Raw genomic sequence first — 144,179 nt, 5'->3', positions numbered from 1 at the left:
TTGTGCATTTGTCTACTACATGTAAATGTGTGTATTTTTTTATTACTTTTATACCGGATTTAATCATCTGAGGTTATCCAAACCAGTGGTTCTCAAACTTTTGGGGTGTGGCCCCCTTTGTGCATCCTTTTGTGTACCCCTATTTTTTAGAGCAAAAATATCAAATTTAAGTGATTTTGTGCATAAAACAAGCAAAAAATCTGACAATGGGGTAAGCAAAAAAATCTTGAACATTTTTCTTAAACCCTTAATTCAAGAAAAATTTGCTTACCCCACTGGCAGATTATTTTGCTTTATGCACAAAATCACTTAAATTTGACATTTTGGTCTTAAAACTAGACTTATTTTCTTGGGTCGTTTTGCTCATCAAGAGAAAGCATCTTAATTTAAGAATTTTAAGAGATTTTGACTGAAAACATAGAAGAATTCTTTTCTTGAAAATCATTTTTTGCAGTGTAAAGACAATTTATGACATAAAACATTTAAAAACTTCAAATTTGAATTAAACAAAACATTAAATGATACAATACTGTTGTACTTAATTACTTACTTTATTTTTTAAGTACAAAATCTAAAAATTTAAGAATAAAAAAAATCTTAAATTAAAAAATTCTTATAAATAACAACTTTTTCCTAAACACTTTATTCAAGAAATATTTTCTTACCCCATTGGCATGAGTTTTTTGCTTATTTTAAGCACAACTTTACTAGACTCATTTTGTTAGGTAATTTTGCTCATCAAGAAAATACATCTTGATTTAAAACAAATTAGATATTTGTACTTAAAATAAGACAAAAATACAAAGATGAAAGTCATTTTTTGCAGTGTAAGTCTTATTTTTCTGAAGTTTAATTACACAGAATTTGATAAATTAATGTATTTTAAAAAATGTCATAAAACTGGCCCCATCTTATCCACAATGATCAAAGTTATAACCTCATATTCTGGATTGCTTAAATCAAACATAAATATAAACTTATGTTTATGCTTATTAGGATTTAGCTTTAAGTTTTGGATGCAGGCATACATCTGGTTCACTACTAGCATTTGATTGGATAGCGTCAGTGACATCACAGTCATGTCACACTTGATATGAGCTCACATCAGCAATACTGATAAACACCAGCAGAGGGCGACAACAAGTAAACCACAAGCATCTAAAAAAACCAAACGCACATTATTGTTTAAAAAAATGTTTATAGGCTATTAAAACCACTAAAAAAATCTCACCAGTGAGTACTTTCCATTGGAAAAAAAGAAAATGAAAAAAAAAAAAAAACATCGCTGAAACGCATCTGCAATATTAACAAGCTACTGTCCACGTAGAGCAAAGAAACCAGCAAATCTGAGGCTCAAATCTGACAGAAATAATGAAGACATTTCTCTACCAGATGACCACTTCACATCAGACCTACAGCTGAATCAATCCTCGTCTAGCAAAACAGGATTGTAGTCTTAACCCAAACAAACAAACAAACAAACAAACAAACAGTTATTAATCAGTGCACTGATAAATGCAGCAACATAAAAAATATTTACAGCTTTCTTTACATAGAGATTTTTTTTTAATATATATATATAAAACGAAGAAAATTGAAGATATATGTAAAAAGAAATAAAAAAAGACAAACAACATTCATGAACAGAAACATACAGACTTCTTTTAACTTAGTAAACATCATAAAATGCATATAGCTTTTGAAGAACTACTGTAGCGTCACCTCACGTTCTGGTCCACAGAAACCAGAGCTCTGATTGGTTAAGGGAGTGCTCACTACCGTATAGATACATGCGCAGATACAGTCGCTTTATAACACGGTGAAGCACTTTAATCTCACGTTTTCATAATGTGATTTAAATTTTCATATCTTATTCTCAGGTATGAGAAGTTGTACACCGCGGATCTCATTGAGATTAGAGCTCATTGCTACAGAAGGCAATTATTCATTGATGTCGTGAGTAATTCCCCGTTTGCTATTTGTCGTAAAAAGAAAAACAACATGGGCAACGATTGTTACATTAAAAACTTTTCACAAATAAAACATTTTTTTTAGTGCAATAAAGATGAAGGTTTGTACGTATTTCGAATGGTTTCCAGTGTCTGCTCTGTCTGCACACCACATTTAGCTATGTCACATTAAAATGAACGCCTTTATATTTAAGTCGTATCGCAATAAATCCATGCTATAATATCCCTCTCGGTTTACACAACACATCTGCGTATGCAGGAACCAATAAACTCCTATGAAATAAACATCAGCAAGCTACAGACTCAAAAGACAGCATTAACTAGTACATCACATGAAGCCAGGAACGAAACAGGCGAGCTATCGTGCTGCTATGGACTCAGCATCTTCTGTTTTGGTAAGGGCACTCTCATCTACCTACTATTATCACCATTATAGAGCGGCTTGATAACATGGAAATTTCATGATGACCACTATGTCCTTTTTACAAATGCGGCACTACCGTAACGTCTACAAACAGCCAAAGTCAGTCAGCCTTCATCAACTTCTATAACATGCTCGCCGGTCCGTAGTTATCTGTACATCCAACGTGTCTGTCATATACATAATTTACACAAATAAGAATTCATCTAGGTGGTAACCGTTTACCACAGCCCGACAACGAGATCGAGTCCTACGCGATGTTGGAAAATCAACGATGGACCTCGCGACCTCTTTTTATTCTTCAACAGCTTCTCTTTGGTATGGAGAAAGTTAAGGCTGGAGAAACTAGACAGGTTTGCCTGTTGATCTCAAGTTAGTCACATCCTTAAAATGAATACCTAGCCATCACCATACCATAAGAAACTAGCGATCATCGATGGACAGACCTATTAATGGCTAGCAACCCTCTGCAGAGATGATCAGTGCGAACTCTTAACCGAAGACATCGAGTGCATTACAAGAACGTTCCTCTCGAATTTCAAACGCCAGGTGGAATAAAAGGGCTGTGGACTGTAAAAATAAGGCAGACGATTCTTTTCCCATTTTTTTTTTGTTCGAAACAACAGCAAAAACAGATATAGCAAAAATCTCATTCCTCCTCAACAGTTTTGTTTTAACAGTACAAGTATTATGGCCTTAAAAATCCTTTTTGCAAAAATGAGTCAATTATTTTTCAAAACAAAAACAAATAATGGTTTACGGATGAGATTCTTGACGTCAGCACCAAATAGCACCTTAAATCATTGCAGTTCATTGAACTGACGATATGTAAAAAAGTCACAATTTGCTGCTCGTCTGCCCTTGGGTCCCACAGCCACAATTCAACATATTTAGACGACCGTTTTGTACAGAAAGGAACTTTTCCCAAAGTCAATGATTTGTCACTTGGAATATTGCATTTCGTTGAAATACAAGAACAAATTATGCATGCAGGTCTCAATATCCACTATGACTTTAGTGGAAGCAAAAATCAATGAAATCAAGTATATGCCTGCGATAAGATTGTGCGCCAGCTATATCGAACATATATTACTATAAGTTGGAAATATTTGACCGTCAACTATGAATGACTTTTGAATGAAGAGAAATGACTGGAATGACCTGTTAAACAGTAATACAATAAAACTTCAGATATAAAGTTCAGATAAAGCACATGCCTGTAAGAGATTTACTTCAGGCTGGCACTTCACACACTGGACAGTCCAAAGCGTCCAGATTTTTGCTGCACAGACACGCAAAAACTTCACGATACCAAAAACAAAAACTCTGAACAGAAACCATAAATATAAACAATGACAACAACATTAACAACAAAGGAACAGCATTATCTCATTATCCCAACATTTCCACGGTCGACTGGTCTTTGTTCTCCAGCCAATCGAAACCAGCAGAGTTCACAGTATCACTGCAAATCTGTTGAAACAGAGGATCGTTCTTCAGTTCTTCCAGTGTGGCGTCTTCATATTGGTCCTGCGGTTGACTGGGGTCGAACAGCAGATTGGGGTCTAAAGTGTTCAGGTCATTAATGCTACTGGAGAGGTCAGAGCTCAACCGGATATCGCTGGAGAAGTCGGAGGCGACGGCACTGAGTTCCGATGCCACCTGCCCAACGAGTTGTGAACTAGGGTTGAGTCCGTCCTCCCCCAAGAGGTCCTTAACGGTGGAGTTAAAGTCCAGTTGATCTTGTTGCTCCCTATCAAAATCTTGCTGCGAGGTTTGAGACAACAGGTGCTGTTGGCCGATTTCTGTATCGTCTTGTAACTGTTGTTGGTCTGGCATCTGCAGCTGTTGGTCCTGGAGTTGGAGCTGTTGATCTTGGAGCTGCAGTTGTTGATTCAGAAGCTGTAGCTGTTGATCTTGTAGCTCCAACTGTGGTTCTTGAAGTTGAAGCTCTTCTTGTTGCTGCAGTCCAGAGGCTGATTGTGCTTGGCCGTCGTCAGCGGAGAAGGTCACCTGCTCTTCTCCCCCCGTGCTTATAAGGTAACCCGTCTTCTGGAAGTCAAAAGGTGAAGGGCTTGAATCCAGAGGCAACTGCTGGTTCTGATGGTTGGGGCCTGCTGGGAAGCCTTGTGTCGTCTCCAAGATTTGGGTTAAATTCATCCGTGCCGTGTAGTTGGCGGGCAGATTATTTACGCCAAGACCTCGCACTGTATCGTCTCCATCTGTGTCCATCTTGCTAAGAAGTACGGTGGTAATCTTAGTGCTGTTGTTTTGCTGTACCTGGTGACTGCCAGGAAGAAGCTCAGACTGCATCATGATATTTAACGGCACCGATTGACTCCTCTGAGCCAAACTGCTGGCGCTGACCACAGACTGGTTGTTGGAGAGAATGCTCAGGACCTCGGATGTCAGGGGGCAGTTAAAGGGAGACACAACAGACCTTGGGGTGGTGAGCGTTTGTGCAGTGGTGCCACTAAGATTTCGCTGCCGAACCGCTGGACTGACACTACGACACCTGAACGTCCCACCCCCTGAGATAGATGTGTTTCCTGTCCCTTTGTTGTCTAATGGAGCTGGGACGGCAAAACTTTCTTGCTTGCTACTAGGGGCAGTTTGCTGTCCAGTTTGCTGCACTGGAGACACAGTTGTCAATCTTCCCAAATTCCCATCTTGATGTCTTGACTGAGACTGGAGGGATTGGCCTGGGATGGCAAAGGCATGTGGTTTGCGGAAGTGATCTTCAACTAGATCCTGGTAACTAGGCAGAATACCAATGGTGGTGGTGTTAGAGATAACAGGAGACCCTGCAGTGCTGTTATACCTGTTGTTGATCCACTCTAGTTTTGCTTTATCTGGGTGAGTGGCCATAGGCCTCTGCATGGGTTTCACTGGACTACTAGACACAACGCTACCATCGTGATAACTAGTTATACTGGAGTTAATAGGGGTAAAAGCGAAGGGGTTGCGACATTCAACGGGGCTCGGAGGGACACTGCTACTGCAGTTTGACAGAGGAGTGCTGATGGGTGTATGCCTTCCGCCTAAGATGCTATCCACTGGAGTAACAGGTGCCATTCGAGAACAAGGGCTTTCTCTGGTCAAGCCATGTCCCCCTGGTAGCATCTCAGAGGTAGGAGTTGGAGTAGGCGTCGGTGTTGGTGTAGGAGTCGGTGTTGGTGTGTGGATCGGTGTGGCGCTACTATGAGAAGAGTGATAGAACTGTGTACTGGTCTGATGAGGGGACAGGATTGTTCCTTGGCCAACTGTTGCTTGACCTTGTAGAGATATGTCCACGCAACTCAAGTATGATTGCAAACTGCTATTCAGCTTCATTTGTTCTTCCATTTGTACGAGCTCTTCAACAATACTGTCCTGGGTCATATCATCATCGTTGAATGGGAAATAGTCCATACTGGTCTGAGCCCCTGCAAAATCAACAATGTCCTGCTGAAGTGCGAGCTGACTGGAGCCCTCGGGGGCCTGAGCCATCAACGGTAATGGATTAGCTGCAATCTGTTTATGTTCTGCTTGTATTTGTTGTGAGTAGTTTTGCAATGAGCTCTTAAGCTCACTAACAACAGAGGCCTGCTGAGAAACCGCATTGGTGATCTGTTGTTGAGCTGTGATCTGCTGGAGTAAGGAGTGATCTGTAGCTGTGACCGTTTCACTAGGGATTATATCAGCTACTTCATTCTCGTTTTGTAAAGAGCTCTGAGGATTAACAGTCGGAGAGGCGTTTAAAGTTCCGATGGGAGTATCGGAAAGAGCCAGGATTTGAGTTGGAAGGGAGTTTGTCTGTTTCAGTGTAACTTTGCATGGAGCGCTCTCTGGTCTCGCTGGGGTTCCCGGTCTTTGAATCTTCTTGGCTGCTATTACAAGACCAGGCCTGGGATTAGTGTTAACATCAAAAGGTTGCTGGGAAATGAAAACCCTTTTAACTGGGATGGTGTGCGTTTCCAGAACGGATGCAGAGCGTTTCCGGGGGCTTTTTGGACCGGGACCAGCATCTTTAAGAGAAGTGCTTACAGTTGCAAAAGTCCCAATAGATGACATTCCAGGATCTGCATTCTGGTTGGTAACAGTTAAATACAAGGTGCTTTCCTGGTCATTGTTGTTATTGCTGCTTGGGGCAACAGCCCCCATGATTGTACTCGAAGGGGTTGCAGAGTCACTCTTTGCACGGTTTGTCACTCTTTCAGGCACAGGGGACGCCTTAATAAGGAGAGACGGTTCACTGGAAGCCCTGAATTTAGTGGCTCGTTCATTCTTTTGTCCTGTATTCGCCCCAGATGCCGTGCTTTGTTTGTCAACAGCAGAGCTACGGTCATTCACAGCTTCCAATGTCAATCTGACCTCACTGGTGCTGGATACTGATGGTGTTGGGGTCACGGAAGGACGTCCAGCTTTCCCGACCCCAGTAACCTGAGGTGGCATGGCAGAAGCACCATTCTGAGCTTGCTGGGTCTGGTTAGCTTCTTCCTGGGACACTGTGCTACTGATGCCAGCGGAGGCAGGTCGCAGTGGGGTCGGAGTATTACTACTGCTGCCGCTACTGTTGGGTGCTAGTGATATTGCGGTCATCTTGACCACATTTACAGAACTAACATGAGATGTGGGCATCACCGTCTTGATTGGACTATTGGTGATGAGGAGTGTTGGGGGCGAGCGTAGGGAAATGGCGCTGGTGGCTGAGGGTTTGGGTAATATCTGGGCATATCTGTGTCTGGCAAGCCTGTCCCCGACTGGGCTGACAGGGACATTTTGGGGGGCTTTTGGAGACTGCTTAACAGGCTGTGTCACAACCTGGAAGTTCACAGGTACAACTTTTCCCTCTGCTGCCCCAACAGGACTTGGAGAAGTCATTAGTTGTCTGCTTCTTTGAACCTGTAAATCATACAAATAAACAACAATTCATTATGGACCCTACAACAAACTGAAGAACAATTTATGCCTGTTTCAACGCGTACTTATTTTAGTGTCAATACTAAAAAAGACTTTATTTTGTCCACCTAAAGGGGACAGTGCTGTAGTATGAAATTAGCGTACATGCAATTTCTGTGTTAAGTCCATTTTTCTATAAGCATCCACACAAATCTCCTTACCGTGATGGGACTTGGTACTGCAGTTACTACAATGCCTATGGTGGGCTGAGGGGACAGCAATGCTGGACTTCCAGATGTGAGACTGCACCCTGGGCCTGGCGTGCCCGCCTCCGCTCTCCTAGCCTGGGCATCAGTGGGCAGAGGTGAGGTGAGCTTCTGTTCTTGCTGTTTCTTCTGGATCTTGCGCTGTAGCTGCTGTTTGGCATCTACAGAAGGTGAAGGAAGGGTCTTCACCTGGGGCTGAAATGCATTCGCTTCACCAGTTGGCACAAACGCAGAGGCTGGCGTAGGGGTTTTCATACCTGGAAGTTGAATCAAAAGTACTGAAGTTTAAACCAACATTGTTTGAAAGCAACATACATAAACAGAAAACGTTTGTTTGTGGATCAGTGACACAGCTTTCAAACGGAGTAAATTCAAATCCGTGTCTTCCTTTTCCCAACACTGGGTTTGAACATACAGAGCCGTTTCTGTCCACAGACAATGTCAAATATTTTCTTCCTTCACAAAGTATCACTAGTTTTGTATGTGTGGATATGGCAGTAATGTTGTCACGTCTTGCCTGTTGGGGTTCCAGTCATAACAGTAAGAGCCGCCATGGACTTAGTGCCAATGTAGTGACTGTTGAGTAGAAATCGGGCCAGTTCCTCCACACTGTCAAACTGGCGACTCAAAACCTTCTGAGCCCATTCACACACCAGACCACAGGCGGCTAAACGCATCTCATCCTCAGCGTTGGGAGACTGACCCGTCGACTCCAACAACTCACACTTACAGAAGCACGAGAGACAGAAGACACATTTCAAAAAAATGAATGAGGTTTATTTGTCTTAATATTGATTTGACAATAAGTCAATACTCACCCCATCACCTGCTTTGTGTAAATCCAGGTTAGGGAGTGACGGCATGTGAACGAGTGCTTTCTTCCTCAGACCACTGTAGCAGTACGTAATGCACGGTTAAGGTTTAGTTCAGTTTGATGGGTGTAGGGATGCAGAAATCACACGCTTCACTTTTAATGCATACTTGGGTTTCTCAGATTCAAATATCTGACCACATAAAAAAGGATATTTTGATTTCCCTCTCATGCCCAAACGCCGTGCCTTCATGTTAGGAAAAACATTTTTCATGATCTTTCCAAAATCGGCAGCGCTTAATGGATGGTAGCCCAGATTGTCGCAGTAACTCCTGAAACACAGCAAAGATCAAGCAACAAAATACACAAATGATGGGCACACAAACATCTGCAAAACACACTTACTTGTATTCATCATACACCTCTTGTTTTGGCAGCGAGGTTTCCGGGTGCTCTTCCAAATGATTCCGAATCCAATTGAAAGCGTACATCTGTTGAGTCCGACTGGACGACATTGAATTCTGGTCACTTAGGAGAAAACCAAGCAAGAGGAAAGTTTAACAAATGGATTCTGTAGCCTCTGAAAACCGAGTGTATGTTTTCTTTGGTCCCTCACATCACATCATTTAAAGGCACAGTTCACCCAAGAATGAAAACTTTTTCTCATCAAGTCTCCCACATGTCAAGCCAAACCTCCACTGCAAAAAATGATTTACAAGAAAAAAAATTCTTAGTAAAAATATCAAAAAATTCCCAAATTAAAATGCTATTTCTTGATAAGCACAACTACCCAAGAAAATAAGTCTCGTTTTTAGACCAAAAATATCAAATTTAAGTGATTTTGTGCATAAACAAGCAAAAAAATCTGCCAATGGGGTAAGCACGTTTTTCTTTAATTTTTCTTTAATTTAGTTTTTAAGAAAAAAAATTTTGCTTACCCCATTGACAGATTCTTTTTTTTTTTTTTGCTTGTTCTATACACAAAATCACCCAAACTTGATATTTTTGGTCTCAAAACTAGACCCACTTTCTCGGGCAGCTCTGCTCATCAAGAAAAAGCACCTCAACCTAAGAATTTTTTGATATTTTTACTGAAAACAAGACAAAAATGCTTAGAATTTTTTCTTGAAAATCATTTTTTTGCAGTGCACATTAACCAATCAGGAGTTTTAAAGGTGCAGTGTGTAAATTTTTGCGGCATCTAGTGGTGAGGTTGCACATTGCAATCAATGGTTTAGTTCACTGCTCACCCCTTGCTTTTAAAACGCATAGAGGAGCTACGTTAGCCGCCACCGGACAAACATGTCATCGTCGGAGAGACAACTCAGTAAAAAAAGTTTGTCCGTTAAGGGCTTCTGTAGAAACATGGCGGCACAAAATGGTGACTTCCATGTAAGGGGACCCTCGGTGTGTGTAGATAAAAACGTCTCATTCTAAGGTAATAAACACATAACGGTTCATTATAAAAAGGTCTTTATACACCAGTGATAATATAGTTTTGTATAATATTTAGCATTTATGTCAAGAGATCCTTCTAAAAATTACACACTGCACCTTTAAGAACAAATATTTAAAAATTATTAAAGCAAGATGCCTTTTCTTGATAAGCAAAATGACATAAGAGAATAAGATTATTAATTATTAATATTAATTTTAAGTTGCATGGAACAGAGTGACCATTTCTCTCATACAGGTCTAGATGATAATGAAGGTGAGTAAATGATGGCATTTTTGGGTGCACTGCTCCTTTAAGAATGTTTTTCCCTTTAATATATTTGGAAAGTTTTAATACCATAATGCCGGACTCGCAGAACCTCTCTGAGTTTCAGTTCTATGTTGGGAACATCATGTTGGAAAAAAGGGGTGAACATGACAGACACATAATAAACAAATGATAAAATACAGAAAGCTGATATTGCAATGTCATAATCTCAGGGCTGTCAATCAATTAAACATTTACTTAATACATTGCAAATAAAAACAAAATATTTTCTCATAAATAAACACAATACAATCACATTAGATTGAGTCAAGCACCGAATAAACATTTACAACTCAATATATTGTTTGATTTATTTTCATATTATTAAAGTGGCCTGTGGTCCATACTGTACGTGTATGAGGTGGACGGACGCTACATGATTTTCACAAAATTCTTACCAGTAGCATCTAGGTTTCATTAGCTTTGCATTTCATATCAGTGTTTTATATGGAAAATATGACATACAGATCAAGAGACACAAATCATTCATTTATAATAATTAACATGTTTAATTGACAGCCCTACATATTTTACACAAAATCAATGTAAATGATGAAATGTCTAGCTCGCATGACACAATACAGAATGATAAATGGACGAAAGACAAACTATAAATGCAAAAGTATGAAATATTACAACAGAAAATGATCAAGATGATGACTTTCAACTCGGACTACTTGATTTTGTTTAATAGATGGATGTTTAAAGTAAATGAATCCCACTGATCTATATAAATGACGGGAATGTGCATTACATCACAATTGTGAAGCCACCGCGCCGCCATATTGGTATGCCCAAACATTAGATTAATACGATGTTATCAATTTTTAATGATAAAACAGTACTTTATCAGTCTTTAATTTTATATCTGAAGCACACAAACATCCTAATCATGTACATAGTTATTTATTTAAAGTTGTACAATTTACGTTTTAAACTGTGAGTTACTATACATTCATCTTCATTACAGTATCAGAATATCAGAATATAACAATTAACGTACACATATCCTAAAAATGAATCTTGTGTGACTGATATGCTGTAAACCGGGTGAATTTAGATCATGATTAGTCAATGACACACTCTGTTGGTTGGGAATACCAAGATGGCCGCTCAAACTCTTCTGGTGGCTTCATTTCTCGCCGTTACGTTAGCGTACTCTGCGCAATCCAGTCATTTATATACTAATCAGTGATGAGGCCATATAAAAATGTAAACACCAAACATGCAAGCTAAAATAGCGCAATATTACAGCAACACCAAAACTGCAATAATATCGTAATATGATACAATACTACACTTGTTGAAATAAAAAGAACAGGGATGGTGTGATGAATGTGATATTAGTTTGAAAAGATGATGTACCTCTTCTCATGGACACTGCTGGGACCAGAAGGCAACTGGAGGTAGAGGTAGAGTTTCTCAATGTCTGTAAACTTCTCAATATCTTGCTGTGTGAACAAAGGACATGGAGAGGAATTATATTATTTATATTACAAATATTAAAACAAATTATATTAGAACTGACAGAACATTAGTGGGGCTTCCATCCAAACCTGAAGCAAATCTTTTTAAAATTAAAAAAAAAACATTAAGTTGTTTGAGCGTAACCTAGTAATCAACTGTAAATAAAACAAGGCACGATTAGTAAATAGAGGATTTAATAACGATTTGGCAAGTTATACATTTACTACACTGCAAAAAAAAATTTCTTAGTATTTTTGTCTTGTTTTTTATAAAATATCTAAAAATTCTTGAATTAAGATGCTTTTTCTTGATGAGCAAGATGACCCAAGAAAATACATCTTGTTTTTAGACCAAACATATTTAATTTCGGTGATTTTCTGCATAAAACAAGCAAATAAATCTGCCAATGGGTAAGCAAAAAAATCTTAAACGTTTTTCTAAAACACTAAATTCAAGAAAAATTTGCTTACCCCATTGGCAGATTTTTTGCTTGTTTTATGCACAAAACCACTTAAATTTGATATTTTTTGTCTAAAAACTAGACTGATTTTCTTGGGTCGCTTTGCTCAACAAGAAAAAGCATCTTAATTTAAGAATTTTTTGAAATTTTTACTGAAAACAAGACAAAAATACTAAGAACATTTTTTCTTGAAAATAATTTTTTGCAGTGTAGCAGTGCAGCTTTTTTTAATTGTGAAACTGCATGCTGTGAAGAAGAAATGCATTACGACGACGTCAAGCCCATATATGGTAAAGACAACGTCGGCTAGATGATCAGTCACGTGGGTTTAATGTTCGATACATCCGAATTTATTTGACAAATGAGTTTTCACATGGCAAAATATTACTCTCTTACTTTGTATTTTAGCCTTGTTTTTAGTAAACATATCTAAAAATTCTTAAATCAAAATGTAATTTCTTGATGCGCAAAATGACCTAAGAAAATAAGTCTAGTTTTTAGACAAATTTAAGTGAATTTGTGCTTAAAACAAGCAAATAAAATCGGCAAACGGGGTAACGGGGGTTTCTTTCTAACCTCATTGGCAGATTTTTTGCTTACTTAATTCACTTTATATTTTGTTCCTAAAAAACATATTTTCTTTGGTCATTTTGCTAATCAAGAAAATACATCTTTATTTAAATTTTTGCATTTATTTTTTTCCGCATAAGTTAAAATCCACCTCAAACGAGTGTAATACATTTTTGCGAATTAATGGATTTATATTTGAAATCAGGTGTTTCCATCACTCGTTTCTTAAGCGATATTTGAAAATGCACATAAAATCAGAGTGATGGAAACCCAGCTAATGATGTTAAGCCAAACACCAATTATAATGACATGAATGTAATGTAATAAAGTATTTTACATTATTGAAGTTTGATTTTGTGATATTAAACTTTTGTGGTATTATACGGGTCCCGCACGGCCTATGACATCAGTGTTTTCAGCTCAACAGGGCTGGTCGGACAGGGAGAGCGATTTGGCTCTCATGCACACAATACTGTATGCGTCTGTGCATACGACCAACAACAGTGAACCTGCAATTCTGCATGAGTCTCAGCCGGTTGCCATGTAAACCCTGACAGTAAACATGCATGTGTCAATGCTGCTGACACGCTCACAACAGCATCTTTTCAGCGTGGACTCCGCCCCGCATCGCTTTCAATTGGCTCGTGAGTATGAATACCTCTCACCTCTTCCTGTTCTATTTGTCTCTTTGTTGCTAGGGGAAACCAGCGTTCATGAATGAGGCGAGACGTGACAGCCAATGAGCATTAAATAAAAGAGATATACTCGCTTCTTAAACACACAGTGTGATGGATCAGGTAAGGCTTCAACTAACCTCTTATTCAATGTTATTGCGCAAGTTTAAACTGCAAGTTAATATATGAAACACACATCCAGACTTACACTGCAAAAAGTGACTTTCTTACTTAGTATTTCTGTCTTATTTTCACAAAGTAGAAATATCTAAAAGTTCTTAAATCAAGATTTTTTTTCTTGATGGGCAAAATGACCTAAGAAAATGAGTCTAGTTTTTAGACATAAATTATAAAATTTAAGTGAATTTGTGCTTAAAACAAGCAAAAATATCTGCTAATGGTGTGAGAAAATTTAGCTTGAATTGTTTAAGAAAAAAGAAAACTTATAGATTTTATTCCTCACCCCATTGGCAGATATTTTTGCTTGTTTTAAGCACAAATTCACTTAAATTGTATATTTTTGTCTAAAAACTAGACTTATTTTCTAATGCTGCGTTTAGACCAGCCGCGGTAGAGGCGTCAACCGCGAGTGATTTCAATGTTAAGTCAATGTAAAGACGCGTTGACGCGCGTCTGGAGGTCTCGCGACGCGAATAAGGCATTTAGCGCGTAGACATGATTCTGTCTCATTCGCGGGTCTAGTTTGCGCAAATTGAGCGTTGCCACGGTAAACACGCAAGTTGAAAATTTTGAACTTTGGCGGATTATCAGGAGCTTGCTCTAGTAGTGACGTGATTACAGGAAGTGAGCGGAGTCGCAGAAGCTTGTCCCATGACGCAAATTTCCGCGTGAATGTCTCGATTACTAGAATTTCACGCGCAAATGAAGCGAGTACACCCAAACTGCTCAAGCGGCAAACCAGGCACGGTAGACGCAACCTTGACGCCTCAAACGCGGCTGGTGTGAACCCACGGTTAGGTCATTTTGCTCATTAAGAAAAAGCATTTAATTTGAGAATTTTTTTATATTTCTACTGAAAACAAGACAAAATACTAAGTAAGAAAGTTATTTTTTGCAGTGTACAGTCAAAAACTTACATGCAGCTCCTTTAATGGATACGTAGCTATTGCGTAATAAGTACATGTTTGATAAGAACAAAAAGAGAATGCAGAAGTCCTGAAGCACAAGTTTAGAAATAAATCATTCCTGGAATTACAAATGTTTTCCATGAATTGGCAGAGCAACTGTTTATTTACCGTAACTACAAGTGTTGGTTTGTCACTGAACAATGACCAACATACATAAGCACAGTAACCTTAAGAAGAACAGCAAGTGACTGTTTCACATTTAGTGAGAATTTAATTCTAGAGCTTTTATTATATGAAATATTAACATTTATGCATTTAGCAGACACTTTAATCTAAATCAACCTACAGTGTATTTAAGATATAAAAGATATATGACCTTTGTGCTATTAATGCAATACTCAGAAACACAACAGGAATATAACTGCTACATCTATTCATATGTAGAAATAAAGTATACACACATTCACTAAATATAACTTACAAATCACTTTTCACACAAACACTGTTAAAACAATGTTTAATTTCTGTTATAATCTAGTTGCCAAAACCTCACAAATATTTCTATATAAAAAACATGAAAACCCTAGTAATAAAACTGTAATACCTTAATCATCATCTGGACAATATACAACCAGAGAGAACAAACAACTGCACAACACATACTCTATATCCCATAATGCAATGCAGTTAGTGCCTTTATTTTCTGTTACCACTAAACATATATACTTTTCTAGGCAATATTTACTTTTAAAGGGGACTTTTTTTAAGATGTTAAATTTAATATTTGGTGTCCCCAGAGTACATATGAGAAGTTTTAGCAGAAAATATCATCTAGATAATTTATTATAACATGTTAAAATTGACTATTTGTAGGTGTGAGCAAAAAAGTGCTATTTTTGGGTGTGACCTTTAAAATGCAAATGAGCTGATCTCTGCACTAAATGGCAGTGCTGTGGTTGGATAGGGAAGAAAACTGGACACACCACATGTAGCTAATTGAGATGTAACAATATTTATTTACACTACAGTCTGAAACAATGTACACTACATGTACACTACAGTCTGAAACAATGTACACTTCATGTACAATACAGTCTGAAACAATGTACACTACAGTCTGAAACAATGTAACACTATGCGTACACTACAGTCTGAAACAATGTACACTACAGTCTGAAACAATGTAACACTATGCGTACACTACAGTCTGAAACAATGTAACACTACGTGTACACTACAGTCTGAAACAATGTACACTTCATGTACAATACAGTCTGACACAATGTACACTACATGTACACTACAGTCTGAAACAATGTACACTACAGTCTGAAACAATGTAACACTATGCGTACACTACAGTCTGAAACAATGTACACTACATGTACACTACAGTCTGGAACAATGTACACTACAGTCTGACACAATGTATGCTACGTGTCGTGTACACTACACTCTGAAACAATGTACACTGCGTGTACACTACGGTCTGAAACAATGTACTCTACATGTACACTACAGTCTGAAACAATGTACACTACAGTCTGAAACAATGTAACACTACGTGTACACTACAGTCTGAAACAATGTAACACTACGTGTACACTACAGTCTGAAACAATGTACACTTCATGTACAATACAGTCTGACACAATGTACACTACATGTACACTACAGTCTGAAACAATGTACACTACAGTCTGAAACAATGTAACACTATGCGTACACTACAGTCTGAAACAATGTACACTACATGTACACTACAGTCTGAAACAATGTACACTACGGTCTGAAACAATGTACGCTACGTGTACACTACACTCTGAAACATATACACTGCGTGTACACTACGGTCTGAAACAATGTACGCTACGTGTACACTACGGTCTGAAACAATGTACTCTACGTGTACACTACGGTCTGAAACAACGTACACTACAGTCTGAAACAATGTACTCTACGTGTACACTACGGTCGTAAACAATATACGCTACGTGTACACTACAGTCTGAAACAATGTACGCTACGTGTACACTACGGTCTGAAACAACGTACACTACAGTCTGAAACAACGTACACTACAGTCTGAAACAAGGTACACTACATTATGAAGCAACATACACTACAGTTTGAAACAATGTACACTACATGTACACTACAGTCTGACACAATGAACGCTACACATCCACTATAGTCTGGCACAATGTACACCAAGATACATTACAGTCTGAAACAAGGTACACTACATTATGAAGCAACATACATTATAGTTTGAAACAATGTACACTACAGTCTTAAACAACGTACACTACAGTCTGAAACAAGGTACACTACAGTCTTAAACAACGTACACTACAGTCTTAAACAACGTACACTAAGATACACTACAGTCTGAAACAATGTACACTACATTATGAAGCAACGTACACTACAGTCTAAAATAATTGTACATTACAGTCTGAAACAACGTACACTACAGTCTGAAACGACGTACACTACAGTATGAAGCAAACTACAGTCTGAAACAACATACACTACAGTCAGAAACAACGTACACTACATTATGAAGCAACGTACACTACAGTCTAAAATCATTGTACATTACAGTCTAAAACAACAACAATAACAGTCTGAAACAACGTACACTACAGTCTAAAACGTACACTACAGTCTGAAACAACGTACACTACAGCCTGAAACAACGTACACTACATTATGAAGCAAAGTGCACTACAGTCTGAAGCAATGTGCACTACAGCCTGAAACAACATTTACTACAGTCTAAAACAATGTGCACTACAGTTTGAAACAACGTATGCTACATTATGAAACAACGTGCACTACATAATAAAGTGCACTGATGTAGTAAGATACGTCAGTGCTAATTTTTTCAGCCTGGTCAGCTCTTTATTTTAGTCTAGGACTAGTCTAATCCCGGTACCATAGTCTGAAACACTATAAGTAGATACATTTATTCATAATGCTAATAATTGGGCCATACATTCTTCAGTCACATCTTTTACTTTAATATAGGCAGTTATATTAACTGTTGAGGTCACGTGTGAGTGTGTGTGCATTTATACTCACATACAGAAAAAACATACAGTTACACCAGAGAGAGACTTACCAATATACTTTCCACTTTTGATTGTACAGATTTGCTGTAAACCAACAAAAACAAAGAATAGATTGTTAGATCGTATGAGCATCAGGTACAGTTAATGCATTCAAGGTCCTGAGATCGAACCTATGACCTTTTTGAACTTAACTACAGAAACAGGTAGAAAAACATGACATGCTTATGGATTGAGTGTCTGATAACAGACCCCGCTTGTGGTGTGCTTGTTGTTTTTATAAGATAGAAAACACACAAGCCCTCTTGTATATAAAGGTCGAGTCAGTACAGGTGTATCTCTAAATCACCTGCTCTTCTGGTTCTGTTGATATTCTGCTTCTATTTAAAGTATAGGCAGTGTGTTATATACAATACGTCTAATCTATTCAAGCAGACATTGCAATAAGATTTTCATCTCACTGCTGACACAGGAAATATACGTTTCTGCGAAGAGTTGAGCAAACATCAGATTAGTAGTAAAATCTGATCTAAATGCTGCATAACGCTTAATCGCGACTAATCATTTGCAGAATAAAAGTTTTTGTTTACACATGTGTAAAAATGTTATATATGTGTGTGTGTGTGTGTGTAACATGATGTCTATAATAATTCTGTATATATAAATACACACAAGTATGCATGTATAATTTTAAGATTTTTTTATATTAAGTATAAATTTATATTATTTATAAATTATATTTAAATATAAAAATGTATATTCACATGTAAATATTTTCTTCAATATTTACATGAATCTGTGTGTATTTATATATACGAAATTATTATACACACGGCACACACACACATATAAATATATATGTAAATAATATATATATATATATGATGTAAACAAAAACTTTTATTCTGTAAATGATTAGTCCCGATTAATCGTTATGCAGCCCTACCACTATCTGTAGGACAACCCAAAACACTAGTCAGACATACTGAGAGTTAACTTTCACCATATAATCATATATTCTTATGTGCAAATAATATATCTGTCTTATTAAAATAAATAATCACCCCCCCCCCCCATCATGCACTGATCAGACAGCTAATATAAAAACAGAGATCATTCTGTCATGCAAACTCCATACAAACAATCAGACATCATCACATACAATGTATCAGACATCTAAAGCAACATAATCGGACACTATCCCAAGCAATGACATGCAATGCAACAAAATCGTTAACATCATAAACAATCAGACATGTCATGCAATAACATCAGACATCCTCACGCAAAAAACACGTAAACAATCAAACACGTCTGACAAAATCAGACAGTAGGCAAATGCAAAACATCAGATGCATGCAAGGTGCTTTCCCTCTCTGTGTATGTGTGTCAGGGTACAGATGTGCACGAGATGGTGCTGCTGTGTGTTTTTCAGATCAGACAGTAATCGGACATCTCACCAAATTGAGTTTTTGATCTTGTTGTACTGCAGCGCCGTGGCCTCGGGGGTCTGCAGGGACCCGAGAGCACCGGGCTGCTGTTTCTGATCATCAGCCATCACGGTGAGGAGGAGCAGGAGGAGGTGGATGAGGAGGAAGAGGAGCAGGACAGCTTCAGCGTGTAGGCCTCATCCGAGCGCATATCGCTCGGTGCTGAGATCAGACGAGCCTTCAGCACCCGTACGGACCGAGCAGCGCGGCCCCGGAGGGCGGATTCACGTGCATCGACAGCGACGGTCGAGAACCGGATAGGAAAAACAAGGAGATCTTCGGTGCAGCGGACAGAAACAGCAGCAGCCGCCACGGACCGAGCTGCTGCGGGCAGGCATAGACTGCGCATGTGCAGAGGAGTGAGGCGTGCGTGCGCGCGCCCTGTGTTTTCTCACATGCTCGTTAATCCGCCAAATCATTCTAAAATGTAATAATAAATACATGTTTCTGTGAGGGTTTACTATGGGATATTTTCATAAATATTATTATGTTATTACATCGATGAATGTCTTCATTGACAAAGGGTCTGTTTAAATACAAACACTTGCGATCATGGCCACTTGAGAGCGCATGCGCACGACAGGAGCTAAACAAGCAAGACTGTCCCAGATGATCTGCAAAATGTCAAAGCCAAGTGCACACTATAATCCACACTATATAACTCTCTTGTTGTTATATATGTATGTATATATATATGTTCATATGAAAAAAAAAAAATATATATATATATATATATATATATATAATCCACACTATACCTGCATCTGAAATCGCCTACTTCCATACTAGTATGCGTATAAGACGAACACTTCTATCTCACACTTACCAAAATTAAACATGTTTTTTTTGTTGGACAAAGTGTAGTAGCCATGTTTTTTTGGTGTATTGATTACTTTAACAAAACCATGGTTTGAAAACCATATAAAAATAAAACTATGGTTATTTTGTGCCCATAGTTTTACTAACCATGTGTTACTGTATTTACTGTTTCTGTACAAAAATATTTTTACTTATGAGTTTTCGTAAGGTATTCAAATATGATTTGTAATATATTTCAAAATATACATGTACTGAAACATATTTTGAAATATGTTTACAAAAATGCTTAGTGTTTTTTGGCCATTTTAGTATTTTTTTAAAATATTATTTTAAAAAGAAATATATTTTAAAGGTTTTATATGTATGTTACATTTAAAGAAAAACTTGATAAAAACCCGTAACCATAACAGGTTTGAAAATATTAAAGTTAAATTTATTTTTAACTGCAAATGTATTATAATTTTATATTTTATATATATTTTGCCCAGAAATATCTTATTTGCTGTATGGGTTGTAAAATTAGAAATGTATTTGTTGCCCCTGAAATAGTTTTTGACATACATTTTAATGTATGAAGGGTTAAATATATTTAATTAAGCTTTACTTTTTATAAAATGTATTTAGCATATATGGGCGCGTGGGGCACAAAAAGTGAGAGGAGTGCAAACGTTACCCCATAGGTAGGGTTCATTGTAACAAAAGGAGGGTTTGTTGTATCACCTGCTAGAAAATGTACTTTAAACATAAATAATTCAATCAAATTCTATCTATATACTAAAGGTGGATATTGCTTATATATCTGCCTATAATAGAGAGATATACACATTCATCCATCCATCATCCTTCATCTAACCATCCGTCTATTATGCAGCAATGCATACAAAATAAATTTAAGATAAAAATCATAATAGTGAGTTATTTCCCCTGATATTGTATTAACAGTTATCATTTTAATTAAAAGTATTTGCATTGCTTTCATTTTATTATCATTGCATACCTGAGACTGTGTGACAACTAACACCGCTGTGTAAAATTTTTTTCAATCCCAGCTATCAGTTACTAGCAGTTGTTGACATGTTTCAAAATGCTGTTATATTTTAGGTAACAAGACAGTGATTAAAATAATATAAGGTTGGATTTGGTGATTTACACACCCTACTCAGAAAAAAAAACGTAAGATGAAGAAATGTACTTTCATGCCTCCAAATCAGTCTTTGTTCAATATCTTAACCAAAACACATCAAAACTTTTCATAAATTCACAGAAGATTTTCTGACAGTAAGAGAAAAAGACCAAAAGCACAGATTGATCGGTCCTGTAGAAATATGTAAAGAAGTCATGTTACAATTAACATTTACACGTTAGTTTGTGCCCCGCTCACCCCTATATTTAAAGATAGTTTTGGCCAGAGAAATGTATTTTTGCTGTATGGGAATGAACTATGAATACCAGAAAGTTGAGAGTGACACCAAGAAAAGTTGCAGGCTTGTTTGATCCCAGAATTCACAAATACTGATCAAATGTATATTGTAGCTTGATTGGTCTGTAAGTTAGCCTACTGGATAAAACCATCTGCCAAGTCCATAAATGTAAATATAACACTTATACTGCAAATACATCATGTGGTCAACATCATGTAAACAAGTGGTCAAGTGCAAGACCACAAGTGTGAGTATTTAGACAGGCCCAAACTTTTAAATGTATTTTACGTAACACATAATTCTCTGAAGTGCTTTGGAGTACCCTGTGTCAAAACTATTTAATACTATCATTACCATGTTACCACCACGGCAGTCTATAATGTTTAAAAACAATGAAGCGGGTTGGCTTTGGAATAGGATTGCTGTATAAAACATTCAATTAGCTAGAAAAAAAATTCCTTAGGATGTGTAAACGGGAGTGTGTTTACTTGTATTGTCTATTCTATACTGCCCTCTGCTGGTATGAATCTGTACTGCCCTCTGCTGGTGTGAATCTGTACTGCCCTCTGCTGTTGTGAATCAGTACTGCCCTCTGCTGGTGTGAATCTGTACTGCCCTCTGCTGCTGTAAATCTGTACTGCCCTCTGCTGTTGTGAATCTGTACTGCCCTCTGCTGTTGTGAATCTGTACTGCCCTCTGCTGGTGTGAATCTGTACTGCCCTCTGTTGTTGTGAATCTGTACTGCCTTCTGCTGGAGTGAATCTGTACTGCCCTCTGCTGCTGTGAATCTGTACTGCCCTCTGCTGTTGTGAATCTGTACTGCCCTCTGCTGGTGTGAATCTGTACTGCCCTCTGCTGCTGTTAATCTGTACTGGCCTCTGCTGCTGTGAATCTGTACTGCCCTCTGCTGTTGTGAATCTGTACTGCCCTCTGCTGGTGTGAATCTGTACTGCCCTCTGCTGTTGTGAATCTGTACTGCCCTCTGCTGTTGTGAATCAGTACTGCCCTCTGCTGGTGTGAATCTGTACTGCCCTCTGCTGGTGTGAATCTGTACTGCCCTCTGCTGTTGTGAATCTGTACTGCCCTCTGCTGTTGTGAATCAGTACTGCCCTCTGCTGGTGTGAATCTGTACTGCCCTCTGCTGGTGTGAATCTGTACTGCCCTCTGCTGCTGTGAATCTGTACTGCCCTCTGCTGGTGTGAATCTGTACTGCCCTCTGCTGGTGTGAATCTGTACTGCCCTCTGCTGCTGTGAATCTGTACTGCCCTCTGCTGTTGTGAATCTGTACTGCCCTCTGCTGTTGTGAATCAGTACTGCCCTCTGCTGGTGTGAATCTGTACTGCCCTCTGCTGTTGTGAATCAGTACTGCCCTCTGCTGCTGTGAATCTGTACTGCCCTCTGCTGGTGTGAATCTGTACTGCCCTCTGCTGGAGTGAATCTGTACTGCCCCTCCTGTTGTTGTGAATCTGTACTGCCCTCTGCTGTTGTGAATCTGTACTGCCCTCTGCTGCTGTGAATCTGTACTGCCCTCTGCTGTTGTGAATCTGTACTGCCCTCTGCTGTTGTGAATCAGTACTGCCCTCTGCTGGTGTGAATCTGTACTGCCCTCTGCTGTTGTGAATCAGTACTGCCCTCTGCTGCTGTGAATCTGTACTGCCCTCTGCTGTTGTGAATCTGTACTGCCCTCTGCTGGTGTGAATCTGTACTGCCCTCTGCTGTTGTGAATCTGTACTGCCCTCTGCTGTTGTGAATCAGTACTGCCCTCTGCTGGTGTGAATCTGTACTGCCCTCTGCTGGTGTGAATCTGTACTGCCCTCTGCTGCTGTGAATCTGTACTGCCCTCTGCTGGTGTGAATCTGTACTGCCCTCTGCTGGTGTGAATCTGTACTGCCCTCTGCTGCTGTGAATCTGTACTGCCCTCTGCTGTTGTGAATCTGTACTGCCCTCTGCTGTTGTGAATCAGTACTGCCCTCTGCTGGTGTGAATCTGTACTGCCCTCTGCTGTTGTGAATCAGTACTGCCCTCTGCTGCTGTGAATCTGTACTGCCCTCTGCTGGTGTGAATCTGTACTGCCCTCTGCTGGAGTGAATCTGTACTGCCCCTCCTGTTGTTGTGAATCTGTACTGCCCTCTGCTGGTGTGAATCTGTACTGCCCTCTGCTGTTGTGAATCTGTACTGCCCTCTGCTGTTGTGAATCTGTACTGCCCTCTGCTGGAGTGAATCTGTACTGCCCTCTGCTGGTGTGAATCTGTACTGCCCTCTGCTGGTGTGAATCTGTACTGCCCTCTGCTGTTGTTAATCTGTACTGCCCTCTGCTGCTGTGAATCTGTACTGCCCTCTGCTGTTGTGAATCTGTACTGCCCTCTGCTGTTGTGAATCTGTACTGCCCTCTGCTGGTGTGAATCTGTACTGCCCTCTGCTGGTGTGAATCTGTACTGCCCTCTGCTGTTGTGAATCAGTACTGCCCTCTGCTGCTGTGAATCTGTACTGCCCTCTGCTGGTGTGAATCTGTACTGCCCTCTGCTGGAGTGAATCTGTACTGCCCCTCCTGTTGTTGTGAATCTGTACTGCCCTCTGCTGGTGTGAATCTGTACTGCCCTCAGCTGGTGTGAATCTGTACTGCCCTCTGCTGGAGTGAATCTGTACTGCCCCTCCTGTTGTTGTGAATCTGTACTGCCCTCAGCTGGTGTGAATCTGTACTGCTCTCTGCTGGAGTGAATCTGTACTGCCTTCTGCTGGTGTGAATCTGTACTGCCCTCTACTGGTGTGAATCTGTACTGCCCTCTGCTGGTGTGAATCTGTACTGCTCTCTGCTGGAGTGAATCTGTACTGCCTTCTGCTGGAGTGAATCTGTACTGCCCTCTGCTGCTGTGAATCTGTACTGCCCTCTGCTGTTGTGAATCTGTACTGCCCTCTGCTGGTGTGAATCTGTACTGCCCTCTGCTGGTGTGAATCAGTACTGCCCTCTGCTGCTGTGAATCTGTACTGCCCTCTGCTGCTGTGAATCTGTACTGCCCTCTGCTGCTGTGAATCTGTACTGCCCTCTGCTGCTGTGAATCTGTACTGCCCTCTGCTGTTGTGAATCTGTACTGCCCTCTGCTGGTGTGAATCTGTACTGCCCTCTGCTGTTGTGAATCAGTACTGCCCTCTGCTGCTGTGAATCTGTACTGCCCTCTGCTGCTGTGAATCTGTACTGCCCTCTGCTGGTGTGAATCTGTACTGCCCTCTGCTGGAGTGAATCTGTACTGCCCCTCCTGTTGTTGTGAATCTGTACTGCCCTCTGCTGGTGTGAATCTGTACTGCCCTCAGCTGGTGTGAATCTGTACTGCCCTCTGCTGGAGTGAATCTGTACTGCCCCTCCTGTTGTTGTGAATCTGTACTGCCCTCTGCTGGTGTGAATCTGTACTGCTCTCTGCTGGAGTGAATCTGTACTGCCTTCTGCTGGTGTGAATCTGTACTGCCCTCTACTGGTGTGAATCTATACTAAAACCAAACACAGCACAGCAGAAAAAAAAATATTTTTTAAAAGTTTTTGATGAGTGACTTTTGTGGCTGAATTTCAATGACTATATTATAAAACTACTAAAAGTTGTACAATTGTTTGTTTTTAGTAGTGTTGTTGTACTTGAGACCGGTCTCAAGATAATTTTTTGATGGTTTTGGTCTAGTCTCAGCCTTGACTGTCTTCTGTCTCATTCTTGTCTTGGTCTCTAGATTTTATTTCAAGACCACAACTGCGGGAATTACACTAGATTGCTGATGTATTGTCTGATTTATGTGTAAACATCATTTACACTCTGCTGGTGTGAATCTGTACTGCCCTCTGCTGTTGTGAATCTGTACTGCCCTCTGCTGTTGTGAATCTGTACTGCCCTCTGCTGGAGTGAATCTGTACTGCCCTCTGCTGTTGTGAATCTGTACTGCCCTCTGCTGGTGTGAATCTGTACTGCCCTCTGCTGTTGTGAATCTGTACTGCCCTCTGCTGGTGTGAATCTGTACTGCCCTCTGCTGTTGTTAATCTGTACTGCCCTCTGCTGCTGTGAATCTGTACTGCCCTCTGCTGTTGTGAATCTGTACTGCCCTCTGCTGTTGTGAATCTGTACTGCCCTCTGCTGGTGTGAATCTGTACTGCCCTCTGCTGGTGTGAATCTGTACTGCCCTCTGCTGTTGTGAATCAGTACTGCCCTCTGCTGCTGTGAATCTGTACTGCCCTCTGCTGGTGTGAATCTGTACTGCCCTCTGCTGGAGTGAATCTGTACTGCCCCTCCTGTTGTTGTGAATCTGTACTGCCCTCTGCTGGTGTGAATCTGTACTGCCCTCAGCTGGTGTGAATCTGTACTGCCCTCTGCTGGAGTGAATCTGTACTGCCCCTCCTGTTGTTGTGAATCTGTACTGCCCTCAGCTGGTGTGAATCTGTACTGCTCTCTGCTGGAGTGAATCTGTACTGCCTTCTGCTGGTGTGAATCTGTACTGCCCTCTACTGGTGTGAATCTGTACTGCCCTCTGCTGGTGTGAATCTGTACTGCTCTCTGCTGGAGTGAATCTGTACTGCCTTCTGCTGGAGTGAATCTGTACTGCCCTCTGCTGCTGTGAATCTGTACTGCCCTCTGCTGTTGTGAATCTGTACTGCCCTCTGCTGGTGTGAATCTGTACTGCCCTCTGCTGTTGTGAATCAGTACTGCCCTCTGCTGCTGTGAATCTGTACTGCCCTCTGCTGCTGTGAATCTGTACTGCCCTCTGCTGGTGTGAATCTGTACTGCCCTCTGCTGGAGTGAATCTGTACTGCCCCTCCTGTTGTTGTGAATCTGTACTGCCCTCTGCTGGTGTGAATCTGTACTGCCCTCAGCTGGTGTGAATCTGTACTGCCCTCTGCTGGAGTGAATCTGTACTGCCCTCTGCTGGTGTGAATCTGTACTGCCCTCTGCTGGAGTGAATCTGTACTGCCCCTCCTGTTGTTGTGAATCTGTACTGCCCTCTGCTGGTGTGAATCTGTACTGCCCTCTGCTGGTGTGAATCTGTACTGCCCTCAGCTGGTGTGAATCTGTACTGCCCTCTGCTGTTGTGAATCAGTACTGCCCTCTGCTGCTGTGAATCTGTACTGCCCTCTGCTGCTGTGAATCTGTACTGCACTCTGCTGCTGTGAATCTGTACTGCCCTCTGCTGCTGTGAATCTGTACTGCCCTCTGCTGTTGTGAATCTGTACTGCCCTCTGCTGGTGTGAATCTGTACTGCCCTCTGCTGTTGTGAATCAGTACTGCCCTCTGCTGCTGTGAATCTGTACTGCCCTCTGCTGCTGTGAATCTGTACTGCCCTCTGCTGGTGTGAATCTGTACTGCCCTCTGCTGGAGTGAATCTGTACTGCCCCTCCTGTTGTTGTGAATCTGTACTGCCCTCTGCTGGTGTGAATCTGTACTGCCCTCAGCTGGTGTGAATCTGTACTGCCCTCTGCTGGAGTGAATCTGTACTGCCCCTCCTGTTGTTGTGAATCTGTACTGCCCTCTGCTGGTGTGAATCTGTACTGCTCTCTGCTGGAGTGAATCTGTACTGCCTTCTGCTGGTGTGAATCTGTACTGCCCTCTACTGGTGTGAATCTATACTAAAACCAAACACAGCACAGCAGAAAAAAAAATATTTTTTAAATGTTTTTGATGAGTGACTTTTGTGGCTGAATTTCAATGACTATATTATAAAACTACTAAAAGTTGTACAATTGTTTGTTTTTAGTAGTGTTGTTGTACTTGAGACCGGTCTCAAGATAATTTTTTGATGGTTTTGGTCTAGTCTCAGCCTTGACTGTCTTCTGTCTCATTCTTGTCTTGGTCTCTAGATTTTATTTCAAGACCACAACTGCGGGAATTACACTAGATTGCTGATGTATTGTCTGATTTATGTGTAAACATCATTAATGTGATTGGATGTAAAACTTCTGGCTTTTAAAACAATCATTGACTTATTTCTTATTTGATTTCTTTTGTTGATGTTGTGCGATAAGAGATGAATGGGGGATTGTCCAAAACGAAATCTGTCCACAAAATTTTACAAATACAAAAAGCCACAAAATCAAGATATGATTGCAAAAAGGTACTTGTATGAGATCCTACTCGTTTTATAATATCTGACGTGATCTGAAAACATATTATACAATCATTCAGTAAAACACATATTATAAGTGACTTTTTGTGTGTCTAATAAAAAAAACAAATCCAGACCCAATTAAACTTTTTGTGCTTTTCTGAGTAACACAATATTGAATAGATAAGAATGCGTGATTCTGTGTTGTACTATATTTTTTGATGGTCTTGTCTGGGTCTCAACTGTCTTTGGCCCCTCAAAGTCTTGTCTTGGTCTCGACACCTTCTGGTCTTGTTCTCGGTTTAGATGGTCTTGGTATTTGGTAAATGTAAGTGACATCTGAGGAACATCTCTCCATCATTTTTAGTAAAACATTGAGATATTATTTTAATTGTTTAACTGTTTGTTTACATTACACTGTAAAATAAAAAGTTTATATTTTATGCTGTAACTGTTGTGTACTTTAGGTGCTGTTTAATAACTTTTATTTGAAGTTAAATTAATATAAATGAAAACTGAATGTATAATGATTATTATTATTAAGATTATTTAGAACATTAAGATCTTTTAAGAGCATTTCAAGTAATGAGCAAAACATCAAAGGTTAGTTTTTGACATGTCAGTGCATCTGACAAATCAAATATGAAATGTTTAAAAAGTAAAGTCAAACCTTTACAAACACAGACATTAATAATATATAACTCAGTGTAAATAGTCTGATATTCAGTTCATCACAGCATCAATTTTTAATTTCTACATAAACATCTGACAGCATAAGTCAAGTAGACGCTGTTTTGTTCACAGACTGACTGAATGACTCTCATTAGCCTTCTCATATTAACAATCCAAACAGAAAGGCCGGAGAGGGGCAGGAGGGCCGTTAGAAAGAATAACAAGTAGCCGGGGGGTAAATCAGTGACGAGAGGGGGTGCTTAGCCTAACGCATGCACCCTATTGTTCTCTTTAATGGGTCTGTGTCTCTAATAGCTCGGTTAGGTCCCTCAGTAGCTGCCGTCTGTCCCGACCGCCCGACCCACACCAGCAGTAAAGACTGGGGCCGACGGGACCACAGCCGACGATTAATCTGTCTGATCGTGTGCTTCGCTTGTCAGTTTTCATCGTGTTGAACTAGTTATCATTTTAATACTGAATGTGAGACAGATTTCAGATGTCTGGAGCACTTTTACTTTCAGCATCGCAGACAGAAATGCACTCAGGGGCTTCAGGTCTGTTGTCAAACACGTGGCAATGAATCAAGTGTGTCTCAGACTGTCTGGAAACAGTTTTCACCTCTTCTACAGCCTAAAATTTGTTAGAAAGAAGTCAAGTTTTTATTTCTAAAGCTCAAGAGCTCAAGTTGCCGTACAAAGAAAATTCAGAAATCAACATGAAGGCAACACTATAACAATAAAACATTTACATTTAGCAGATGCTTTTATCCAAAGTGACTTATAAAGGAAACAATAAAGTGATTTGTCAAAGGGAGTCAATAATACAAGAAGTGCTTATACCAAGTTTTCACCAGTATGATACAATACCTGATGAGAAAGAAAGAGAGAGAGTTAGTAAAAGTTTTTTTAAAACAGCGATAAATTAAATGAATAAAACACTAAAAGTGAAGATGATGTTTTTAGCCAAGATAGCTGTTACATCACAAGATTCAGTAAAAGGACCATTATATACAAGTATATATTTGTGTAAAACTGTTTTGAAAGCATTTATTCTGATTGGTTGAGAAATGTTCCACAGGTGTTGATTATTTTTCTTTTAACTGCACCCCTGACCTGTCAAATGTCTCAAAATATAACACAGCAAAATAACCACCAGAGTAATGTTTGTGGTAAGCATGGTATAAGAGGAATAATTCAATCCAGTCCTTTGAATTATTTGAAAATAAAACATTAATTATTTTTGAATAACTCAACTGCCAGTCGTCAATTATTTATTATATATGTAGATGTTTCTTAAATACATGCATGTGTGTATCTTTATATAGAAAATAATTACACACAGTGTACATGCATACATTATGCAAAAACAAACTTTGCATAACATATGAGTTTGTGCTGTGTGTATTTATTATGTAGGCTATATATATAAATACACACACATTCATGTATGTATTTAAGAAACATTAACATGTGTATATATATTTATTTATATTTTTATATATTCTATATAAATAAAAATGATATATAAATAAAACATTTCTTAAATATGTATGTGTGTATGCACAAAGTCATATATTATATATATATTATATACATATACATATATTAGATTTTGATATATTATATATATATATACAAATATATATAAATTACATTTTTCTTTGTTATATGTTACATTTATACATGTATGTACATTTATTATGTGTACTTATATATACACATAACAATAACACAGTAGACACACAAATATATTATGCAAAAACTAACTTTTATTTTGTATGCAATTCATATATTTTTAATAATCTTTTGACAGCTATATACATACACATATATATATACAGTACTGTGCAAAAGTCTTTTTTAAGATAGAAACAGAAAATACAAGAAATATGAACACAAAATTAAAAACAAAACAATTTTCAGAACTAAATGTCTTCTTCAGGCATCAGTCAGTATTAAGTTTGACCTCTCTTGGCACTAAACACATCTTGAGGTTTTTTGAGGATACTGAAGTCATTTGATTAGAATTAGAAATAAGAATTTAATTTTATTCAGGTTTAAGAGATTCTGCAGCTGCCGCTATTGCTGAAGTGGATGGAAGTTTACCCTAAATACTTGACACTTCAACTTATACTTTTGTACTGATTTAATACCACATACAAGTTTCCTGTATTTTCTGGTTGTATTCTAATAAAGAGACTGAGAAATAATTATACATGATCACTATACAATTGCAAAAACAACTAATCTAATTGGAGCATGGTGGCCTTTTTTACATATAAATTCTAGTTATAGTTAGTTATAAGTTATACAATTAAATAAGTCAGTTTATTTCAAATAGTATAAAGTATTTCACATATATATCCAAAGCTACCTTCATATATTTCCAATGCATGTTATATCATAAATATACAGCTCATTAGAGCCATAACAAAACAGCAGAAAATATGTCACAAACATGTGATTTCCAGGCCTTTAAAGTCAAAAGCCAAAGACATTTCAGTAATAAATATCCATGTGTCTAGTCATACTGAGCTTTTAAAGATTATAAGGATGTCAAAAAAATATCTTTTGAAACAGAATTCAAGGTGTGGGAATATTACACGCTACCCAAAACAATCCAGCATGAAGAAACCAAATAATGAAATCAGCTCCAAACAAAGCAAGAGCCGCTGATCAAACAGCATTTAGACATTAAGGGCTGATGGATGGAGAGACTGCAGAGGGCAATAAATGTAAATGACATGAGCTCTAATGTGGGATAATCCAGTGAAGTACACTCTTTTAAGAGCGTCTCAGACACATTACAAGCACAATACCCCGTTACATCTCCAGCACGAGTCCAGAGCATTTGAATGTGAATGCAGGCGTACGGTCAGATCAAAGGTGAGCTGCAGGACAGGTAGACTGCAGACAGTTCGCTGGCTAATGGCAGACAGACAGCTCGCCGAGGTCTCGCTGGCAGAGGAAGCTCAAATTGACATGATGGAGACAGAGTAGCTGTCAGCGAGCTGGAGACGCCTGTCTGGATGATGGTCTCCATGTAGACCAGACACGTGAACCACAGACGATCACAGATCCTAGTTTTATAATGCTATAGAAGATTCACATGCAGTCCTGCTCAAAACTGATGTCTGGAGGATCTATTGGCACATTATTCACGCCCTCATCAGGTTGGATTAAAACATCAAAATATGACAAGTTTGGTCCAAAATGGAAAAAAAATTAGGTTTGGGTAGTTTGACAGTGTATCACGAGGTTTATTATAATCCTAATTACAGGAAAAAATATTAATTTAATACTTATTAATATATTGTTTTTATTTTGAAAGCAGAGCAATTTAGCACTATTTTCAGTCAAACATGTAAACATAATTCCAACATACTTTATAGAAATTCTGTGGATAAAAATGCAGCTCTTTAAAGAGCATTTATATTATTTAAATTTTCATGTGTGTCCATTTATGAAGAAGAAACAATTCTGAAGTCTGCAACTTTGGAAAATAATAATAAAAAAAGTTTAAAAAATTTTCTCAGATGTCGATATTTGGTGGCTTATGTGAGATATCAGGAAGGTTAAAAACTTTTAGTTGATATTTGCATGAAATTGCTCTGCAGTCGTCCTCTTAGGCTTCGTTTATGTGTGTAATTTTGTTTGCCAAGTCTCTGTAAATTCTTCTCAAAGCTGAGAACTCAACTACACAACATGCATATGAATAATGTCCATCAGTTTTCCAAAGTTGGACCTCACTTTTGGTCAGTATACATGCAACTGCTAACGCATCATATACAGTAAAAGTTTGGACACTCATTCTTTATTTATATATTTTTCCACATAACAGAATAATAATAAACACGTCCAAACTACGGCATTACACAAATGCAACTGTGGGAATTATGTTGGTGACTGAAAGCATTTAAAATAAATCAAAATTCTGTTATATTTTATCATTTGAAGTGCAGTCACCCTTTGCCTTGAAATTGCAAAACCGTACTCGTTGTCATTTTATCAAGAAGCTTCTTGAAGTTTTACTTTAGACTGAATTTTAAGGAATATTGAAGGATTTCACATTTAATCTGGGCTCTTATTGACAGCTTTTTCTGTAATATTCAGTGCAAGTCATCTATTTTAAAAATTATATTTAATTTTTTTTTAGTTTTCTAATAACATAAATGAATCTGTTTGGCACAGGTATAGTTTTTTTTACAAACATAATTTCATGCATTTAACCATACACCAAAAGATTTTTTAAATCATAGTTAACATTTTAGTCAAGTGTGTCCAAACTTTGTATATCTGTGGGCATTCATCAGATGTCATGTAATAATTATTAATATTTATTTATGATATTATTATAGCAATTATACATACCAATAGCAGAAACTTTTACAATTTAAAAAAAATAAAAATAAAAGATTAGTGTTGTCTTTGTTTACAGAAATTAAGTAGATATTAAAATTATGTTGCTATATTTTGTGTTAATATTTTTATATTTTGATTGATTTTGTGTACTGTTAATATTTTGATAACACAAATGACTTTTGTAGTGTTTGAAGCAAATTGCAACCAACAGCCTGATTGATTTTTTGACATTTTTATTCTGCACGAATAGCAAATGATTAAGCAAATAGTTTCTTGAATAAAAATTTTCTGAAGCTACGCAATAATTTATAATCATAAATGTGATGAGGATGCCACATGAGTAATATTTGCACACATTGCATTTATGATAAAGGGACACAGGGTTTCGATTAATCCAGGACTAGTCCTTAGTAATATTAAGTATTTTTTACAAACATAACATTTGTTTTGGCATTGATCTATGTTAAGATGTTTCAGTCAAATTTTTTTTTTTATACATTTCATCTCAGTCTATAATTTTGCACACTTGATAGTTGTTGGTTCAGCCCATCCGACTCATTACAAGTGTGATCTCAATGGGGCCGTGTAATGCTCGACTTGTTTATTTAATGTCCCCCCCCCTTCACCCCTCCTCTGTGTCTGAGGGCCATTATCTCCTTCTTGTCACCTTGTCTGCGACTCTGATGTGTCGTTGATAACATCTGCCTGCCTCTATATAAAGTCAGAGACGTCAGACCTCTCCATCATTCACTCTCTCAGGACTCACCGGACCTCTCTTTCCATCTCTTTCTCTCTCTTCGGGATCATGGATCTTTTCAGCCTGCTGATCGTCATCTCTCTCGTAGCCCACAGCAGAGCCTTCGACCTGGGCCAGACGACTCGCTGCGTCCCGGTTCCCCATCAGATGAGCGTTTGTCAGGATGTGCCGTATTCTGAAATGAGGCTGCCCAACCTGTTGGGTCACAGCAGTCTTGAAGAAGCGGTTCCTCGTTCTGAAGAATGGAGAACTTTGCTTCATACCGGCTGCCACCCGCAGGCCAGGACTTTCGTTTGCTCATTGATCGCTCCTGTGTGCTTGGACAGGTATGTACTGAGAGATTATGCTTATGAGCTTGATGCTTTAATAGTTTATGTTCTGAACTCACCTGTGATTGTTTCTCTACAGGTTTATTCAGCCTTGTCGTAGCGTGTGCAGGGCCGTACGGGACAGCTGTGCCCCTGTGTTGGCCTGTCATGGACACGCTTGGCCCGAAGCTCTGGATTGCGATCGGTTTCCCGAGCAGGACGATACGTGCCTGACACCTCTGCCCAAACATATCAGCGCTTTCTCCAAAGGTGAGACTTTTCCTCAAACATTCACATTTATTTTAAGATGCAAAGATCTATAGATTTATAATTGATTTAATCTGACTGAATTTAAACTGACTGTGTATTCTTGTGCATGCAGAATTTCCTCAGCCTGCCTGTCAAAACTGTCCGTCTGTAGAGGAGGTGCCTTCACTAAAAAGAGTAATGGATGCCCTTTGTCTCAGTGATTTTGGTAGGTACTATTGTTGTAAAGCTTTGTACTCAATGCATAATGCAAATGCATTGAAATTAACAATGCAACATTATATAAATAATATTTAGTAGTGACTGTACTAAAACATATTCTGTAAACAATGCACTGATAATAATCTCACCTGCTTTTCTTCTCCTCCATGTAGCTGTGAAAGCCAAGATCTCTCGCCGTCGTCTGCCCTCCTCGGATCCAGAGCTGATGGTGGAGGGACACGTGGAGTTTATCCAGCGAGGTCCACTGCTCCCTTACGACACCGCCAGCCTCCTTCAACGCTGGCTCCTCATCAACCTCAGATGTGCTCATGATCTGGTCCGACCCGGTCGCGCTCAGCTCTACCTCATCACAGGAACCATGCGCCCGAACGGATCCATCGAGCTTTCCAGCCTCTTCCCCTGGCTCAAAAAAGACCTCCATATTACTGTGGCCACACGCAAATGGAAACACCACAAGTGCTAGAAGCGAGAGTAAACAAGAGACTTTTATAGACCTGAAATAATGGAGATGTTTTTAAATAGGTAGAAATGAATGAACTCTCTACCGCCCTCTTCTGGTAGGGCGCGTAACTGTTCTCATTCCCACGGCTCTTTGATCTCACTGACTTGAGATGCACTCAAAATGATGTACATAGAGAGTTAAATAATTGTAAAGAATAATATTTTCTATCTCAGATGTAAACATATATATGTCTGTTTTCATTGTTTGTGTGCTGTAAATAATAAATGTGTTTCTAAACTGAATGTTTGCCTATGTTTTTTAAGCCTACTATTGTATAAGTGTAAATTTGTGTTTGCATTAGATATTAATATCATTAAACATGATTCTAGCTTCAATATAATCATCTACTTGTAGCTCGTAGTCTCGCTCAAATCTTTCTCTAAATATAAGCTTGACTGTAGTTGAATTATTTAGTGCATCAGTGATCTGAAACGCCTGGCAGCGAGATTTTATTCTGTGTCTCAGGTTCTTCATTACATCCACACAGATGCAGACAGGAGGGGTCGAGCTGAAAAGATTCGGTCCTGCCCCGGGTTTCCCTGCATTGTGCCGTCTAATTCATCGAGCCTGGCCCATCATTCAGTGCATGAGAGCCGCTCGGAGAGGAGCTATTGACAAACGGCTGTTTTAAAGAGGTCGTAAAGAGAAAAGAAGAGAGACCTTTCACAGCTGGTCTCGCAGTGAGGGAACTTTTAAAACTCTCAATGCCAGCTCTAATTTTTTCACTTTAAAAGGAAGAAAAGCTTCAAATGGGTTCACATGAACCAGCGTTTTAGTGACTTCACCTCATAATAGACTCATTCTCTGTGTCTGAGAGAGCTGTGAGCTTTAGTACGCATAGACTAATGCCAGTAAAAAAACTGATGGTTTACAGAGAGAAATTTATAAGCGCTTTATAAAAAAAGACATAAAAAACCTCAAGCCTTACATCTGCTTTCATACCAAAGTGTTAGATAAATACACAATAGTGGTAATGTGTTTTATTAAAGCTGAACGTTTTTCTGGTTTTTATGTCAAGCAGTGATGGGCTAATGTGGTGGGATGCTCATTTCAACTAATACAGTACTGCAAAATCATTTATACCATATTGTATAATATGCATGCAATTTTATGCAAAATTAATTAAGAGACCATATGGGATATTTGGACTATTATTAACAAGACCTGCAAAAAAATGAAGGATACAAAAAATAGTAAAACAACATTAATGCTAAACTGTACAATTTTCAACTCTAAATATAAACTTAAATCTCATGTTAAAAATATTTAGGTCAACAAACCAAATATATTTGCATGCATTTTTTCATTCATTTTTTTCATGCATATTTTTGATTCATTTTGTTCATGCATATTTTTCATGCATTTTCTTGAATGAATTTTTCATGCATATTTTTCATTAATTTTGTTCATGCATATTTTTCATGCATTTTCTTGCATGCATTTTTTCATGCATATTTTTCATTCATTTTGTTCATGCATATTTTTTCATTCATTTTTTCATGCATATTTTCCATTCATTTTGTTCATGCATATTTTTCATGCATTTTCTAGCATGCATTTTCTAGTATGCATTTTTTGGTGCATATTTTTCATGCATTTTCTTGCATGCATTTTTTCATTCATTTTGTTCATGCATATTTTTCATGCATTTTCTTGCATGCATTTTTTCATGAATATTTTTCATTCATTTTGTTCATGCATATTTTTCATGCATTTTCTTGCATGAATTTTTTCATGCAGCTTTTTCATGCATTTTCTTGCATGCGTTTTTCCATGCATATTTTTCATGCATTTTTTGCATGCGTTTTTTCATGCATCTTTTGCATTTTTCTAAAATCAGGCCAGACACAAAGCTAGCAAATGTATTTCAAAAGATTTTCTATGCATGATTTAAAATGTGCTCAACACCAATAACATCTCTTCTTGGACTAAGAGAAACACTTGTGTGGTCTGTTTGTCACAGTGACTGACATGTAGAAAAACACTCTGGGTTATTCCTTCAAATCTAACATCCAGATTAGTCACGAGTTCATTTCCCAACTATAACCCCGAAGAAAATCTTTCCACATGCTACGAGCCGACAGTTAACACACATTACGTATTCATCGGTGGACGGTCTTCCTGCTACCAGCGAGAGCTATAAAACTGCAAATTTGATTACATGTGCCCTTTGGCTCTGTGTCGGAGGACAAAGAAAGCGCCTGTCTGCAGCGATTAGCATGCCCAGCATGAGGTGATGTTGTCCCCCAAAAGACTGGCCCGGTTCCCCCATACGCTCGGACATGCCTGTTTACTGCCACCAACCTCGGCCGAAGCACACTTCTGCTCTAGAAGAGATGTTGTTCGCTGGCTAGGGAGAATTAGATTGAACAAACAGATTTGATGTTAAAGAGCATCAGGGTTTGACATAAGGACCCATAACCTCACGACAGCGTCTCTATGACCTGTTTCTCACTTAATTCTCAAAGTGTCACATTTGACAAGCATGATCTCTTTTCAGCTAATCGCTAACAAGTTTGCAGTCCAAGATCAAGCTTGAAATCTCAGTTCATTATGTTTTGACACTAAAGTGAAATTAATGCAGGACAGGAGTGCTCACTTTTTGGTATCTACTACATAAAATGAAAGCCTAATTTTACTACTCAGTAAAAACAGTAGTTGTCATTTCACCATCTAGGTTAACTATAGACGCAATCACGCACTTCTATTCAAAATAAATTTGGTTGTCATTTTTGCCAAAAAAAAGTTGTGAAATTTCTGATATTGTTAACATGTTATCATGTTTGCTTTCATTTATTAATTTATTTTTTGCTACAATTTTGCCTTGTTTTAGCTTAGAGATCTGGGCTGTGTTTGGACGGCTATTAGGCATCTTTTAAATGCAAAATTGCTTGGGAACTAAGGATACAAAAATGAAAAGAATGAAGTCCAGTTACTTTGCATAAAGGCTGTACAACAAATACAACCATTATGCATAAATACTTTAAATGAAGTCCAAGAATTCTTTTTATAATGGTTTTGGGAGATGATGAAGGATCACGAAAAAGGCGGTTTCAATGCATAGAAACTCTACAGTATATATATAATACATAAAAGCACTTTTGGACAAATGCATTCTCATTGTCCAGAGCTGTGTGACAGACAACAATAAAGTAAAGAAATATAGTCCGGGTTGATAGACTGAGAGACAGATACTCTTATAAGTGCTCTCTCAATGGTCCTTCAATGGATCCCACTGAATGAAGATATTACTATTTACTGCCCCGCGTTCTGTTTGGTGTGCAAGTTAAACTTTGGCCGGGAGTCTATTGTCTCCAGTGTCTATCATTTAATGGGAACTTTGACGTAATGAATGAAGCGGGTCCACCTTCTGTCCGACAGAAAGAGCTCACTCTTATCAGCCTTCACAATCAGACCTCGACGGCTCCACCAATCAGAACGCGGGCAGAGACGCCCATCAGCACAGAAGGAAAGAGCTTTTTGTTTTCTTTGTGTTTTTTAATGAACTTTCCCCTGTTCATCTGACTGCAATACACCCACGCTAGTTGGAGAAAGTCTTCAGAAGGCTCTGGGTTCTAGAATGATCTCTTAAAACCAACGAGGTAAACGAGGGAAATGGCTGAATTTCCACCTAGACACCCCGGATTTGGGAATTCTGGGAAATGTTTTCTGATAGAGAATCTACTGCGTCCAGACAGTTCTTCACCTGTTGGATGGGCCGCGTCAGGTGTCCACTCCAAGAAATGTTCGTCCGCTCTGCTTTTCGGACCCCTGGGCTTGGTAATGAAAGGAAAGGGCGTCCATCAGACCGGAGACCTGGAGAGCCACAAGTGTCCTCGGATGACTGATGAAAAAACTCTTCGGTCGCAGTCAGGTGAGTCCACCTGCAACACTGATAAGAGAAAATATATTTAGAGAAACTTACTGTACAGCGTTTGCATTTCATGCTTAATGTTATCTCTGATGTGAATATCTCATGTAAAATATCAATCAAGCTTTACATGCATCTGTTGTGTTTCACATGAGTCTTAATGTAACACAGCACTCTTGAAATTTATTGTAATTTTTTTTATTTAATTTAAATTCAACAAGGAGCTGTGTAAGCGTTCTAAGCGTTCTAAGCGTTTATTGGGAAAATAAATGTATTTAAAATAAAAAATATACTGAAAAGCTACACTGAGACATGGATAGAGTTTTTAAGACGTCAATTCAGAAGTCTATTAAAAACACGTCAACTAACTTCAAATTCAATTTAAAATAGCTTTAGGAGTATAGCATGTACTGTAGTTCTGGAAAATAATGCGGTCACAGATTAAATTTCACAAAATCTTACTGTATGTTGAGCAAAACATTTAACTAAATTTCAAAATTAAATTAACTCAAGATCTTACAGCGACAATGCTATTATGCATTAATACACAAAAACAGCAGTCCGATAGTATAATAACACAATCCTGTGTTTTTTGGAAATGGTAATACTTAGATATTATTTAAAATATTATGAAACACAATGTAAATATCATGGCATATACATTTAATAATGATTCAGTACTGTGGATATATATAATATCCAATTGTATTACCGTCTAATACTATTAGTGTATTCACAGAGAAACCACAGTAGTTTATGCATGTTGAATGGCAAAAATAATATTTAATCGCACAAACATTTAAAAAAACATTTATGAAAAATCCAGCCTGATCTTATGAGAATTCTTAAATATTTTACGAGTTGGCTAATTCGTATGAATTCATGTGAAGTTAATAGTGCAAAAACCTACGATTCTCAAGAAAAAAACAATAATGAAATCTAACCCCTAATCCCGCTTCTAACCCCAACGTCACAGGGGTCAAGGCAAATCGTACAAAAATCTACGAATGTAGTCGTATTAACTAATACGAGTTAACCAACTCGTAAAAAATATGTACGAATTCTCGTGAGATATCATTGGGTAAATCTGGTAAATTACTGACCACATACTATTAAGTATATAAAGGTCATGAGGTTGATCATATTACAGACACATAAAGTATTAATAAAATACATAGATAGAATGAACTGTAAATTTGGATAAAGGTTTCTGTGAAATGTAAATATTAAGTCAAATGTGTCTTTTGACTACTTGTGTGCTGTATACTGTTCTGTTGAGCAGCAGACATATTAATGCTTTATCATTAAATGTATAGTATCTTTTAAATAATAAAAGTATAATTTACACCTACAATTTATAGAGATATTCATCTCTCTCTCTCTCTCTCTCTCTCTCTCTCTCTCTCTCTCTCTCTAGTTATAACTGGTGTTCCTATGCCAGGATTCACTGGAAGTGGACCTGTGATGTTTACCAGTAAGATTACACACAAACACACAACAAATCGTCAAACAGCGTATTCTATGCATAATGACCATAACTAATGTTCCTTAAATTTCACGCAAGCACGCACGCAGTATTCATGAGTGTGCGCATGCACGCCCCTTACGAAATGAACCATGGTTTTACTACAGTTAAAACCAAAAAACCATGGATACTGTAGTAAAACCATGGTAACCACAAAATAACCATGTTTTTGACAACTATGCTTTTCAAAAACCATATTTAAACCATGGTTAGTGTAGTAAAACCACAGTTTTGCTGATAGTAATCAATACACCAAACAAACATGGTCACTACACTTTTACCACAATAAAACCATGGTTAATTTTCGTAAGGGGCACGCACAGAGGTTTCCAATATAGCATACGTAACTACTGTACAAACACACACAAATCTCATCTCCATCTCCAAGAGCAGATAAGAATTTTTACTCGGTCCCTAAATATCTGAGATGGATAAAAGTCAATCAGATGCGCTTATCCTGCATGCACAATCACCTAGCAACCACCAAGAACACCCTAGCAACCACATAACGCTATAAACAACTCCTAACAAACTTGCACTCTGAAAGAAAAATCCTAGAAACTGCATAGCAACCACACAGGCCACCATGCAAAACACGAACAGCATTGTTAATTTAATATCAAATAAAAAGACATCATTCCGCATTTTTCGGATGTACGTGTTTCTTAATTTGACTTTGTGTGGTTTTCTATACCTGACCGGATTCGGTTCTGTCAGATTCGGGTGATAAAAGTCCTGCTGTAAAGTGTTTAGCGGTGACACTTTCCCACAGCGCTCTTCGCGCGCGCGCACGGACCTTCCTGCCCGTGACCAATCAGCTTTTGTCGCGCGACCGCACACATGCGACCCCGTGGCCACACCGATCTTGGATCGGCAAGCTCGACGACGGGAGCGAGCACAATACGCCTGCATTCCTGCACAGTAGAGGGCGGAATCTGCTCTCCGGGTTTTTTGTTCTCTTTAATGAAAAGCCGGGCACTAAAAGCCCCCTCCCTCCATCCATTCTGCCCCTCTAGACATGACGCCCTCAATAGAAATGACTTTTATAGACTTTTTTCAGCTCATCTGCGCGTTAAGAGAAAGTGGCTTTTGAAAGGACATAATCAGATATGCTGAGAAGAGGGAATAATGTGCCCGAACGTCACACGGATCATTTGTTGCGGGTTCTCGGGTGTGTGGGCGGGGTTGAGGGTGATCTGACCCTTAATAGGGCGTTTAAGTGGAAACTATTTAGACTGAATGGTGACCAGAGAGCGTGACTAACTGTCTTACTCATGCCGCTGAAGGTGGCCCGTTTACCGATTTGTCGAACAGATTAAAAAGGCATCGATGAATGAGGTCGAGAGAAAAGTTCATAATGTTTGCTTTTATTTGTTCTGCGATGCCACAGAAAAAACATTTTTGGTGTGTATGTGTATGTGAAGTTTTAGCTCGAAGTACCTCAGATAATTTATTAAAAGTTGTTAAAATTGATACTTTGTAGGAGTGAGCAAAAATGTGCTGTTTTTGGTTGCGCCCTTTTAAATGCAAATGAGTTGATATCTGCACTAAATGTCGGTGCTGTGGTTGGATGGTTCAGATTAAGGGACGGTGTTATTATAATAAGATCCCCTTCTGACATCACAAGGGGAGCCAGATTTCAATGAGCTATTTTTTCACATGCTTGCAGAGAATGATTTACCAAAACTAAGTTACTGGGTTGATCTTTTTCACATTTTCTATGTTGATAGAAGCATTGGGGACCCAATTATAGCACTTAAACATGGAAAAAGTAACATTTTCATTATATGTCCCCTTTAAAGCGTTGTTCACCACAAAATGATAATTACCCCTGTGTCGTTCAAAACCACCAAGTCCTTCGATTGTCTTCAGAACACATTTTTAGATATTTTGGATGAAAACCAGGAGGCTTCTGTCTGTCCCATTGACTATTGATGGCACATGGACCTTTTTGGCAATGTCTTTTATTCTTTTCTAGGCTAGATTGTGAAAATCAGTCTATGGGTCATTCACAAGCCTCCCGGTTTTCATCAAAATATCTAAAAATGTGTTCTGAAGAAAATCGAAGGACTTTGTGGTTTAGAATGACACAGAGGTAAGTGATTTATAATCAAATTGTCATTTTGTTGTGAACTAATCCTTGAACTCTGCCTGCCAATGACGCTTTCCTGACGAGTTTATACGGTAATCTGTAATTCCGCTATTATCCACTAGATTGCGCTCTTACACAATTTATAAAAACTGAAGCAAAAACGAATGTAATTAATTTTAAACTCTGTGTATGTTTTGATCATCACTCTGAATCTGATCTCTAACAAAATGAAAATAAAAAAAGCAATTATTTCAGCTTTTTGCTCAAAATTTTTTATTTTTTAAGAAACCTACCCATATTTGAGAGGTGATAAAAAGACAACAAACAAAGATATGATAAAAGTTTTTGTCCCGTTTTGTTTGTTTGTATGAAAGCAGATGGTCTGTTCTTTCATTTGATATATAGGTTTATATATTTATAGAAGAAAATTTTCCTTAAAGGCATTTTAAGAAACTTTTATGAAAATCAGGGCTGTCGGGAAAAGGTTGGCGGGGAATGAGTTAAAGGTGGGGTGCATGATCTCTGAAAGCCAATGTTGACATTTAAAATCACCTAAACAAACACTCCTCTACCCCAATAGAATCTGGACCTTCTTTTGATAGACCCGCCAAACACATACACAACACATGCGTTGTTTCTCAATGTCTAAGCGAGGCTCCTCTTAAGCATTCGGAGAACACATAAATGGAACAGGCTAGCAAGTGCACGTCATTGCTTCAATGAAAGGTGTGCTTTCGGTGCTGCGCGCATAGGATTGTGGGTAATTTCAGCGCGCAAAGAATACACATATGCATCCTTTCCTGTATTGGATATTTCTCGAATGAAGGACTCTGGCTGAAATTCCGAGGATCCTCGACATTAGAACAGTTCTTCGACGGATGTCAATGACGTAGCATCCTCCAAATTCTGGCTTCCGAGGATCCTTCCTTGACATTGAGAAACAGCCAGGCAAGGATGTCAGTTAGTAAACACGCCCATTACTGCTGATTGGCTATAAGTGTGTTTTGTTACTCAGCATGACTCCCTTTTCCAAAGTGTTTTTCAAAAATCATGCACCCCGCCTTTAAATGAGTCAGAGTCAAGTGGAAAGGTCAATTTTTTCTGTAAAGTATCACAGTACAGATTCAATCTACTAGAGTATCTGAACTGTCTTTGATGAATGGTGCAGTCAGATGTAATCATCAAGTGTGTTGGTTTCATGTATTGATCTCAGAGATAATGTTCTCCATCTTTTCCTGCAGAGGGAGTCGGTGCTGCGCTGTGGAGCCAAGCGTTGAGCTCCAGGCCCAGGCCGGGAATTCTGCGCAGAGCTGTGTTCTCTGAAGAACAAAGACGAGAACTGGAGAAAATGTTTCGTAGACAGAAATACATCAGCAAGACTGACCGCAATCGACTGGCAACAGACCTCTGTCTGAAAGAAACACAGGTGAGGAACATACACATCTTTACTTTCTGTTGTTGAGAAAGTCATTCAAAGCGAGAGTCTGAAAGGTTTGTGTGGTCTACAGGTGAAGATCTGGTTCCAGAACCGTAGAATGAAGTGGAGGAACTCCAGAGAAAAGGAGAGCACATACACATCAAAAGAACAACTGATGGTCTGGAGTAAATCAGAACCGGCAAACACACAACCCAACAGATGAAACACACACACACACCTGCACCTGATGCACCTGTAGATGGGCACACCAGAAAGATCACAGCAAAAATGATTTTTTTACTCTTATAATATTGAACTGAAGAGACTTTTAATACAAATCATGGAAATGTGGAACTGAACTTTGTTGTTTGGGCTCCCATTGTCAGGGAATTGTGATTGGGTTAGGAACATTGTGCAAGGTATTATAATGAATATAAACTTTGATTTTGTTCGGTTTATGTGCTAGAATTTGCTCTTTGTCTCTAAAAAATGACATTTAAAATCTGTATTGAATTATGAAGTCTACTAGTCAGTGCTGTTTGGAAAAATCTAGCTTTTTTCACACAGACATATACGGAAAATACACGGAAAATGCGTCTTGGATTTGTATCGGATGTTTTTTTAATTTTGGTTCATTCACACTGTCAATGATTTTCCAGAATCTGTGCGTGCATTCACACACATACCCGCAAAGATCCCATATTTGACGTTTTTATGTCACATCTGAAGTTTGCTTATAATCTTTGATTTCTCTTTTGTTTCTCTCGAGAAACCATGTGTGCATTTTTGTTAAGATTATAAAGGAGTGCGTGACGCGCTGTACTAGTATGTTGGGTCTTAGCTTGGCCAACATTTCAGCTCTACGCCTTCAGTCAGATGATCTGTATATATATGTAAATGTGTAATTAGGTCGCTTGAATTCTCATTACTTCCTGTAGTTTTGTAATAACTGTAAAATCTTATCTTTATAAAAAACCTAATTACTGTAAAAAGCTCAATTTGGTTTGTTTTTTATTTTATTTTTCAAGTGTATGAATGTAATATTTTTTAATTGTAAATATACATTTAGATGAGAATCATTAAGATGTTTATAAAGTCAGTAAAGTCATAATTTAGCATTTTTATCCTCTATGATCATTATCTTTAAATGGGCTTGTAATGTAAATGCTCACTGTTATGATTGGCAAAAGAAAAGCTATCCCATAATGTGCAAAAACCTTTACAATGCTGGTTTCACTGTTACACTGAAAGCCCTAACGCTGTTTGTACTCAAAAAGTCAAGCAATCATGACTTAAATTTTGGATCCATAACTTAACTACCTTTGTTCATTTAACTTATTAACCTACAAAAACAAACTCAAAAATTCAAGTGCAATTAATTCAAAATGATAATTTTAAAATGCTGTGAGGAATAAGCCCTTGCGCCTGGACATTTTGAATGATTGAATGAAATTTTAACAATTGTAAATAAAAATTCTTAGAGTTTTAAACTCGTTGTAGCATTATTGATGTTTTTCTTGTAAATTATAGTTCAGGTGATCAGTGTTTGGTTTGGTGTGCATGCACCACATTTAACGCATCATATTTCTGTCCACTAATGATGATTCATGTGAACAGTGCAGTTTGTGCAGAAATAAGTTCATTCATTGATTGACATAGAGTCAGTCCTGAATACCTTTCATTATTATAAAAAGTTAAATGACAATTTAAGTTCAGTCTATGTGGGCAAGTTAAGTGAACTTAAATATAAAGTTTTTGGGAGACCCATTACTTAATTGAATTGAGGGAACGAGTTTACTTGATCAAATAAATTCAGTGAACTTATTAGGGGTTTCAGGTGAAAACTAGCACAACTTGATGTCCACTATTTAACCTAATAAACTTACATTACCGATATAAGAGCATAGAAGATATACTCTTTTAATACTATAATACTTTTTTATTATTTTTTTTATTTTAATCTGCAAACAGATAAAGGTGAAACGTGCGTCTTGCCATAGACTCAGATAAACTCACCTTTGACCTTTACCACACCTCTCTAGCCCTGACTGGCTGTGTCCCAATCAACTTTGCTCTCTTGTCCATGATGGTCACTTGAAATGTATAAACTTCTGTACTTTATACATAGTCATTATAATCAATTAATAGTTTTAATTTTTATAATTATTCAACCCAAAGCAGTGCTGTAAACAAAGTTATTTAGTTTGTATTACCATATTTATTATATTTCCTATGTATATTTAATATCACACGACTGTGTTTAATATTGTATAGTGAATATTATTTTTAAATGTTTTAGAAAATATTATTATACAAATAAAAACCTAAAGGTTCTTGTTCATGCTTTGAGAAAAATCTTATTTCCTCACAGTGTGGAAACTCAAAGGTTTGCTTTGGTCATTTTATTCCACTAGAGGTCAGTGCTGTACAATAATATAACAAATCTTTACTGTTTATGACTGCCACTAACAACTGTACTATCATATTACCATGGCAATGTTTTCTTTAGTTAGTTTTAGTTTAATTTTCATGCACCATGGTAGTGCCGTAGTATTCTTAAAGTATGTTGGAGTAAAATGTTAATAGTAAAATGGTGGTGTCTTGCTATTACATTTATTTTTTTACTTAGCAATTGTTTTTGCCCAAATTGATTTAAAAATGGCACAAACGACAGTTACCATAGTGATTTTGGTTACGTTTATATAACAGGAGCAACAGGTTCTGGTGGGTTTGGTCATAATTCAGATACTGTATGCTGTGATGTAGGACCCCAGAATCCCACACTTCAGTACTGTAGACAGAAACACATCTGTCAGTCGCCCACAGGTGAGTCCAGATCAAAACACAGGTGCCCACCGTGCCCACTATGCCCGTGATGCTTTATTTACCACTAAACTACAGGCGAGTGCAGATTCTAAGAAACATTTGTTATTTTGTTGTTGTTTTAATGGGGTATAAGGATATAACTAGGATGGTTTTTGGATCACGTTTACAGCATTTTCTTTCTTCTCTTTCATGTTTCTTTTTATTTCTTTTAACAGGGTCTCCAGTAACCTATGCTGTCTGTATGAGGATTCGTTCCAGGCCCAGATTGTGTTGAAATTATTATATTTTCCTGAGGCCACTTTTGGAAATAGCTCTTCATGACTATATTGTTTTATGAGCTTTTTTCCATCAGCCTACGCTGTGAAAATGTTTGCTGTATTTATGCAGCTATTTGCCAGTAACTAACTGTGGATTTAAATTTATGTTATTTAGTTTGTTCAAAGTTAAATGAACATTAAATATTAACAAGTCTTTACAAAATAAAACTATAAAATAACAGACTCACGTAAAGCATTACAAATTCTCATCAATCTTTTTCAGTTTTTTATCTTCAGATTTTGGTTCCCAGAATGCTTTCCATGAGGCTGTTATTTTATAGTTTTATTCTGTAAAGATAAAGACTTGTTCACACATACAGGTTTAATGTGATAGGATGACCTTGAATGACTTCTGAATTAAACCAAGCTCATTATTGGTGTATGGTAAATTATTGTATCCTAAACCTCTGCACATTACAGATGAAACACGACATTATTTATGTTGTTTTCCTCATGAGGTGCACCAGGCACGTTGTCATAATGTAAGTTTACAGGTTTGCGGGTAGATTTGATCCTCGTAAGTATTGTAAAATGTACACACACACACACGTGCATTACTCTTTGCCATCAATCATAAACGACTCTAGACAATTGCATACGGGCTGACCTGAGATATTAGAAAACTTGCAATAAAATCCAGCAGAGTTATGAGATCTATTCAAATACTGTCTGCACATCTCTAACCCACCATCTGTCTCACATCTGAACTGATATTACACTTTCCTAAAATACACATGGGCATTCGGTGCTGAGATCAGACCCTGGATGGATCTCCACTGACAGTTTTTATTGGTACCCTATGAAAAGCCCTGTTTGGTGTCGTTGAGTCTTCCTTCAGTCCTCAGTTATTACCCCGGCATCTGGTGGGATTATTTGGGAACGTGAGATGTTTCACAGGAGCTATAATGGTAGCTGGGTCTTAAATAAGACTAACTGATCATTCACCAGCACCAAACCGGCCAGCAGGGTCGAGTAAATCCCCTCAGTTAACAGCCCAAAACACAGCTTGACCACTTGATTTACTAAGTAAGTTTTGGAGAGGGCTTGGAGAGGATTTTCTTTTTATTAAATGCAACAGACACATCTATCTCTCTTTCAACAGCAAGACCCAATGAAGAAACTTCACGGTGTTAAAGATCTGACAAATACAGACAAAGTATTTTAAACTGGAGTTTTTCCACAAAATTAAATTTTATTTATCATCATTACTGGCAACATTCGTCTAATATTTTGGCAATATTATATGATGTACACCTTTTAATTAATATAACTCTGGAAGTTTTTTGGTCTAGAAACCTAATCTTGGTCTTGTTTTAAAGAAGACCTTTAAAGTTTTTCACAGAAGTGTCTGGAGATGAAAATATGAAATAAAAATTGTTATAGCAGTTTACACCTATTGTGATAAATAAAAATAATGCAATAAAGTATATATTTTATACATAAAATATCACAAAAAATAGGTTTGTGTTAAACTTTTAGTGGTTTTACCAACAACCGCCACTAGGTGTCATTGGTTTGCTGCATACTCTTGTCACAAACTAATAAATTACTGTCACTGCATCATTTTTACTGCTAAAAGGTTTTGAAATATGAAAACTACAATCTTAGACCTTTCCAATAATATATTACCGAGCCCCTAAGGCTTATCAAACTTTTAATCGTCAGTTCTTTTCTTCTTGGTTATTTTCTCTGAAAAAAAAAGAAATTGACTTCAGATACTTATCCCCATGATAAAGGAGGTCTTGAATGTCCCAAAAAAACAGAGGCGGACACTACACTGTAAAAAATTAGCTGTAATTATGCATTAAAAATAGGTTTGTTTTACACTTTTAGTGGTTTTACCAACAACGGCCACTAGGTGTCATGGGTTTACTGCATACTCTTGTCACAAACTAATAAATTACTGTCACTGAATCATTATTACTGCTAAAAGTTTCCAATAATACATTACCGAGCCCCTAAGGTGACATTGGAGTAAAAAAATCTAAAGTTTAGTTTCATGTGCTCACACGAAACCTTCATGTGCAGAATATTTTTTAAGTTCAGTTTTGCGTGCACACGGGAGAGTTTCACGTGCGCATGCGATAGTTTCATGTGCGCACATGAAACTAAACTTTGTTTAATTTTTGCCCAATGTCCCCTTAGGGGCTCCATAATACATAGTTCGTTTAAAAAATTTAAACTTACATGCATTTAGATTGTAAACTGATTGGTTGTGTTGCATTTCTGCTATATTAGTGTTTATCCACAGACAGGTGAATGGCTGTGTAATGGACTGTCATATTGAGGTGAAGATACCGGTACGGTGCTCACAGCGTGTGTGGTTTGATATCAGCCCTGATTTCAGTGGCTGAAGTGTCTCTGCCCTGTTCAATTCAGAATTGAGCACTCGAGAGAAAAATCCATTCACACAGTTCTCCAGAATAATTCGACCGAGCGCTTCTTCTGTCAGCTGAACCAATGCACAACAGCACACGAGGACTAAACCAATGCAATACATTACTCAAACCACCCGACTGCTGGGTTAAAACTAATCTATTAGATTAACACTGAATCGCACTTCTCGGTTTATTTAGACCAGGAAGAGAAAGGAAGAGTGCTGTATTTTAGCACACACAGAAAACAGTCTGATAAATGATATATATACTGTTCAGTTTTTAACAAAACACCCCGGCGCTCTAGAGACGGAACATTTTTGGAGTTTTGTGATATGGTGACATTTCTAGGTCATTCTTTTATGAGATCAAACCTACAATCATTTGATGTTTGGCACCTTTACCATTAGGCCACCTGTGGTAAAAACTTTGCTTTGGGAAAGAATGAGACCACATCCATAACAGCTGTTTTTGAATTTAACAAACACTTTTTATTAGTGACAGTATGTAGGACAGTAGTTTGGGGCAGAATGTTCTTGAGACACAGATAGGCTGTAGAAATACTGTAGTATGAATCTCCTCATGAAGAAAATATCTGGGCATATCTTGAATCTAAATAAATAAATACATTAATGACATTCACAAAGAATGGTGTGAAAAGGGAAAATCATCCAGTATGCGTCAGTCATGTGGGCGAAAATGCCTTGTTGATGCTAGAGGTCAGAGGAGAATGGGCCGACTGATTCAAGCTCATAAAAGAGCAACTTTGACTGAAATAATCACTTATTACAACCGAGGTATGCAGCAAAGCATTTGTGAAGCCACAACACGCACAACCTTGAGGCGAATGGGCTACAACAGCAGAAGACCCCACCGGGTACCACTCATCTCCACTACAAATAGGAAAAAGAGGCTACAGTTTGCACGAGCTCACCAAAATTAGACAGTTAAAGACTGGAAAAATGTTGCCTGGTCTGATAAGTCTTGATTTCTGTTGAGACATTCAGATGGTAGAGTCAGAATTTGGCGTAAACAGAATGAGAACATGGATCCAACATGTCTTGTTACCACTGTGCATGCTGCTGGTGGTGGTGTAATGGTGTGGGGGATGTTTTCTTGGCACACTTTAGGCCTCTTAGTGCCAACTGTGCATCGTTTAAATGCCACGGCCTACCTGAGCATTGTTTCTGACCATCTCCAGCCCTTTATAACCACCATACTCATCCTCTGATGGCTACTTCCAGCAGGATAATGCACCATGTCACAAAGCTTGAATAATTTCAAATTGGTTTCTTGATCATGACAATGAGTTCACTGTACTAAAATGGCCCCCACAGTCACCAGATCTCAACCCAATAGAGCATCTTTGGGATGTGGTGGAACGGGAGCTTCGTGTCCCGGATGTGCATCCCACAAATCTCCATCAACTGCAAGATGCTAATTTATCAATATGGGCCAACATTTCTAAAGAATGCTTTCAGCACCTTGTTGAATCAATGCCACGTAGAATGAAGGCAGGGGGTCAAACACAGTATTAGTTTGGTGTTCCTAATAATCCTTTAGGTGAGTGTATGCTTTGTTAAAATATACTATATTATATATTATACTATATTATACTATTCTGCAAGAATATATATACTAAAGAACAAACTGTAAATACTACTTTAATATTTACTATGGTAATGTTCAAAGACTATAGTATCCAATAATTGTACTACTTTTTATAGTAAATACTACAAAACTACAGTTTTATTTTCTGTGGTGACACGCAGTACACCTGAATGAACACTGCGTTATCTTGGAATAACAAACCATGGAACCAACCAGAGTCCAGTATTCCAGAGAAAATTTTTCTTCTTAATGGTTTGATTTAAGCTTTAATGTCATCCCCAATGACGCGTCTCATCTCATGTTGCGCCCAAAGTCAGAGGGTACTGAACGCGACGCGAGCGCCAGTGCGCCACCAGGGGGATTACGCGCTCCCGCTCTCGCTCTCTGGCTCTCTCTCTCTCTCTCTCTCTCTCTCTCTCTCTCTCTCTCTCTCTCTCTCTCTCTCTCTCTCTCTCTCTCTCTCTCTCTCTCTCTCTCTCTCTGTGTCTCTGTGTGAAGCTGCTGATTTATTTTGACCAGACGCCGAGCTGTTGGTCGGATCCGCAGTCGCGTGCGCAGTAACCACCTGTGCGGATTATTCACAGGAGCCGATGATGCTCATCTCATCTTTTGGGAATGATGTTTAAATGAAGATCAATCCTGTTTACGCGAGACTGTTTTTGTGCGCTTTTTTCGTGGACTGTTACAACATGGACTAATTGTATTCATCACCATGGGATTATTGCAGTTCTTTCTTGCGTTATTTTGCGTGCCAGCAGGTAGGATGAGATACGGGAATCAGTTATTCTGTATCAGTCTCATGATTATTAGTATAGATTATATGTATGATGATGATTTCTCAATAGCTGTTATTCCCCTGCAGTCGCTGACAGTACTGAAGATGAGCTGTAATATCTGACTCTTCTTTCTTTCACACTTTACTTTGATCATATTCTGATGCACATAAATGTAAAAATGTATTATGCACAAAACATTTAACTGTTTTGCAAATTGATTGCTGTTGTTATGCCTGTTACAATTATTCACATGTATAAGTAATATAAAGCAGTATTCCCATAATCATAGAAACTATTCAAATCATATTTAGTTACTGAAACTGAATACCGAATACATTCTTCTAGTTATGGTTACCTATAAGAAATTGTGCATTAGCTATGAAAAGATTATTTTTCATGCAAACTCATGTAAACTCATTATAAATGGTAAAATTCACGAGTCAAATGTTCAGACAGGTTGAAGATTTCACCTGATCAGCTCAGATGTGAGATGTTTTCTCTGTTGTAATGTTGTGTATCTATATGTTGTAATTGTGTTGAAGTTGCTGCATACGGAGTGGATCCAGCGGTTCGGATCAGCGTGTTCCAGGAGTTCAGCCCAGCTGAAGGTTTTGCAGGTGTAACGCAGGTGCAGGGCTTTCATGATGACACAAGAGCTTTTCTTTTCCAAGGTAAAACCATCTCAACTTCTCTGTGCCTTATGCAGGGCTATACATCAGAAACAAAGTAGGACAACTGTGCTCACAATATTGATTTTAGTATTAACAGTGTGAGGTTTCTCAGGCGCAGATCTGAGCTCCTGGCTGTATTTATGTTTCGTACTGAATTTATTGTCTAATGCTTTATAGCGTCACGTTGTGTTTATGAGACTTTTTTATATGTTCAAAAAAAGCAGTACAATTTGATAGTGATGTTTAGATTACAATATGATATTTTGCAGTCTTCTTGCTATAATAGCAAAAACTGTATAGTGTGCTTAAATCTAATGCTACATTCATTTTGGTCTGAATCTTAAGTCATTCACCATAGTATTGTGAGGTAAATATCACAATGCTTTCACCCCACAACTAGTTCAAATCGTTTTATAAGCCACCCTAATGGCCCTAAAGGACACAGGCGCTGAAGTGCTTAACTGTGTCTCTGTTTGTGTCCTCTCTCTCTCTGAGGTCTGAATGGATGCTCAAGGGGACCCTGACTATTGAGAGACTCTTTGGAAAACAAAGGGTCATATGCATTTGTATGGAAACAGACGCTAGAGAACAATAGGAAACATAATCAGATGAATCCCCAGGCATTGCCTGTACAGTTTATCTCAAGTGAATGTTGGTGTTGACAAATATTTGACCTGTTTGAGAACCGCGTTATGATGCAACAAGTCGCAAGGTTTGGGGATTGTAAGTTTAGCAGTTCAGAGTTGTCGTTCCTCCGCTAGACACTGCAGTGAAGTAAACAGCAGCATGCGCTTGTGTAACATTCAATTCCTTAGCATGGTGCAATTCAGAGTTATGCAATATGTGTGGTTTTACTTTTTTCCCTTTTTGCAGTGTGTTAAAAAAACTGAGATTTTTATGTTGTTAACACTTTTTTTTTTTGTGGCACTGACAGCACAGCAAAGCATTGATTCTTTTCAAACACATCTGATTCAGTTCGGATTGTTGATTTTGGATGTTCGGATTTCTGCTTGAGTTGCGATGCGTCTCAGTTCACCTGAGCTCATTAGATCTGAGATCAGACACTTTGCCTAACGGGCAGAAGAGACTGGAAGATGGATAATCTGATTGAAGTAATTCGAAGCCATTTCTCTCTCTCTCTCTGTAGACATACTCTGTCTTGGTCTGTCTTCTGTGTTTTTTTCTCAGTTGCATACATTAGTATTCTTGCCAAACCTCTGTTGTCACTGGAAATCATCTTAGATGTTTGTGTGCACACCTACACATTGTTCCAGCCATTAACTGGTGTATATCTTGTCGGAGTGTTGGTGAGAAACGCACTGTGACACTGGGAAGGCCACGGAGACCAGCAGGATAAAATCTGAGAGCCGTTGGCTGAAGCTTCCCTCCTCTAATTGGGACAGCAGGGCATTTATGCAGGTGTATGGAGTCTGAGCTGAGATTTGGGCCACAGACGGTTCCACAGATAAATCTGAATGGATGTTTGTGTGTTTGTTTATCTTCTGCTTTAAAGATTAGGCTCCGTTGTATTTACATGAATGATTTTTATGTTTGTGAATCTTAAACATGCTGAGATTAATGTTTTATTGCTCACAAGTTGCTTCTGCCACAGCTCAAGAGACATGATGGAGAAATAAATTGGACATAAAAGATGTGAATTGGGAATTGTATATACCAGGAGCTAAATGTGTAGTGAAAGTGTCTCTATTTGACACATACAGTCTATATACTGCATCACAATATGGTCTATATGGCGAGTGACGTGTTCCTATATGATATATATGGTATATATGCCATGCAACATGTCCCTAAATGATATATGGCCTCTATATAGCGTGACGTGTTCCTATATGATATATATACGGTCTATATGACATGTGACGTGTCCCTAAATTATATATATGGTCTCTATATAGCGTGACGTGTTCCTATATGATATATATTTGGCCTATATGCCATGTGACGTATCCCTATATGATATATGGTCTATATATTGCGTGACGTGTTCCTATATGATATATATACTCTTCATGCCATGTGACGTGTCCCTAAATTATATATATGGGCTATATACTGCTTGATGTGTTCCTATATGATATATAAGGTCTATATGCCATGCGACATGTCCCTATATGATATATACGGTCTATATGCCGTGTGGCATGTCCCTAAATTATATATATATATGGGCTATATACTGCTTGATGTGTTCCTATATGATATATAAGATTTATATGCCATGTGACATGTCCCTATATGATATATGGTCTCTATATAGCGTGATGTGTTCCTATATGATATATATATATATATATATATTAGGGCTGTCAAAATTAACGCGTTAATAACGCGTTAACGCAAATTCATTTTAACGCCACTAATTTTATTAACGGAGATTAACGCAACGCGCAATTTCTGTTTGACCCTTGGTCCAGCCCATAGTTGAATGAACAGAGACGCAGACAAATGTGACTCTCTCTAAATGAGTAAAAGGTTTTCATAGAAATAAGAACATTAAGCAAATCGTCTTCTAAATCCAATGCTCTAAATGCTCGTTGGACATCTGATATGATCTTTATTTATACGTCTGAGAGGTGTAACGTTACCGTCCTCCTAATGCTTAATCTAATACAAAAATGCGTCTCAATTCATTTTGGTTTCGCTTTTATGCATGACTTAGAAAATAGACTGCAGGACTTGCTTGATGTTAAAAGAGTCATTAAGAGAGATAAAGTTCGGTACCTGATTAATGTTAAAGAGTTATTAAGAGCGACAAGACTCAAAAGCGATCCCCTCACGCTGACTGACTGATATCTGAAGCGCGTGCACACAGACGCGCGAGTGCGAGACCCGGATATATAGACATCTACACAAAATTACAGTTTTACAAATATCTGTTTTGATAAGAATTCACGCAGGTAGGCTCTATAATCTGTTATGTTTTAAGTAAATGTTTGGTTAACTGTTGGGTAAAACTATCTGATGTGTAACATTATATTAGACCACTTAGATTTTAAGCAGTCTGTCTCAATGTCAATCAAACAAAAGGAAAAAAAGTTGAACATACATTGATGATGTTTTTGCTTTGTGTGTGCTAAATCTTATAGTTTTACCAGTGATTTTAAGGTATTGATGTGGTAATATAATGTATAGAAATGTTTGTGGTAATTTGACTCTTTCAACTTCAAACACGTGTAGTTCTGTCATATTTTGTTATATTTCAACAAATCATGCATTGTTCTATGTTTTAATAGAGAATGTCAAAATATGAACAACTATTTTTTTTAAATTTGCTAATTCCGACTCAACTTGCCAGCACAGGTCACAAATGATGCAGCAGCAAACAAAAATGGAGAAAGAAAAATCTTCTGAAAGGAAAATTCATATACAAAACAATGGCTGGTGATTCTGTTAAAATGTAAACAGGCTGTTGTTAACATACATTTGCATAAAGCATCTATATATGTATATATGATTAGAATATTAAAAACCTGAAAAGTGTTAAATTAGGGTAAATTTAGAATGGATAAAAATGTGCGATTAATTTGCGATTAATCGCAGTTAACTCATGAAATCATGCGATTAATCTAGATTAATTTTTTTAATCTATTGACAGCCCTAATATATATATATATATATATATATATATATATATAGATCGATCACAAAAAATGTATATAGCGGAAACACTGTATATATATATATATATATATATATATATATATATATATATATATATATATATATATACAGTGTTTCCGCTATATACATTCTACCGTGGCGGGCCGCCACGCCTAAAACATCCCCGCCACGCCTGCGGTTGTGGATAGAAGGGATACAGCAAACGAAATCTTGCCGTATGAGCACTGTTTTATTATAATCCTTCACCCAAACCCAACTCTAAACACAAAATTTCACACGATTGTAGGATGTATTTGGATCTCATTTAGCCAGAGCCGCTGTTTTCATCCTAATAATCCTACCTCCAAATCTAATCCTAAACTTTTCTGCATTTGCTGTATCCCTTCTAGACAAAGCTCACGGCGGCAGCTCGCAAATTAAAGAGCCCTGTCAGACTGGCTGTCTTTAAAAATAAATAAATAGCTTTCTGGATTCGCGTTGTTCACTCATTTATAAATAAATCGCCTAAATATCAATTCCTCATGGGTTTAGTTTCATGCACACATAGATTTAAATCAACAGATGATGATTAGGCTACGTCTCTGTTTTGAGAAATAATAATAAAATAAATAAGCCTACACGAAATATGTTACACTTAAATAATTATCAGATTGACAAAACAAATAAAAAAAGTATTTAAGTTTCTGTTCTTTTTTGTGACGCAACCAAAGCAGCAGAAAGCACGTCATGTTTTTAAGGATTTTAAATAAGCACAACGTTTTCTCCTTATTGTGAGTTTACACAAATAAAAATACAACATTTACAGTTTCTAATGTTGTTTTACTTTTATCTGTATGACAATAAATGTAGGGTAATTTAATGTGCAAGGTCATCACGCGTATGCTGTTCACCTGCGCATATACACGGACGCAGCGCAGGGCTGCGAGACATGATTAAACTTTCGATTTAACATATTACGAGTTTTTTGGACATTCATTTGTAATCACTGTACTTATATTATCAACTTATCAGGCAATTAGTTATTCAGAATATATAGGCTATAAGCGCAGAGCGCTGCTGACCGCACAGCTGTCAATCTTCCGTTCTTCAGATCGACACTCACAAAGTTTCACATTTAATGACGAGATATTTGTCCAAAAAAATCTAAATACTGAATACTACTCATATGGAAATGCAAGACATTAATAGTCGAATCTGTTTGTAAGGAAACTTACATTATTCCCGTGGGAAGAGAAGGACGTTGGTAATTAAAACTTGAGGCAGACGGTGAGACGGTTTCATCTGTTTTCAGACAGCAGGGTCGGGGTACCCGCGGGTGAAACGCATATATTTGATGTATATTAATGTGTCATTTGCGTTGTAGATGCAGGTCGGGACTCAATAAACAAGAGTTAACTGCGGGTCTAACATCCAAGACCAAAATTCGACTCGATTCCGATAGATAGCAGTTTTTAAATGGTCCTGTGCTTATTTGTGTTTAAGCTCTGTCTGAAGACCCTTAAAGGTTAATATTTAACTGTGCGATTTGCGGTGTGATCGGGTCGGGGTCTTTATGTCAAACGGGCCGAGTGTGGACTAAATTGCTGCTAATGTCGGATAACTGGTCGGGTGTTCTGTCAATCACTGCGGTGCGGATTATCAAACAGGATTGTGCGTGACTTTGCAACAGCACGAGCATGAACTTGCACACTACATTAAAACTACAATGAAAGATCCGTACGAAGCTATAAAACATATTTTTTAGGAAAAAATATAAGGAAAAGTAAATGATAGCATGAATATTATAAAAAATACATGTTAGTGTACTGTAAACTATATTCTACATTTAAAAAAATAATGTACATTTTTAATCATCATGGGCGCCCCCTGCCGCCACAGCTGGAAAAAATCCTAGAGGAAACACTGTATATATATATATACGGCCTATATGCCATGTGACGTGTCCCTATATGATATATGGTCTCTATATAGCGTGACATGTTCCTATATGATATATATACGGTCTATATGCCATGTGACGTGTTCCTATATGATATATGGTCTCTATATAGCGTGACGTGTTCCTATATGATATATATACGGCCTATATGCCATGTGACGTGTCCCTATATGATATATGGTCTATATATTGCGTGACGTGTTCCTATATGATATATATACTCTTCATGCCATGTGACGTGTCCCTAAATTATATATATGGGCTATATACTGCTTGATGTGTTCCTATATGATATATAAGGTCTATATGCCGTGTGGCATGTCCCTATATGATAAATACGGTCTATATACCGTGTGTCGTGTCCCTATATGATATATACGATATATATACTGTGTGACGTGTCCCTAAATGATATATATGGGCTTTATACTAGTTGACATGTTCCTATATGATATATACGGTCTATATGCCGTGTGTCATGTCCCTATATGATGTACACGGTCTAATACTGTGTGATGTGTCCCTATATGATATATACACTCTATATGCCGTGTGGCATGTCCCTTTATGATAAATATGGTCTATATACTGTGTGACGTGTTTCTAGATGATAAATATGGTCTATATATTGGCTGACCTGTCCTTTATGATATATACAGTCTATATAGTGCGTAGCATGATATATACTGCATGTGTCTCTATATGATATATGTGGTCTAGATACAGTGTGACGTGACTGTATATGATATATATGGTCTATATACTGTATGATGGTTGTAAACTGATTTTAGTTCCACGCTAAGACCCTGTTGAGTGATGAAAGAGTCGCCTCTCATTTAGCTTAAGAGGGTTCGAGTGGGACACCACGACCCTGCTGGGAATTAAAGTGGGGAACTAAAACATAACACTATCCACTTACTTGAATCTAGGTAATTTTAATGCAACTGTGTTGCTGTTTTGTAGCGGTTTTAGGGGGATGTCATACAGTGAATTTCTAAACTTGCTATCTCAATAAAAAAACATTATTTAAAAGCAAGAACATTAGACTATTATTACTGGGTGGTATGACCTAAATCTTGCTAGAAGATATTATATATACGGTCTATATACTGTATGATGGCTGTAAACCGATGCATTGTTAAAAAGTAAACGACATCATTCTTGCACAATAACTTTTTCTCAGATATTTCTCATAAAATTTCCTGGACAAAATTATAATAGACAATTGAGTGAAATGTCATCCATGACGAAAATCTCCGATCATTTTGTGTTGGATTTAAGATGTATTCTTGAGTTCATATTGAAATCTGCAGAAAATTCAACCACTGCATGAGACATTAATGAGGTCTTTTCAGAAGTCTTTTTCTTTGAGAAGCAGGATGCTTCAAAAAAAGTCTCCATTTATTCTCATTTGTGATTTGCTCTGATTTAGATATACGTTTATGTTATTTTAAAGGACTCGTTGGCTCTTTAAACTTCAGTTCATTGACCCTTATTGAGCTCTGGCACAAATATGGCCAGCCTTTATTAAAGCCTCAGAGCCACACAGCTGTCAGTGAGACAGGACTGAACCGCAGACGGAGGTCACGGAGCGTCCCAGCGGATCTGAAGGTGCCCTTGACCAGACACTGGATTTTACTCCAGTAGAGAAACACCTCAGCGTGTGTGACAGCGCTGTCAAAGATGTCCTGCCTTCATCATTAATGCATGAAAAATCACGATTTTGGTAATCGTGTGTTGTACATTTAACCCTTTCTGAACTTGGCCTGTAACTTGTTCAAGGTGAGGCGAACCTCTTGTGACAAAGGGGGACGATGCACGTGTTGTGTATTTGCTTGTGTACTGTGACACTAACAAATCATTGTGCCATTAAAGCAAGCAAACACATCAATTGTTATCATGACAAAAAGACGATTATTCTTCATTATTGTGGCCTTTGAGGCATGCATTACGAGATACATCGTGACATTTCAGAACGCTACGTCGTGTAAAATAGAGTTTGCATAGCCAGAATCATCTGCGTTTGTTGTTTAAAATGTCTTGGGCCAGAAATATCTGGAAATTCACTCCAACTAGATTCTTTCATCTATTTTTAGAAGCTACAGATAAATTTCCCTGTTTATGGCTCTCAGCCAGGTGTGTGTTTTTGCCGGAGAGAAACGGCAGTATTAAAATATGGAGGGATGTGAAAATTGAGAGTCTGTTTATCCTCTGCTGAAACCAACATTCGTCCTCATGAATCCAAGCCAGGTTCTTTGTTCTAAAGCACTGAATCTGTCCTGAGGATAAGATTAAAACCATGCAAGACTTAAAGAGAATTGCTTTTCAGGTTTCTCAGGATGCTCTAAAGGGTTTTACGTCTTTTTGTTGTTTCGTGATAAACTATGCAAAGCAGAGATTTTTTTTCTACCATAACTGCTGATCATAAGGAAATTAAATGCACACGTTTCTCTTTTGTAATGTCTTTTTAACGAGTCTTAAACTCGAAACTGTTGCCACGTCTACTTAAAAGCTTCATTTGTTTATTAAAAGGCTGCATCCTTCACGGTCTATGATATCCCACAATCCTGTGCGGTTCAACGGTTGTCTGTATGGATGCCTATTTTCATCCTAAGATTTGCAATTGAGTCATTTTAACCATGTGAAATTGCTTTTGAGCAGGTGTCTTGTCTGTGTGCATGGGTAACACATATTGACAAGCTCAGCTCTTTTAACAAAAACAGCCAATATCCTTTGGTTAACCTTTAACCACAGTCATTAACTATCATTTGCCCCTTGTTATTGGTCATCAGAAGCAGGTGGTATAAGGGGGAGGGGACGTTCATTAGAGAGAGCTTTTTATTGGACAAGAAAAATGGAAATGCTTGTAAGTGTAGGATGATGTCATTAAACGGTTCAAAGGGACGAGTACACCAAAGCACTTTAACCCGGTTGTTATGCTTTGGTTGCTATGATACTTCTGCTTTTTTATCAGTCATTGAATGATGCACCGGTTATTTGTTATGGTATTTGTCCCGCCCCTCCTCCACTGTGATTGGACAGCTGAGTAGGAAGTGACTTTGAAGAGCTGAGCGTTTCACTCAAAGTTGAAAATCTTTTTAATCTTGGCGCTAAGTGCGGAGAAAACGGCGAGTGTCGGCGCTTAATACGGCAAAAAAACACCAGCTTCTGCCATTTTTGAAAAGTGCAGGGCTTCCATTGGAAACAATTGAAAACATACGCCGCCATAAACGCCTCGGTGTGCACACCCCCTTAAACCTAAATGCGTGCTGCTAACAGATCATTTTAATGTACTTTAATTAACTATAATTGGATGAACACACCAAATGTGGTTTGTGCGAGAACATTACATACAAAGTGAATGCAGACGCGATAGAAAAATTTGCATGACATGAAGTTAAAAGGTCCCGTTCTTTCTGTGTTTTTGAAGCTTTGATTGCTTAACAGTGCGCAATATAACATGTTTCACATGTAAAAAAAACGCGGTATTCTTCACACAATTTACTCATCTCTATAGCGCATAGCGCTGTTTTACTGTCCTCAAAACGAGCTGATGTCTTCCTTGTTCTATGGAGTCCCTCCTTCAGAAATATGCAATGAGTTCTGATTGTGTAGTTTGTTTAGTGTGTTGTGATTGGATAGCAGCTTAGCTTGCCGTTAGCTTAGCTTGCTGTTAGCTTAGCTGGCGACTGACGTATTCCTGTGGGCGGAGTTTAGTCAAAAAACTGTTCTAGTGACTTCATTTGTGTTTAAAACATTTGTGTTTAAATTTGTGCAAAAACACACTTATATTTGGTCTGGATTAGTATAAATCAAACATTTTGGTGCTAAGGAAAGCTTTTTTTTAGAAGTTTCTTTAAATAGTAATTTTGTTACTAGGCCTTTTTAACCTCTCAACGCGCACTAGTTCGGGTGCGGGATGACATCAGTTTTTTTAACGCTGCTAACAATATCTATATTGTCTACAAATATTACTAATATTAACATTACTTTACATCGTTTAAAAGGTCTACGCGTTTAGCATCAGTGTATGGTCTCTGTTTTGAGATACAGATGCTCTAGCATCATAAATGTAGTATTATGTTGCAGAAGTCCAGATGACAACATGCAAAATATAAACGTGACTTCTTACAGTACCTTTGTGTTGATATAACGATCGCAAGACGAATCCAGCCTGTTTCAGATGTGTGAATAACCCATAAAACTCTCCAATACAATACATCCAATGTCCACAATTGTGTATAATCCGTGAAATATAGATATATTGTCCATTGTTTACATCAGATTTTGCATAAATGTCTTGTAATAGAATAGAATATACAATCTGAGGACTGTTTATGAGATTACACTCACGTTCAAATCCGCATTCAAACGTTGTTTTACAAAGTAGGCGGGAGTATAATACATAATATCCAAACAGCGCTGTCAAATATGGTGACGTCATCTGACTCGCTCGTTCCTTCAATGATTTCATAGAACGTGTAGCCAATTAGATAACGAATCCAACGATCTTTGTGTGACGTTTTATTTTCGTTTTATTTTTGTGGAAACTGCATTTTATACACTAAAAAAGGATAAATAATAAGAAAGAACGTATGCATGTAAACAAAAGACTTTTATTTTGGGGCTGACTGGCACTTAGAAAAGGCACTAGTCTTACAAAAACCCTTGCAAGAACCTCATTTTTGGGCCCATTGACCTCAAACGTGAAACATAACTTCTTTAGACTTGTGGCTTTGGCATCATTGCATTTTTAGGTTTCACACACATATTTATCATTAAGATTTTTAGTATTAAAGAAGATGTTATGCAATTTTTTTATTACAATGTACTTCAGCCTCTCTAACTTTTTTTAATTTTGAACTTAAAATAATTTTAAAACATAAAAATTGAAGCTCAAAGTGTCTTCTTACTCTAAATGGTTTAGTAAAAACAACCCTTTTAGTGAAAGTAGGTCTTTTCATGGTTTGGGCCAGTGTGGGGGTGCTTTTCAAGAGGTTAAAATTCTGTGCCAAATTTCGCTTAAAACTCCTTCCCTTTGTTCTTTTAGACTTGAATGTTGTCCACTAATAAAAGCACACAGGTTTGAAACAACACGAGTCCGAGGTTGATTTTTAAATGAACTCTTGCTTCAAATCATCAAACGAGCGATCCCCTCGGCCTTACAGACAGCCCCGATGTCTTCCTGCAGCTCCGAGAATCAGCACTAAATCATTTTAAAGATTCACCTCGCTGCTCGCTGTAGCGTCTCACATTAGATCTGAGCAGGATCAGGAAACACAGGTGGTCGACCTCCTCGCATCTCCCGCAGAGGAACTATTGATTCAAACGCATTGCGGCTGACCTAGCGAGGAAATAATCGACCGTCCGTCTGAGCTGGGTGTGGTCGGGACCATATGTGAAGAGCCGTTTCTATGGAGACCCTTGGTTTGGCATCAGGCGAAGGAAATCCCCATCATCAAAGCCCCCCCAGCTCCCCGCCGAGACCCTGTGGAGTTTAAGTGATGAAAGAGTCGCCTCTCATCTAGCTTAAGAGGGTTCGAGCGGGACACCACGGCCCTGCTGGGAATTAAAGGCCAACAGTGGGGAACTAAAACACGCCACTTGGATTCAGATAATCATGATACAATTATGTTGCGGTTTTCATGGTGGGTGTAGGGGGATGAACTTTAAAGCTTGCTATCTCAAAGCATTATTAAAAAGCAATATTTTTCCCAATAATTTGGGGTGGGTGGTGTGACCTAAATCATGGTAGAAGATCTATTTTAATAAAGATTCAGTGCAGAGCAAATGAAGATGTTTTTAACATGCATCTCATCAAAAACATGTTCAATAAAGTCCCATCAATATGAGCAAATTACCCGAGTTTATCCATTTTATATGCAATAAACTTTGTAGCTTTAAAATCTTACCCAGCTGTAATTTAATCCCTTTAGTATCTCTTTTTATTTCTCCAAAGGTATTTCTAGAAAACATCTAAGAGTTAAATATAATCAAGAATCACAGTAGATATCTGAACAACGAAAGAGAGATGAAATGTTTCTCTGGTGGGAAATAAAAATCAGCGTGATACACTGTAAAGTTTTGGTGCATTTGGCTGGATGATGGTCCACGTGTCTTCATTACAAGCATCTGCCTAAATATTGCAAGTGTGTCACCGTCTCCCACAGCGGCGTCTGAGATCTTTGATGTGATTACTTCTGAGAGGTCTGATCATTTATTGATGCCTCCATTAAAGAGCGTCAGACACGTGTTTGTGGAGGAGGAACCGTACAAGTTACCAACGCTGGTTCTCTCTGTAGAAATGATTGTGTTGTGTATCTGTCAGACGCTTTACACCGGAGAGTATTAATAACTGACGCTTTCATATACATTCACAACAATCTCATAATGTTTTTCAGATAACACCAGCGCCATCACCATCGTGTTATGATGTGATTGCGCCTGGAATTAAATAGATGTGGTTGGACCATTTTTACATTACTTTCTTGTTTTTGAGCAAGAACAAAAGTGTCTTTAATGAACACAATTCAGAAAGTCAGCACATTTTGAGTTTTCACTTGCATGCTTTAAAGTTTTGTTTTAGAATATCTGATTCAATTTAATATTCAGAAAAAGATAGACAAATACCATTCAGTGCCAAACAAAACACTTTCCGTTTTTATTGATTTGCATTGTGGACTTGGCAGCCGCAGTAGCATGAAAAAATAAACACTACTGTAAGTTCTCCTCAACCTACTTTAATATGCATTACAGGATTGTTTTGTCAGTTTTATTATATGTTGTAGTTTATCTGACAGAGTTGTCTGGCTGTGCTTTCATGTTCATGTTAAAATCTTAATGAATTTCTTTTCCAAGGTTCGTCCCGCAGCGTCAGGGTCCCAGATGAAGCTGCAGGTCGAATGCTGCAGAAACTCAGAGGAAAGAGCGAGTTTACCATCGCGCTGACGCTCAAACAGGAAAAACTCAATTCGGGAGTAATATTGTCCATCCATCGAGGAGAACACAGGTGAGAACACACAAACACGACACACACACAAACTTCTTCACTGGGTGATTTCTGTCTCGGAGTTTTACAGAATAGTAAAGGGTCGCATGCACACATGCATGCGCACACACACCCATGCACACAGACATGCACACACAAGCATTCACACATGCGCACACACACACACACACACACGCATGCACACACGAGCATGCACACACACAGGTATGCATGGACACACGTGCTCACACATGCATGCACATACACATGCGCACACACACACACGAGCATGCACACACACGCGCGCACACACGAGCATGCACGCACACATGCGCACACACACGAGCATGCACTCACACACGCACGCACGCACGCACGCACACACACACACACACACACACACGCGTGCACACACAATCACACTATTGTGGAGCTTAGGTAAAATTGATCTGCACACAAAATCTTATTATACAGTTCATTGAAGTGTGAAGGTCACGGTTTTTACAGACATTATTATTTTACCATTACATTATATTTACTTTTATGCATTTGGCAGATGCTTCGGTTCAAAGTGACTTACAGTAACATTTAACTTTTTACAGTAGATGCATTTAATGAAATCCATGTTGGTCACTGCATCTGATTTCACAGATATGACTATAATTACTCACGATCACAGACATGTATTAATCATATGCATTTGTCACCATCAACAAAAGGTATGGAAAGCATGTGATGTATTTATTTTAAACAGTGCCTTGTTATAGATGGTTGGATATATTATTTGCATGAAGTATTGTTATTTCTCTCCTCTCCGTGTCAGAACAGACCATCGATTAGTTTTTGGGTCACGGCCCACGTCTGAGAAGCCGCTGTAGTTTTTGTTTAGCCGGAGCGAGCGCTCATGGTTTCTGCTTGTGGTTTCTTAATATTTCATGGAAGGAAGTCAAAGAGAGAAAATTAAGAGTAGAAAGATTTCCCCGGAGACGCTATCGTCCGTTCGGATCAGTCCTGACTGTCGGCTTCTGCGTTGTTCTCCTGTCTCTGTTCAGGTCATCATTAACTTTCACCGTGTGCCGCGGTCACGTCTGCAGCTCCCTGAAGACTGATTAGAAGTTTTTCCTCGCAGAGTTGAAACTAAGAGCGCCGCTCAGCAGAAATGATAAGAAGTCTCTCCTTCCTCATGAGGAAGACTATTTTAGCATCCTAACCACTGCACTTAATGTCTGCAAAAACTGGAAACGCAGACTATATTTTTTAGTTTAGTTGCATTATTGTTAGTGTTTATTTATTTCCAGGTTTTGATATTCAATCTCTCTCTGTCATAGGAAATAATTGTGCAATACAATTAGGATTTTCAATGTGCTTCCAGTATTTTCTGTAGTTCAAAGTGTGTCAGACTCAGTGATGGTATGACTTGGTAAAAATGAAGTATTTGGTCTCCATCTGGTGGCCCCCCGTCTCAGTGGACTTTATTTTCCTGACTGTCATAAGAAAGTAAAGTCTGCGCCCGAGATCTGTGTGGTTTTTCTTTCATCTCGATCAGAAATCAGGCCGATTCTTCACAGTCGCTCGACTAAAGATGCTTTTATCGCTGGCAATTTAGAGCCGAGATGCATTTTATAGTCAGGAGGATTTTTCAGGGTCTGTGCATCAAGAGTACTTTGTAGATCAAGATCTTTACACGCTCGTCTCTGCGTACAGAACAATATGCACACCATCACAATATCTGCAGCGTAATCGTGCTGGTTGTTAAACTGTGTGTTTATGAAGTCAGCGTATAATAGCGTCTTTGTGAAAGATGTTAATTACTTTGTATGCGGAGTCGATAAAGCGGGTGGCTTTGACATTGGGCGACACCGGCTGCTATTGATATTCTCTTTCTTTGCAGTTAGACTATTGTGAAGTAAAAGTGCACGGGAGCAGGAAGGGAACTCATTACCTCCGTGTTTGTAGATAAATCAAAACCTGCGTATCGGTAATTGGCTTCTCTGGAATAATGCGCTCAAGTGTGAGGGAATTTTTGCGAGAAGGAAGAAATAAAAATTGGTGTTTTGCGTTCACAGAATGGCTGATGAGTTTGTTGGCAGCTTTGCCCATTAATGTTTCTTCTTTGAGTAAATCTCAGTAGAGACGGGCAGAGATGCCAAGATGCTTTCAGCTCATCTTTATCCAGCGTGTTTCCTGCATCTGCTGCGACACGGCATGATAAATGATAGTTTTAATTTATTGAGAAATGCTGGACGTGACTTTCTTAAAGTAGATTTAGATTTGATTAAAAACATGATTAAAACGTTACCAGATATACTATCTAGTTCATTATAACAGTGGATTAATAAATGTAGTTGAATTAATGACATGATATGCCAATTAGTTTGTTGAGAAATAAGGATAAATCAGACAATAACAAAATAATACAAAGAAATGGCTTTGATAGTAAATATGAAAATCTCAGATGCAAAAGCCGCTAAACGTCACCTCCGTCAAAATAAGGTGATGATATTGCTTGTTACGGGTCCACCTAAGCCAGTGGTTCCCAAACTTTTTCAGCGTGTGGCCCCCATTGTGTACGGTGCATTCCTATGCGGACCCCCAAAGAAAATTTGTGACAAAAAACAGTTCTAAAACTCAACTTTTTAATAAAAAAAAAATACATTACATTATACAAAAAATTAGTGCTTTTGGTTAGTAGCCGTATTATTTAAGGTTTAATTACACAGAATTCATGATAAATTAATGTATTTCATAAAATGTCATAAAACTGGGCCCCCCCGACACCATCTCGCGGCCCCCAGTTTGAAAACCACAGACCTAAGCCGCCTTTTCTCTCCACACGACATAACGACACGATTTTCGGACTTCGCCCCCTAGTGGCAGTCGTAATGAAGTTTCAGTTTAATTGTAACATAGAAGAGAAGCTCATTCCAGCACATGCGGTGTAGTCGCACAAGTTTTTTTACGGATCCAGCGCTCAAAACGGTTACGAAAATTACGCATTCGCAGGTGGTCGGCACCTCACGCAGCCCTTTGCGACTCTTCATAGAAAATGACTTTCAGTTTATCGGGCATCTCATGTGCAGTGAAAAGGCGGTTTTTGATCCGAAAACACGAGGTCCGACCTGAGACGTGAGCAGGTTCGGGTCTAAAAGTTTCACGTGTGCCTCGGACACGGGTCGGATATAATATTAGCGGCCTCGGGTAATTTAAAATGAATGTGTTTTTGCCTAATGGACCCAAGAAGACCCAAATTATCTTGCATACAGTATGTGCATCGCCATCCTGTTTGCATCCTGATCTCTGTTTGCCAAGATCTCTTGCGCCATCTTGTGCCTGGTGGTAGGTTAATTGTCATTGAGGCAGACCTGTCAATTAATTTTGAATACACACTGTAAGCGGTTACCTGGGTGTCATCGTCAGATAACAAAATGAAAATAAATGCAGCAGCGCAGCGGGCCAAATTGTTTATGAGGCCACCGGGGTTTCTTTCTGTCTGACTGATGCATGCGCGGCTGCAGACTGCACACACCTCAGTGTCATTTATATTCGGGTCCAGTTGGGTTACAAAAATTGCCACATGGTCAGGTCGGCCTCGCGTCTAATTTTGTCGGGTTTGTTTTGGGTCGGGTCTTTCTTTTAGAAAAAATGATAATGATCGGGTAAAAAGTGATTCGGGTCGGATACATTTTTTTGGACCCAAGAAGACATCCAGCTCTTGGCACGCATTATATGTTAATCAAATACCTTTGCTTTAAATCCACTTAATCCAGGCCTCAGGCCATTCAGAAATACAGCTTTGTTATCAGAATTCGCTAAACCCCACGTCGACTTTGTGCACTTGTCCTCTAAGTGCATGAAAGATGAATGATGATGCGCAAAATGACTGTAGATCACATTCAAACTTGTACTTACCCCTTGTAAGTACTTGGACCTGAATACAACCCCTATGTGACGTCACATTGATCACAGCGCCACCTAATGTGTGTTTCTTCATTTTTACACTTTATTGATTTTGCAATTATTAACTATGTCTTGTCCAAAGAAGTGGATTTTTTAACTGATTTTCACAAAAGTTTAATGCCTTCCAGAAAAATTAATTTTATAAATATATAAACATAAAATAATCAAATGAAAGAACAGACCCTTGGCTTTCAAAAAAACCCAAAAAAACTAGAAAACATTTTATCCTACCTTCATTAGTTCTCTTTTTATCAACTCTCATATATGGGTAGGTTTCTTCAAAAAGACACAATTTTGAGCAAACAGAGATAATTGTACTTTTGTAAAGGACTTTTGTTAAAGATCAGATTCAGAACAATGATCAAAACATACACAGAGTTACTGTTTTTGGATCAGTGGATAATTCAGTGTTTTAGAAGTTAAGTAAGTGCGCCACCTGTTGGGTAATGGCGAAAACATGGATTGCCTTAAAAACTCATCATTGGCAGGGAAGCGTTTTCTCATCAATGGGGCTTGCATGCACTTAGAGGGTTTTGCAGCTAAAGACTAAATTTGGTAAATATCAATAACAAAAGTGACATTTGTGAAAATAAAACATTTTAATTACTGACTAATTACCTTTTTATTGCCATTCTTATTACTAAATGACAAAACCTTAACATAAGAGCCTGATAAAATGCAAATTTACAAGAAAACATGTCAGATGCACTTACAAAACTTTGCATCTACACTACGCAGTCTACAAAGATAACCAAATGTGATTAGATGGTAAAAATATATTTGAAGAAAATCCGTGGATGGGTCATAGGACAGAATCAAATTACTTTTCAATGTAAAATATTTGATGCGTTGTGTGCCGTAAAACAGCTTGATGACATTGTTATGGTCTGATATTGTCTGCGGTCAGCTCCTCTGTTGGTCTGTGTGAGTTTAGATAAAAATCTCTTGGGATATTGTTATGGAGGACATTTTAAAAGTAAATTGAGGGATTTCAGGTAGGCGAACGCTGCAAGCTTTATTTGTCAATTCTGCAGAATTTTCTCTGCCCTGTTTTTCTTTTAATGACCTCTTCTTCTCTTAAAGATCCAGCTGTGTCCTCTGATAGCGTTATCATGTTTACTAAGAACAAATAAAGAAGTTGATTTTTAGAGATATACGAGTGATGCTCGCTCATGCAAAATTAGTTCATGTTCACCATCAGAATGCTGTAGGGTTGTGGATGGTTGTCAGGGTGTTGCTATGTGGTTGCTAAGAGGTGGTTACTACGATGGTTTTTAGCAATGTGCTGATCCTGGGTGGATCTTTTGCATTGATTGTTATTCTCTCTCTCTCTCTCTCTCTCTCTCTCTCTCTATCTCTCTATAGGTTGTTAGAGTTAGAAAGCAGTGGTCAGAAGAATGAGGTTCGTCTTCATTTCCAGGTGAAAGGTCAGCAGACGCACACTGAGATTTTGCCCTACACGCTTGCAGATGACCAATGGCACAAAGTCTCGGTGACTGTCAGCGCTTCACATGTTGTGCTCTTTGTAGACTGCAACAGGTACATCACTCATTAGTAGTCTTTTACAATCGGTTCATTAATATACCTTGTTTGTTAGATTTAACTGGGTTTTATGGGTCATGTGCATGTTGTGACGTTGCTATTTTGTTTTTATCTGAATCAACAACCTTCATGGCATAGCTTTACTAACTGATACTTTACTACTCTATATATCAACGCTATCTCAGGGCAATTCGTATGTATTTTACGAGGTGGCTAATTTGTATTAATTCATATGACAACATTTTTGTACAATCACTGTACTGGGATGTTGGGGTTAGGGGTGGGGTTTCGTTAGTTATTTTTATGATAATCGTAAGTTTTTGCATGGTTAACTTTGTATGAATTCATACAAATTAGCCAACCCCTACAAAACATACAAATTCCCACTGTATATATCCTCACGTTATTTTTTATGATAATTGTAATTTTTTGCATAAATAACCACGTATGAATTCATACGAATTAGCCAACACATAAAACACGTATGAATTCCCGCTGTATATATCCTCACGTTAATGTTTTTATGATAATCGTACGTTTTTGCATGATTAAAGGACTCGTTATAGTTGTGCCGCGACGTCGCATGTTCTGCATCTTTTTTCATTTATACTTTTGCGTCATCTTCCGCGTCGACGTGCAAACACGCACGCAGACCGCTGGTAGGCAGTATCCACGCGTGTAACCACAGTAGCAGCGCGACCGTCAAAGAAGAAGCAGCTTGGCAAGTTAACCCAGAAACAAAGAAGAAACAGCAACTTGTTGTGTATGATTTGAGATGACCATAGTGATGGAAGTAAATAAACAGCGACTTTTGTTGCAATTTGAGTTAAATCACTTCTCAACTTGGCCATTTTTTGTTTTCACCTTCGCAAATGGAAATACCTATGACGCAGTTTTTTACCTGACGGGAGGGGTTCTGGTGGACCAATCACAGTGCTTGTGGTCCGCGTAGAACTGACGTGCTGTTAAAATTTTTGCGAGGTGCACAACAGGCTACGCAGAGCTACGCACAGACTACGGAAAGCCTACGCCTACGCACGACTATAAATCGGGCTTAACTACACATGAATTCATAGGAATTAGCCAACTCCTAAAACACATATAAATTCCCGCTGTATATTTCCTCACGTTAATGTTTTTTATGATAATCATACGTTTTTGCATTATTAACTACACATTAATTCATACGAAAAAGCCAACTCCTAAAACACGTTCAAATTCCCCCTGTATATTTCCTCACGTTAATGTTTTTTATGATAATCGTGAGTTTTTGCTTAATTAACGAAGCATGAATTCAAACGAATTAGCCAACCCCTAAAACACATACGAATTTCCCGCTGTATATATCCTCACATTAATGTTTTTTATGATAATCGTACGTTTTTGCATGATTAACTAAGCATGAATTCATACGAATTAGCCAACTCCTAAAACACGTACGAATTCCCGCTGTATATATCCTCACGTTATTTTTTTATGATAATCGTAAATTTTTGCATAAATAACCACGTATGAGTTCATACGAATTAGCCAACTCATAAAACACGTGCTAATTCCTGCTGTATATATCCTCACGTTATTGTTTTTTATGATAATCGTACGTTTTTGGATGATTAACTATGTATGAATTCATATGAATTAGCCAACCCATAAAACACGTACAAATTCCTGCTGTATATTTCCTCATGTTATTTTTTTATGATAATCGTACATTTTTGCATAAATAACCACGTATGAGTTCATACGAATTAGCCAACTCATAAAACACATGCTAATTCCCACTGTATATATCCTCACGTTAATGTTTTTATGATAATCGTATGTTTTTGGATGATTAGCTATGTATGAAATCATACGAATTAGCCAACTTATAAAACACGTATGAATTCCCACTGTATATATCCTCACGTTATTGTTTTTTTATGATAATCGTACGTTTTTGGATGATTAACTATGTATGAATTCATACGAATTAGCCAACTCATAAAACACGTATGAATTCCCACTGTATATATCCTCACGTTAATGTTTTTATGATAATCGTACGTTTTTGCTTAATTAACGAAGCATGAATTCAAACGAATTAGCCAACCCCTAAAACATGTACGAATTCCCGCTGTATATATCCTCACGTTAATGTTTTTTATGATAATCGTACATTTTTGCATGATTAACTACACATGAATTCATACGAATTAGCCAACTCCTAAAACGCGTACAAATTCCTGCTGTATATTTCCTCATGTTAATGTTTTTTATGATAATCGTACGTTTTTGCATGATTAACTAAGCATGAATTCATACGAATTAGCCAACCCCTAAAACACGTACGAATTCCCGCTGTATATATCCTCACGCTAAAGGCGGAGTCCACGATGTTTGAAAAACGCTTTGGAAAAGAAGACGGGCCGACTACCAAAACACACTTATAGCCAATCAAATCAAATGCCGGGTTGCGTATGTGTGGGGAAGGTCTATCAACAGAAGGTCCAGATTCTATTGGGGTAGGGGTGTGTTTGTTTAGGTGATTTCAAATATCAACATTTTCTTTCAAACATCATGGACTCCGCCTTTAATGTTTTTTATGATAATCATACGTTTTTGCATGATTAACTGCACATGAATTCAAACGAATTAGCCAACCCCTAAAACACGTACGAATATATACAGCGGGAATTCGTGGGTTTTTTTGGGGTTTGGCTAATTCGTATGAATTCATGTGTAGTTAATCATGCAAAAACTCATAAAACACGTATGAATTCCCGCTGTATATATCCTCACATTAATGTTTTTATGATAATCGTACGTTTTTGCACGGTTGAATTCATACAAATTTGCCAACTCGTACGAATTCCTGCTGTATATATCCTCACATCTAGTTATAGCTTAAAAAAAAACAGTTCTTGAAACTTGTACATAATTAATGATATCAGCTCATTATCACATTGTTTAGTGATAATTCAAACTTTTGGGTTTTCCTGGTGTTTCTTTTCAGGATCTACGAGCGAGTCGTGGCGCTTCCTCTTATGGAAATACCAGAAGACGCTTCTTTCTGGGTCGGGCAGAGAAACAGCGCTCACGGCCTATTTAAGGTATTTAAGTTTGCGGCACCACACATGAAGGTGCATGAAGACACATTGCACACGCGTGAGACACAGTAAACCTCTTTCAGGCTGTCTCAGATTGATGAATGAAGGGTCGCTTGTGGTTCTTCATGATGCTTCTTGTTTCAGCTGAAAGCAAATAAATGTTTTTGCTTTATATCGTGTATACAAATCACACATGTTTGGTCTGTTTTAAGTATATCGAGTTCATCATGTTCAAGTCATCATAACAAGCAGAATGCAGAATCTGAAGTGCACTCGTAGCAATGCTGAGAAATATTGATGTCTGTTTTTAGACGGCGCTGATCAAAGACACCATTACTCTTCGATTAGAGATAATTCAACACTTGTTGAGAGGGCAAATACCTTTAATTTAAACAATCACCACGAGTGCATTTACTCGCCGTTCTGTGACGCACATCACATCCCAACTTCCTCTGAACTCCGACCACTCACCTCAATTTCTCTCTCATCGCCATGGAGAATCCGCAGAAACGGCATCGGCCTTTGAATTTATGGTTTGAAAATTGAAGAGGCAAGACAATTTCGAAAACAATTTCACATAAGTCACGGCGCTCCACTCTTGCGAGGGGCGAAATAAAGGCTTTCCGGGGAAGCGAGCTGGACCAGGTTACCATGGTTACAGACTACACGCGATGCTGCCGAGTGCCGCATGGCCAAAGGATGGAGGCCAATCAAATTAAGACGCATATGAAACAAATTCAATCTGTATGTGGTTGTTACGCTTATCAGTGTGGGACAGCGGCGACCGTGGCCATTATTACACTTCTGCCACCCACATCGTTTCATTTTTCCAATGCATATTATGTCCAATTACCAGAGAGCACGGCCTGCCCACCTCCTATTAAACCCTTGGTGGTTCATCGCCGCGTCTGAGCTGCATGTCTCAATATTGTGAGAACTTCTTTACAGGGTTGTGCATGTAGAAAGATTCAGAAAATGACACGTTTCAAGATCTCAGATTGTGAGGTTCTTGCTATAAAAATGCAACTCAATGAAGTGTATTTGCCATGAGATGCAAGACAGCCTGATTTTATTTTTTTAAAGCATGAGATCACATTGATAACATTGAAAACGAAATCTCAGTTCAGCATGGATTAAATGCTGGATTAAAGTCCTACAAAGATCAAATGACTCATAAATTGAAACAAAAGAGGAAAGCAATAATGCTTTATAGAGTAGCGGGTGATAATCTGAAGAGCGTGTGCTGGGAAAAGGTCAGTCTTATCTTTCTCTTTATTCTGAGATGTTATTAGTCTCTCTTGATGCTTTCTCTTCACATTCTGCCAAACAAATAACACCAGCCTTGAAATATCTAAAAGCCACAATTTCAGATTCTTCAGTTTATTACCCATGAGGCTTTGCCGACAGACTGCTGTTGAACTGTTAAGAGCACATTTAAAGATCACGATGTGAGGCACTTTACGAAGACAAGTTTGTCAAGGCAAATTCATGTTTTGAAGTATCCACTTTTTATGCTTTATGTCCATGAAGACGCACAAAAGTTGTTTTAACCTCCACACGCATAACACACCAGTAAATGGTTTATTCAGCTCACGGTCGCGATTTACATCGAGTGAATTGAAGTTAATATATTTAATGCAAAGCTGAGAGCTCGACTGATGTGTTCATTATAAAACTTGATGAATATTTCTGATTCATTTCTCGTCTGATCTCATCTTGTCAGGGTGTGATGCAGGACGTTCAGATCCTGGTGATGGCTCAAGGATACATCACACAGTGTCCTGACCTCAACCGCAGTACGTGATGCGTTTATTTATCATCGCCTATTAGTTACTTCTAGACGAATGATCTCACGTTTCTGTTCTTCAGCCTGCCCGACCTGTAATGATTTCCACGGACTCGTGCAGAAGATCATGGAACTTCAAGATATCTTGGCTAAAACCTCCAGTAAGGTAAAGTAAACTAACTCTCTGATAGAAAGCAGAAGATAAATGAACGTCCTCAGCTGTCTGCGTGCCACCAAATTTAGCATATTTCCGTTTATTTGCTTGACGGATGAAACCAAGCGGATTTTTCTAAACATCTGGGTTGTGGTGTGCTATGAATTTCAAGACGTATTTTGCTGTTGTGTTATTGTAATAACTACCATCTGTCAAGCTCTGGATGACAAATAAAAACTCTCATGATGCAGAACAACCAGCACATCGATAAAATACAGTTGTATTGGCAGAATAATGGAGAATTATATAGCAAATAACAAATAATCTATTGAGTTCAAAGTCACTAATCTCAGACAATTCCCAGATCTTTCCCTGTAATTTGGCTCTTTTTTCCATATCTGTATTAAAGGAGTCATATGATGTTGCTAAAAGCATGTTATTTTGTGTATTTGGTGTAATGCAATGTGTTTACGTGGTTTATGGTTAAAAAAATAATTATTTTTGACTTAACATACATTATTTGTGCTTCTCTATGCCCCTGGAAACACGTTGATTTGTACAACGCTCATCGTACAATGAAAACGTGGTGTTCTCTGATTGGCCAGCTATCCAGTGCATTGTGATTGGCTGAATACCTCAATGTGTGTAATGTAAATGTTATCATATTTGAAATATCAGATCCCAAAGCAAATGAGCTTTGTTTAGTCATGACGTAAGGAATACTGTTTCCAGGTCCAAACCTCCACCCATTTCAATAGAGGATATTATTGAAACAGCCATTAAAGGATTAGTCAATTTTCTTAAAAAAATTCCAGATAATTTACTCACCACCATGTTATCCAAAATGTTGATGTCTATCTTTGTTCAGTCGAGAAGAAATTATGTTTTTTGAGGAAAACATTCCAGGATTTTTCTCATTGTAATGGACTTTAATGGACCCCAACACTTAACACTTAACTCAACACTTAACAGTTTTTTAACAGAGTTTCAAAGGACTATAAACGATCCCAAACGAGGCATGAGGGTCTTATCTAGCAAAACGATTGTCATTTTAAAATATGCACTTTTAAACCACAACTTCTTGTCTATCTCCGGTCCTGTGAAGCGCCAGCATATTTTTAATGCATCTTTTTTTAAAGCATATTTTTAATTTTGTTTTGTCAAAAATGACAATCGTTTCGCTAGATAAGACCCTTATGCCTCGTTTGGGATTGTTTATAGTCCTTTGAAACTCAGTTGAAAAAATCTGTTAAGTGTTGAGTTAAGTGTTAGGTGTTGGGGTCCATTAAAGTCCATTAAAATGAGAAAAATCCTGGAATGTTTTCCTCAAAAAACATAATTTCTTCTCGACTAAACAAAGAAAGACATCAACAATTTGGATGACATGATGGTGAGTAAATTATCTGGATTTTTTTAAGAAAATGGACTAATCTTTTAATGAGCACTATTTATTCAAATCACACATTTAAGGCAAAATATTGAGTCTCTCGGCTCACTGAATCACCTACAGCGATACATTAATAATTAAAAAATGCCCATGAGTCCATGTCTGGTCATCTCGATTTTGTTATGGAGAAATAAATTAGGATTGGGTGTTTTTGGTAGTTTTGCATTAAGACACGAGTGATTATTATGAAATTGGTGATTTTTGTTATTTCCTTATGGCATTTGAGATCGGTTGGCCCTGAAATTGGTGCATGACATCATACCTAACAAGCCCATATTGCATGGTCGGGGCGGCAACAATACTACAGCGCAAATTAAAGTTATGCCTTTTTTTGATGTTTACATTTGGTGGTGTTATATGCAAATCTTCCCACACTATGACATGCACCTGGATGGGGCTTCACTTTTATAAAGAAGATCACTTTGGCTTGAAACTTTAATCTTTGCAACCTTAATGGATAGAGAGGAGGAGCAGGGACCCCAGTACATCTATCAAATTAAGAATGGATTTATTATTATTTATAACTTATACATCGTTAGGGGCGGTTCACATTTTGTGCCTAAAACCGCACGGAAAATGGGACCACTTTCCACATAATTTTCAACGCTCTTTCCGATGTGGCATTCTGAAAATTCAAAGTATTTTTAACTGGCTGCCGCGCCTGGAAAAAGAGCTCTCTATTTGAGCGTGCTTGCCGTACGTCTACATTTAAAATAATTTATTTGAGCATGCAAAAGACATGAAATGTGAACCGCCCTTTTTAATGGCTATGTTAAAAAGCTTTTTAAAAAAGAATAAATCATATTTTAATTTAACTGAATAGATTTTATCATGGGAATGTTATGCTCTTTATTATTTTTTATTTTTTTATTTAATTTTATTATTAACCTATTATTAACCTATTAACATTTAGTCATTTAGCATTTTGATATGATACTATTAATGCATTAACTTAATTTTTCCATTCAACCATTATTTGGACGACTCTCAGTAATACCACCACAGACCCCCCGGACCCCTTATTGAAGACCCATGCTCTAAAGACATAATATGAGATCATATGACTCTTTTATGTTTTTTAAAATATATCTCAAATTAGATAAATATTTAGTACTTTCAAAAAATGTTTGTGAGTGACATCGATCACTCAAATCTTTAGCATTGCACGCTGTCAGTGTAGAATACAAATCATTTCTCTATGAATACAAAATAGTTGTTTTATCCCAGTGGACTGCTTTATTTTCTATCTGTAGTACTAGAAAGTACTTTAGTAATGGGTTGTATTTTGAAAGGTTTGGAATACGCTACTATTTTCTTGTCACATATATGTTATGTTTCTGCTTGTTGTTTTGTGGATCAGCTGTCTCTGGCCGAGGAGAAGATGAAAGGTTTGGATTCGTGTTATTGCGAGCGAACCTGCCGTGTGAAAGATGTGACCTACAGAGAAGATCAGACCTGGACGGATGGCTGTAGAAACTGCACGTGCTCGGTGAGTTTGATGAACGTCATTTCTTTAAGAGTTTCATCTGGAGCCGAGCGTCAAGACGTATGAAGCGTGTGATGGTGGAAATGTGTCAGCTGATAGATGTTTGGCTGTAGTTTGTGATATATCTGAGCGGTTATCATTCGCCGATCGGTCCAAGATGAACTGATGTTCAGATTGTGCTTTATGGTTCAACCATTTTAACTCTTTTTGGGTTTGTTTGGTACCCGATGACTGCATGATTTTAGTCACATTGCCCTCTTTTAGTCCCACTTATTTCATATATCAAGAGTGGAGAAATGTTGAATATTTAGTGCTTCTTAACCAAAATACATCAGAACTTTCTACAAATTCACAGGAGATCTTCTGACAGTAAGAGAAAAAGACCAAAAGCACAGATTGCTCGGCCGTGTAGAAATATGTAAAGTAGCGTGTTACAATTAACCCCGCGTTAGTTTGTGCCCCGCTCATCCCTACTGATAAAAAAATTAACTCTATGCACTGTAGCTTGCTTTGGATAAAAGTTTCTGCCAAATTTATAAATGTAAAAATGTAAATGTAGCTTATCCCTCAGGTCTGAAACCTACTGTACACAATTTGATTTCATGTGCTGTTGCTTTCTGATTTGTGTCAGAATATTATTAATAATACAACATCAGGACATGAGTGTAAACTGTCACTATCTATAAAGCAACAACTTGAGGAGAATCTTGCTGAGCTAGTTAGTTAAAGTTAATTAAACTGTCGACACGTGTTATTATTCAGATAGCTATACATTTCCGAATGATGTTTGATTTTGATTGTCAGTTTGTGAAATTAGCAGAAATCCGGTAGAGCGTTTTAATATTCATGAGCAAAACACGTGACATCATGAAGACTATCTACCCTAATTACCATCTACAACCTGATCTTAGTTTAGGTGTCATTATCAGTCTAATGGTGTGTTCACACCAGACACGAATGAAGCATTGGGCGCGAATGATAGACATCCTGCGGCGCAAATTGAACGTTTCGGGTGCAATTTCGCACAAATGATGCTAATTTCACACACAAATGACGTAAATTTTACACGCGAATGAGGTAAATTTCACCCATGAATTTAGCAAAATTCACGTGCCAATGACGCAAATTTCACACGCTTATGACGCAAATGACGCTAATTTCACGCACAAATTTAGCAAAATTCCTGTGCCAATGACTCAAATTTCACGTGCTTATGACGCTAATTTACATGCAAATGACTGAAAATTCACGCACGAATGCCGCAAATTTAACACACGAATGACGCAAATTTCACACGTGAATGACGTATATTTTATCCACAAATGTTGCTAAATTCACACGCTTATGACACTAATTTCACACCCGAATGATAGAAAATTCATGCACCAATGAAGCAAATTTAACATGCAATGATGTAAATTTCACCCACGAATTCAGCAAAATCCAAGTGCCAATGGATTTCAAGTGCTTATGACGCTAATTTCACGCACAAATTACATAATTTTACACACAAATGACGTCAATTTTACCCACGAATTTTGCAAAATTCCTGTGTGCCAATGACGCAAATTTCACTCGCTTATGACACTAATTTTACGTAAGAATGATGCTAATTTCACACACAAATTATGCTAATTTTACACGCGAATGACGTAAATTTCACCCACAAATTTTGCAAAATTCACGCGCCAATGACGCTAATTTCACATGCGAATGACGGAAAATTCACACACGAATCACGCAAATTTTACACATGAATGACGCAAATCTCACACGTAAATGACGTAAATTTCACCCATGAATTTTGCTGAATTCACGCACTTATGACGCTAATTTCACGCGTTTATGATGCAAATTTCACATGCGAATGACACAAATTTCATGCGCGAATTATGGAAAATTCAGGCACCAATGACGCAAATTTCACATGCGAATGACGTAAATTTCATCCACGAATGACGCATATCGCACACGCAAATGACGCAAATTAACTCAACATGTTCAAGTGTCCAACTATGCACGAATAACGTGATTTATTTGCTTCATTTGCGTCTGGTGTGCAAAGTAATGCATCTCTCTCACTAGATAACACACAGATCCTCACCTAATCACACGCTCTGCAATTAGTTTATTAGTCATGCGTCACAGTGTTGTGTAAATGATAATGAGATTTTCACCGCGTATCTAAGGTCAAACGCAACCCAATATTACGGGTTACACACGTGCTGATGTGATTCTTTGTGTCGTTTCGCAGCAATGACATTAAAATTTGAAAGCTATTTCTCGTGTGATCTCTTCTACATTCATTACAGATTTATTAAGATGAATATTTTGCCGAACGATAAGTGACAGACAAAAGAATTGTGTCCTCTCTTAAGAAGTCCCTGAACATCTGTGATGGGCGTTTGCTGGTTCCCAGTGCACCGAGTGTGTCCAAACATAAAAAGATTCAGAAGATCTTCAGTAGCAGTTGGGATGAGAAAGACATCCCAGTGAAACCAGTAACAGTCAGTTAATGAAAGAAACATTATCTTATATTGAAGGGATGTCTGACAGGGTTCAGGGAGAAAAACTCGTTGGATCGTTGACAATAGTTATGTGGTTTGACATTTTTATACTGAGTTTTTAAAGAATCGCATTATAATAGATTTTAAGCCATAATCTTCTTGTTGAAAAAGTCTGAAGTTATTTTGTGGGTAAGCTGGTGGTTCATTTGTTAAAGTCACACTGCCATTATGTATAGTGGACAATTTAACGCTCAATATGGTGACGGAAGTCCCGCCTTCCAGTTAAAAGAACCAATCATCAATTGATAAAGACTGATGATGATTCTCTGTACAGTCACGTGTAGTGCTTGACAACCAACACTAAAAAGACCTCAAATAACCATCTTTATAGTGTAATTTGAGCTAAAGAAGCAAAAATGATGGTAGATTTGATGTCAGGTTTAATTGTTGGTCAGAAATGTGTATAATTGTGACTTTAGCACATGATTTTAGAGATATCTTTCTTTCCACATTCGAATAGATAGGATTTTAGTCTTGCATGACTGAAATAACTACTCGGAGGCGTTGCAAAGATTGCCGCCTACAGGCGTGACTTCTCTAACTTTGTTAACATTCCCGGACATAAATATTTAGTTAAATACAGTTGTTTATTTACAGTTGTTATAGTAACACTTTACAATAAGGTATTTGTTAACATTAGTTCATGCATAAGCTGACATGAACTAACAATAAACAACACTACTACAGCATTTATTAAATCTTACTTCATGTTAATTTTAGCATTGAACTAACATGAATAAATGTATTGGCATTAACAAAGATGAATAAATGATAAAAAGCTTATTGTTAGCTAATGCATTTACTAATGTTAATAAATTCATCCTTATTGGAAAGTGTTACCGTTTTATTATTCAGTTGTAGTTACATTTTATTTGTTGAATACATTATTAGCATCTCTGTGGATCTTTATCGTCTTATATATAAATCTCGGTAATAACTTTAGTGTTGTATCTTTACAGTAGTTTATTGTATCTCTTCCAGCACAGACTGAATGTTTATATGTTGTTTTAGAATGGAACGGTCCGCTGCGAGAAGATTTTATGTCCATTGCTTGACTGTCCTGAAGGTACGACTGCAGCGTATGTGCCAGGAAACTGCTGCAAGGAGTGTCAGTGTGAGTACACGCATGCACACACACACACACATATACACACGCACGCACGCACACACAAACATGTACACACATATGCACACGCACACATACACGCACGTGCACACACACACACACACACACACGCATGCACGTGCACGCACACACACACACACACACACATGCATGCACACACACACGCATGCACGCGCACACACACGCGCATGCACGCGCACACACGCACATGCACGCGCACACACGCATGAACTCAGCTCTTCTACTGTGAGTGTTCTGCCATACAGAAACACAAGCACACACACACACACACGCACGCACGCACGCGCACACACACACACACACACACAGAGACAGTAACACACATACACGCACACATGCACGCACAAAATCTTACACTCAGCTCGTCTTCTGTGGGTGTTCTGCTACTCTTCAATGCCAACAATAGCACTTCCTTCTCCTTACACACACACACACACACACACAAACACAAACACACACTCTCTCTCGACAACTGACCACACGCCTGTGTTGCTAAGATACATTCACACGTCTCCTCCAGAGGTGTCAACCAGTACATTTGCATATTCAAATCAATTATTTATCAGCAGCCAATAAGTCAGAGCCCCGCAAGGGTTATGCAAATTTGATCTTAAGTAGCTACTTTATTGAGGAGATGATGTTTCTCGAAAGACCTTTATTGAGAAGGAATACCGTCACTGTTAAGCTTTGTGTTTTTGTGAACAGATCATCCGTTAGATGACTTCACCCTGATGCACAATTTTAACAAAATACATGAGTGGTGATTGTGTCCTGATCCAAGGCTTTCATTCGGCTCATTATCATCTCTGCTCATTAATTCATTCATAAATCACAGAAGTGAAGATGACCCTGTTATATCATCAGTTATACTCAATGAATATTCATACTCGTAGACACCAGCGAGTGTTTCATCTCACAGCAAAAGTCAAAGAAGCTCAACCTGTCGAGTTAATGAACAACTTAAAATATTATTATCATGTAATCAGTAGCATTTATTTTTGGCCACTGATCAATACATACACCATTTATTGATATTATGTGATTGTCTATGAAGTCCTGGTTAAAGTCTCATAATCTAATAATGAGATCAGAAGCGTCAAAGATTGATTTCACATGCAGGGTCACAAATGACATGATTATTATATTTTTCACATGTGAACACAGTTAATGGAGTCTTTAAGCCACTACACGTTCGGGTTTTTTTCACATATATTCAGCTCAATGTCACACACATTAAAATTCATTTCAGAATATATTTTTTCATTAAAATCATTTGACAGAAATGTCTCTTTGTGGCAGTGATGGACTCTTTTCATGAAATATCTACCCATGAAAGGTTTTGTTTCTTTATTTGTGGTGCTGTAAAGCTCCGGATGGACATTGATCTACCCTGCTGAGACACATTCATTCATCCACACATGTAATTAAATGATATTATGTTTATACAATAACTCAAGGTTTAGATCATTTAATTACACATTCATTATAATTACTGTTAAACAATTGTTTTAATACTCAACAGCAACATTGATTAAAAAATATTTTATATATAATAGAGGGCATAGTTACTACATGCATACTTACAAACATCTGAGGGATGAAATGAAGAGCACAGATGCAAAACCCGTTAAGTGTGTCCGGCATGATTTCTGGTTAATTCGTATTTTTTATTCAGTATTTACAGCGGGGAAAATAAGTATTTGACACATCAGCATTTTTATCAGTAAGGGGATTTCTAAGTGGGCTATTGACAGAAAAATTTCACCAGATGTAGCCATCAAGCCAAATATTGAATTCATACAAAGATATCAGAACATTTAAGTATACAAGTTGAGTCATAATAAATAAAAAGTGAAATGACACCGAAATCCCCTTACTGATAAAAATGCTGATGTGTCAAATACGTATTTTCCCCGCTGTAAAAATGTATTTGATGAAAGTATAGTACGTGTCGAGAGCATTTGGTTAATATTATTATTGACGAAAGTTGCCTTTAGAGGCTTTTGCATCTGAACTCTTTAAAGTTTGATAACAATTGATGTGTATGTTGTGTTGTATATTTCATATAGTTTGTGTTTATCTGCATTTGAGTTGTTATTTTCTTCTGTCTGTGACTCAGGTTTGACCCATCAGTTAACAGAGACACAGCTTTAGTTTATATGCTGTGATTTAATTACACATTTAATGCACAATCACAATTCTGAAGTGATCGTTTCTGTCCTGGGAGCAATTATCACTTCAGAATGAACAGCAAACAACAATTACAGTCTGAGTCTAAATCTCCATAGTGAAGAAACCTTCATGTTAAACAAGATGTAGACTTCAGAGTGCACTAACAGCACAATAACATTAATACATTAATAAAAGTATGCATTTGTTTCTGAACACACGTCTATTTACCTAACACTTAAGTATGTGTTTGTTTGTGCACAGGTGTGTTTGTGTGTGAGTTTGTGTGCAGGTGTATGTTTGTGTGCAGATGTGTGTGTACAGGTTTGTGTTTTTGCACAGTTGTTTTTGTGCACAGTTGTGTGTTTCTGTGCAGGTGTGTGCGTGCACAGGTGTGTCTTTCTGTGCACAGATGTGTGTTTTTGCACAGGTGTGTGTGTTTCTGTGCAGATGTGTGTGTGCAGAGTTGTGTGTTTGTGCACTGGTGTGTGGTAGTGCAAAGGTGTCTGTGTTTCTGTGCGTGTGCAGGTGTGTTTGTGCACAGGTGTGTGTTTGAGCACAGATGTGTTTTGGGGAAAGTTGTATGTTTGAGCACAGGTATGTGTTTGTGCACAGGTGTGTGTGTTTCTGTGCATGTGCAGGTGTGTTTGTGCACAGATGTGTGTTTGTGCACATGTGTGTGTTTGAGCACAGATGTGTTTTAGGGGAATGTGTGTGTTTGAGCCCAGGTATGTGTTTGTGCACAGGTGTGTGTGTTTCTGTGCAGGTGCAGGTGTGTTTGTGCACAGATGTGTGTTTGTGCACACGTGTGTGTGTTTGTGCACAGGTGTGTGTTTGATCACAGATGTGTTTTAGGGAAAGGTGTGTGTTTGAGCGCAGGTATGTGTTTGTGCACAGGTGTGTGTGTGTGTGCGCAGAGTTGTGTGTTTGTGCACTGGTGTGTGGTAGTGCAAAGGTGTCTGTGTTTCTGTGCGTGTGCAGGTGTGTTTGTGCACAGGTGTGTGTGTTTGAGCACAGATGTGTTTTAAGGAATGGTGTGTGTTTGAGCACAGTTATTTGTTTGTGCACAGGTGTCTGTGTTTCTGTGCATGTGCAGGTTTGTTTGTGCACAGATGTGTGTTTGTGCACAGGTGTGTGTGTGTTTCTGTGCAGATGTGTGTGTGCACAGTTGTGTATTTGTGCACAGGTGTGTGTGTTTGTGCACAGGTGTGTGTGCATCCACAGTTGTGTGTTTGTGCATAGTTGTGTGTTTGAGCTCAGGTATGTGTGTGTGCACAGGTTAAGTTTGTGCAAAGGTGTCTTGTGTTTCTGTGCGTGTGCAGGTGTGTTTGAGTGCACAGGTGTGTATGTTTCAGTGCACAGGTGTGTGTGTTTCAGTGCACAGGTGTGTGTTTGTACACAGGTGTGTATGTTTCTGTCCACAGGTGTGTGTGTGTGTTGTAGTGTTTGTTGATATTTGTTTTTCTTTCTTTGCAGCGATGTGCCTGTTTTCCGAGCAGATGTTGGTGGAGGGAGATCGTCGTGCGGTTCATCATCCCAGTAGACCCTGTCAGCTGTTCGAGTGCAGGGTACGAGTGATGTTTACTGTAGAGATGTTTTTGGTTTAAGTATTGACAGGATGAGCTCATTTGTATTCATGGGTAACACACATACACAGTGAGATTTTGTACATTTCGACAGCAAAACATACAAATAAAGTTTGGGACTTATAAAATACAATCATTTAATGAATTCAGTATTTTGTGATTCTCTAAGACTTCAATACAAAATATTTTAAAGAATTTATATTTGAGAGACTTTTACTATCTCATATATATTTAAATACTCAGCAAGTTTGTGTTGTAGAAGCAAACGCTACAAATGCAAATGAGATGATGCCGGTTCGTCTTCAGGACTGTAAACTCAGTTCTTCAGCTCGGCTTCATGTAGTTTATATTCTGTTCTGCTTCCAGGATCGCACGATGCACAGAGTATCAAACACTGAAGACTGTCCAGAGCTCACCTGTCCTGAATCTGAACAAGTGACGCTCACAGACCGATGCTGCAAAGTCTGCAGAGGTATTTACATACAAAACATCCCATTTTAAATTCAAATTAAATCTTATTTAATTGACCTGTTGGATTTATCGCTATACTACATAATATTACAGAAACGAGTGACTTTAATCTCCTCTACCCTGTGTTAAAGGTCACGACTTTTGCGCTGAAAACAACATCTGCGCAGAGAACTCAGACTGCATAAACTTAGACGCAGGAGCCGGCTGCAGCTGTAAGAACGGGTACCGCCCCCTGCGTGAGGACAGCGCATACTGTGAAGGTGAGCTGTCAATCAATCATTCTTTAATGAGTCAGCTGAACTGTCAAGATGGATGTGTAGCGCAAGACGTGCACACGTGACATTCGCATCCGCGTATAACATTTTCCTATTATTATAGGAAAGTTTTATCAGCACTGGAAACAACAGATTCTCTCTCAGTGACATCATTGTGCATAGCTTGAATAAGAATTTGATCAACACGGTGATCCATCCATCCCTGTCAGATTTCTTCTTCCTTTGGCATTTTAATTGGCTGATATTTCATATCCGTGTGAGTAAGTCATCAGTGTCTTTCCCCTCCACCTTCCTCATCCTCTGCTTCCTCTCAAAGCCGAGCCGAGCTCCGTCTGCCCTACTTTTGCAGAATATCTAATGACTGTGGCTGAGTTTCTGGGGACGCCGCGCCCCCGTCACCTCCCCGCACATCAGTCGGGTCTCTAATGAAACCTGTTCATCTCGGTGGCTAAAAATAAACCCCGGAGATGCGTAGGAGCGACCCAACGGTTGCCCGCCCCTCGCCTCACGCACGGCTGGTCAGGTAATTATCAAAGACCTGGAGAATATGAATAATTAAAGATGCTATCAAACACACCGGCTTACAATGAACACGCAGTTGGAAGGAGGGGACGGTTTTCCTAAACGTACCTGTGGGATTTGGTTCGGGAAGCTCGCGAGAGAAAAACCTGCAGCAAAAACATGTTTTGGAAAATACGACTTATGAAAAAACGCAAGCCATGTGTAACCTAGAAATGTTGTCTGGTGAGACGGATTCACCGGCAGTGTCCTACTTTCAGACTTAATTTGTCACCTTGTTCTTTTTAACCTTGCTGGTTAGGACGTAACACCTGGTGCTGAGGTTTCCATCATTAACTATCTGCTCTTAGCTGTTTACATGGAAACCATTTGTAGATTCTGGTTGCGTATGCAATAGCTGTAGTTTTATTGACTGTTTTTGGCAACATTGAAGAGCATTCAGATGATGTGGGTGTATGATACTATTATATCACAGTGAAATGTTATTTTCGATGGAAATCTAATGGGAAAATTTGTGTAGTAGGGTTGTGTGACGATAGGCAGACATATGGACGATAGCGGGCCTTCATGATGATCGTTTGCATATTATATTATTATTATTATCATTATAGTTTTGCATTAACATTCCAGGATAACACGCACTTGCAACACCAACCCGCAATGCGTGCTTTTCCTCGCATGAGAGAGCTTGTAATGTGTTCCTGGCACGCGAGAAATTTCAGAGCGCCTGGGCATCAATGACACGTAATGGCAAGAATGTTGCCAGCTGCCCTTGGAGTTTTGTCCACCAATCCAGTGGATTGTCATAAATGAGTAAAAAGTGAACAACTAAATAAATTACCATAGTAAACTGCCCTGTATCGATGATCTCACAATGGGGCATATATCATGCAACACCTTTGATGATGCTTTTTGTGGACAATCCAGTATATTATGTGATGCTTCTTGTCATTAGATTCTTTGCTCTTTGATTTGGAATTTGATGGATTCTTATGATAATTTATAATAAATGAATGAGGGGCCATTTACAAGACAATGTCTTGCATGTGATATTCAGTTTATAGGCATAACTGAGAACAAAACATACAAAGAATTTTTACTGTTTTTGGATCAGTGGATGCTTCAGTGTTTTATAAGCTGGGTAAGGGTGACACCTAGCAAATAAAAGCGTCATTGGCAGGGAAGCATTTTAAGAGTTTCGTTGCAAAATGAGATAACTCCGTTTTTAACATTTTTGTCAAAACATGTTTATTATGTTATCATGTTATTATTTTGTTTTATGGTGCTACTTAGCTGTATTTTTTAAGTTATAAAGGTTTAAATCAAAACAAACCAACTGCAGTTAAACTGATAATAATTGAAATGCACAACCCAAAAACGAGATTTCTGAAAAATAAAAAAACGGAGTTATCTCGTTTTGCAACGAAACTCTTCATTTTTTCCTAATTGACAAGATAACTCGTCAATGGCGTGGAAATAGTTAATATATAGAATTGCCCTTGACAAGTTATCTCGTCAAATGAGAGAAAACGCTTCCCTGCTGAGTTTTTCTGGCAATCCGTATTTCCTCTATTATCCACAAGGTGGCGCTCTTACTCAACTTAGTGCAAACAGTTCAAACTCCATGTATGTTTTGATCATCGTTCTGAATCTTATCTCTATCAAATGTCCTTCACAAAACACCTTTTCTCAGCTTTTTGCTCAAAATTTGGTCTTTTTGAAGAAACCTACTCATATTTGAGAGGTGACAAAAAGAGAACAAATGAAGATAGGATGAATTTTAAAGCAAAGGGTCTGTTCTTTCATTTAATATATATTGGTTGTTTATATATTTAAAGTAGAATATTTTCTGGAAAGCATTAAACTTTTGTAAAAATCATAAATGCTGGCACTGGCTGGCAACTTTTTAAAAAACGCTGGCGGGGAAAGAGTTAAAACGCGTCTCTAAAAAAGTTTACAAAATTTGTCTGTCTTATAGTCCACCTTATTATCTATATAAGCAAAACTGCTCGATGCTTTTGCTTTCTTGATTGTTTGTATTTATCGCTCTGTATGTTTGCGGGCATGTAGTGTTTCTTTACAAGGTAACATCGCCATCTACTGGCGTGGCACACTTAATACTGCGTTTGTTGTTTTTGTAGATCCCTGTAAATAGATTTTTTTGACAGCTTTTGTAAATTTTTTTTTAAATGTAAGGAAAAAATTGTTTCAGTTTTTTACTACATAATTGTTGTGTAATATATCTATTTTCTTTTCCTATTCTCGTATTTATATAAAGTTACTTTATATAGCAACTTTGTTTTAAATCAAGCTGCTGAATTGTAAATAAATTTAATTGAAATATTACACTCTAAAATTGTCGTTTCAACCACAGCCATTTGGTTAAAATTAACTACAGGTTGTGAAATAATAACTGAATGATTTGAATACTTTAAAAAGTTAAGTTATAGTCAAAGTTTAAGGTAAATGCAGATAGCGGACACCAGCGAGACAAAGAAAGTGATGTTTTTATCAGAAAGTTGTTTATGTGAAACATTTATGTTGGATATATAATTTTAGTTTTTAAATATTTTTTATAATGATTGAAATAGATTTTACAAACTGAATATCTTATATTGCATTATTTAGCAAAATATAGCATATTGTCGTTTTCTTCAATATCTTGCAGTCCTAGAACGGTTGGGGAGTCCATTTTGGTTTAACAACCCAACATTTTATAGAGCGTATTTTATGTTACATTACATTATTTTATAATATGTATTCTTTACATGCTTTTTTTTTGGAGCTTTCCATCAAAGGAACAGACGTGTATGTGAACCCATGACCTTGCTAGCATACAGCAACACGTTCAGCAAAACTTGTCACCTTTACTGCCATGTTTCTCATCAAACATGATAGAAAATCACTAAACACCGTGGAAACCTTGCGGCAGACATGTCAGGTCCCCGCCTAACCTTCGTTATTGTCTCGCAACCCTGAACATCAAGAGATTGGAAAGACGTTTCCTCTCTTCATTATGCAGGCAGAGAAGCGTGGAATATCTCTCTCGACACGCTACATAGTTCTTTAAAGGCATCATGAGCATTGGCAAGTTAAAAATAGAGCTCTGTCTCTGCTGATGAGATCAGTCCTGTTTCAATATTTCATACGAGAGGTGGAGTGCCATGGACTCGTGGGAATACTCAAACCAGCAGGTTTCTCTTTCACACACGCCCAACCCGAGTGGAAAGCGTGTTTTCCTGCATGTTCACGCTGGTTTGCATGAGTTTCAATCAAACAGCAGAAGAGACGGATGATGAAGTGAAGTGTGTCCGGATTATTGTAGACTTCGCTGGAGCTCCTGCATTATATAACTGCAACATTGCATTCAATTCACACCTTCAGAGTCAAAGCGAAATGAAGGCGTTCATGACTCAAAACAGAAGAACATCATAAATCCAGCTCTGAATAACAGTTTGACTTATAGTAGATCTGTTAGTTAAAGGATGCTATCAGTCAGTTTAATTTTTGGTAATCTCTTAACTCTTTCTCCGACAGCTTTTTTTTTAAAAAGTTGCCAGCCAGCGCCAGCGTTTTTCATGTTTTTCACAAAAGTTTAATGCCTTCCAGAAAATGTTCTTCTTTAAATATACAAACATACAATAGACCAAATGAAAGAACTGACCCTCTGCTTTAAAAAAAACAACAAAAAAAACGTTTCATCCTACCTTCAGTAGTTCTTTTGTAATCAGCTTTTGAATATGGGTAGGTTTCTGCAAAAACACCACATTTTGAGCAAAAAGCAGAGATAATTTGATTTTTGTGACAGACTTTTCATAGAGATCCCATTCAGAGCGATCTTTAAAACAGACACGGACATGCAGCCGCTTGCCATAGGGCAATACTTCCGGGTTTAAAAAGTTGTGGAAGGGTGGATAATAGCAGTATTGCGGAAAGACGGAAAATGTCGTCATTGGCAGGGAAGCGTTTTCTTTTGATTGACGGCGAAAGAGTTAAAAAGCTTGATGACCTTGAGGCTGTAGAGATTGAAATGACTGTAAATTACCAGGGTAAGACTCTGTTCAATGATGTAAATGAGCCGTATACATGTAGTGAAGGACTGAATGCTAAGTAAATCCGGTGATGAATGTCATTTGCCGGAGGTCTAAATGGGGAAATGTTGGGAGGTGATCGGGGTAATTTGCTGTGACAGTAAAAGTTTTGTTGAATTTGAAGTGTAATTACTGTGAAGAATACACTCCTAAAAATAAAGGTGCCTAAAAGGTTCTCGATACCACAGAACAACCATTATTGGTTCCTCAAAGAACCATTCAGTCAAAGGTTATTAAAAGAAACCTTTCTTTTTTCCTTTGTGAAACAGAAATTTTCTATCAGTCTGGTTCTTCTATGTCATTGTGAAATGCTTTTATTTTTAATTGTTTAATGTCTGCAAACCCGTTGATATTTTATGCTTCCAACCAGTAACTAGTCTAAAAAAATAATGAGACGAGAGTCATGTAGATAAAAAAAATCAAGGGCCAGATTACTAACAGCTTGCGGCTGACATGCCAAGCGCTTCTTTTGCCATTAAAATACTCCTGTCAGGATATACTAAAGACACACAAAATTAGCGTTGAAAAGGCATGGATTCAAATATTTTTGCATTATTGCATATGCATTATTGCTCATGCATATAAGTTTTTCTTTCAGACACAAAATGTATGGGAGGAGATTATTTAAATGGTTTGCTCTTGTCAAATTTATTTATATTTGCGCCATTATTTAATGCCTAAAAAGCATGACTTACATTACGTACACACCAAATGCGTAGCATCATGTTGCTCGCTCTGGATTATTCGCAAGGATTTAATTTTGTGTCATGTGAATTTTTCGCTTGAGTTAAATATTTTCAACTTGCGCAAAGGCACGTTTGCAGTGAATAGCGCATGCTTTCTTGGCAATCGCGCTGCCCAATTTGCATTATTCGCATCGCCCCATGCGAGGACGCATCTGATTGCATCTTTGCATTGACTTTGTATTTAATCTACTCGTGCAAATCGTTGAACTTGCGTTTGGTGTGTATGCACCATTAGGGGCGATTCAATTTTTTTGAGCTAAAATACGCTATTTTAATTGTATTGGCAAGCGTGCTCAAATAGAGAGTGACACTAGGTTTCTAGATGCGGCAGCACTGCAGCCAGTTGAAAATACGTTCTTTTCAGAATGCCGTGTCGAAAGAATAGAAAAAGAACAAGGAAACATTGTCATAGTTGCGTTTTCTGCACAGTTTTAGATGCGATATGTGAACTTCCCCCATAAACCCTGTGCTCATTTGCGCTACTTTTGGTAGTTTGAGTTGGGTGAAGTAGATCAAAAATTAAGGGCCTTCTTTTGCCGTTAAAAAACTACTGTCAGGATTTACTAAAGACACACTGTGAAAAATTATCATTGAAAAGGCATGGACTCATTATTGCATATGCATTTATAAGAGTTTTCCTTTCAGAAACAAAATGTATGGGAGGAGATTATTTAAATGGTTTGCTCTTGTCAAATTTACTGATATTTGCGCCATTATCTTATGCTATGTACACACCAAACGCGTAGCATCAGCGTTGCTCGCTCTGGATTATTCGCAGGATTTAATTTTGTGTCATGTGAATTTTTTGCTTGAGTTGAATATTTTCAACTTGCGCAAAGGCGCGTTTGAGGTGAATAGCGCGTGTTTTCTTGGCAATCGCGCTGCCTAATTCACGTCATTCGTATTGCCCCGCGCGTCTGATTGCATCTTTGCATTGACTTTGCATGTAATCTACTCGTGCAAATCATTGAACTTGTGTTTGGTGTGTATGCACCATTAGGGGCGATTCACGTTTCGCATCTTTTCTGCTCAAAAACGTTATTTTAATTGTAGCCGCAAACGTGCTCAAATAGAAAGTGACACGATCATGTCTCGCAACACATTTGTGCTGCCCACCCGGTGCGACATGGTCTTTTTTTCTAGGTGCGGCGGCACTGCAGCCAGTTGAAAACACGTTAACTTTTCAGAATCCCGCATTGAAAGAATAGGAAAGAACAGTGAAAAATCAGAGAAAAATTTTAGACGCGAAATGTGAACTTCCCCTTAAACCCTACGCTCATTTGTGCTACTTTTGGTAGTTTGAGTTAGGTGATGTACATGGACACAGATATTTGTGCGACTGACCTTATTGCATATGCATTTATAAGAGTTTCCCTTTCAAAATTTATGAGGAGATTATTTAAATGAATCACGCAACACAATTTACTCAGGTTTGTGCTTGTAAATTTACTGATATGTGTGTCATTATTTAAGGCCTAAAAAAGCATGTCTTAGGGGCGATTTACATTTTGCATCTTTTGCGCCCACAAATACGTTATTTTAAGTGTAGCTGCGCAGCAAGCGCACACATATAGACGCTTTCATTGGCACACGTGCAGGGATGTGATTACGCGTCTTGTGCACCATGCTCTTTTTCTACTTCAACTATTCAGAAGACCGTGTCGAAAAATGCATACGAAAGGACGGGGGGGAAACGGTGCAGTCTCGTTTTTTTTGTTAACCGCCCCTTAAACCCGTAAGTGTTAGCTTTAGCGTAGCGTAGCGCAAGTTCTACCAGGAAACTCGAATGTTACGTCATTCATTTCACAAGGTGCAATCAAGTCTTAACCTATCTTCGAGTCTTTCTGGTAGAACTATAACCATTATGATTACACTGGTCATTATGGAAATGAAATTTTTTTATTGCCCTTTTACTCTCTTTCTATTTGTAGTATGCATTTAACTTTCTTATAAAAGTTTCTCTGTCTTTCATCCACGTCTGAACCTCTTGTGACTTTAGTCATCTCCTCTGAATGAGCTGTAAATGACAATCGATTACAATCTGATGTTGTTTGAGGGCTGAGATTTTTGTCAGTTTGTTTCAGAGCTCTCACGGGACGCACTCGCTTTATGAATCGCATCGTTCTGCTTTTCGTTTAGAGAGCGGTTTATAGGAGACGAAACAATTCATTAGGATTAATTCGGCCTGCCACAGTCCATTCTCTCTCGCTGTACCGCAGAAAAGTTCACTAGCTTTATTATGCGCTTCCAGAGCCGAATGACAAAGCGTTTCAGATAGCGTCGTGATTTATTGGCTGTAAACGCAAGGTAATGAGACAATAGCGGCACGTTCGGAGGACTTGATGCCGCCGTCCCTTTTTCATGTTATTGCAGCTTTGTAGTCATTGTGCCAAAGCTCATTAATTATTTAAGACATTTTCAAGGATTCTTCTCTTTGTGGGATTTTTCCTCCTGCATTAGAGTCGAGTGGATCTTTAATGACCGAGGTCTGCTCGTCGATGTTAAACTCTTTCTCTGTTAAGGACGAACATTCATTAGTATGAGCTCACGTGATGGGTTATTTACTAAGTGGAGTCTGCGCTTAAGAAATGTCTTTGCGACAAGGCTCTGGGTGTTTATCGAACCCTCGGTTGACGTGAGAAATCAATGCGCATTTTCTATTTAAAAGTCTTGGGGAAGTTAACCTTGCTAAAACCTCAAACTTGTTTTTTTAGCATCACGACCTTCTTAAAGATAAATACGTCCTTTATGCGAGGACGCAGGTGAAAATTGCAGCACATTGCAGGTCCATTGAACGTACTCAAAATGCACTTCTGTGTTACGCTCCAATAAACCTTAATACTTAATGGCTAATATAAAAGGCAATAAAGATGTCTGTGCCATTAAACTAGCTGTTATTCAGGTATCTACATTTTAGTTGACTTGATTGTAAAGATTGTCTTAAATCAACTCGTTCACGGTTAAATGTGGTCATCTGTTTTAAACTCTCATGTATAGTTTTGATCCACCATCAACACAATAAAAGAAGCACTTCAGTATATAAAGATAATTAGTCTAGTCTTGAAGATGTCATGTGTAATGAGTCTAAGTTACTCAATTCGTTGACGAGTTGGTTTTAAATCATATCCTTTAGCACATCTGTAGTGTGAGGTAGCTGTTATTAGACTTCAGCTGTTCATAAATGTGATTAAATGTTAGGAATATGAGCCACAAGCGCAGATCTGTGGGAGACCACTCTGTATCTTCTAGCATTCGGCCTGTCAGGCAAACACACAGTGTGTTATCTACCTACAAGCAGACAGACCACACTGAGAGAGAATAATGTCACCCACAGATAAAAGCTCATGCTCGAGTAGACTGAAACACTGCATACAAATCATAAAATACAACTCAAATAATTGCACAGTTGAGGAGCGAATTGCGAATGCTCTCAGCACGTATTATCATATATACGTTTATCAAATACCTTTGCTTCAAATCCACTTTATCCTGGCCTTAGGTCATTCAGAAATACCACTTTGTGGGCAGAATTGTTAAACGCCACAAACATTTTTCAACAGTCTTCAAAAATGCACAGAAGATAAACAGTTTACTTTGTCTTGTCCAAAGAAGTGTTTTTGAAGTTGAATTTTTTCCAAAAAAGCTTGCATGCAACGAACGTCAAATTTGTTAACTCTTTCCCCGCCATTGACGAGTTTTCTCATCAATTAACTCATTCACCGCCATTGACGAGTTATCTCGTCATTTATGAGTTCATATTTAACTAATAAATATGCCTTTCTGGACGAATTTCAAAGTGAAAGTGTAATACCGCTTTTAACCACCAGCCAAACCGAATGTATCAAAAACGGAAGTTAAAAAGATTTAATGATTTATTTTAACTGCCCTACTGAAAAATCCAGCTAAGACCAGCATAAGCTGGTGAGCTGGTTTTAGCTGGTCCCCAGCTTAGTTTTAGCTGGTTTTGCTGGTGTAGGAAGCTGGTTTTGCTGGTGTAGCAAGCTGGTCTAGGTGTGTTTTGGTCACATTTTAAGCTGGTCTAGCTGGACTTAGCTGGTCATGCTGGAATACCAGCTGGCCCACCAGCATGACCAGCTTTATCAGGCTGGGAGGACCAGCATAAACCACCTTAAACCAGCTAAAACCAGCTACCAGCTTATGCTCATTTTAGCTGGATTTTTCAGTAGGGTGCCTTTATGTTTGATAGTCATTCTGAGTCTGATCTCTAACATAAATTCCTTTACAAAAACGCAATTTTTTTAAGCTTTTTGCTCAAAATGTTGTATTTTTGAAGAGAAATATCCATATTTCAGTGGTTAAATTAAGTAGAAAAAGTAAATATATAATGAAAGATTTTTTCCCCATTTTGTTTGTTTGTTTGTTTGTTTGTTTGTTTATTGTTTGTTTGAAAGCAGAGGGTGTGTTCTTTAATTTGATATAATTTGTATGTTTATATATTTATAGAAAATAATTTTGAGTTAATGAGTTAAGAGAAAACATTTGCATGAAAAAAAAACGTGTTCCTGATGAATTTTTATGTTAATCTGTAATACCACGATTATCCACTTACCCAATTTATGAAAAAACTATTTACTAATTTTAAACTCTGTTTATGTTTTGATAATCGTTCTGAATCTGATCTCTAACAAAATTCCGTCACAAAAATGCAATTATTTCAGCTTTTTGCTAAACAATTTGCATTTGAAGAGTTTCGTTGCAAAACAAGATAAATCCGATTTTTAACATTTTTGTCAAAACATGTTTTTTTTTAATGTTATCATGTTATTATTTTTTCATGGTGCTACTTAGCTGTATTTTGTAAGTTATGAAGGTTTAAATCAAAACTTAGATAATGATATTAACCAAATGCTCTGTATTATACCTTCATCAAATACTTTAGCTTCAAATCTGCTTAATCCCAGTTTGTTGGCAGAATCGTTAAATGCAATAAAGATTTTTCAGCAAAGTCCTCAAAATGACTAATCAGATAAACAGTTTACTATGTCTTGTCCAAAGATGTGATTTTTTAGAAGTGGAATATTTTTGCAAAAATGCTAGCATGCTGTGAAAGTCAGACAAATTTGTTAATACCAATGAAAAGACTAAAGTGACATTTCTGAAAATAAGGCATTTCAATTACAGACTAATAATCTTTTCATTTCCATTAAAGTGAAATTACTAAAGCTTAATATAAGAGTAATATAAAAAATTCTTATTTACATGAAAACATGTCAGACGCAGAGGGTTTCACATCTGAACTCCATTTACTGTAGTAAATACTTGAGTAAAAAGTAAAACAGAAATATGAGCGGTCTTCAAGAGGTCTGTGATAGTACTGCATAAAGTTCCCACATTAACATCTATTAAGTAAAATTTAAATGTTATGTAGTATGTTAACAGTATATAACTTACAAAGAATGATTATTTTAATATATTTTTAATGTAAGCTTCATAAAGTATGTAAATGCATTATTATAGTTTGCTTAGTTTTATTACAGTCCCCCTGTAGTCCATCATTTTATCAGGTAAAACTTTTAGCATCATAATAGCATAAAGTTTTTCCTATAACAGTCATTTCTTTGTGCTTTAAAACAGCTTGTGTAACTACACTCATGCCTCCTTTGGTATATGCGGTTCATTGAATATGCAAACTAGTCCCCGACCATAGATATAAATGTAAATAGATGCAACATTCGGCAGTTTCAGACACATAGCTGCTATATCCGGTTTCACGCAATGCATACATGAACTGTGCATCTGCAACACTCACTCATTTTGATCCATTCGTAAAAAAAATAATTTTATTCGTAATTTACTTTTAAAGGTGCGGACATCTAAAGTGTTTATATATGGAAATAAAATGCATATGAAGTAGTGGTCAGACAATATGCTTTCAAGACTTTTTTATTTGGCCTGTGCTGTAATTGTTACTGTTTTTTTTTTTGTTTGTTTACAGGCGTCAGGATTCTCGTGCACATTTACTGTGTTTGTGTCAAACTCTGATTTATGAGTGCTTCACTATGATTGATTTAAACACAGAAAAAACTAACAGGAAAACAGAGTTGAGTACTCGTCTCTTTGACTCTTATATGTGGTAAAGCAGGGTGTGTGTACCGCGGTATCATGACACACACGACAGGAGGACGGGCGTTTATTCAAAGTGTAAGACGCAGCGATTTACTCTTGACTGAATCAAGGTCATTGGATTTTCTCCAAGCTGAAAGCGTGTGCCTTGTGTTTTGTGTGCGTTTCTGAAGGATGATCTGGTAATTCTCTTTCAGAATAGAGAGGTTTAATCACACAAGCTGTAGATGAAGTGAAAGTTAAGTGAATTACTGGAAAGAAGAGAAATGACAGAGGTTATGCTGAAGGACAAGAGTTCGAAGTAAATTGGGTTAAAGTTTCAATTGAAGCCCTGAGCCATAAAGCCACTTTGAATTGATCAGAAATACAACAGTACGGTGCTGAGGAAAATTCATAAGGCTTTTTATTAGATCTGTAAGTCTATGAGATTTGATTTAATACCTTTTATTTGATCGCAGTGTGATAAATTTAAGGAGTCGTGTCAAATGGCCGGGACTTGGCTCTGCCGTGTGTTTACTGGTCTGATGAGATCTTTCTCTTAGATTACAGAGTCACAGAATGAATCTTGACTCTTGAATCCAGAAATGATCTTGAGTTTTATGTCATTATCGTTCTCCTCATATAATCTGAAGTATGCACCAGATGTTTTTCTAAGTGGATGAGTGATTTATTTTCTGATGTTTTCACAGATATCGATGAGTGTGCTGAGGGCAGACACTACTGTCATGAAAACACACAGTGTATGAACACAGCCGGATCCTTCATGTGCATCTGTCACACTGGATTTATCCGCATTGATGATTACTCCTGCACAGGTGAGACATTCATTCATTCATTTATCCGTTTCTCAGTGTCTGTTAACTAGGAATTAAACCAGTTGCTTAATCATTTACGCCAGCTTAGTGCAGTGAAGGATTCAAGACAGACCAACCAATCACTGCGCAGAGAATCAAACAACCGCAGTGCACAGAATGAGGCTTAAACAATCACTGCCCAAATGCTTCAAAACAGACCAACCAATCACAGCACAGAGAATCAATAGTGAACAGAATGAGGCTCAACCAATCAATGCACTCAAATGATTCAAGACAGACCAACCAATCACAGCGTAGAGACTCGTTCAACCATAGTGCACAGAAAGAGGTTTGACCAATCACTGCACCTGAATGATTCCAGACAGACCAACCAATCGTAGCGCAGAGAATCAATAGTATACAGAAAGAGGCTTGACCAATCACTGAACCTGAATGATTCGAGACAGACCAACCAATCACAACGCAGAGAATCAATAGCGAACAAAAAGAGGCTTGACCAATCACTGCACCTGAATGATTTGAGACAGACCAACCAATCACAGCGCAGAGAATCAATAGTGAACAGAAGAGGCTTGACCAATCACTGAACATCAATGATTTGAGACAGACCAACCAATCATAGCGCAGAGAATCAATAGCGAACAAAAAGAAGCTTGACCAATCACTGCACCTGAATGATTCCAGACAGACCAACCAATCGAAGCGCAGAGAATCAATAGTATACAGAAAGAGGCTTGACCAATCACTGCATCTGAATGATTCGAGACAGACCAACCAATCACAACGCAGAGAATCAATAGTGAACAGAAAGAGGTTTGACCAATCACTGCATCTGAATGATTCGAGACAGACCAACCAATCATAGCGCAGATAATTAATAGTGAACAGAAAGAGGCTTGACCAATCACTGCACCTGAATGATTCCAGACAGACCAACCAATCGAAGCGCAGAGAATCAATAGTATACAGAAAGAGGCTTGACCAATCACTGCATCTGAATGATTCGAGACAGACCAACCAATCACAACGCAGAGAATCAATAGTGAACAGAAAGAGGTTTGACCAATCACTGCATCTGAATGATTCGAGACAGACCAACCAATCATAGCGCAGATAATTAATAGTGCACAGAAAGAGGTTTGACCAATCACTGCACCTGAATGATTCCAGACAGACCAACCAATCGTAGCGCAGAGAATCAATAGTATACAGAAAGAGGCTTGACCAATCACTGAACCTGAATGATTCGAGACAGACCAACCAATCACAACGCAGAGAATCAATAGCGAACAAAAAGAGGCTTGACCAATCACTGCACCTGAATGATTTGAGACAGACCAACCAATCACAGCGCAGAGAATCAATAGTGAACAGAAGAGGCTTGACCAATCACTGAACATCAATGATTTGAGACAGACCAACCAATCATAGCGCAGAGAATCAATAGCGAACAAAAAGAGGCTTGACCAATCACTGCACCTGAATGATTCCAGACAGACCAACCAATCGAAGCGCAGAGAATCAATAGTTTACAGAAAGAGGCTTGACCAATCACTGCATCTGAATGATTCGAGACAGACCAACCAATCACAACGCAGAGAATCAATAGTGAACAGAAAGAGGTTTGACCAATCACTGCATCTGAATGATTCGAGACAGACCAACCAATCATAGCGCAGATAATTAATAGTGAACAGAAAGAGGCTTGACCAATCACTGCATCTGAATGATACGAAACAGATCAACCAATCGTAGCGCAGAGAATTAATAGTGAACAGAAAGAGGCTTGACCAATCACTGCATCTGAATGATTCAAGACAGACCAACCAATCACAGCGTATAGACACGTTCAACCATAGTACACAGAATGAGGCTCAACCAATCACTGCACCTGAATGATTCCAGACAGACCAACCAATCGTAGCGCAGAGAATCAATAGTATACAGAAAGAGGCTTGATCAATCACTGCATCTGAATGATTCGAGACAGACCAACCAATCACAGCGCAGAGAATCAATAGTGAACAGAAAGAGATTTGACCAATCACTGCATCTGAATGATACGAAACAGATCAACCAATCGTAGCGCAGAGAATTAATAGTGAACAGAAAGAGGCCTGACCAATCACTGCATCTGAATGATTCAAGACAGACCAACCAATCACAGCGTATAGACACGTTCAACCATAGTACACAGAATGAGGCTCAACCAATCACTGCACCTGAATGATTCCAGACAGACCAACCAATCGTAGCGCAGAGAATCAATAGTATACAGAAAGAGGCTTGATCAATCACTGCATCTGAATGATTCGAGACAGACCAACCAATCACAGCGCAGAGAATCAATAGTGAACAGAAAGAGATTTGACCAATCACTGCATCTGAATGATACGAAACAGATCAACCAATCGTAGCGCAGAGAATTAATAGTGAACAGAAAGAGGCTTGACCAATCACTGCATCTGAATGATTCAAGACAGACCAACCAATCACAACGCAGAGAATCAATAGTGAACAGAAAGAGGTTTGACCAATCACTGAACCTGAATGATTAGAGACAGACTAACCAATCACAGCGAAGAGACTCAATCAACCATAGTATAGGAAAAAACCCGAATAGGATGCAAGTCAAACTTAAAAATAATTTTTCCGAAAATTGTTCTGTTATTTTAATGATTATAAAATTGAACACCTAAAATTGGATTTGTGTGATAAGAAATAAGATTGAAGTCAAGATTTGTGTGTTTGTGATCGAGTCAAATGGGAAAATGGGCGGGGTCTTGATACTTCACGATTACAAATGCGCAGACTTTGGCTCCAAATGCCATAATTGAAGCAAGATGTCAGGGGCCATTTCTGACAGATTTTGAATACATTTTTTATAGAATTCAAGTCTATAAAAACACACTTTTCAGCTTTTTTACAGTCTATGGCCTTAACCAATCACTGCACATGAATGATCTGAGACAGTCCAGCCAATCAGAGCAAATCAAGAGGCTTAACCAATCACAGCACATTTGTATTAATATTAACAAACATACAGTAATCTCTGCTTCAGATTTTTTTGCATGCTTCTTAATGTTGGATTTTCACTGTAAATACTGTAAATGTATTCATATTCACCTTCAGTATTTGTAATATTAATAGCAGTATCTTTCACAGATAGCTTTGAAAAAATAATACAACAATATTTTGCTGACACAAAGGATGTAAAGATGTGCCATTCTGGCGTTTTAGCAGAAGTCTGGATGCTGAAGCAGCAAATGTTAACCCCACGAGTCAACTTCCAGCTATGAGTCAACTCATATTTCCACTTTAAATATGGAGGATTGCTGTTATTATTTTAAGATTGTTTACACTAATTGCTCATCACCTACAGCAAGTTTGCATTTATAAACATCATATATCATTTAGATATACTGTACGAATATTCAGGACTGCAGGTGGGAAATTGGGTGTAGATATCCAGCTGAGCTTTTACGTCCAGTTTAAAGATAATTAGTTAAGTCGATACAAAAGATGATCCTGTTAGATCCATTCAAGCATATCATCTCTCAGATTAATGTTCATACAAGTGTGCGCGGTATAACTTTCAGGATACGTGAGGCCACTAGAGTCTTTGTGTCCACTAAGAAATGTCTTTATTATTAAAGTTAAGATTCATGGCTGTGCAACATGACGTGCTCGGTGTCCTTCAACGTTTTAAAAAGCAAGCAGTTCTTCTAATGAGAATCGCGCTGTATGAGTCTCCTCAGAGGAATTATAGATCGAGAGCCGTGTTTGCATTCTGCCGTCCCTACGTGCCATCTTTCATCCACACGAAAAACTGATAAACAGTTTTAAGGTTTAATTTCTCACATCCCCAAGATGATTGTAAGAGCACAAATGGATTAAATTCTATTGCACAGATCAATATTAAAATGTCTGGGAGCTACAAGGGCACCAGAATTCCCAGAATCCATCAGTTCATGTGATTAAGTCGACTACCTGCTGTAATGCGTCTGAGAGACGCTCGACACAGTCAAGAGGTTGTCAGCATCACGTCTACTTACCGAGATGAAGTTATACAGCCATAATCACAGACTCTGTGTGTACCGAGAGACACGGCCCCCTGACGAGCTGAGATGTTTGGGAAGGGAAAAAATGATAAGACCGTAAAGCGATTTAAAGAGCCGCGGGTACAGTATACATGCTCATAATTGCTCAACCTGAATGATCCATATGAAATTGCTTTATTAAGCAGTTTTTAGAACAATGGTTGTTTTTTCATGAATATATTAGGGTGGGACTTTGTTTGTCCAAACAATGGAAAACATTTATTAGTTGTCAGTAGAATCGTTTCCATCACCCTTCAAAGTGTTCAAGTGTTCAAATAGTGAATTGAACATGCGGCCAATGAAAATGCCTCAATTTCACAAAAACTCTCATATAAAAGTTTTTACGCATAGGTGAGATGGGTTTTCAGGCAATTCAAAAAAGGAATATAAATCGTAAAACTGTAATGGAAACAGTTTTTATCACATTTACAGGTTACATACACATGATCTTTTTTTAAATATGGCATATGTTTGGTTGGAGGACAAGACAGAAGAGGTGTGTTCTACTTTATGCGGCGTCGCAAGAATCGACAAGAGCATGACATCAAAATACCGCCAGATTGGTTCAAGTGTTGACTTTCAAGTCACATAACATCGGTTAATAAATTTCGCAGTATAGCGGGGAAAATAAGTATTTGACACATCAGCATTTTTATCAGTAAGGGGATTTCTAAGTGGGCTATTGACACACAATTTCCACCAGATGTAGTCATCAAGCCAAATATTAAATAATATTAAAGAAATCGGAACATTTGGGTATACAAGTTGAGTTGAGCTGTAATCACCAACAAAGGCTTTTCTACAAAGTATTAAATAAAGTGTGTTCAATACTAATTCCCCGTGTCATTTCACTTTATTTATTATGACTCAACTTGTATACTTAAATGTTCTGATTTCTTTGTATGAATTCAACATTTGGCTTGATGGCTACATCTAGTGGAGATTTTGTGTCAAAAGCCCACTTAGAAATCCCCTTACTGATAAAAATGCTGATGTGTCAAATACTTATTTTCTGTATTTGTTTTATTGACTTTTACACTGCAAAACATCTTTTATTTTTGTCTTGTTTTCAGTAAAAATATCTAAAAATTCATAAATTAAGATGCTTCTTGATGAGCAAAACGACCTAAGAAAATAAGTCTAGTTTTTAGACCAAAAATATCAAATTTAAGTGATTTTGCATAAAACAAGCAAAAAAAAAAAACAAAAAAAAAATTGGGCTAGCAAAAAAATCTTGAATATTTTTCTTAAACACTAAATTCAAGAATAATTAAAGAAAAAATTGCTTTTTTGCTTGTTTCATGCACAAAATCACTTAAATTTGATATTTTTGGTTTAAAAACTAGACTTATTTTCTTGGGTCGTTTTGCTCATCAAGAAGCATCTTAATTTATGAATTTTTAGATATTTTTACTGAAAACAAGACAAACACACTAAGAATTTTTTTTCTTGAAAATAATTTTTTGCAGTGTACAAAATAATTTTTGCGCAAATCTTTAATGGAAATCAGGCTAGTGCACTGAAAAAAATTATTTTCAAGAAAACATTTTCTTAGTATTTTTGTCTTGTTTTCAGTAAAAATATCTATCATTAAATTAAGATGTTTTTTTCTTGATGAGCAAAACGACCCAACAAATAAGTCTAGTTTTTAGACCAAAAATATCAAATTTAAGTGATTTTGTGCATAAAACAAGCAAATAAATCTGCCAGTATATTTAATTTATACAGTAAAGACTGTTAAAGGCGCTCTAAGCGAATTGAAGCGTTTTAGACCATAAAACATTTTTTGTTACATACAGCAAACATCTCCTCACTATCTGCTTGCTGCCTGTCCGCTGATCAAACTGTAAAAAAACGCGATCTCTGTAGACAGCCCAGGCTTCACAAACGGCACTATCAACAAGTGGCCAAACCTAGCATCACATAACAAAACAAAGTATTCCAGCCAATAAACGACAAAAAGGATTTGGGGGTGGGGGTTGGACGCGTTCATGAAAGCACGGAAGGGAGGGGAAGGAGGAGGAGTTAGCTACGCTCCGTCTGTTTGAAAACACTTTCAAACGTTAACAATAACTAACGTCTCGCAGATTCGCTTAGAGAGCCTTTAACTGTTTTATTTTCATTAGATTTTACAGACATAAGCCTTTTTAAAGGCATATTAAATTTCTCTTTCCAGAAGAAATATTTGTTGTGCTAATAAGGGGAAAGCAAATTTTTCTTGAATTTTTAGTGTTTAGATTTTTTGCTTGTTTTATGCAAAAATCACTTAAATTTGATATTTTTGGTCTATAAACTAGAGTTATTTTCTTGGGTCGTTTTGCTCATCAAGAAAAAGCATCTTAATTTAAGAATTTTTAGATATTTTTACTGAAAACAAGACAAAAACACTAAGAAATCTTTTTCTTGAAAATCTTTTTTTTTTACAGCGTGTCATCATTGCTGTTTGTCAGAAGTAGTGATTCAAACGAATTTTTACAGTAAATAAGTGCTGTTGTGTTGCGTTGTGTAGTGCGCCAGTATTTCATTTAGTAAAAGGCTGTTTTGGAAGACTTTCAGAGAAACGTCTGTATTGGTTTCTGCATCCCCTGGTTTCTATTGTTTCAGGACGAGACCGATGCCAAGCTCCATTGTGCTCCGCCAACTTCCCGTTTGCCGTCTCAAAGCAGCTTTAATTTCATTCCCCACTTTCTGGGCCCAGCTTCATAAAAACTAGAATAAAAAGCTTTTCCAGCATGTGCCAGCAGTGCGACGTAATCAAAGGACGCCCGTAAGTTCGGCTGAGATGCCCGAAAGCGTCCAGCATTTAATGAGATGTGCGCCTCTCATGCCTGAAAGAGTGAATTTCTCCGGGCTCTACAGAGAAGATCTCGTGTGTGTTCGGGCTTTGAAATGAAGTTCTGCGGCTTTCCGTGTTCACTTCTTCATAATTTTGCATTTCAGTCACAGATGCCGTCATTAATAACTCAAGCACATCTGTTAGTTACAGAAGGAAATCCAGAGAGATGTTTTTCCCCTCTCAAAGCTCGCACGGCCCTCGAACACAAACACACTTTACTCACAGTTAATCCAGCCCTGCGTCAACCCTCGGCCCAATGAAATTCACTTTCTTTTCTTCTCTCGGTGAGAAGGTAATTAGTTAGAAATGCTGACTGCGGCGGTTTTGTTCTCGGAAAACTATATTGATAAATCTTTGATTTGTCGGGTGCAGATGGCTGCTGGGTTTTTATCACTGAGTTTGCAGTTTAGTGTTGGTGATATGAGGCGTTAAACAAAACCTCATCTATAACGGCTGGTCTAAAATGACAAAGAACAGATGAAGTATTACATTTTTTGACATAGTTGGAGCGTTTATGTGCATACAGATCAGGTTGAATTTATAATTATCAGTCAGTGAATAGTTTCCAGCATGATGTTATTGCCCTTTCAAATGAATCTTAATTATGTCTCATTTAAAGGACCCATATTGTGCAAAATCCACTTTTAAAAGGTGTTTAGATATAAATGTGTGTTGGCAGTGTGTGAACACAACAAACCTGCAATAAAAAACATTCACTCTCTTGCTCTTTTTATTCCCCATTAAGAGCAGTCTCATTAGACATGTGGTTTTAATGTGATGTCACACTGATAAAGCTCCGCCCACAGCCACTTACTGACTGGTTATTTTACCAAAAGCTTTTCTAAATGTGTTTGTTAGCACATTGTAGCACTAATGCAGCTAAAGATACGATTGTCTCAGACTGTATTCACAGGAATCAGATCTATTTTTAACCCAAAGAGCTCAATGTCTGTTGTTAAGGGAGTGAGGAGCTGTAGCTCATTTGCATTTAAAGGTACAGACACACCAAAAACACTTTCCTGCTGCCACCCAAATAATGGGCATTGTGGACATGTATGCTATAACAAATGTGTGACACTTCACAGACACGTTCTAGGTACACCTGAGATTTATATTACATCTTGTAAAAATGGGCATAATATTGTCCCTTAAGCATAAACTTCAGGTGGATCTTCTTAAAGAGCATAGAGGGAACAAAAAGAAAGTTTGAGTTCATTTTGAGATTTTTGGCTATTGATTGTAGATATTGGTATCTTAGAAAATCTGAGCACGGTTTGAGACATCATTGAGATCTCATTTGAAAGTTTTAGGAGGAGACATCTTAGGAGAAACATCTTGATTCAACACGATTGAAAACTATTTTCAGACCGAATGTTGTTCGACAAGATCCAAAAAGGACAAAAGCACCTTAAAGGTTTCATAAAATGTATCTATGCACTCAATTTTCAATCTTCTGAAGTCAATAGCTTTGTGTGGAGATCAGTCCTAGTTTCAAGCTGCTAACAGTTCTTCATTTAATCTATAAAATCTCTCTGTCATTCGTGTGTTTTCAGAGTTTAGTGTTGATAAATGGCATTAGATTGAATGTCTTCCATCTATGAATTTGATGTCAATCACACAAACGTCAATCACATAGAGCTTTACTTTAACCTCAGAAGATGGAGAAATGAGTGCAAACATCACGTGGAAGACCCTCGTAGTGCTGGTTTGTTTATTTTGTGTCTTGACAACATCTTTATCCAATCATATTGTGTATAAAAGAGCAATGTAAATATACTTTGTGTTTCAATGAAGGTCAAAAGTCAGTTTGGTCTTCATTTATTCTCATGGACATCGAAGAGAAACAACTGAGGTTTCTCTTTCTGTGTGTGTGCATCTGTGTGTGTGTTTTGGGATCAGTGTATTTCATTTAACCCAACCATTAGCCCCATAATCTCTCGTTCACTTATTAGTCTTCCCTGCGGTGTGTAAGAAAGCCGTTATCTAAGATACCAGAATCAACTGACGGTGTGTGTGTGCGTGTGTGCGTGTGCAGGTCCCATTCTTCCCATTGCTACCAGATTAGAAAGATGAAGTCAAAGTGGCCGCTGGCTGTACCAGCGAGAGCTGGGTTTATTCTCTGGTTTTATATCTCACTGCATTCGTGTCCAGACACCTGGACTCAGTTTATTTCCCGCAGACGGCTGTGAGCAGAATCTCCTGTCACCTTCGTGTATGAATGTGGCTTTGTCACCGCACCGCCAGGGGATTATGGGAAATAAAAATGTCATTTCAGAGTCTATCGGACAGTCTGCATGGGCAATGATTTCTGTAGTTTCATTTGAGTTTTGTATCGGAGATGAATGAATGAATAAAAAAAAATGGCACACGACTTGGACAGGAAGCAAATGTTATAAAGGGGTTCTTTTGAAACGTTTAAAGCTCCATAACACACAGTCTTTAGTTTTATTAGATTTATAAAAAACAGATCAGCTTTAGAGATTGTTTCTGGAAAAGCACCCAGAGGTGTCCAGCGGGAAGAGTATGTCATGAGCAAGCAACACACATAAAAATTTTCCCACTACCTCTGGATAACTTATGATTCACTACATGTTCGTGTTGTTTACATTATATGCACTTATGCTGATTGGCAACAAAAAAACAGATTTGATGTAGTTTTACTTACCGCCTGCGACTCATGACCCAGTTGGGACCGCCCCATTTCAACGAAGACTAAAAACTTTAATGTCCTAATATAGGGTGACCATATGTGCCATTTTTCCCGGACGCGTCCTGGACAGGATTTCGGGTGCGTTTTCCGGAAGTTGTATTTGTCAACTGCATATGTCGTAGAGGATTATTATTATTATTATTATAGAAAAGCAACCGTTACATTTTAAGGTAAGAATGAAACTACGATTGTATGTCTAATGTTTTTAACTAAATGGCATATGCGGTCAACAAATAAGACGCACCGAAATCCTGGCCAGGACGCGTCCGGGAAGAATGGTCACCCTAATATAACTAAGGCCTAATTCTGAATTAAGCTAAACCCTGTCCGGGAAACCTCCCGATAAAGTTTTTTAATAGAAAAGTAACATTTTATTTAAAAAATGATTTTGGAAATACATGACTTTGAATATTGAAGAAAAGCAGCCATAATTGAAAAATTAAGAAACTGCTTGATAAAATGACACAAGAACAATTTTGAAAGTTTTAGGCAAAGGGTGATTAAACTTCAGATGATCCAGTGGTTTCCCTGACAGGGATTATCTTAAGCCAGGACTAGGCCTTAGTTTAGTTATGAAATATAACTAGTTTTAACAAACATGCCTTACTAAAAACATTACTTGTGTGCATTTTGAGGAAAAACAAAGAGCACTGATGTATTTTAAGATATGTCAAAGTTGTTTTCAGTTTGGACAGCTCTTACATTTATTTTAGTCTACGAGTCTAATCCCTGTCCGGGAAACCGCCCCCAGATGTAACAGCGCTTTGATTTATTGCTTCATAATTCCTGTATAGTTACACTTGTGTTCTTCTATGGATTTGACATTTTTAAGCAAACATCTGTTATTCATCAGCACTGGCTTAACCAATCAAAATCCATTATATGATCCGAGTGAGATGTTTCTTTGACCCAAACATCCAGAACTCGGCCTGTTAGAACTGGAATTGAGAAATCTGTCCCAGCGTGATGCTTTCGAGCGTGTTTTTAAGGTGACATCTGTAATTGTTTCAGCCTGATAAATGCGACTCGCTTGTAAATCTTGTTTTATTTTTCCAGGGCGCTGCGCGGTCCCCTGCTGGGGCGCCGCATCTTTAAAACGCCAATCACGCAATCTCGTTCGTTTGCATGACACAACGTGACAGCCGTGCACGTGAAACCACAGCGCGTGTGAGCGTGCAACCGAGTTTGACTTTTCTTGTGCTGTTTTCTGCAGAAAATTTGTGTTTTGTAGCAAATTCTTTATTCCATAAATAAATGAAAGTCATTAGCATACCGACCACACTGTTGGAATACAGAGCCCGCAGTCTCTGCACAGATGTTGCACCACGGAGAAAGCTGGGGTGTCTGTCACGAATGCCTGTACATAATTGATTGTTTATCTGTCTGCTGCATGAATGACAGAAGCGCAGAGGAAAGCGCAGGTTTAAGTGTGGCAGGACTTTCAAACCCGATGTGATCTGACCTTGAGCAAATCCCCTCATCTGACACCTTCACACCGCATACTGTGATAGACAGCATTACAATACTCCTTTCACTGTGTGTGTGCGCATGTCACAGTGCAGTTTCTTGCATTCCCTGCTTAAGAATGCATTAAAACTGTCATTTCCAGGTTTACTGAGGACATCTCAAGATCTCAGGATAGTTTGGTGAAATGCATTGAATGGTTTCATGCTTGTTTGGGGCCAACACTGTGAAATTCAGGATAGATATTCATTGATTTTCTGTCTTGGACACTAAAGAGCATCCCGCAGATTTTACAAAAATCATGCATGAATATTTACACATTAAACTAAAGTTGCAGTGTTTTCTCATTAGTTTGCATCCTTCATTAATGTCATCTTTGTGACTGATTAATTAAAACGAGCTGAGTGACTTGTGTTAAAAATGATTTTGTTTTTAATTTGAACTGACCTTCCAGTCTGTATTTTTTTATCTGTTTAGTTGGTAGCTAAACTGATATCTGAAACAAAAACCTTTCCAAAAATAAAATGTTTTGGTTTGCTAAGGCGACGAGCATGGATCACAACTGTGAGGAGGTTTGGCAGTCAGGCAAGATTTCAGGGACCTGTAGCTCACATTGTATTCATTAATTTTAGGTTTTTATGTTGTTGCTTCTGAAACTTAAAGAACTTAAAGCTCCCATAACACACACGCTGTTTCTGCCCATCTCATGTTAATCTTGAGTACGTATAGAGTAGTATTACATCCTTCATATCTCTGAAGAGTATTTAGTTTGATCAGATTTATAAAAGACAGATCAGCGCTAGCGATTGTTTCCAGAAAAACACGAGATCCCGGGAGGCGTCCAGCGGGAGGAGTGAGTCACGAGCAAGCACACACACACAAAACATTATCCCACTATCTCTGCATAACTTATGATTCACTACATGTTCGTGTCGTTCACATTATATGCACTTACGCACCAAATACCAAAACAAAGACATTTGATGCAGTTTTACTTACCGCCTGCGACTCATTGGGACCACCCCATTTCAATGAAATCCAGAGTTAAACAAACATACACGCAAAACTCTACTGCTACCCTGGATAAACAAACTATATCCATTGTTTCCATAATGCTGGCTTACTTGGAACGCTGAACAAGGCTTTCTTCTCCTTATATCCAAAAGCACTGTCATTGTTAAGTCTTGATATAAAACAAAGCTGTCGGGTGCACTGATGTCTTCGACTTCTACTGGAAGGAACAACGCTAATAAGCATCCTCGCTCTTAGTCTGATTGACACGTGGGCGTGGTTTCCGGGGGAAGTGCCCATAAAAGGAATATGGGGTTACTGATATGTAATGGGTACCCATGTTCGAAAAAAAAAACTTTCAGAAACTTGTAGGAAAGAGGCGGCGTGAGTTTGGTCCAGAAGTTCTCTGTCACAAGCTCAACTACTTTTTGACACTTTGCATTTGTTTAGTATGAGGATTACGACTCTTTAACGCGTTAATAAGTCAAAATGCATTTAATGGATGAAATAGCATTAAAACATCCTTTAACTTAAAAGGACAAATTTAGTTTTTCATGATTTAATAAAACTAAAGCATTGATGGAAGAGATGTGTGAAAAAGATGTTGGCTTTGATAATAAGCCAGTATTTGATTATTTTTCTTTTTTTATTAAATGTATAATTTCTTTGTTAATGCACACAAACTTGTTTTTGACACGATGTGAGTGCACTCTGAGTAACCGCAGCTCCAGAAATAACTTTGACTTCTATGTGAAATTTATCTGCGATTTCTCATTTTTATTCTCCAAGAGGTGCATTTTTACTCCTTAATATTAAGATGAAATAATGTAAAATACAGTTTCATAGGCAGTAAGAAGCATTTATGGCTGATAAATTGTCTCATGTACTGTTAATTTCAGAGCTCCGGCGTAAGGAAATGTTCGTCCTGAATTACAAGCAGACGTTCTCTAATTATTTCCTCATTTGTGTTTTATTTCTACTGGGAATGGGTTTACTGGCAAGATTTTATGAAACCTCTGTTGGTCTCCAGATGAATCTATCCCATAATCTCTGTTAGAAATCCCCGTGTTTGATTATGGTCAGCTGGGGTCGGGCACAAATTGCATCTTCAGTGCTCTGGAGAAATCTCACGCTTGTGTGTTTGTGTCTTTACGAGAGAGTTGCTGCTTGAGGTTTCATGTTTTGGGTTGAAAAGGGCGCATGCTTGTGTGGTGAACGGCACCAAGAAAGAATGTTTTTGCTCTCATGAATGGACTTTAATGTTTAATGGTGTGTGTTTTTTGTTTAAAAAAAACTTAAAGTAAATTCTACTGCTAGATGACTGACGATTAAGACACTAGCTCCATTTCCATTACAAATTTGCGCAAAGCGTTATTTTCTAAATGTCGACAAAAGACAACATTTCCATTAAGTGATGATATGCAACTGAAATGTACTTTTCCTCTCGTGAAAAATCATTCCAAATATCACGTCAACTGATGTTGGGGCTTATTAATATCACATTTACCACACTAGGCATTATTTTTAACTGAAGGAGACGTAGGTGTATTATCCAAACATTAATGCCAAAGAAAACCCCTTACTGTATACTTAGGAGCGGCAACGTATAGGTGTTTCTTGGAGATATTAGTGGATTATTTTAAATCAAAAGAGGAGTGTTATCCAGACATTATTGGCAAGAAAAGCCTCTTATACTTGGGAGCGGACACGTATTGAGGTGTTTCTGGGAGGTTTTAGTTCCCATAACGCTTCATCTTCAGATAATAATTATGTGAATTACATACATCAGGTTATCTGAAAATGTGAATTGCAGGTTTCTATTGCAGTTTTGTGAAATACACCTTTTCAGAATTGCCTAAAAAAACACCTCATGCAAGCCTAAACACGTTTTTTAGGGCTGGACAAAAAAAGATTTTTCGAATAATAATTTTTTTTTTTAAACAAACGCCATAAATCAATTTTTTTTATGAAATAACCTGATCCTGTTTGATCAAGTTTTTCGGCATACATTTTTCATCTTTCATCAAAATTGTATTGTATTGTATTTAACATAACTGTACGCATTTGAAAATTAGAGATGGGTTTTGTTTTAATGTACCCAAGTGTACCTTAAATAAAAGAGTTTAATATACAGGTTTGTGGCTCCTTCTCTCTTATTTTATTAATTACCCACTTGTAAACTTATGTTCACTGTTCTTTATTTATAAATATAGTATTTGTATTAAATTTATGTTCATTGAGTTGCATTGAGAATCGAGTATAAAAATCATTCCGAGAATCGTAATCGAACCGAGAATCGTAATCAAATGGACTTGATAGTTTGTGAATCGAAATCGAAATCGAATCGATCTAGAACATCTGAATCGATACCCAGCCCTAGAGTTTTTGCGAAATTAACATGTTTCCATTGGTGTTTCACAATGTCTATTTCAAGGGTAATGGAAACGCAGCTACTGGTGCTTTTAAAGCATTCACATGATCAAGTTTATTATTTTAGTTTTCTCATCTTTGCTTCACGATGGTCTTTTCTGGTTTTGGCCCATCACCCGAGACATAAATGTCAAACAGTTTAGCTGGAGGAAAATAACGCTGATGATAATATGAGAAAACACTCACTTCTCAACACCTTCACCAGCAAAAATCATGAAAACTCTGATGTTGTTTCATGCTTCCTCAAAAATCTACCGTAATGTAATCAAATATTTAATGTTTCTTACAAATACGTTGCTTTCTGGATGCAGATGGTTTATCTATGACTCAGAGATAACCAGCTAAAGATTGACCATACTAACCAAACTCTCTCTCTCTCTCTTTTCAGAGCACGATGAGTGTGTGTCCGGGCAGCACAGTTGCGATGAGAACGCTTTGTGTTTTAACACCGTCGGCGGTCACAGCTGTTCATGTAAACCCGGATATACGGGCAACGGAACCACCTGCAGAGGTGAGACCAGAACCATCTGCCATGATCTCACCCAACCGCTCTCGCCCCCCTCACCCCTGACCTCTGTTTGTCCTATCTGACCTTTAGCTCTCTGTGACGGACGCTGTCTGAACGGCGGCTCGTGTGCGTCTCCGAACATCTGCGTGTGTCCTCAGGGCTTCAGCGGGCAGAACTGCGAGACGGGTAAGAATCACTTTTGATCTCAAAGACTTCTGAATTCATGTTTCCTCTTCAATCCGTCTGAGAGCTCTTTTATCTCGCTTCAACAAAGAGCGAGTGTATAAATGGTAGTTTGGAAGAAGAGTGCTTGATCAGGGTCAAGCTGATGGCTGAACTCATCCACACTCACAGCTACATCGCTTCTGAAAATCAACCTTCAGCACAGATACACATACATTTTACTTCTGCATTTCAAATGAAGATGTAATTTAATAACGTCTTATGAAGATCTTCATCTGTCAGTCCCTGGAGTTTGCGGTTTAGTGGATAAATGAATTCATTAGCGATTGAATCGAGTCTGAATGTGTGTAATTCAGGGGTACATTGGAAATCATTTTGCTTTTAGTACAAAAGATTTCAGGTCTTCATGAACAGATATCAATATTTTTACTTCTAATCTTAACTCATGGCTATACATCAGGATCAAATTGGATCAGGCTGTTAATGTGTCTGTGTGTGACAAGGAACTGGAAGAAAGTTTTCGTGACATTTTGCAAAGACAAAAACATTTTCTTTACAAATAACCCTTAGGAGATCCTTAAAAAACATGCTACATTTGTCCCGAAGGCCAAACAATGACACCATCCCAAAACTGAAAAAATATTGTTTTATAAAATTTTAGAGCACTTTAAACGATTCAATCTTTTAAATCTACTTCTGCCTTATACAATCATATCAAATATTAATTATTAATTTGAAAAAATTTTAACCCTTTATATGCCAATATCAGGCCTATAACTCAATGTACAAAACAGTAATTAAGTTTTGTTTTCGTACAGGCCTACTTAAGGGTTAATAGTGCCAAATGGTGATCAACAGTAAAAAAATAAAATCACAAAATTGAACTCTTTTCAAAAGGAAAAACCACCAAAAATCAAGAATGCATGATAAAAAAGATGTCATGGCTTTGCAATCAAAAAATGTGGTTATTATAAAAGTAAAACTGTACAGTAAATGAGGGAGAAAAAAAATCTAATCTAGTGCTTCAACTAAAAATGCACCAAAGCCAAATGTTTTACTAATCTTTGAAATGCCCAAGACTGTGAAAAAGGTAAAAAAAAATCCAGTCCACAATCACTTTTTATATTACATAAATATTATATAAATTAGTCTTTTTTCCCCAAATCTTTTATGAACTTGGCTATTAACGAGTTAAAATCATGGAATATTTTGTAACATTTGTTTAACGTTTTGATCAGTACTGAGGTTGATTTATGCAAAAAAATTTCATCTGATACAGTATTACAGCGGTTTAATTTAGTGGATGTTTTCATCCAACAATGCGAAAGGGTAGTGAATATGAACAATGCACAAGGGATAAAAATCAAAACTTAAAGGCTAGTATTATACCTTGACATAAAAGTATGCATAAATGGGGGTGGGGGGTCAAAAATGGTAGTTATAATAATTTTAAATGTGGCATTTTTTGGCCCTAGGATCTAATGTGTCAGGTTTTGCGTAGCTTAGCCATTTTAGGCTAATTTAAGAAACTAAAAACCAAAATTCTAAAATTTGTCAAAAATGATAAACTTCAAAATATCCCTATAAGGATCTCTTAAAATATTGAAATAATTGTGAAATTGTGAAGTCAAGGTAAAATTTTACTGGTTGTAGTTTTGTAAAATATAGTCAAATTCCTTTAAGATTTTTATTTATTTATTATTTTTTATTTATTAAAATTACTATTTATTTGGCATCTCCACAGTGTCATTTCAGCTTGATTGAGATTATTACAAGCTTTAAAATAAAGTTAAACTCACAGTGGAAGATTTCTTTTGTAGATGAGCCTCATTTTCTGTTCCACTAATGTCTTAAAGATGCAGTGTGTAATTTTTAGATAGAAATTCAAAATAATATACAAAACTATATTATCAGGGATGTTTAAAAACCTTTCATAATGAACCGTTATGGTTTTTTTTACCTTAGAATTATCCGTTTTTATCTACATACACCGAGGGTCCCCGAACATGGAAGTCGCCATTTTGTGCCACCATGTTTCTACAGAAGCCTTTAACGGACAAACTTTTTTAACTAAGTTGGCTCCGACCTTGACATGTATGTCCGGTGATGGCTACTGTAGCTTCTCTATGTGTTTCAAAAGCGAGGGGTGAGCAGTTAACTGAGCTGTTGGTTGCAAATTACAACCTAACCACTAGATGCCGCTAAAATTTACACACTGCACCTTTAATGTCTCTGATTTTTTTTATAAAAAGATTTTGTGGTCACATAAATACTTTCTTGGGAGCTTTTTACTATGCATTAGTTCATTTCTGCTACTATTTGTGCTAAATAGATAATAGTGTTACTGTCTAAAAATGATGACAATGCATTACAAAACTACGATCTTGGAGAATAAAGGAAGGTGAAATCTGAAACGTTGAGAAGTGGAGGTTAAATTTTACTGGCTGTAGTTTTGTAAAATACGATCAAATAGTTTTTACTGTAATTAATGTCACATTGTGTTTTGATAAAGTATGTGCTAAATCTTTTATACTGTATGACTTTAGATGTCATGAAAAGATTGATTTTTTTAAAAAAACTGCAATTTCTTCTGAATAGACTGAGTTTGATAAAAAGAAGAGATGTCGGTGGATGGTTTTTATTGTGTGTGGAGATTGAAGAGGTAGTTGTGAGTGTTATTTTGACAATGTTGATGTGAAGTGTTGTCTGCTGTTGTTAGCTGAAGAAAAGGTTGATTTTGGGTCAGATGATGAAGTTATACTGCAGGTGAAATGATGTGCTGATGTTGGTGATGGTTTGGTGTGAGTGTCATCTGAAGGATTTGATGTTTATTCCTCATGTGCCTTTAATGATGTGGAGAGATTCGATCCATTTTCACAGAGTCTGATAATCAAATATTTTTTCCCAAAAAAGTGACCCACATTTGGTTCTCATGTGGCTTTCTTCAGTGTTGCCTGTATGAATGTTTAGACTTTAGTAGATGGTGAGTGTCTGGTTGTGTTCGTTTCCCCACATACACAGTTTTTAAAAGGTGAAAGATTTCAGTCAACAGTCAATCGATCTGAACTTGTGTTTGATGTTTGTGTGTTACTCATCAAGCTTCAAAGAAATATGAATACAAATACATATCTTTACTTCATACCTTTTGAAGCTTTTTCTCATGTTAACAATTTTCTCTGGAAACATGAAGCTGGCGCAGGAGATTCTGGACTCGTTTTGTTTCTTCCTATTTAAAGTCATAAGCAGGTGATATTAATAATTTAGGGGAGGGAGCGTCTAATTATAAAAGACATTTTATTGGACCAAAGCTCCTGTGTGTTGGATGATATCAATAACATTATATTTTTGTCTTTTGGAAAAATATTGGTACCAGTATTTAATATACAATGTAAGGCTATGCAATATGTAAAATGGCAGTGCATTGCTGTATTTAAATGTACATTTCCAGGCCCATATGTGCAGTGTTTGATGCAAAATGAAAATTTTGATTAAATTTGCCATTGGCTACACTAGTTTGTATGTCATTTAAATAGTTTTTAATGATTCATAAGACGCAAAATTAAAATTAAAATGTATTACCCAAACTGTGGTATGTTTCCCAAAAGCATTGTTACCTAACTATGGTCGTTGTTTCCATTGAACTTTACTAAGTAATGAATGACAGAACTTGCGATAGTCGATTTTAAGAAACGCACCACTGATTAGCAATTTATTTAAATGTAATATGATTAATCGGGTTTAGCAGTTTTATCCAGTATCCATTTTAAAAACTATCTGTCGATTAATCAGTTATTGACAAGCAGGGACCAACTTATATGTAGAATCCATTATCAGTCGACCTCTTATAATTTTTCCTAAATGCATCTGGAATTGCATTTTCATTTACGTTCGGGCTTAAAATACAGTGTGAATTTGCAAATGCATTCTGAGTTGACCACGCCCCCAAGGCGGGGCCAGCATCTCCTGTTGTGTTGTGTGTTTAACATTTATTTAACATCATATTTGTCACAAATCAACATTCATGTATACATCGATCTGTTTGGGATGAACAAAAATACAGAAAAATTGAAATTGAAATACAGAAATGCATTGCATATTAAAAATTGCTTCCAATATTTTTCCATACAGAAGTATATTTTAAATGCATCTCTTTTATAGGGATTTAACACACATAGATGATCTTAAAGTTAACATACATGATTTATATGCCACTAGTCAAAGTTTGAATTTGTCTGTCTTGTTACAAACCTTGTGTGTTTGTATGTGCATAGAATAGACGAGCGGTGATTATCATAACATGAGATCGAGAGATATATACCAGTCACAGAAATAAGTACTGTAGTGATATAGAGAACGAGGAAACAAACAATTGTAAACAAACATGATGCAAAATATAATGAAAGACTGTCTGTGTTAAACTCAGCAGACAGCTGAATAGGAGTAAATATCCCTGAACAGAAATGAATGTAAATCCCATCAGCTCTTTTGAAAGTCTCTCTGAAATATAAACTCATCTAGAAGGTTTTATATATACAGCGACTCATGTAAAGTACACAAGAGACTCGACTTTCCATTGATTCCAATAGAGTTTGACATGAGCACATTGCCAAGCTAATGATATGAGATTTAATCAAGCATAAAATTACACAGCACACACAAATGATCCTGCTTTTACTTTAGCAAAAGGATGATCTTATCTGCGTTTAAAACTGGAGTGAGTGCATCTATGTTGCCTTAAAATGTTCCCTACAAAGATAGCACACTACGTTTTGGTAAAAAGCTAATGAATCCACACAGCACTTACTGTAGGGTTGATTGTGATCAAATGTACAGTTTCATTCATTAATCAATGCTTCCATCGGAGTTAACCTCAAATAATATATGATCTTATATAATCATTCAAACAACGCATTATTATTCAAGAAAAGATCACACAGCATCATCCTTCGGTAGATAACAGGGACAGACGAGTCAGACTGAAGCTCGTATCTTCTCTTCGAGAGCAGCTCATGACATCTCAAAGAGATTCCCACTCAGAAATAAGAGACAGACTTTTGTGTGTGTATGTGTGCGTGTAGGAACATGAAAATGCTTTCTCTCGACTGCACGCTTGTTCTTTTCTCTGGCTTTTATGAATTCTCTCAAGACCATCTGACAGAGCGGCCCAGCAGACGCACAGAGAGATGTAATGGATGCTGAGTCGAGTGGAGTTTAGTGACAGATAATAAAGAAGGGACAGAGAAATGATGCAGTGGAAGAAGGCATACTGCCCACTGAATGCAAAATAAATGCGTGGTTCATGATTTAGTAGGTGTAGCCGCGCCTCCATGATGTCATCCAGTCCCCAGGTGCAGCAGAGATGTTACACAACAGATAATGCATTATTTGCAACACTCATGCAAGTGTACATTATTCAAAGAGACTATATGCATTATTCACAATACGCAGTCACACAAATGCAATCACAGATACAATCACACACAAATGCGTACAAACAGAATATGCATTGTTAACAGCACACAAACACGACACCTGTTTTTGTATAACATGCATTTGCATGTAAGTGCAGGATGTGTGATTATGCAGTACTGTATATGTCTGTGACTTGGCACGTTCATAGCCCTATTTGAGAAGAGCCAGGATGATGTTTCTTGAAGATGTGAAGTAGGAGAAAGTTTTCTTTGATGGTTGGGGTTATGATGGTTCCACAAAACATGGAAACCAGAATGTGCACACACACACACACACACACACACACACAGAGATTATTGACAAACATGCAAGATCACGCACAGATTATTGACAAACATGCATGCACATGCACAGATTATTGACAAACATGCATGCACGCACACAGATTATTGACAAACATGCGTGCACGCGCACAGATTATTGACAAACATGCATGCATGCGCACAGATTATTGACAAACATGCATGCACGCACACAGATTATTGACAAACACACATGCACGCGCAGAGATTATTGACAAACATGCATGCACGCACAGAGATTATTGACAAACATGCATGCACGCACACAGATTATTGACAAACATGCATGCACGCGCACAGATTATTGACAAACATGCGTGCACGCGCACAGATTATTGACAAACATGCGTGCACGCGCACAGATTATTGACAAACATGCATGCACGCACACACATTATTGACAAGCACACATGCACACGCACAGATTATTGACAAACATGCATGCACGCGCACAGATTATTGACAAACATGCGTGCACGCACACAGATTATTGACAAACATGCGTGCACGCACACAGATTATTGACAAACATGCGTGCACGCACAGAGATTATTCACAAACATGCATGCACGCACAGAGATTATTGACAAACATGCATGCACGCACACAGATTATTGACAAACATGCACGTACGCGCACAGATTATTGACAAAACATGCATGCACACGCACAGATTATTGACAAAACATGCATGCACACGCACAGATTATTGACAAACATGCGTGCACGCGCACAGATTATTGACAAACATGCGTGCACGCGCACAGATTATTGTCAAACATGCGTGCACGCACACAGATTATTGACAAACATGCGTGCACGCGCACAGATTATTGACAAACATGCGTGCACGCGCACAGATTATTGTCAAACATGCATGCACGCACACAGATTATTGACAAACATGCATGCACGCGCACAGATTATTGACAAACATGCATGCACGCACACAGATTATTGTCAAACATGCATGTAGATGCACAGACTGTTTGCAAAGATGCATGCACACAAACAGTCACATCTACTAAGTTAAGCACATGTGCGCTAGCATGTTCTCAAGGGTTGGCACAGGCAGACCACATTTGGGTCTCCAGACTCTTGCGTGCCGTTCTCAAGAGTTTCTAATCATGCTTGTGACATGTCACGATCTGTTTTTTCACTTTATTCAACATTTCTTCTATCATTCCTGAAGATTTTAAAGCAGATAGCCAATGTACTGAAAGAATACTGCTGGGTGAATAATAGTATAGCACAATCTTGGTTGACACCTTTCTGTACAGCATATACAGTCAGACCTGAGTGAGATGTCTCCTGTGATGTGTTTCTTTTAAAGCTGCTTTAGCAACAATGCAAAGTGTTAAAGAAATGAAATTGCATTTAGCGCTTTATCACTGGAATAAGAAGAGCTCTCACTGTGTGTGTAGTGGAGATAATTAAGGCTGTGCTGTCCCAGATGTGTGTGTGTGTGTGTGTGTGTGCGTGCGTGCGTGCGTGCGCGCGTGTGTGTGTGTGTGTGTGTGTGTGTAAAAACTAATAAAGGTCTTTGTGTCTTTACTGCAATAGTTTTTTCCTTGAATGTTTCTATAAATAAGTTCAACAGAATGCAGATACTGTATCTCTCAATTATCACTCATTTCTCATAAGCTTTGATTTTGGGAACTGCCTACGTAAAAAGGCTTTTCAAAACTGAGATGTCGTCTTTGATCAAATTCGAAAGCTGCATTGAATGTCTTTTACCTGGCAATCTCAAAATATAATGCAGTGAGCACAATAAATAAATGATTTATAGTTGTCGAGGACTTGAAATTTTATGGTACCAAAGATGAGCTACGTACAAAATGTAACACGTTCAGTTTGTTTTAGCATATACAGTACAACTCGATAAAACTGATCATTTTCCCAATATTTATGTGTGGTGTGTATCACACGTAGCTTTCCAACAAAAACAATGTTGTCTATGCAGACAGAATTTAGTTAACCTTGCTTTGAAATTGGAACAATGTAACACACATGTTAAAAAAGAGGTAACAATGTAACACACATGTAAAAATAAAGGTAACAATGTAACACACCTGTAGAAAGATGCAACAATGTTACAAAAAAACCCACAATCTCTTTGTGCAGTTGTGAGGTAGAAAGACCGGTCTGATGTTTTGTGTAGATATGGATGAGTTAATCTGCAGTAATTCTATACAGTAGATGAGTGCAGATGGTTCTTTTGTGTTTTTGTTGCTCATTAAAAGGTCATTTGGCTGTCAGCTGTCGCTCATGGATACACAGAGAGAAAACAATTCTCATTTTATCCTCACTGTTCGTCATTTATTTGAGTTCCTTGTTTGTGGAGGTTTTTTGTCTTCAATGCCCCCGGTGAAAATTGAAGTGGTTGTCTCTCTGTAAATACTCGTGAGTTTAAATTTCACATCTTGTTACTTCTCTCTTTGATGTCACATTTCCAGAGATTGGATTGTAATGTTGCGTGACGCGCTGCTGTTTAATGCGACTGTAAGAGTCGCTGTGTGTTTCATACTGCAAACCTTACTAAAGAGAAACTGTGTGTGTCTAGATGTAAAAGTGACATTGCTAAAAAATGTACCATTGTAACCATTAAAAAAAAAATACTATAAAGTTTGTTTTTGCTGAAGAAAGTGTGTTAGTGGCTTGCGTTTGCAGTGTAAAAGGTCATGGGTTGAAACCAGGAAGCAGACATACTGATAGAAATGTTTAGCTTGTAATGTACTGTAAGTATTTATGTATAGAATGGTTACTGTGGTAAATTGTTGTAAGGGTTTTATTATCATGTGTGTGCTTGTTTAACCGCACTGTAGCAGTGACTCTTAAATCACACACACACACACACACACACACACACACACACACACACACACACACACACACACACACGGTTAATTAGTAGCGTGTAATTAAAGCCTTTTGTTGCTCACAAGTGGCTCATTACACATAAATGACATCTCAGAGGAGGAGGTTGTGTACGTGTTTGTGTGTGTTTACGTGTTTGTATGTATACATGTTTGTGTGCATGTTGTATGTGCGCGTGTGTGTGTGTTTATGTGTGTGCATGTCTGTGTGCATGTGTGTATGCATGTTAGATGCATGTATGTGTCTGAGGTGAATTTTTTTTGCAGATGCTGTTTGAAGGTTTTCTTGAATTTTTTGCATTTTGTTTAATCTCCAGACAGATATTAATATTAATGATGATCTTTACTGTATGATTGATTATTTCATGTGCATCAGAATCTATTGTGTTACTTTTGTTGTCTTAAATCTGAATCTTAAATGAACAAGAAAATGAATATGAATGTTTTTATTTGTGAAGTTTTTCATTCAGTAAATGTTTCCCTGACATATAAATCATTTTATAGCTGAAATGACTCGATCATGATATTGTGCTTTCATTCTTCAAACTATGATAAAAGACTTTGGCCTGAAATTACCCTTAATGTAGATTTAGTTTTTATTAAGTGTGTGTATGCAGATGATTGTGATGAATAATTTACAACAAGTAAACCATCACAAATCTAAAATTGTCATTTTTACACAGTTTTACTCATGTGTGAAGAAAACAACACACATCATGTCATCTGATATCTCATTTCTCTCTGTCTCACATTAACATGCATTTAACACATTCACAGTTAGTGTATGTGAGACAGCAATATTTATGTTAAATCAGTTCAACTGTTAGTTTGTAGATTGATGTTGACAGATGTGATCTGGTGAGAGTTCAGTCTGTCCTGTGGTTTGGATTTAAGCGTATGTCGTCACAAACTGTGTGCTATCTAGGGTGTATATAGTTAGTAAGCTGACATCTTTTCTGATATAAATAGTGTTTGACCCTTTATTTTGAAGTATGTTAAAATTGAGACTTTGTGGGTGTGATCAAAAATGTGCCGTTTCTGGGTGTGTCCCTTTAAATGCAAATGAGCTGATCTATGCACTAAATGGCAGTGCTGTGGTTGGATAGTGCAGATTAAGGGGTGGTATTATTATAAGTTCCCCTTCTGACATCACAAGGGGAGCCATATTTCATTGAGCTATTTTTTCACATGCTTGCAGAGAACAAAACTAAGTTACTGGGTTGATCTTTTTCTAGGTTAGAAGCACTAAAGTCAGATTTTCATGATATATCCCCTTTAAATGTTGCATGCTCATAATCTGTGAGATGATACATGTAGGTGGACTGCAAACTTAAATTTATCATACACTGGATCACAGATCTGAAGCCCATCACACGCTTGACAGGTGGCCAGTTCATCTCATGACAATTGAAACCGTCAGGTTTATGATATCACTTTCATACAGAAGTCTGTTTAACCTCCTCATGGTCACCTGATTAGAGTTAAAGTCAGTTGTGATTGGATGATAATGAATCCATGTGTGAAAAGTCATTGTTATAATGATCAGATATTATCAAGACCCACCTCAATTTCTGTGTTTAATCACTGTGAAAATCTTCACTCCACGACCCTCTCTGACTAATAATCACTTTAATGTCTCTACCCACTACAGTCTAATTTCAGCTCATTTGAGTCATTATGAATGAACTGTTAAACTCATTTCTTCAAAAATGTCATTACTGTAGATATACTGGGCTCTGTTTGATCATGTGTGCGAAGAAAACGGCTCAAATATCACCTGAAACATGAATTATATTTTGCTTAAAGAATGTTAAGCCTGTTCTTAGGACTATACAGATTTGTTATAGTGTTAATTTATGAAATTAAATTTCTTGGTTAAAAAACTAGTTGATGACATTGATATCATAGCAAAAACTTTACAATAAAAACACAATTTGAGACTTGGTCCTGAAATCTTTTCAGTCTTAAAGTCCATCTTCACCTTAAAAAAATGAATTAACTTAGTATTTTTGTTTTGTTTTTGACTTGTTTAGGTCATTTTGCTTATCAAGAAAAAGCATCTTGATTTTTAAAAAAAAAGTTAAATCTTAAAAGTTTTTAAAATTTTAGTTTTTAGACAAAAAAATCGAATTTAAGTGAATTTGTGCATAAAACAAGCAAAAAATCTGCCAATGGGGTAAGCAAAAAAATCTTTAAGAAAAAAGTTCAAGAAAAATTTGCTTACCCAATTGGCAGATTTTTTTTGCTTGTTTTATAAGCATATTTTTCTTGAATTTTTCTTGAATTTAGTGTCTAAAAACTAGACTTATTTTCTTGGGTCGTTTTGCTCATCAAGAAAAAGCATGTTTTGAGAATTTTTAGATATTTTTACTGAAAACAAGACAAAAAAAATAAGATTTTTTTTTCTTCAACACTGCAAAAAATTATTTATGTTTGCATTACAAAAAATGACTTTTTTTGTCTTGCTTACAGTAAAAATATCTAAAAATTCTTTATTAAGATGTAAAATTAAGATGTATTTTCTTAATGTGAAAATATCAAATTTAGGTGAATTTGTGGTTAAAAAAAAGTTTTTCTTGAATTTTCTTCTAATTTTTTTATTAAGCGTTTAAGAAAAGGTAAATTTATTTCAAGATATTTTCTTACCCTATCGGGAGATTTATTATTTTTTGCTTGTTTAAAGCACAAATGCACTTAAATTTGATATTTTTTAATATCATTTTTAACCCTTTAATTGGCGCCGTCCTTTTTGAGTGGGGGGGTGGTAAAAAGCTAATGTACACCTTCAAATTAATACAACTCTGGCATTTTTTGGCCTAATTTTGGTCTTGTTTTAAAGAAGACATTTAAAAAAAATTACGCAAGTGTCTGGATGTGAAAAAATATTTTTTTATTGCAGTTAACCAGTACATTTATTTGTAATAAATAAAAATGCAATATTATTTTTAATACATAAAATTATCAAAAAACTGAGGTTTGTGTTGGTTTGCTGCATACTCTTGTCACAAATGAATAAATTACAGTTACTGGATTATTATTACTGCTAAAAGGTTTTGAAATATGAAAACTACATTCTTAGACCTTTCCAACAGTATATAGTTTGTCCTGATTAATTAACATTAACGATATTAAAGTAAACTTTCCGGACAGCACCAGTTAACGGTTTAAGGTAATTTTGCTCATTAAAAAAAAGGATCTTGATTTAATTGTTTTTAATATTTGTACTGAAAACAAGACAAGACATACTAAGTAAGAGAGTCAGTTTGGGATCTAATGATGTATGTTTATGTGTGTTTAGATATCGACGAGTGCTCTGAAGGTCTGGTGCAGTGCGACACTCACGCCACCTGCGTCAACTTACCTGGATGGTATCACTGCGAATGCCGTGATGGTTACCATGACAACGAGGTGTTCACCGCCAACGGAGAGTCGTGTAAAGGTACGGTACGCCACGAGCACGCGAAACATCGCGCCGTTCTCAAAACCCCCAATGCACGTTAATGATGGGTGCCTGTTTTACACTTCCCGTAGACATCGACGAGTGTCGTACGGGACGCAGCACGTGCGCCAACGACACGGTGTGCTTTAACCTCGACGGCGGATACGACTGCCGCTGTCCCCACGGACACAACTGCACCGGTGACTGTATCCATGACAACAAGGTCAAGCACAATGGACAGATCTGGGTGCTGGACAATGACAGATGCTCTGTTTGTTCGTGCCAGGTCAGTGAGAGTGATGCATTATGGGTAGAATGATTGATGATTGAATGCGGAGTAAACATCCTGTTGTCATCAAGGGCAGCGGCTGTGCTTTTACTGTACGAAGGCCACATAAAAATCACGACAGTCAAATACTGTGTCATATCAATTTATACATCAGTTTTGGCAATAACCGTGATATAAAAACAAGCATGATGTCTTGAATATTGGGTTAATATTACACATATATGATATCATAAATAATTTAGCAGCCATTTCAAAGAGCCACACACTGCAAAAAATTACTTTCTTACTTAGTATTTTTGTCTTGTTTTCAGTAGAAATATCAAAAAAATTATTTTCTTGATGAGCAAGAAAACAAGTTTTTTAGACAAAACATATCAAATTTAAGTGAATTTGTGCTTAAAACAAAAAAAAAAAATCTGCCAATGGAATAAGATTTTTTTTTCTTTAATTTATAAGAAAAAATCTGCAAAAAATGTCTTATTCCATTGGCAGATTTTTTTTTGCTTGTTTCAAGCACAAATTTGCTTACATTTGAAATGTTTTGTCTAAAAACTAGACTTATTTTCTTGGGTTGTTTCGGTCATCAAGACAATGCATCTTGATTTAAGAATTTTTAGATATTTCTACTGAAAACAAGACAAAAATACTAAGTAAGAAAGTCATTTTTTGCAATAAATGATTATCAAGAAAACAATTCTCAGTATTTTTGTCTTGTTTTCAGTAAAAAATATCTAAAAATTCTTAAATTAAGATGCTTTTTCTTGATGTGCAAAACGACCCAAGAAAATAAGTCTAGTTTTCAGACCAAATATTTCAAATTTTAGTGATTTTGTGCATAAAACAAGCAAAAAATCTGCCTATGGGGTAAGCTAATTTTTCTAGAATTTTTCTTGAATTTATTGTTTAAGACAAATGTTCAAGGTTTATTTGCTTACCCCATTGGCAGATTTTGTTTTTTTTTTGCTTTTATGCACAAAATCACTTAAATTTGATATTTTTGGTCTGAAAACTAGACTTATTTTCTTGGGTCGTTTTGCACATCAAGAAAAAGCATCTTAAGTTAAGAATTTTTAGATATTTTTTACTAAAAACAAGACAAAAATTGAAAGTCTTTTGAATCAAATGAATTTGCTAAAAACAAATAAATTAAAATAAACAAAACTAAAGATGAATCTGACAGACTTTGGTTATATATCGCGCAAAAGACGGCACGAATGGATATCGTAATAATATCGCCGCTGCAAGTTCTGTCGAGCATGATAATCTTGTCGTGACTGTTTGATATCATAACAGACATACTGTTGTCGCACATGCACTGTCGGCTTTGTATCTTAAACAGTTTATATATAGTGTAGCATAAGTTATTTGTGATTATTAATTATAATAATTATAATGATGTTGTCTCAAATTTGAGTACCTTACAATCCTACCTGTTACTAAAAAACCTCACGTTTTAGTGATGTATGCAGTGTACATCTGAAATATTGAGTTAGTTTAATTGAATTGTAATTGTTTTAGTTTCTAATGGTTTGAGATTAGCAAACGCTTGTGTATTTTTCACTGAGTTGTAACACCACAGAGAAATGCAAAGCAGTTTTTCTTGCAGTCTTTTCTCATTACTGCCATTGACCTCCATCAGTTTTGCCGGTCACATTGGGTAATTACGTCTTTAATTGAAATGTTTTTTTGCATCTGGAGGAAGCAGCGAAGAAGATGAGCTTCAGATATTAAATAATCAATCTGGCAATTATCCGGCTCATGGTGAAGGACAGATCGAGGAATCTTAATCGAGCGTTACTGTTTAATTGATGTGAAGGACCGAGAGCTGTCAATCAAAATTAGAGACCGGACGCTTGACTGAACCCTAAACACAATGAATGTTTGTGTGCTGTGATCCTCTATTCTGTTATTTTCGTATATTGACCCAGACAGCAGATGACTCCAGGCCGGATCCGGGCTGAATTCAGTTGATCCGGCCGGGAGTCGTCTGCGGTCTGGGGAAGGTTTTCGGAGTGAGGGTCATGTGATGGTTGTGTCATGAATCATGAATGATCGTCCCTCCCTCCACAGATTTTCTTCAACCTCATTCACAATCACATTCAGATTTTATATCTATCATACTGAATTGAAGAAGATGCATTGACTGTTTAACCCGTTTCCATCTGTTCTCATGTTTGTGTTGTTTACTGAAAACAGGTTGAAAGTTATAACAAGTCAGATCTGTTTGTGATATAATGTTTGTGTGTCTTACAGTCGGGTCGGGTCACGTGCAGACGGATGGTTTGTGATTGTGATAACCCAACACTGGATCTCTTCTGCTGTCCTGAATGTGATCCTCGCCTCACGTCTCAGTGTCTTCATCAGAACGGTCTGTTGATTTACTCCAGCGGTGATACATGGATTGAGAACTGTCAGCGCTGTCAGTGTCTGGTGAGACCTTCAGCATTTCATTAGACTGCACTTTGGATTTCATTTAAACTTTTATCTGTGAAGATAAAAAAGTACTTTAGAAAGTTTTGAAATATGCATTCGGATGAGATAAGAAAATGAATATAAGTGATTTATAGCAGCAATGAAAACTTGATTAGAAACTGTGACATAAAATACAATCTCCATATTTCTCTATATTCATATACATACGAATATTCCTCTCATTTCCTATACAGAACATGAATAAATGATATAAAATGCTATTTTAATCTCGCTGGACATTAAAAATAAGATTTAAGATTGAAGTATTCAGTTTACAGTAAGACTCTCCAAAATATTTAAAGTATATGATCAAACTAAAATATGATAAAAGTATAAGATAAAGATAAAGTGAAGTGTATGATAAAACTAAAATATAACAATAAAATAATTTAAAGCTAAATCATATATTGACAACAAAGATGGTAAAATATAGGACACAAATGTATACTGAAGCATCTGATCATCTTTTCAAATTTGGTATCAGATGTTAAAGGGCACCTATTATGGCCTTTTTACAAGATGTAATATAAGTCTCAGGTGTGTAAATGTCAAAATTAATTCATACTGACTTACAAGGCGCACCTGACTATAAGACACAGCACCAGCCAAGTTATGAAAAAAACGCGGCTTGTAGTCCGGAACATATGGTAAGAGAAAACATTTGCATAAAAACTGTGTTCCTAATGAGTTTTTATGGTAATCTGTAATCTAACAAAATTCCTTCAGTTTTTTGCTAAAAAATATTTTTAAAGAAAATGTCCATATTTGAGAGTTTATAAGCAGAGAAAAAAAAAGATAGGATGAAACTTTTTTCTCTATTTCGTTTGTTTGTTTGTTTGAAAGCAGAGGATCTGTTCTTTCATTTAATATTATGTTTATATATTTTTAGAAGGAAAATTTCTTGGAAGGTATTTTATGAAACTTTTGTGAAAATCACCAAAGAAATGGCTGGCAAAGAAAGAGTTAAAAATGTAGTGCATCATTTTTGCATTTTTTTAAGTAAGTATTACCGTGGGTTCACACCAGCCACGTTTGAGGCGTCAAAGTCGCATCTTCCGCACCTAGTTTTCTGCTTGAACAGTTTGAGTTTACTCACTTCATTCACACGTGAAATTCTAGTCATTGAGACATTCATGCAAAAATTCACGTCATGGGAGGGGCTTCTGCGACTCTGCTCGCTTTCTGTAATCACGTCACTACTAGAGCAAGCTCCTGATTGGTTAACACGGCGCGTTTTTCCGCTAAAGTTCACATTTTTCAACTCGCACGTTTGCCACGGCAACGCTAAATTCGCGAGAACTATATGCGCGAATAAGGCAAAATTCGCGCTTGACGCCTCTACCACAACTGGTATAAACGCAGCAATACATGGAATTTTATGCAATTGCTTAACATTTCAAGTAAAACTTACTTAAAAATATAGTGCATCATTGTTGCATAAACTTTTTTAAAGCAAATCCAGCTTATTATTTTTTACAGTGTTCCTTACAAACAGACAGTGAGCGCTTTCAGTTCAAATAGATCTGATAAATACAGTCTGAGACAATAGTATCTATTGGATAGTGTACAACTCGGTGAGGGGGGAAACTGTGGTAATGCAGAACTGTAAGTGGGCGGGGCTTCTAAAGCGTGACCTCACATTGGTAAGAGAATCAAAACGGCATGTCTAATGAGACTGCTTTGGTTAAATGGGGATTAAAAACAAGGTGTCGCGGATTTTTTTTTATCGTAGTTGTGGTTGGGTTCACACACTGCCAACACACATTATGTCCAAACAACTTGTGGATTATGCATTATAGGTGCCCTTTAAAGGTATAGGGTAAAAAATTATTACCCCATAATTTCTACCTGTATAAAGCTTGAAAGACCTATGACATTTACTAAAATAACTCACATATGTCCATCATCTTTCAGACAAACACAAATTATCTTGTATGTCTTGAGGATGAGTTAAACCTGGGGTCATTTTCATTTTTAACCAAACTATCCCTTAACTGCAGTGCTAAGTCGGTTTGTTGTCTCTTTTCATCAAACCTTTTCAATTTCAAAACCAATGAGAAAATAAAACCAGTCTGATGGATTAGATCAAAGCTCCTTGTTCTCTGCAATCAAGTGTATGAGGTGTTTCTGTACTGATCTCATTCTGAGAGAATCCCTTTACATACACACACACACATCCATCAGCTGTTCCTGCCTCCATCCATATGCTCCTCTAATGCTAATGTCATATTAGCATTCATGAGGGGATATTTTTGGAAGAAACCACCATGTTGTGACCTCCTCCCGATTGGCTCCTTACCCACAAACCACAGAGCTTTGACTACATCTTCTACAGCTTTAGCCTTCATCAAATACACAAACACACACACACACACACAGCCTCATTAGCATATGAGCTCAGAAGAGCCGTTACACCGACTGCAACATCCATAAATGCTTTTATTCTCCAGGAGCAGCCGGCCGGTGGAAACATCCAACACGTCAATAAAAAAGATGGGAAGTTTATTACTCAATGCACGGCCGGAGGACATGAAATGAATAGAGTGGATGAAAAGAAAGGGAAGAATAAAGAGTAACTCGGAGAGAGAGAGAGAGAGAGTCTCACCAGGTGCTATAGTATCTGAATCTGTGCTGATTTTTCACTCCGAGTCTATAAATGAAGCCGCTGTTAGTCTTTAGTGCAAACACGCCTCATTTCTACATGAATTGCTTTCTTATAAATCCTGCTTTATTCCCGTAGGTGCCTGACACAGTTAGTGTTGCTTCATTCTGAACGTTATTTAAAATACCAATGGATGTTTGCGGACATAAATCACAGGAGAGGAGTGTTGAACTTCACATTAAACAAACATCATTGAACATGTTTACCTGACAGATTATTCCCAGAATCCTGAGCAGGACACCGGAGAAGCTCGAGGGGTTTGAGATTAATCTGATGCTCTTACGATGATTAAATGTGTTGACGATTGGACGCCACTCGTGAAATTAAACAAAATGAGGTCAATGTGACAATAATTTATCAAACAGCTGGATGAAACGTTTATTGTGGTGAAACAGTCGGCACACTCACAGCTAACGTAAGAACGTAAGAACTTTGGCTAATGTTCTCTAAAGGTTCTATTAAAGTTATTAACTCATTCACCGCCAGCCTTTTTGAGAAAATTTGCCCACCTGCATTTTTCTGATTTTAACAAAAGTTTCACAAAATTCCTTGCAGGAAAAATTATATAAATATATAAACATACAAATTATATCAAACTAAAGAACACACCCTCTGCTTTCAAACAAACAATAAACAAACAAACAAACAAAATGGGGAAAAAACGTTTCATTATATATTTACTTTTTCCACTTAATTTAACCACTGAAATATGGATATTTCTCTTCAAAAATATTTTCAAAATTTTGAGCAAAAAGCTTAAAAAATTGCGTTTTTGTAAAGGAATTTATGTTAGAGATCAGACTCAGAATGACTATCAAACATAAAGGCAGTTAAAATAAATCATTAAATCTTTTTAACTTCCGTTTTTGAAAAATTCGTTTTGGCGCCATCTAGTGGATAAAAGCGGTTTACACTTTCACTTTGAAATTCGTCCAGAAAGGCATATTTATTAGTTAAATATTAACTCATAATTGACGAGATAACTCGTCAATGGCGGTGAATGAGTTAAAGAAACATTCTTAGAATATTAATATAGCAACATACTATTTTAACGTTCTAAGAACGTTTAAACAATGTTTTTATAACCTACTTTATTATGAACATTAGGAAAACATTCTCAACTAATTAACTCATTCCCAGCCAGCCGTCCAAAAGTTTCACAAAATGCCTTCCAGGAAAATTTTCTTCTAAAAATATTTAAACATACAAATATATATCACATGAAAAAACATTTCTGCTTTCAAACAAACAAACAAACTAATAAAACGTTTAAAAAAAACATTTCATCCTATCTATATTTTTTCTCTTCTTATAAACTCTTAAATATGGGTATTTTTCTTTAAAATATTTTTTTTAATAATTGCATTTTCGTGAAGAAATTTTGTTAAAGATCAGATTCAGAACGATTATCAAAACATACACAGTGTTTAAAATGAGTGAATAACGTTTTTGCTTCAGTTTTTTATAAATTGGGCAAGTTAGCCATCTAATGGATAATCACAGTATTACAGATTAACATAAAACCTCATCAGGAACACGTTTTTATGCAAATTTTTTCTCTTAATTGGCAAGATAACTCGTCAATGGCGGTGAAAGAGTTAATATAACAGCAAACCAAATTGTTCTAAAAAAAAATTTAATAACGTTCTTATAACCACACAATAACTTTAATACAACATAAAAAATTGACGTTTAAACAATGTATTTATAACCTATTATAAACGTTAGAAAAATTTTCTTAGAACAGTAATAAAATGGTGAATGGAACGTTTTAATAAAGTTTTTAAAAAACGTTCTTAGAACATTAATATAACAACAAACCGAACCGTTCTAAGATGTTTTGAATAACGTTCTTATAACCACACAATAACGTTAATACAATGTCTAAAACACTGCACATTTTTAACGTTCTAAGAATGTTTAAACAATGTTTTTATAACCTATTATGAACGTTAGGAAAATGATCTTAGAACACTGGCATAACAGACCGAACCGTTCTTAAACATTTTAAATAACGTTCGTATAACCACACAATAACGTTCATACAACGTCTAAAAAATGGACGTTTTAAAAGTTTGAAGAACATTTAATTAATGTTTTTATAACATATTAGGAGTGTAGGAAAACGTTCTTAGAGCATGAATAGAACAACAGACCAAACCACTCTAAAAATGAGTAAATTTGAATAATGTTATAACCAAACAATAACGTTTATACAACGTCTAAAAAATGGACGTTTTTAACGTTGTAAGAATGTTAAAAATACGTTTTTAAAACGTACATTACGGGAATGTTTTTATAATGTATAATTGTAGCTGGGCTGTACGGAGCCCCTAAGGGGACATGGAGAAAAAAATTATAGGGGCGGTTTCCCGGACAGGGATTAGCTTAATCCAGGACTAGGCCTTAGTTTAATTAGGAAATATAACTAGTTTTAACAAATATGCCTTACTAAAAACATTATCTGTGTGCATTTTGAGGAAAAACAAAGGGCCCTGATGTATTTTAAGATATGTCAGTGCAAGTTGTTTTCAGTTTGGACAGCTCTTAAAAATGTTTTAGTCTAGGACTAGTCTAATCCCTGTCCGAGAAACCGCCCCATAAAGTTTAGTTTCGCGTGCGCACGTGAAAGCAAAAGTTTAATGTGCGCACACGAAACTAAACTTTACATTTTTTTTACTCCAATGTCACCTTAGGGGCTCGGTAGGGCTGTGCTTATATTAAACTTCAATCATTTTATTCTGCACGGCACAATGATAATAAATATACAGCACAGCATTGACATTCAGTGCCGGAGAAAGGCATTTGCTGTAGAAACGGTCAGGTAAGGATAATTGTTTAGGAAAACACATTCTGCTCCTCTTTAGCTGATAAGCAAACCAGCCGGACCAGAGCGAATCAGAACAGGTCGTCTGAATACTTACAGTCACATCGGTCACAGACTCGGGGTTCGAGGGAGCGACTCTGTAAATGTCATTCAGAGCATTTTCTGATTCTTACATTTATGCATTTAGCAGACGTTTTTATCCAAAGAAACTTACATAAATCATTTTATCAAATATCTGTGTTTTCTGGGATCGAACCTACAGCCAGTTGCGCTGCTAATGCTCGACTCTACCACTGAGCTACAGGAATAATGTGACAGTACTGCTAACCCTGACTATCCAACTGAGCCAAATCTCTGCTTTACCGGATCTCAAATATATGACCTGCATTGAAGGATCTGTCACCACCGGAAGCAGCAGAAATGAGTTGGTTTGTGGGTGTACGGAGAAAGCCGACTTGGACGTGCAGCATGTAATATGGTGGAAGTGATGTGAAATATATCTATGGTCTTCCTCGTAATATTTTTCTCGCTGCATGAATATCGGTGTGGAAAAGTTTAAATGTCAAGTCAATTAGCTGTCCTGCCGCCGCCTGCAGTTATTCCCCTGAAAGTTCTTTACATTAAAATGCAGAATATTACAGTTCACCTGTGCAGTAATTCATGCACAACACTGAGCTTATGAGAGGTTGCAATAAAAATTGTTACAATTACGAATGCACTGATACAACATTTCTATGCCAATACCGATATTTAAAATGCCATCTACCGATAGTTTTCCTTTTTACTCCTCGTTTCAAATTATTTTGTCATTAAAAGTGCAATTCTGTTATCATTGTCACCCAATTAAAAATAATCACACAGTATGAGTTCTGATGTGTTTTTTTTACTTCTTTTATTGTCAGGATACTGCCTATACCAATTATAGGCCAGTGCATCTCTAGTTAAAATTGTTGCAGTTCTCACAACTGTTGCCAGCCAAACGTGCTGATTCTTACCTGGATTTTTAAACTCCCTTCAGTTTCCAGCCGAGACCTTTAAACACTCAGCTGCATGTTTATTTATGCAATATGTGCTGTTTGTCTCGTGCTGATGTTTTGTCTTTGTTGTACAGCAGGGAGAAGTGGACTGCTGGCCTTTGTCCTGCCCACCGGCTGACTGCGACTTCACGTCGGTGCCCGAGGGCGAATGCTGCCCGCACTGCATCTCAGACCCGTGCCAAGCACACAACATTCGTAATGACATCACCAAGACCTGCGAGGACGAACACGGGATCACACGGTTCAGCGGCTCGTCCTGGATCAAACACGGCACAGAGTGCACACTGTGCCAATGCAAGGTAATTACAAACACACAAACATGCAAACAGATTTATAATACAAAATAAACACAACAAACAAACAAACATACATGCAAACACAATTGCACACAAGCATAAAATAAACACAATTAAATTAACAAACTAACAGACAAGTGCATGTTTAAAGACACAAACATGCAAACAGATTTGCACACAGACATAAAATAAACACAATAAACACAACAAACAAACACACAAACAAACATGCAAACAAATTTGCACACATGCATAAAATAAACAAAACAAACAGACAAACAAATATGCAAACAGATTTGCACACAATAAAACAAAAACAAAGAAACAGACATGCAAATAAATTTGCACACAGACATAAAATAAACACAAACAAACAAACAAGCAAACAAACAAACATGCAAACAAATTTGCACACAGGCATTAAATAAACACAATAAAAGAAACAAACAGTGAACAAACATGCAAACAGATTTGCACACATGCATAAAATAAACACAACAAAGAAACAGAAAAACAAATATGCAAACAGATATGCAAACAATAAACACAAACATGCAAATAAATTTGCACACAGACATAAAATAAACAAACAAACAAACAAACAAAAACAAACAAACAGATTTGCACACAGGCATAAAATAAACACAAACAAACAAACAAGCAAACAAACAAACAAACAGGCATTAAATAAACACAATAAAAGAAACAAACAGTGAACAAACATGCAAACAGATTTGCACACATGCATAAAATAAACACAACAAAGAAACAGAAAAACAAATATGCAAACAGATATGCAAACAATAAACACAAACATGCAAATAAATTTGCACACAGACATAAAATAAACAAACAAACAAACATGCAAACAAACAAACAAACAGATTTGCACACAGGCATAAAATAAACACAATTGAACAAAGAAACAGAGAAACAAACATCCAAACAGATTTGCACAAAATAAACAATTAAACAAACAAACAAACATGCAAACAAAAAACAAACAAACAAACATATTTGCACACAGGCATAAAATAAACACAATTAAACAAACAAACAGAGAAACAAACATGCAAACAAATTTACAAACAAATTTGCACACAGGCATTAAATAAACACAATAAAAGAAACAAACAGTGAACAAACATGCAAACAGATTTGCACACATGCATAAAATAAACACAACAAAGAAACAGACAAACAAATATGCAAACAGATTTGCACACAAACACAAACAAACATGCAAATAAATTTGCACACAGACATAAAATAAACAAACAAACATGCAAACAAACAAAAACAAACAAACAAACAGATTTGCACACAGGCATAAAATAAACACAATTGAACAAACAGAGAAACAAACAACCAAACAGAACTGCACAAAATAAACAATTAAACAAACAAACAAACATGCAAACAAATTTGCACACAGGCATTAAATAAACACAATAAAAGAAACAAACAGTGAACAAACATGCAAAAAGATTTGCACACATGCATAAAATAAACACAACAAAGAAACAGACAAACAAATATGCAAACAGATTTGCACACAATAAACAGGCAAATAAATTTGCACACAGACAAACAAACATGCAAACAAACAAACAAACAAAAACAAACACAGATTTGCACACAGGCATGAAATTAACACAATTGAACAAACAGAGAAACAAACATCCAAACAGATTTGCACAAAATAAACAATTAAACAAACAAACAAACATACAAACAAACAAACAAACAGATTTGCACACAGGCATAAAATAAACACAATAAAAGAAACAAACAGAGAAACAAACATGCAAACAAATTTACAAACAAATTTGCACACAGGCATTAAATAAACACAAAGAAACAAACAGTGAACAAACATGCAAAAAGATTTGCACACATGCATAAAATAAACACAACAAAGAAACAGACAAACAAATATGCAAACAGATTTGCACACAATAAACAGGCAAATAAATTTGCACACAGACATAAAATAAACAAACAAACAAACATGCAAACAAACAAACAAACAAAAACAAACACAGATTTGCACACAGGCATGAAATTAACACAATTGAACAAACAGAGAAACAAACATCCAAACAGATTTGCACAAAATAAACAATTAAACAAACAAACAAACAAACAAACAAACAAACATACAAACAAACAAACAAACAGATTTGCACACAGGCATAAAATAAACACAATAAAAGAAACAAACAGAGAAACAAACATGCAAACAAATTTGCACACAGGCATTAAATAAACACAATAAAAGAAACAAACAGTGAACAAACATGCAAACAGATTTGCACACATGCATAAAATAAACACAACAAAGAAACAGACAAACAAATATGCAAACAGATTTGCACACAATAAACAAACAAACAAACAAACAAACAAAAACAAACAAACAGATTTGCACACAGGCATAAAATAAACACAATTGAACAAACAAACAGAGAAACAAACATCCAAACAGATTTGCACAAAATAAACAATTAAACAAACAAACAAACATTTAAAAAAACAAACAAACAGATTTGCATACAGGCATAAAATAAACAATTAAACAAACAAACAGAGAAACAAACATCCAAACAGATTTGCACAAAATAAACAAACAAAAAAACATGCAAACAAACAAACAGATTTGCACACAGGCATAAAAGAAACACAATAAAAGAAACAAACAGAGAAACAAACATGCAAACAAATTTACAAACAAATTTGCACACAGGCATTAAATAAACACAATAAAAGAAACAAACAGTGAACAAACATGCAAACAGATTTGCACACATGCATAAAATAAACACAACAAAGAAACAGACAAACAAATATGCAAACAGATTTGCACACAATAAACAAACAAACAAACAAACAAACATGCACCAAACAAACAAAAACAAACAAACAGATTTGCACACAGGCATAAAATAAACACAATTGAACAAACAAACAGAGAAACAAACATCCAAACAGATTTGCACAAAATAAACAATTAAACAAACAAACAAACAAACAAACAAACATTCAAAAAAACAAACAAACAAACAGATTTGCATACAGGCATAAAATAAACAATTAAACAAACAAACAGAGAAACAAACATCCAAACAGATTTGCACAAAATAAACAATTAAACAAACAAACAAACAAACATGCAAACAAACAAACAAACAAACAAACAGATTTGCACACAGTCATAAAACAAACACAATTGAAAAAACAGAGTCATAAAATAAACACAATTGAACAAACAGAAAAACAAACATGCAAACAGATTTGCACAAAATAAACAATTTAACAAACAAACAAACAAACAAACAAACATGCAAACAAACATTCAAAAAAACAAACAAACAGATTTGCACACAGGCATAAAATAAACACAATTAAACAAACAAACAAAGAAACAAACATCCAAACAGATTTGCACAAAATAAACAATTAAACAAACAAACAAACATGCAAACAAACAAACAAATTTGCATACAGGCATAAAATAAACAATTAAACAAACAAACAAACAAACAGAGAAACAAACATCCAAACAGATTTGCACAAAATAAACAATTAAACAAACAAACAAACAAACATGCAAACAAACAAACAGATTTGCACACAGTCATAAAATAAACACAATTGAACAAACAGAGAAACAAACATGCAAACAGATTTGCACACAGGGATAAAAACAATATTAAACAAACATACAAACAATTGCATGTTTAAAGACACAAACAAACAAACATGCAGACAGATTTGCACAAATATATAAAATAAATACAATGATACACAGATAGACAGACAAAAAACAAACAAACAAGCAAACAAATTTGCACTCAGACATAAAAACAAGCAGACAAACAAATCTTACTAGCAGCACATTTGTGAACTCATTTTAAACTTTGATATTGTTTATGTTATCATTTTATTTCCTCTGTGTGATGTAATCTCTCTCTCTTTCTCTCTCTTCTAGAACGGACACATCTGTTGCTCAGTGGATCCCATGTGTCTTTAGTCGTCCAGCTGGACACTAACAGTACCTGTACAGTCTCACACGACCACCCAACCACCACCAAACCCACAAATCCTTCCAGAATTTATGCCAAATATGAAATGTGTATAATATCAGCCAGATGACAAACAACCTCATCGATCTTATCTGATAGCAGAAGAGACCATTACCGCACAAACAAGGACTATCAACTCATCTGAAACCCAATAAATCAAACCAACACAAGCTCGACACGCCGGCATGAACACATTGGATGTTTAAAAGGAAAAACATTCATTTTTATCTCTTTGATCACTGATAAAGAATGTAGAAATTTTAGCTCGTAAGTAAATCTTAATGTATTTCTCATTTGCCTGGTTATGGAAGTTGATGCTATTTTGTGTTTCAATGGCACTTTTTTCAATTAGCTTTCTGTCTTTTTGTCTAGATTTTAAACGATTATATGGCTTGTTCTTGTCTCATGGTGAATAAAATATCTCCATTTCCATTTATGGACGTCGGTGACCTTCATTTTTGCTGAATGTGTCTCAGCTAATGACTCTTCTCATGTGATGGGATAATTAAATGGCTTTCTGGTGACCTTCCACACCTGTAACATCATTATCTCTCCGCTTTCAACTAACTTTAATATCCCATGATTCTCATTAATGATGTACAGTCTAGATAGCATCATGTATCTCTTACTATTTGTGTTGAACCAAAACTCATCACAGCCTTAAACTAGAAATGTATTTCAGAGATCCTCGGCTGAATTTCATCTTTTCTCGTATGTTTTGAATATGGCATGAATATTCAGCAGTGCAAGTTTGAGTAAAGACAGTAACGCGCTCTCATGAATATTCAGCACGGTCGTGTTGAGGTCACAGGAAACAAGATTTTGTTTGTTACCTTTGAGTCACTGTGTAAAAGTGTTTCTGAGGACACAAATCTCTTTAATTTTTATATTTAAAAGGCCAAAACTCCAAATGTAATGAATTTAGTAGTGTTTGCTGGGTCAAGTTTCACTGTAACTATTGATGATAATTCAGAGTCATCAAAATTAACTGCTTTAAAACCCATCTTGTTAAAGAAAGATGTGTTATTTGAATTTTGGTTTGAAAACTAGGAAAACTAAATTTTAGATACTTAGGATACTAACTTCATCATTTGCAAACTATAACAAATACATGAACTGCAAAAAATTACTTCCTTGCTCAGTATTTTTGTCTTGTTTTCAGTAGAAATATCTAAATATTCTTAATTCAAGATGCATTTTCTTGATAAGCAAAAATTACCTAAGAAAATGAGTCTAGTTTTTAGACAAAATATAACATTTAAGTGAATTTGTGCTTAAAACACGCAAAAAAATCTGCCAATGAAAGCAAAAATTTCTTACATTTTTCTTGAATCAAGTGTTTAAAAAAAATTCAAGATTTTTTCTTATCGCATTGGCAGATTTTTTTGCTTGTTTAAGCACAATTTTGAGTCTACACTGCAAAAAAGAAAAATAAAAAAAATGATTTTTGTCTTGTTTTCTTGATGAGCAAAACGACCCAAGAAAATAAGTCTAGTTTTTAGACTAAAAATATCAAATTTAAGTGATTTTGTGCATAAAACAAATGCATGCTTGTTTTAAGCACAAAATCACTTAAATTTGATATTTTTGATCTATAAACTAGACTTATTTTTTTGGGTCGTTTTGCTCATAAAGAAAAAGCATCTTAATTTAAAAATGTTTAGATATTGTTTACTGAAGACAAAAATACCAAGATTTATATAATCAAATTTATAATTTTTTTTATTTGGTCATTTTGCTCATCAATGTTTAGATATTTCTACAAAAATACTAAGTAAAAATCACCAAAAAAAACCTCCAGCATCACTGTGAGACAGATTTTACAGTCTCAAAAGTGGATTGAAATCACCAAGATTAACATTTGTTGTAATGTTGTAATTTATTATGTTTAGTAAATATTACAATATGTTCATAAGCAAAGTAGATCATTTGATAAAAGAGTAAACATTTTCTTTGTTGTACTCAGTTTGTTGGCATTGTCAGGTCGACAAATGAGCTTTCCCTGAATATGTATTGTTGATGCAAAGCAATTTTTTATGCGACATTTAAGCTAAATGATCTGTGGGGCCACTGGATACAAATCAATCAAATCATACTCTTTTAGTTTCAGCTAAACATTTTTCCACAATGGATTTCATTCATGTATTTGTCTTCAGAAAGTGATTTACTGCAGCAGTGTTTTCGGTCAAGATCTGCTGATGGGCTCGATTGTGCTTTCAGTATTTGGGAAATGGTCCAATCTCTCTCTCTCTCTCTCTCTCTCTCTCTCTCTCTCTCTCTCTCTCTCTGCACAGCTTTTAGAAGTTTACTCAACTGAGTAATGTCAACCAACAAGTTGAACCAACTTAAATGGATTAGGCAATATGCAAACTTTTGAGTTTACTCAACTAGTAACTAAAGTCCTCTCAACTCAAAGGATTACGTGTGTATAAACATCATAAAGTTAATCCACACACAAGTTGGGTGAAGGACACTTTAGTTTTAGGGATGTGCACATTGATGCTGCAGTATCTATAAATCAATGCCTAGAAGCTGATCATTTGGAATTGATCTACAGTAAAGTTATCTAAAAAGTATCAATATTTTAATTATATCAATGATTTCATCAAAAGTAATTGTTTTTGTGCGTGTGATAATACACATCGATCGATCTGCACACACACTTCCAGCAGCATGGCTGAAAGGAAACGCAGCCTGTATTTTATTCAGTAAACACAAAATAATAAATTGACCCCCTTCAACAAAAAACTTTGTTCAAATTACTTTATTATCTTTGTTAGTAAAACATTTTAAAGTTGATTTTTTTTACAGATCATAGAGGTTTGAAATGACATAAGGGTGCGTAATGATGACTTCTGGTTAAGTGTTCTTGTGTATAAACATTTGCATGATTGTGTAAAACCTCAATCCAAGACAAATGATTTCACATATGTCTTAGAGTCTTTGGAGAAGAAAACAAATCTCAATGACATAGGATCCAGGTTTGGCACAGGTGCCATATGTGCTCAGTATGTTCCTGCAGTATCTCAGTACGCCACAGGCCAGTTTCCAGCTGCTTCTTAAATGACCAATTTACTATCTGAGAGCAAAACCCACAGCGTCAGATCCTATGAGCCCCAGAGACTGATATTACTCTTACTGCTCTGTCAGGAGGATTTACTTCAACCTTCACTCCAGAGAAAACTCACTGCACATATCATCATCATAATAATACTGATGCATTATCAGAGATAAACCTGAACATAATGCTCAAATTCATTTCAATAGTCAGAAATGAATCTGCAATTTAATACTGATTGTGATTTCAAGAAAAGAGCTGATTGTCAATAAATACATCGCTTCATATCTGAGGGTTTAATCATGTTGATAAAGCACAAAAAAATATTTTGGTCCAAAATGTAATAGTATAGAAAATGAAAAAAAAATACTAATAAGACCATTCAAGGATTTCACATCTCATCGTTAACCATACAGCAAAAAATTGGACCAAAATATTTTAAATATATGCTAAATACATTGTGTAAAAGTAATGCTCAATTAATTTTTTTAAATTTGGAAATATATTTAGTTTTAACCTTCATATATTAACATACATTTTAAAATGTATATTAAGGGCAAGCACATATATTTCAGATTTTACAGTACGTATTGCAAAAATGTATTATTTGCCAAAACATATTTTAAATAAATCCTAAATACAAGTTAATTTTATAAAGTATGTTTTTGAAGTTGGAAAAACTTTAAAATTGTTATGTTTACAGGTTTTTAACAGTTTTTCTTCCAATGCAAAATAAATATATTACCTTGCCTTGAAATATATGGAGGGATAAATATATGTTTTAATGCTTTAAAATTGATTTATTTTTAAAATAATATATTTTGAAATATACAAAAAAGGCCAAAAATATATTATATTATATATATATATATATTGCCGTATGGACACTGTCGCATCTAATAAACACCAGAAATAAAGAATTAACCCTACATCTACAAACACATTTAAGCACACATGTTATAGTTTGTGTCTCAGAGCTCATAATGTGATATGTGTTCAAATGAACAACATTGTTATCAATATATATTCAAACATAACTCAAATGAGAGTTTGTGATTGTGAAAATGAATGATTTGATAGATATCATGTGAAGTGATGCAGATAATTCACTGATATAACAGACACGAAAGCTTTTGTTTGATAATCCTCGATAAACACCAGAAATCTTGGATTTTATTATACATAAACATTAGATAAATGATGTAAGATTGACAAACATCTTAAAGCAACCTTCAGTTTCCCTGTAATAAACAGTAAATGACTGATATCTTATCAGCGGTATGTGTTTAAGTTATCTTCTTTCTGCAGCTGTCAGCATTTGTTTACTTATTTCCGGCTGTGAATTTGGATCATTGCTGTACGACTGAAGAGTTTCAGCTGCTTATTAATGTGCTACAAGGACATTGTGATATTGTCTTGACTTTCCCTGCAGCACGGCTGATAATAATGGACAATTTTCCATCTCTGGAGAAGGGAAGCTGACTGAAAGGAAGAGCGAGAGAGAGAGCGATAGAGGGATATTAAAACTCTTGGGTTTTTCTCTGTCCAGGATTCATTGAGTTGCCCACTGACCCTGCAGTGTCCCAGACAGCCGTTGAATTCCAATTGATGAGCTTCCGTTCCTCCTGCAAACACTCCGGCTGACACAGTAGATTCCCAGTCACGGCTCAAAGCAACTATAGTGATGGAAATCTGACAGATTCCCAGAAACCAAACTATTCCAGCTCTGTCAGCAGACAGCAGGAGTACGAGTCTGTCGATGCTTTGATCTCATACAGGAGAGAAAGACCTGACATGACAGGAAAC

General features: G+C 37.1%; 5 protein-coding genes across 6 annotated transcripts in view; 4 read left to right on the top strand and 1 right to left on the bottom strand.

The window, feature by feature from the left end:
- spg11 (SPG11 vesicle trafficking associated, spatacsin) overlaps nucleotides 1-10,303 on the top strand; it is a 393,853-nt gene extending 383,550 nt beyond the window's left edge. Inside the window, exon 42 of the mRNA XM_073869041.1 lies at nucleotides 10,293-10,303. The gene's annotated coding sequence lies outside the window, so the exon portion shown is untranslated. The remainder of the gene's footprint in view (nucleotides 1-10,292) is intronic.
- rfx7b (regulatory factor X7b) lies at nucleotides 1,179-19,331 on the bottom strand. Of its 2 annotated transcripts, XM_055192010.2 has the most exons (10): nucleotides 18,905-19,331; nucleotides 17,498-17,531; nucleotides 11,477-11,562; nucleotides 10,142-10,180; nucleotides 8,755-8,877; nucleotides 8,565-8,681; nucleotides 8,357-8,441; nucleotides 8,056-8,263; nucleotides 7,494-7,795; nucleotides 1,179-7,275 (listed from the first exon to the last, which is right to left on the bottom strand). In XM_055192010.2, exons 1-10 carry the CDS (start codon nucleotides 19,000-19,002, stop codon nucleotides 3,784-3,786), a joined length of 4,584 nt encoding a protein of 1,527 aa, XP_055047985.2. In that variant the 5' UTR covers nucleotides 19,003-19,331; the 3' UTR covers nucleotides 1,179-3,783. The 2 variants fall into 2 exon arrangements, with proteins under 2 accessions (XP_055047985.2, XP_055047986.2); XM_055192011.2 differs by lacking the exon at nucleotides 10,142-10,180.
- A 13,673-nt stretch (nucleotides 19,332-33,004) lies between these two features.
- szl (sizzled) lies at nucleotides 33,005-34,555 on the top strand. Its single transcript, XM_055192008.2, has 4 exons — nucleotides 33,005-33,362; nucleotides 33,445-33,614; nucleotides 33,727-33,819; nucleotides 33,986-34,555. The coding sequence occupies exons 1-4, from the start codon at nucleotides 33,085-33,087 to the stop codon at nucleotides 34,294-34,296; spliced, it is 852 nt and encodes a 283-aa protein (XP_055047983.2). The 5' UTR covers nucleotides 33,005-33,084; the 3' UTR covers nucleotides 34,297-34,555.
- A 3,292-nt stretch (nucleotides 34,556-37,847) lies between these two features.
- On the top strand, nucleotides 37,848-44,706 carry dbx2 (developing brain homeobox 2). The gene is made up of 4 exons (XM_055192009.2): nucleotides 37,848-38,209; nucleotides 39,624-39,680; nucleotides 43,065-43,249; nucleotides 43,332-44,706. Exons 1-4 carry the CDS (start codon nucleotides 37,951-37,953, stop codon nucleotides 43,461-43,463), a joined length of 633 nt encoding a protein of 210 aa, XP_055047984.2. The 5' UTR covers nucleotides 37,848-37,950; the 3' UTR covers nucleotides 43,464-44,706.
- A 6,165-nt stretch (nucleotides 44,707-50,871) lies between these two features.
- Nucleotides 50,872-139,751, top strand: nell2a (neural EGFL like 2a). Its single transcript, XM_055191640.2, has 20 exons — nucleotides 50,872-51,127; nucleotides 51,688-51,816; nucleotides 64,256-64,406; nucleotides 69,708-69,881; nucleotides 72,880-72,976; nucleotides 74,697-74,769; nucleotides 74,843-74,925; nucleotides 77,721-77,849; nucleotides 81,425-81,527; nucleotides 85,206-85,297; nucleotides 85,682-85,787; nucleotides 85,918-86,046; nucleotides 98,191-98,316; nucleotides 113,256-113,378; nucleotides 113,466-113,561; nucleotides 125,507-125,647; nucleotides 125,740-125,933; nucleotides 128,190-128,366; nucleotides 135,009-135,233; nucleotides 139,222-139,751. The coding sequence occupies exons 1-20, from the start codon at nucleotides 51,082-51,084 to the stop codon at nucleotides 139,261-139,263; spliced, it is 2,436 nt and encodes an 811-aa protein (XP_055047615.2). The 5' UTR covers nucleotides 50,872-51,081; the 3' UTR covers nucleotides 139,264-139,751.
- Nucleotides 139,752-144,179: the final 4,428 nt, after the last annotated feature.

The sequence above is a fragment of the Misgurnus anguillicaudatus genome, chromosome 6 (assembly GCF_027580225.2).
Source record: "Misgurnus anguillicaudatus chromosome 6, ASM2758022v2, whole genome shotgun sequence".
Lineage (NCBI taxonomy): Eukaryota > Metazoa > Chordata > Actinopteri > Cypriniformes > Cobitidae > Misgurnus > Misgurnus anguillicaudatus.
This window is presented reverse-complemented; position numbering and strand designations above follow the sequence as displayed.

Coding starts and splice junctions, on each gene's coding strand:
- szl (XM_055192008.2), top strand. CDS start 33,085: ATGGATCTTTTCAGCCTGCTGATCGTCATCTCTCTCGTAGCCCACAGC. Junction 33,363..33,444: donor GCTCCTGTGTGCTTGGACAG/GTATGTACTGAG, acceptor GTTTCTCTACAG/GTTTATTCAGCCTTGTCGTA. Junction 33,615..33,726: donor TATCAGCGCTTTCTCCAAAG/GTGAGACTTTTC, acceptor TTGTGCATGCAG/AATTTCCTCAGCCTGCCTGT.
- dbx2 (XM_055192009.2), top strand. CDS start 37,951: ATGGCTGAATTTCCACCTAGACACCCCGGATTTGGGAATTCTGGGAAA. Junction 38,210..39,623: donor AACTCTTCGGTCGCAGTCAG/GTGAGTCCACCT, acceptor CTCTCTCTCTAG/TTATAACTGGTGTTCCTATG. Junction 43,250..43,331: donor TCTGTCTGAAAGAAACACAG/GTGAGGAACATA, acceptor TGTGGTCTACAG/GTGAAGATCTGGTTCCAGAA.
- nell2a (XM_055191640.2), top strand. CDS start 51,082: ATGGGATTATTGCAGTTCTTTCTTGCGTTATTTTGCGTGCCAGCAG. Junction 125,648..125,739: donor CAACGGAGAGTCGTGTAAAG/GTACGGTACGCC, acceptor CACTTCCCGTAG/ACATCGACGAGTGTCGTACG. Junction 125,934..128,189: donor GCTCTGTTTGTTCGTGCCAG/GTCAGTGAGAGT, acceptor TGTGTCTTACAG/TCGGGTCGGGTCACGTGCAG.
- rfx7b (XM_055192010.2), bottom strand. CDS start 19,002: ATGGCTGATGATCAGAAACAGCAGCCCGGTGCTCTCGGGTCCCTGCAG. Junction 8,264..8,356: donor TACACAAAGCAGGTGATGGG/GTGAGTATTGAC, acceptor TGCTTCTGTAAG/TGTGAGTTGTTGGAGTCGAC. Junction 7,276..7,493: donor CAGTACCAAGTCCCATCACG/GTAAGGAGATTT, acceptor TATGATTTACAG/GTTCAAAGAAGCAGACAACT.